Consider the following 144,179-nt stretch of genomic DNA (forward strand, 5'->3'; position numbering starts at 1 on the left):
ATTCAACCCCATAATACATTCTGTTTTATTTGTCGCTCGTCCATTTCATATCCCATAGCTTAACCATTCATATATTTGGATTTCTCTCGACGAGGCGAGCAGTACGAGTACCACCTTGATGGGTCTGCGACGTTTCCTTCCAGAGTTATTAAACCAAAAAACCACAAAAATCCCAGAATCCTCTCGGTTTAGGGTCAAAATGTTGTCGCTCATTAAATCCCATAAGAAACGTCGCATCGAATGAATGTGATTGAATTCTCCCCGTCTGGACGAGCGGAATTGAATGGTGCAACTGATATTGCTGTCCTGTGAAAATTCAGATATTTGCATGACTGCTTTTGTTTTATTTTGTGAATAGCAAAAAGCATTCAACCCCATAATACATGTTGTTTTATTGGTCGCTCGTCCATTTCATATTCCATAGCTTAAGCATTCATATATTTGGATTCCTCTCGACGAGGCGAGCAGTACGAGTACCACCTTGATGGGTCTGCGACGTTTCCTTCCAGAGTTATTACCAAAAATACACAAACATCCCAGAATCCTCTCGGTTTGGGGTCAAAATGTTGTCGCTCATTAAATCCAATAAGAAACGTCGCATCGAATGAATGTGATTGAATTCTCCCCGTCTGGACGAGCGGAATTGAATGGTGCAACTGATTTTGCTGTGCTGTGAAAATTCAGATATTTGCATGACTGCTTTTGTTTTATTTTGTGAATAGCCAAAAGCATTCAACCCCATAATACATGTTGTTTTATTGGTCGCTCGTCCATTTCATATTCCATAGCTTAAGCATTCATATATTTGGATTCCTCTCGACGAGGCGAGCAGTACGAGTACCACCTTGATGGGTCTGCGACGTTTCCTTCCAGAGTTATTACCAAAAATACACAAACATCCCAGAATCCTCTCGGTTTGGGGTCAAAATGTTGTCGCTCATTAAATCCAATAAGAAACGTCGCATCGAATGAATGTGATTGAATTCTCCCCGTCTGGACGAGCGGAATTGAATGGTGCAACTGATTTTGCTGTGCTGTGAAAATTCAGATATTTGCATGACTGCTTTTGTTTTATTTTGTGAATAGCCAAAAGCATTCAACCCATAATACATGTTGTTTTATTGGTCGCTCGTCCATTTCATATCCGATAGCTTAACCATTCATATATTTGGATTCCTCTCGACGAGGCGAGCAGTTCGAGTACCACCTTGATGGGTCTGCGACGTTTCCTTCCAGAGTTATTACCAAAAATACACAAACATCCCAGAATCCTCTCGGTTTGGGGTCAAAATGTTGTCGCTTATTAAATCCCATAAGAAACGTCGCATCGAATGAATGTGATTGAATTCTCCCCGTCTGGACGAGCGGAATTGAATGGTGCAACTGATTTTGCTGTGCTGTGAAAATTCAGATATTTGCATGACTGCTTTTGTTTTATTTTGTGAATAGCATAAAGCATTCAACCCCATAATACATTCTGTTTTATTTGTCGCTCGTCCATTTCATATCCCATAGCTTAACCATTCATATATTTGGATTTCTCTCGACGAGGCGAGCAGTACGAGTACCACCTTGATGGGTCTGCGACGTTTCCTTCCAGAGTTATTAAACCAAAAAACCACAAAAATCCCAGAATCCTCTCGGTTTAGGGTCAAAATGTTGTCGCTCATTAAATCCCATAAGAAACGTCGCATCGAATGAATGTGATTGAATTCTCCCCGTCTGGACGAGCGGAATTGAATGGTGCAACTGATATTGCTGTCCTGTGAAAATTCAGATATTTGCATGACTGCTTTTGTTTTATTTTGTGAATAGCAAAAAGCATTCAACCCCATAATACATGTTGTTTTATTGGTCGCTCGTCCATTTCATATTCCATAGCTTAAGCATTCATATATTTGGATTCCTCTCGACGAGGCGAGCAGTACGAGTACCACCTTGATGGGTCTGCGACGTTTCCTTCCAGAGTTATTACCAAAAATACACAAACATCCCAGAATCCTCTCGGTTTGGGGTCAAAATGTTGTCGCTCATTAAATCCAATAAAAACGTCGCATCGAATGAATGTGATTGAATTCTCCCCGTCTGGACGAGCGGAATTGAATGGTGCAACTGATTTTGCTGTGCTGTGAAAATTCAGATATTTGCATGACTGCTTTTGTTTTATTTTGTGAATAGCCAAAAGCATTCAACCCCATAATACATGTTGTTTTATTGGTCGCTCGTCCATTTCATATTCCATAGCTTAAGCATTCATATATTTGGATTCCTCTCGACGAGGCGAGCAGTACGAGTACCACCTTGATGGGTCTGCGACGTTTCCTTCCAGAGTTATTACCAAAAATACACAAACATCCCAGAATCCTCTCGGTTTGGGGTCAAAATGTTGTCGCTCATTAAATCCAATAAGAAACGTCGCATCGAATGAATGTGATTGAATTCTCCCCGTCTGGACGAGCGGAATTGAATGGTGCAACTGATTTTGCTGTGCTGTGAAAATTCAGATATTTGCATGACTGCTTTTGTTTTATTTTGTGAATAGCCAAAAGCATTCAACCCATAATACATGTTGTTTTATTGGTCGCTCGTCCATTTCATATCCGATAGCTTAACCATTCATATATTTGGATTCCTCTCGACGAGGCGAGCAGTTCGAGTACCACCTTGATGGGTCTGCGACGTTTCCTTCCAGAGTTATTACCAAAAAACCACAAACATCCCAGAATCCTCTCGATTTGGGGTCAAAATGTTGTCGCTCATTAAATTCCATAAGAAACGTCGCATCGAATGAATGTGATTGAATTCACCCCGTCTGGACGAGCGGAATTGAATGGTGCAACTGATTTTGCTGTGCTGTGAAAATTCAGATATTTGCATGACTGCTTTTGTTTTATTTTGTGAATAGCAAAAAGCATTCAACCCCATAATACATGTTGTTTTATTGGTCGCTCGTTCATTTCATATCACATAGCTTAACCATTCATATATTTCGATTCCGCTCGACGAGACGGGCAGTACGAGTACCACCATGATGGTTCTGCGACGTTTCCTTCCAGAGTTATTAAACCAAAAAACCACAAACATCCCAGAATCCTCTCGGTTTGGGGTCAAAATGTTGTCGCTTATTAAATCCCATAAGAAACGTCGCATCGAATGAATGTGATTGAATTCTCCCCGTCTGGACGAGCGGAATTGAATGGTGCAACTGATTTTGCTGTGCTGTGAAAATTCAGATATTTGCATGACTGCTTTTGTTTTATTTTGTGAATAGCATAAAGCATTCAACCCCATAATACATGCTGTTTTATTTGTCGCTCGTCCATTTCATATCCCATAGCTTAACCATTCATATATTTGGATTTCTCTCGACGAGGCGAGCAGTACGAGTACCACCTTGATGGGTCTGCGACGTTTCCTTCCAGAGTTATTAAACCAAAAAACCACAAAAATCCCAGAATCCTCTCGGTTTAGGGTCAAAATGTTGTCGCTCATTAAATCCCATAAGAAACGTCGCATCGAATGAATGTGATTGAATTCTCCCCGTCTGGACGAGCGGAATTGAATGGTGCAACTGATATTGCTGTCCTGTGAAAATTCAGATATTTGCATGACTGCTTTTGTTTTATTTTGTGAATAGCAAAAAGCATTCAACCCCATAATACATGTTGTTTTATTGGTCGCTCGTCCATTTCATATTCCATAGCTTAAGCATTCATATATTTGGATTCCTCTCGACGAGGCGAGCAGTACGAGTACCACCTTGATGGGTCTGCGACGTTTCCTTCCAGAGTTATTACCAAAAAACCACAAAAATCCCAGAATCCTCTCGGTTTAGGGTCAAAATGTTGTCGCTCATTAAATCCCATAAGAAACGTCGCATCGAATGAATGTGATTGAATTCTCCCCGTCTGGACGAGCGGAATTGAATGGTGCAACTGATTTTGCTGTGCTGTGAAAATTCAGATATTTGCATGACTGCTTTTGTTTTATTTTGTGAATAGCCAAAAGCATTCAACCCCATAATACATGTTGTTTTATTGGTCGCTCGTCCATTTCATATCCCATAGCTTAAGCATTCATATATTTGGATTCCTCTCGACGAGGCGAGCAGTACGAGTACCACCTTGATGGGTCTGCGACGTTTCCTTCCAGAGTTATTACCAAAAAACCACAAAAATCCCAGAATCCTCTCGGTTTAGGGTCAAAATGTTGTCGCTCATTAAATCCCATAAGAAACGTCGCATCGAATGAATGTGATTGAATTCTCCCCGTCTGGACGAGCGGAATTGAATGGTGCAACTGATATTGCTGTCCTGTGAAAATTCAGATATTTGCATGACTGCTTTTGTTTTATTTTGTGAATAGCAAAAAGCATTCAACCCCATAATACATGTTGTTTTATTGGTCGCTCGTCCATTTCATATTCCATAGCTTAAGCATTCATATATTTGGATTCCTCTCGACGAGGCGAGCAGTACGAGTACCACCTTGATGGGTCTGCGACGTTTCCTTCCAGAGTTATTACCAAAAAACCACAAAAATCCCAGAATCCTCTCGGTTTAGGGTCAAAATGTTGTCGCTCATTAAATCCCATAAGAAACGTCGCATCGAATGAATGTGATTGAATTCTCCCCGTCTGGACCAGCGGAATTGAATGGTGCAACTGATATTGCTGTCCTGTGAAAATTCAGATATTTGCATGACTGCTTTTGTTTTATTTTGTGAATAGCCAAAAGCATTCAACCCCATAATACATGTTGTTTTATTGGTCGCTCGTCCATTTCATATCCCATAGCTTAAGCATTCATATATTTGGATTCCTCTCGACGAGGCGAGCAGTACGAGTACCACCTTGATGGGTCTGCGACGTTTCCTTCCAGAGTTATTACCAAAAAAACACAAACATCCCAGAATCCTCTCGGTTTTGGGGTCAAAATGTTGTCGCTCATTAAATCCCATAAGAAACGTCGCATCGAATGAATGTGATTGAATTCTCCCCGTCTGCACGAGCGGAATTGAATGGTGCAACTGATATTGCTGTCCTGTGAAAATTCAGATATTTGCATGACTGCTTTTGTTTTATTTTGTGAATAGCAAAAAGCATTCAACCCCATAATACATGTTGTTTTATTGGTCGCTCGTCCATTTCATATTCCATAGCTTAAGCATTCATATATTTGGATTCCTCTCGACGAGGCGAGCAGTACGAGTACCACCTTGATGGGTCTGCGACGTTTCCTTCCAGAGTTATTACCAAAAATACACAAACATCCCAGAATCCTCTCGGTTTGGGGTCAAAATGTTGTCGCTCATTAAATCCAATAAGAAACGTCGCATCGAATGAATGTGATTGAATTCTCCCCGTCTGGACGAGCGGAATTGAATGGTGCAACTGATTTTGCTGTGCTGTGAAAATTCAGATATTTGCATGACTGCTTTTGTTTTATTTTGTGAATAGCCAAAAGCATTCAACCCCATAATACATGTTGTTTTATTGGTCGCTCGTCCATTTCATATCCGATAGCTTAACCATTCATATATTTGGATTCCTCTCGACGAGGCGAGCAGTTCGAGTACCACCTTGATGGGTCTGCGACGTTTCCTTCCAGAGTTATTACCAAAAAACCACACACATCCCAGAATCCTCTCGATTTGGGGTCAAAATGTTGTCGCTCATTAAATTCCATAAGAAACGTCGCATCGAATGAATGTGATTGAATTCTCCCCGTCTGGACGAGCGGAATTGAATGGTGCAACTGATTTTGCTGTGCTGTGAAAATTCAGATATTTGCATGACTGCTTTTGTTTTATTTTGTGAATAGCAAAAAGCATTCAACCCCATAATACATGTTGTTTTATTGGTCGCTCGTTCATTTCATATCACATAGCTTAACCATTCATATATTTCGATTCCGCTCGACGAGACGGGCAGTACGAGTACCACCATGATGGTTCTGCGACGTTTCCTTCCAGAGTTATTAAACCAAAAAACCACAAACATCCCAGAATCCTCTCGGTTTGGGGTCAAAATGTTGTCGCTTATTAAATCCCATAAGAAACGTCGCATCGAATGAATGTGATTGAATTCTCCCCGTCTGGACGAGCGGAATTGAATGGTGCAACTGATTTTGCTGTGCTGTGAAAATTCAGATATTTGCATGACTGCTTTTGTTTTATTTTGTGAATAGCATAAAGCATTCAACCCCATAATACATGCTGTTTTATTTGTCGCTCGTCCATTTCATATCCCATAGCTTAACCATTCATATATTTGGATTTCTCTCGACGAGGCGAGCAGTACGAGTACCACCTTAATGGGTCTGCGACGTTTCCTTCCAGAGTTATTACCAAAAAACCACAAAAATCCCAGAATCCTCTCGGTTTAGGGTCAAAATGTTGTCGCTCATTAAATCCCATAAGAAACGTCGCATCGAATGAATGTGATTGAATTCTCCCCGTCTGGACGAGCGGAATTGAATGGTGCAACTGATATTGCTGTCCTGTGAAAATTCAGATATTTGCATGACTGCTTTTGTTTTATTTTGTGAATAGCAAAAAGCATTCAACCCCATAATACATGTTGTTTTATTGGTCGCTCGTCCATTTCATATTCCATAGCTTAAGCATTCATATATTTGGATTCCTCTCGACGAGGCGAGCAGTACGAGTACCACCTTGATGGGTCTGCGACGTTTCCTTCCAGAGTTATTACCAAAAATACACAAACATCCCAGAATCCTCTCGGTTTGGGGTCAAAATGTTGTCGCTCATTAAATCCAATAAGAAACGTCGCATCGAATGAATGTGATTGAATTCTCCCCGTCTGGACGAGCGGAATTGAATGGTGCAACTGATTTTGCTGTGCTGTGAAAATTCAGATATTTGCATGACTGCTTTTGTTTTATTTTGTGAATAGCCAAAAGCATTCAACCCATAATACATGTTGTTTTATTGGTCGCTCGTCCATTTCATATCCGATAGCTTAACCATTCATATATTTGGATTCCTCTCGACGAGGCGAGCAGTTCGAGTACCACCTTGATGGGTCTGCGACGTTTCCTTCCAGAGTTATTACCAAAAAACCACAAACATCCCAGAATCCTCTCGATTTGGGGTCAAAATGTTGTCGCTCATTAAATTCCATAAGAAACGTCGCATCGAATGAATGTGATTGAATTCTCCCCGTCTGGACGAGCGGAATTGAATGGTGCAACTGATTTTGCTGTGCTGTGAAAATTCAGATATTTGCATGACTGCTTTTGTTTTATTTTGTGAATAGCAAAAAGCATTCAACCCCATAATACATGTTGTTTTATTGGTCGCTCGTTCATTTCATATCACATAGCTTAACCATTCATATATTTCGATTCCGCTCGACGAGACGGGCAGTACGAGTACCACCATGATGGTTCTGCGACGTTTCCTTCCAGAGTTATTAAACCAAAAAACCACAAACATCCCAGAATCCTCTCGGTTTGGGGTCAAAATGTTGTCGCTCATTAAATCCCATGAGAAACGTCGCATCGAATGAATGTGATTGAATTCTCCCCGTCTGGACGAGCGGAATTGAATGGTGCAACTGATTTTGCTGTGCTGTGAAAATTCAGATATTTGCATGACTGCTTTTGTTTTATTTTGTGAATAGCAAAAAGCATTCAACCCCATAATACATGCTGTTTTATTGGTCGATCGTCCATTTCATATCCCATAGCTTAACCATTCATATATTTGGATTCCTTTCGACGTGGCGAGCAGTACGAGTACCACCTTGATGGGTCTACGACGTTTCCTTCCAGAGTTATTACCAAAAAACCACAAACATCCCAGAATCCTCTCGGTTTGGGGTCAAAATGTTGTCGCTCATTAAATCCCATGAGAAACGTCGCATCGAATGAATGTGATTGAATTCTCCCCGTCTGGACGAGCGGAATTGAATGGTGCAACTGATTTTGCTGTGCTGTGAAAATTCAGATATTTGCATGACTGCTTTTGTTTTATTTTGTGAATAGCAAAAAGCATTCAACCCCATAATACATGCTGTTTTATTGGTCGCTCGTCCATTTCATATCCCATAGCTTAACCATTCATATATTTGGATTCCTTTCGACGAGGCGAGCAGTACGAGTACCACCTTGGTGGGTATGCGACGTTTCCTTCCAGAGTTATTACCAAAAAAACACAAACATCCCAGAATCCTCTCGGTTTGGGCTCAAAATGTTGTCGCTCATTAAATCCCATAAGAAACGTCGCATCGAATGAATGTGATTGAATTCTCCCCGTCTGGACGAGCGGAATTGAATGGTGCAACTGATTTTGCTGTGCTGTGAAAATTCAGATATTTGCATGACTGCTTTTGTTTTATTTTGTGAATAGCAAAAAGCATTCAACCCCATAATACATGCGGTTTTATTGGTCGCTCGTCCATTTCATATCACATAGCTTAACCATTCATATATTTGGATTCCTCTCGACGAGGCGAGCAGTACGAGTACCACCTTGATGGGTCTACGACGTTTCCTTCCAGAGTTATTACCAAAAAAACACAAACATCCCAGAATCCTCTCGGTTTGGGGTCAAAATGTTGTCGCTCATTAAATCCCATAAGAAACGTCGCATCGAATGAATGTGATTGAATTCTCCCCGTCTGGAAGAGCGGAATTGAATGGTGCAACTGATTTTGCTGTGCTGTGAAAATTCAGATATTTGCATGACTGCTTTTGTTTTATTTTGTGAATAGCAAAAATCATTCAACCCCATAATACATGTTGTTTTATTGGTCGCTCGTCCATTTCATATCCCATAGCTTAACCATTCATATATTTGGATTCCTCTCGACGAGGCGAGCAGTACGAGTACCACCTTGACGGGTCTGCGCCGTTTCCTTCCAGAGTTATTATCAAAAAACCACAAACATCCCAGAATCCTCTCGGTTTGGGGTCAAAATGTTGTCGCTCATTAAATCCCATATGAAACGTCGCATCGAATGAATGTGATTGAATTCTCCCCGTCTGGACGAGCGGAATTGAATGGTGCAACTGATTTTGCTGTGCTGTGAAAATTCAGATATTTGCATGACTGCTTTTGTTTTATTTTGTGAATAGCAAAAGCATTCAACCCCATAATACATGTTGTTTTATTGGTCGCTCGTCCATTTCATATCCCATAGCTTAAAAGCTCATATATTTGGATTCCTCTCGATAAGGCGAGCAGTAAGAGTACCACCTTGATGGGTCTGCGACGTTTTCTTCCAAAGTTATTACCAAAAAACCACAAACATCCCAGAATCCTTTCGGTTTGGGGTCAAAATGTTGTCGCTCATTAAATCCCATGAGAAACGTCGCATCGAATGAATGTGATTGAATTCTCCCCGTCTGGACGAGCAGAATTGAATGGTGCAACTGATTTTGCTGTGCTGTGAAAATTCAGATATTTGCATGACTGCTTTTGTTTTATTTTGTGAATAGCAAAAAGCATTCAACCCCATAATACATGCTGTTTTATTGGTCGATCGTCCATTTCATATCCCATAGCTTAACCATTCATATATTTGGATTCCTTTCGACGAGGCGAGCAGTACGAGTACCACCTTGATGGGTATGCGACGTTTCCTTCCAGAGTTATTACCAAAAAAACACAAACATCCCAGAATCCTCTCGGTTTGGGCTCAAAATGTTGTCGCTCATTAAATCCCATAAGAAACATCGCATCGAATGAATGTGATTGAATTCTCCCCGTCTGGACGAGCGGAATTGAATGGTGCAACTGATTTTGCTGTGCTGTGAAAATTCAGATATTTGCATGACTGCTTTTGTTTTATTTTGTGAATAGCAAAAATCATTCAACCCCATAATACATGCTGTTTTATTGGTCGCTCGTCCATTTCATATCACATAGCTTAACCATTCATATATGTGGATTCCTCTCGACGAGGCGAGCAGTACGAGTACCACCTTCATGGGTCTGCGACGTTTCCTTCCAGAGTTATTACCAAAAAACCACAAACATCCCAGAATCCTCTCGGTTTGGGGTCAAAATGTTGTCGCTCATTAAATCCCATGAGAAACGTCGCATCGAATGAATGTGATTGAATTCTCCCCGTCTGGACGAGCGGAATTGAATGGTGCAACTGATTTTGCTGTGCTGTGAAAATTCAGATATTTGCATGACTGCTTTTGTTTTATTTTGTGAATAGCAAAAAGCATTCAACCCCATAATACATGCTGTTTATTGGTCGCTCGTCCATTTCATATCCCATAGCTTAACCATTCATATATTTGGATTCCTTTCGACGAGGCGAGCAGTACGAGTACCACCTTGGTGGGTATGCGACGTTTCCTTCCAGAGTTATTACCAAAAAAACACAAACATCCCAGAATCCTCTCGGTTTGGGCTCAAAATTTTGTCGCTCATTAAATCCCATAAGAAACGTCGCATCGAATGAATGTGATTGAATTCTCCCCGTCTAGAAGAGCGGAATTGAATGGTGCAACTGATTTTGCTGTGCTGTGAAAATTCAGATATTTGCATGACTGCTTTTGTTTTATTTTGTGAATAGCAAAAAGCATTCAACCCCATAATACATGCGGTTTTATTGGTCGCTCGTCCATTTCATATCACATAGCTTAACCATTCATAGATTTGGATTCCTCTCGACGAGGCGAGCAGTACGAGTACCACCGTGATGGGTCTGCGACGTTTCCTTCCAGAGTTATTACCAAAAAAACACAAACATCCCAGAATCCTCTCGGTTTGGGGTCAAAATGTTGTCGCTCATTAAATCCCATAAGAAACGTCGCATCGAATGAATGTGATTGAATTCTCCCCGTCTGGAAGAGCGGAATTGAATGGTGCAACTGATTTTGCTGTGCTGTGAAAATTCAGATATTTGCATGATTGCTTTTGTTTTATTTTGTGAATAGCAAAAAGCATTCAACCCCATAATACATGTTGTTTTATTGGTCGCTCGTCCATTTCATATCCCATAGCTTAAGCATTCATATCTTTGGATTCCTCTCGACGAGGCGAGCAGTACGAGTACCACCTTGATGGGTCTGCGACGTTTCCTTCCAGAGTTATTACCAAAAAACCACAAACATCCCAGAATCCTCTCGGTTTGGGGTCAAAATGTTGTCGCTCATTAAATCCCATAAGAAACGTCGCATCGAATGAATGTGATTGAATTCTCCCCGTCTGGACGAGCGGAATTGAATGGTGCAACTTATTTTGCTGTGCTGTGAAAATTCAGATATTTGCATGACTGCTTTTGTTTTATTTTGTGAATAGCAAAAAGCATTCAACCCCATAATACATGTTGTTTTATTGGTCGCTCGTCCCTTTCATATCCCATAGCTTAAGCATTCATATATTTGGATTCCTCTCGACGAGGCGAGCAGTACGAGTACCACCTTGATGGGTCTGCGACGTTTCCTTCCAGAGTTATTACCAAAAAACCACAAACATCCCAGAATCCTCTCGGTTTGGGGTCAAAATGTTGTCGCTCATTAAATCCCATAAGAAACGTCGCATCGAATGAATGTGATTGAATGCTCCCCGTCTGGACGAGCAGAATTGAATGGTGCAACTGATTTTGCTGTGCTGTGAAAATTCAGATATTTGCATGACTGCTTTTGTTTTATTTTGTGAATAGCAAAAGCATTCAACCCCATAATGCATGTTGTTTTATTGGTCGCTCGTCCATTTCATATCCCATAGCTTAACAACTCATATATTTGGATTCCTCTCGATAAGGCGAGCAGTACGAGTACCACCTTGATGGGTCTGCGACGTTTTCTTCCAGAGTTATTACCAAAAAACCACAAACATCCCAGAATCGTCTCGGTTTGGGGTCAAAATGTTGTCGCTCATTAAATCCCATGAGAAACGTCGCATCGAATGAATGTGATTGAATTCTCCACGTCTGGACGAGCGGAATTGAATGGTGCAACTGATTTTGCTGTGCTGTGAAAATTCAGATATTTGCATGACTGCTTTTGTTTTATTTTGTGAATAGCAAAAAGCATTCAACCCCATAATACATGCTGTTTTATTTTTCGCTCGTCCATTTCATATCCCATAGCTTAACCATTCATATATTTGGATTCCTTTCGACGAGGCAAGCAGTACGAGTACCACCTTGGTGGGTATGCGACGTTTCCTTCCAGAGTTATTACCAAAAAAACACAAACATCCCAGAATCCTCTCGGTTTGGGCTCAAAATGTTGTCGCTCATTAAATCCCATAAGAAACGTCGCATCGAATGAATGTGATTGAATTCTCCCCGTCTGGACGAGCGGAATTGAATGGTGCAACTGATTTTGCTGTGCTGTGAAAATTCAGATATTTGCATGACTGCTTTTGTTTTATTTTGTGAATAGCAAAAAGCATTCAACCCCATAATACATGCGGTTTTATTGGTCGCTCGTCCATTTCATATCACATAGCTTAACCATTCATATATTTGGATTCCTCTCGACGAGGCGAGCAGTACGAGTACCACCTTGATGGGTCTGCGACGTTTCCTTCCAGAGTTATTACCAAAAAAACACAAACATCCCAGAATCCTCTCGGTTTGGGGTCAAAATGTTGTCGCTCATTAAATCCCATGAGAAACGTCGCATCGAATGAATGTGATTGAATTCTCCCCGTCTGGACGAGCGGAATTGAATGGTGCAACTGATTTTGCTGTGCTGTGAAAATTCAGATATTTGCATGACTGCTTTTGTTTTATTTTGTGAATAGCAAAAAGCATTCAACCCCATAATACATGCTGTTTTATTGGTCGCTCGTCCATTTCATATCCCATAGCTTAACCATTCATATATTTGGATTCCTTTCGACGAGGCGAGCAGTACGAGTACCACCTTGGTGGGTATGCGACCTTTCCTTCCAGAGTTATTACCAAAAAAACACAAACATCCCAGAATCCTCTCGGTTTGGGCTCAAAATTTTGTCGCTCATTAAATCCCATAAGAAACGTCGCATCGAATGAATGTGATTGAATTCTCCCCGTCTAGACGAGCGGAATTGAATGGTGCAACTGATTTTGCTGTGCTGTGAAAATTCAGATATTTGCATGACTGCTTTTGTTTTATTTTGTGAATAGCAAAAAGCATTCAACCCCATAATACATGCGGTTTTATTGGTCGCTCGTCCATTTCATATCACATAGCTTAACCATTCATATATTTGGATTCCTCTCGACGAGGCGAGCAGTACGAGTACCACCTTGATGGGTCTGCGACGTTTCCTTCCAGAGTTATTACCAAAAAAACACAAACATCCCAGAATCCTCTCGGTTTGGGGTCAAAATGTTGTCGCTCATTAAATCCCATAAGAAACGTCGCATCGAATGAATGTGATTGAATTCTCCCCGTCTGGAAGAGCGGAATTGAATGGTGCAACTGATTTTGCTGTGCTGTGAAAATTCAGATATTTGCATGATTGCTTTTGTTTTATTTTGTGAATAGCAAAAAGCATTCAACCCCATAATACATGTTGTTTTATTGGTCGCTCGTCCATTTCATATCCCATAGCTTAAGCATTCATATATTTGGATTCCTCTCGACGAGGTGAGCAGTACGAGTACCACCTTGATGGGTCTGCGACGTTTCCTTCCAGAGTTATTACCAAAAAAACACAAACATCCCAGAATCCTCTCGGTTTGGGGTCAAAATGTTGTCGCTCATTAAATCCCATAAGAAACGTCGCATCGAATGAATGTGATTGAATTCTCCCCGTCTGGACGAGCGGAATTGAATGGTGCAACTGATTTTGCTGTGCTGTGAAAATTCAGATATTTGCATGACTGCTTTTGTTTTATTTTGTGAATAGCAAAAAGCATTCAACCTCTTAATACATGTTGTTTTATTGGTCGCTCGTCCATTTCATATCCCATAGCTTAACAACTCATATATTTGGATTCCTCTCGATAAGGCGAGCAGTACGAGTACCACCTTGATGGGTCTGCGACGTTTTCTTCCAGAGTTATTACCAAAAAAACACAAACATCCCAGAATCCTCTCGGTTTGGGGTCAAAATGTTGTCGCTCATTAAATCCCATAAGAAACGTCGCATCGAATGAATGTGATTGAATTCTCCCCGTCTGGACGAGCGGAATTGAATGGTGCAACTGATTTTGCTGTGCTGTGAAAATTCAGATATTTGCATGACTGCTTTTGTTTTATTTTGTGAATAGCAAAAAGCATTCAACCCCATAATACATGCTGTTTTATTGGTCGCTCGTCCATTTCATATCACATAGCTTAACCATTCATATATTTGGATTCCGCTCGACGAGGCGAGCAGTACGAGTACCACCTTGATGGGACTGCGACGTTTCCTTCCAGAGTTATTACCAAAAAAAACACAAAAATCCCAGAATCCTGTCGGTTTGGGGTCAAAATGTTGTCGCTCATTAAATCCCATAAGAAACGTCGCATCGAATGAATGTGATTGAATTATCCCCGTCTGGACGAGCGGAATTGAATGGTGCAACTGATTTTGCTGTGCTGTGAAAATTCAGATATTTGCATGACTGCTTTTGTTTTATTTTGTGAATAGCAAAAAGCATTCATCCCCATAATACATGTTGTTTTATTGGTCGCTCGTCCATTTCATATCCCATAGCTTAACAACTCATATATTTGGATTCCTCTCGATAAGGCGAGCAGTACGAGTACCACTTTGATGGGTCTTCGACGTTTTCTTCCAGAGTTATTACCAAAAAACCACAAACATCCCAGAATCCTCTCGGTTTGGGGTCAAAATGTTGTCGCTCATTAAATCCCATAAGAAACGTCGCATCGAATGAATGTGATTGAATTCTCCCCGTCTGGACGAGCGGAATTGAATGGTGCAACTGATTTTGCTGTGCTGTGAAAATTCAGATATTTGCATGACTGCTTTTGTTTTATTTTGTGAATAGCAAAAAGCATTCAACCCCATAATACATGCTGTTTTATTGGTCGCTCGTCCATTTCATATCCATAGCTTAACCATTCATATATTTGGATTCCTTTCGACGAGGCGAGCAGTACGAGTACCACCTTGATGGGTATGCGACGTTTCCTTCCAGAGTTATTACCAAAAAAACACAAAAATCCCAGAATCCTCTCGGTTTGGGGTCAAAATGTTGTCGCTCATTAAATCCCATAAGAAACGTCGCATCGAATTAATGTGATTGAATTCTCCCCGTCTGGAAGAGCGGAATTGAATGGTGCAACTGATTTTGCTGTGCTGTGAAAATTCAGATATTTGCATGACTGCTTTTGTTTTATTTTGTGAATAGCAAAAAGCATTCAACCCCATAATACATGTTGTTTTATTGGTCGCTCGTCCATTTCATATCCCATAGCTTAAGCATTCATATATGTGGATTCCTCTCGACGCGGCGAGCAGTACGAGTACCACCTTGATGGGTCTGCGACGTTTCCTTCCAGAGTTATTACCAACAAACCACAAACATCCCAGAATCCTCTCGGTTTGGGGTCAAAATGTTGTCGCTCATTAAATCCCATAAGAAACGTCGCATCGAATGAATGTGATTGAATTCTCCCCGTCTGGACGAGCGGAATTGAATGGTGCAACTGATTTTGCTGTGCTGTGAAAATTCAGATATTTGCATGACTGCTTTTGTTTTATTTTGTGAATAGCAAAAAGCATTCAACCCCATAATACATGTTGTTTTATTGGTCGCTCGTCCATTTCATATCCCATAGCTTAACAACTCATATATTTGGATTCCTCTCGATAAGGCGAGCAGTACGAGTACCACCTTGATGGGTCTGCGACGTTTTCTTCCAGAGTTATTACCAAAAAACCACAAACATCCCAGAATCCTCTCGGTTTGGGGTCAAAATGTTGTCGCTCATTAAATCCCATAAGAAACGTCGCATCGAATGAATGTGATTGAATTCTCCCCGTCTGGACGAGCGGAATTGAATGGTGTAACTGATTTTGCTGTGCTGTGAAAATTCAGATATTTGCATGACTGCTTTTGTTTTATTTTGTGAATAGCAAAAAGCATTCAACCCCATAATACATGCTGTTTTATTGGTCGCTCGTCCATTTCATATCCCATAGCTTAACCATTCATATATTTGGATTCCTTTCGACGAGGCGAGCAGTACGAGTACCACCTTGATGGGTATGCGACGTTTCCTTCCAGAGTTATTACCAAAAAAACACAAACATCCCAGAATCCTCTCGGTTTGGGCTCAAAATGTTGTCGCTCATTAAATCCCATAAGAAACGTCGCATCGAATTAATGTGATTGAATTCTCCCCGTCTGGACGAGCGGAATTGAATGGTGCAACTGATTTTGCTGTGCTGTGAAAATTCAGATATTTGCATGACTGCTTTTGTTTTATTTTGTGAATAGCAAAAAGCATTCAACCCCATAATACATGTTGTTTTATTGGTCGCTCGTCCATTTCATATCCCATAGCTTAACAACTCATATATTTGGATTCCTCTCGATAAGGCGAGCAGTACGAGTACCACCTTGATGGGTCTGCGACGTTTTCTTCCAGAGTTATTACCAAAAAACCACAAACATCCCAGAATCCTCTCGGTTTGGGGTCAAAATGTTGTCGCTCATTAAATCCCATAAGAAACGTCGCATCGAATGAATGTGATTGAATTCTCCCCGTGTGGACGAGCGGAATTGAATGGTGTAACTGATTTTGCTGTGCTGTGAAAATTCAGATATTTGCATGACTGCTTTTGTTTTATTTTGTGAATAGCAAAAAGCATTCAACCCCATAATACATGCTGTTTTATTGGTCGCTCGTCCATTTCATATCCCATAGCTTAACCATTCATATATTTGGATTCCTTTCGACGAGGCGAGCAGTACGAGTACCACCTTGATGGGTATGCGACGTTTCCTTCCAGAGTTATTACCAAAAAAACACAAACATCCCAGAATCCTCTCGGTTTGGGCTCAAAATGTTGTCGCTCATTAAATCCCATAAGAAACGTCGCATCGAATGAATGTGATTGAATTCTCCCCGTCTGGAAGAGCGGAATTGAATGGTGCAACTGATTTTGCTGTGCTGTGAAAATTCAAATATTTGCATGACTGCTTTTGTTTTATTTTGTGAATAGCAAAAAGCATTCAACCCGATAATACATGTTGTTTTATTGGTCGCTCGTCCATTTCATATCCCATAGCTTAAGCATTCATATATTTGGATTCCTCTCGACGAGGCGAGCAGTACGAGTACCACCTTGATGGGTCTGCGACGTTTCCTTCCAGAGTTATTACCAAAAAACCACAAACATCCCAGAATCCTCTCGGTTTGGGGTCAAAATGTTGTCGCTCATTAAATCCCATAAGAAACGTCGCATCGAATGAATGTGATTGAATTCTCCCCGTCTGGACGAGCGGAATTGAATGGTGCAACTGATTTTGCTGTGCTGTGAAAATTCAGATATTTGCATGACTGCTTTTGTTTTATTTTGTGAATAGCAAAAAGCATTCAACCCCATAATACATGCTGTTTTATTGGTCGCTCGTCCATTTCATATCCCATAGCTTAACCATTCATATATTTGGATTCCTTTCGACGAGGCGAGCAGTACGAGTACCACCTTGATGGGTATGCGACGTTTCCTTCCAGAGTTATTACCAAAAAAACACAAACATCCCAGAATCCTCTCGGTTTGGGCTCAAAATGTTGTCGCTCATTAAATCCCATAAGAAACGTCGCATCGAATGAATGTGATTGAATTCTCCCCGTCTGGACGAGCGGAATTGAATGGTGCAACTGATTTTGCTGTGCTGTGAAAATTCAGATATTTGCATGACTGCTTTTGTTTTATTTTGTGAATAGCAAAAAGCATTCAACCCCATAATACATGCTGTTTTATTGGTCGCTCGTCCATTTCATATCCCATAGCTTAACCATTCATATATTTGGATTCCTTTCGACGAGGCGAGCAGTACGAGTACCACCTTGATGGGTATGCGACGTTTCCTTCCAGAGTTATTACCAAAAAAACACAAACATCCCAGAATCCTCTCGGTTTGGGCTCAAAATGTTGTCGCTCATTAAATCCCATAAGAAACGTCGCATCGAATAAATGTGATTGAATTCTCCCCGTCTGGACGAGCGGAAATGAATGGTGCAACTGATTTTGCTGTGCTGTGAAAATTCAGATATTTGCATGACTGCTTTTGTTTTATTTTGTGAATAGCAAAAAGCATTCAACCCCATAATACATGCTGTTTTATTGGTCGCTCGTCCATTTCATATCACATAGCTTAACCATTCATATATTTGGATTCCACTCGACGAGGCGAGCAGTACGAGTACCACCTTGATTGGTCTGCGACGTTTCCTTCCAGAGTTATTACCAAAAAACCACAAAAATCCCAGAATCCTCTCGGTTTGGGGTCAAAATGTTGTCGCTCATTAAATCCCATAAGAAACGTCGCATCGAATGAATGTGATTGAATTCTCCCCGTCTGGAAGAGCGGAATTGAATGGTGCAACTGATTTTGCTGTGCTGTGAAAATTCAGATATTTGCATGACTGCTTTTGTTTTATTTTGTGAATAGCAAAAAGCATTCAACCCCATAATACATGTTGTTTTATTAGTCGCTCGTCCATTTCATATCCCATAGCTGAACCACTCATATATTTGGATTCCGCTCGACGAGCCGAGCAGTACGAGTACCATCTTGATGGGTCTGCGACGTTTCCTTTCAGAGTTATTACCAAAAAAACACAAACATCCCAGAATCCTCTCGGTTTGGGGTCAAAATGTTGTCGCTCATTAAATCCCATAAGTAACGTCGCATCGAATGAATGTGATTGAATTCTCCCCGTCTGGACGAGCGGATAGGGGGGTTCACGAGGGGGGCATAGGTGGGGGTTGCCAGGGGGGGCAAGGGGGGTGGTCGTGGAGGGGTCGTGTGGGGGGAATGGGGGGTTGTGAAGGGGGAGGGGCAGGAGGGGAAAGGGGGAGCATGGGGGAGGAGCTTAGGTGAGGGGGAGGAGCTAATGGCTATTACACCACGCCGCGTCTCGCGCCACGTGCTTCCCCTGGCAGTTTGGCCGTTAGGCGTGGAACCGAGCTGTGGGTGAGTGGTGGCGGTGGTGGTATGAGTCTTTCTATGTGAGTCTGTGTGTGAGTCTCTCTAAGTGAGTCTGTGTGTGAGTCTCTCTGTGTGAGTCTGTGTACGTGTGTCTGGGTCAGTGTGAGTCTGTGTGTAGCAGTGACCCGGTCTCAAATGAGTACCTGGTGCGATGCGTAAACATCGCCACTGGGGAGACAAAGGCGGTCGGGCATGGTGCTAACCACCCACCCCTTCGTGTACCGTGCCGGCCTTCATACGTACTGCTGGCTAACAGCACTTGCCCCTACAGCCTGTTAAGGCTCTATGAGGATCGTTGTCTTTGGTGTCCTGTATTAGCAGGAGGAGTGGTGGTGTTAATGTTGGTGGTATTAGTGGTGGTGGTGGTGTTAGTGATGGTGGTGTTAGTGGTTGTGTTTGTGGTGTTAATAATGGTGGTGTTGGTGTTAGTGATGGTGGTGTTAGTGGTGGTGGTGGTTGTTCGAGGTATTGTTGCTGGTGTTAGTGATGGTGGTGTTGTTGGTACTAGTGGTGGTCGTGTTAGTGATGGTGGTATTATTGGTGGTATTATTGGTGGTAGTGTTAGTGGTGGTGGTGTTTTTGGTGGTGGTGTTGGTGGTGGTGGAGTTGATGTTGGTGGTGGTGTTTTTAGGGTTCGTAGTGTTAGTGGTGGTGTTAGGAGTGGTGTTAGTGCTGGTGTTAGTTGTGGTGTTAGTTGAGTGGAGCGGTAGTGTAGCGGTTAACGTGCTGCACTACAAACCTGGCGATACGGGTTCGATTTCCGCTCACGGCCAACACCAGTAACGATTATCTGAACCGGTCCTGGGCCTCCCGTAGGTAGACTCAGCCTCAAATGAATACCTGGTACGATGTGTAAACATCGCTGCTAGGGAGACAAAGGTGGCCAGGCGTGGTGTTAGCCACCCACCCCCTCGTGTGCCATGCCGACCTTTATAGGTGCTCGCTAGCAGAAATTGCCCCTACAGTATATTCAGGCTATACGGGGGATCTGTCTTTGTTAGTGGTGGTGGTGTTAGCAGTGGTGTTAGTGGTGGTGCTAGTGGTGGTGTTTGTCGCGGTGTTGCTGGTGTCCGAACAAAGGAGCGATGGTCACAACAACGACCTTTGACCTGGGCGGCTGAAATGTAGCACGTTGGCACAGTCATCTCAGTCAGTCAACTCTTGGCACCTGGGTCTGACCTGTGACCTGTCAGTGAGCCTTCAGCATTTCACGTGGTCTCAAAGTGCACCTGGCCTGGCATTTGCTGCTGCTTAGTGGCAAATGGCGGTCTTTGTTGTTTTTGTTGTGTTTCGTGTTGTGGGTGAGTGGTGAGGTTGTGAGTCTGTGATGATGATGTGAGTCCGTGTTGATGATGAGAGTCCGCATTGTGACATGACGCGTGTTTAGACATGAGTATTGTCGCACACCATCGGTTTTGTGTGACCCTCGCCTGCGTCTCCCGCTCTCCACGCAGAGACCCGGACCGTGCGAGAAACGCAGTGAGCTCTGAGCACCCTACTCTGCAAGTTGCTGCCATGGAGGTACGTGTGGCTCTTCAACTCGTGTGGTAAAATATGGGTGGACGTGTGTTTTCCCCTCGACTTGTGCCTACCTGTCACCTACTTGTATACCTGGATGTGCTTCTCCTTGTCCGCCTGAGTATGTGTATGTCTATCAGAGCGTGTCTCCGAGATCCTGTTGGTGTGCCTGCCTGTCTACGCGTGAGCATTTACAGCACTATTATCTATCCACTGATGAATGAGAATGCCTTCCTCCCTGAGACCTTGCTACCCCTCAAATGCTGTGATGGAATAATCCGCCAAGCGCCGATTTTGTCGCACCATCTCTCTGGTGGCTCTCCTCTCCGATGTGTTTCCTTCCTTGGCTGCTGCTCCGTTATTATTCTTCACTATCAGCCATTGTTGTCCCTCCTTGCCATGGCTCGTCATGCCCGATCCCCAATCACTCTTTAACAATTTGAACAATCCCTGCGTGTGACCTCAAAATCCACGCATCTTTCATTGTGAATCCAAGCATGGCATCTGATATTGGCCAAATATCCCAATGCTGAGAAACGACAACATCTCGGCAGGACCCTCCTGAATGTGGAGCCCAGGATCTCAGAGATGCTGGCTCAGTGCTCGCCTTCTGCACTTGCTCCAACATCTTAATCAAGCCTATGTGGTGGACCTTTGTCTTTGTGTGTGTGTAGATGAGCCGAGCTGGAGAGGCTCGGAGTAACGACACGTCTTGCACCACGTGGAGTGCGCTGTCCTCAGAGGGCACCGGCTCCATCTGTAGCAAATCGCCGAAAGGTAAGAACAGTAATGAGGGACGTCACAGTGGCCACGGTAAATAGTGGGACATCACGATGGCCATGTTGCATGGGGGACGTCACAGTGCCTTTGGTGTATGAGAGATTTTCTGGTGATTGTATGGGTGATGTCAAGATAGCAATGCTACATGGGGGACTTAATGGTAATCATGTTTTGATTTAAAGCTTTCGTGGCTGCAGGGATTCATATTCTTGGTTCTTTCGGTAAACTCACGTAGAAGGGCAACAATAAAATTATAAAAATATAAAACAATAAAATTCTCACGACGTTTCGACTGCAACACAAGTAATCATCATCAGGTGTGAAAACCACAGCAAGAACCACAGCAAGAAAAATTGAAATTTTATTGCTGTGGTTTTCACACCTGATGATGATTGCTTGTGTTGCAGTCGAAACGTCGTGAGAATTGTATTATTGTTTCCCTTCTACGTGACTTTACCGAAAGAACCAAGAATATGGTAATCATGTTGCATTAGAGACTGCATCATGGTTGCCATGTTACATGGGGGACTTCATGGTGGCCATGTTGCATGGGGATAATTATCTGTGCTCTGGCCTCAGTACTGAAACAACATCAAACGCTTTCAGAATTGCTTCTGCGGCCATCTTGAATGCTCTTCCAATATTAGGAAACCACTGAAGCTATGCGCGTTTAAATCATCAAGTTTGACAACTAATATCTATACTCATTCGCTCTTTCGGTAATGTCACGTAGGTAGAAATAAAATAAAACAAATCACGACGTTTCTATCGCAACACAATCAATCTTCATCAGGTGGAACAACCACAGCAATAATAAAATGCTGAAGTAGGTGAGAGAGCTGCTGTGGCAAGAGGTTATCGGTAAGAAAGGGGGGAGGAGCAAGGGGGGGAGAGAGAGGGGAGCTGCGTGAGCGCTAGGGGGAGAAGAAGTGAGGCTGGGGGGGACGTAGGCGGAGGTAGAAGTGGTAAGCTGAGTATGGGACATGGTGGGAAAGTAAATCTGAAAAATCTACCAGTACCTGGCGCGTGTGATGGAAACAACCACAACCAGTTAAGGCTTTACCTAGTTAATAACATCCATCGAATGATTGCTCAATTTGTATCCATCTTCTCGGTTGAAGTTATGTCTATGTTTGTATATCTGTATGGCTTCATGAAAAAACCTTTGATAGTTACCTGAAGGTTTGCAGAGTACCTTGGTCTCGGAAAAAAACAATATCACGCGAGCCCACAGCGTTATAACAATGGTCAGACACGGCAGAGGTATTGGTTCTGCGATGTTTCAGATCTGCCTTGTGTTCACTAACACGGTCCGCGACATGTCAATTCGTGGATCTTGTGTTTGTTTAAGATTTTGGAAATATTTTTGGTAACACCTGCTATGTATGGTAAAGTGATGGTTTTGATAGGCGTCTCAGTGGATTGTTTCTACATGGTTGGAGAAACAGCTTTGCGAATAATGCTGTCCCAGTACCCATTCATCTTAAGAGTCTGGTGTACGTGTTCCAGTTCACTGGCTTGGTGGTGTTGGTTGCAAATGCAGTGGCCCTATGGTGTAGTGGTTTGATGAGGGAATTCTTCTGCGCCGGATGGTGGTGGGAATTAGGTTTTAGATAGGTCTCTTCTCAAACGAAACATCCAGGAATTAGTAGCTTACCATCCTTCTCCACTTCCATGGTGAATTTGATGGATGGGTGTATGGAATTTATGTTGTTGAGAAATTGATTCAATGTTGGCAGGCCATGTGGCCAAATGACGAAAGTGTGATCTATGTATCTCTTCCACAAGGAAGGACGTTGGGTGCATGTCTGGATGACATCAGTTTCAAATTTCTCCATGAAAACATTCGCTATCACTGGTGATAAGGGGGGACCCATGTGGGTACCTTGATTTTGTTTGTAGAAAGTACCATTCCTGGTGAAGTAAGTGCCGGTTCAGCGTTTCTACTGCTGCATGATTTTTTTTCCGCCTGAGGACGACCGCTTGTGTTGCGATCGAAACGTCGTCATTTATTTTATTTTATCCATATGTGACTTTACCGAAAAAAACAAAGAGTAAATGTTAGTAAGGCAGTTCCTGACCAAAGTTGGTCCATGTTGGACCAAGTCTTCAATTATTGCTAAGGTGTCAGGTACAGGAACCTTGGTGAACAGAGAGACTACATCAAAGCTGACGAACAAATCATCTGGGGACAGTGAAATGCCTTTGATTAGAGAGATAAAGTGAGCTGAGTTTCATACTGCTGAGGTAGTCTTGCCCGTGAATGGAAGCAAGGTCTCAGACAGAAATTGGGCCAGTTTGTAGGGAGGTGAGTTGATAGTGGAAACGATGGGTCGAAGTGGAGTATCTTCTTTATGGATTTTTGGAAGACCATATAATCTGGGTGGTTTATTAGCAGAAGGTTTTAGGGAGAACTGCTTGAATGGTTCGATTAGAGAAGTCGAATTGGTAATGATATTGTTTGTTTTTATAGCCAGGCAGTTGGTCGGATCTTTGTTGATTTTGGTGTAATTGCTATCATTAAGAAGGTCCTGGATTATGTTGCTGAATGTGGTTTTATCCATGATGACAGTAGCATTGCCCTTGTCGGCTGAGAGGATGACTTTGTCCTCTCTATTTTTTAATTTGGTGAATTCAGAGCGCTCGTCCTTGCTGATGTTATTAATAGGATTCTTAGCATTTTTAAAGATGGTGGCAATTTTAAATCTTGCCACGTCTGTCGGGATGTGTCCCAAGCCTTTGAGGGCTACATCTACCTGGGTTTTTATATCATCCACTGGGATGTGTTTGAGGGTGACAGCAAAATTCAGCCCTCTAGCTAGTACCGATTTTAGGCTATCAGAGATTGTGCTGTTACTCTGATTAATAGCAGTCTTTTTTATGTGTGGATCTGGTTTCTTTTTTGACAAGTTATTGAATTTAGCAATAAGGTTAACCTTGCATTTGGAAGACATTGTTGTGGCAGAAGAAGCAGTCATGTTATCTACAAGGTTCCAATCAGATGCAGACATTTTATCTTTTGATTTAAAGCTTTCGTGACTGCAGTAATTCATATTCTTAGTTTTTTCGGTAAAGTCACGTTGAAGGGAAACAACAAAATAATAAAATATATATAAACCAATAAAAATTTCTCACGACGTTTCGACCATAACTCAAACGGTCGTCTTCAGGTGTGTTGGACCAACACCTCGGCCGTGACAGATCATTGTTATAATTCAGTAGGCTCACATGACATTGACTTTTCCAAGACAGAGGTTCTTTGTAAGCCATCTGGCTTCCATGAGAGATTCGTTCATGAGGCTATCCACATATACAAGCACAGAGACAATTTCAACCGAGAAGATGGATTCTATCTTAGCAATCATTGGAAAGATTTGATAAACCATTTCAGGTCTTAATTGATTGTTCACGCTTACAGTGGCTTTCAGACAGCATACATTATAAAAAATAAAAAAATAAAAAAAATTCGTCTCCCCCCTCCTCTTTTCAGAATATAGATGGACTAGTCCTAAATAAACTGCCAAATCGTTGCGCATGGCGCTAACGTTTTTTATAAATAAATAAATGCGCCGTTTAAAAATAAATTTATGCAAACCAACACACCTGAAGACGACCGTTTGAGTTATGGTCGAAACGTCGTGAGAATTTTTTATTGTTTTATATATTTTATTATTTTGTTGTTTCCCTTCAACGTGACTTTACCGAAAAAACTAAGATTATGACTTTTTATCTGTTAATGTTAAGTGTGATTGTAGGAGACATTTGTCTAAATTATCAAGTTCAAGCCGGAGTATTCTTATCCTCTCTGAGATTAGAGAAAGGCTAGCTCTGAATAAGATCCGTTTAGAGTTGGGTTAAGTGACAGAAGCAGATGTGAGTTTAAATGTGGTCGGTATTATCTTGTTGTCGCGGCATCTCTTCAGAAAGGTGAGTGACTCGATCATGTGAGCCTTCTTGTCTCGGAGTCTGTTAAAGGTTCTAACAGATGTGTGGAACCTATTTGCGTGGTTAGTTTATTAACCTTCCCCCACACTGTTGATTAGCACCATTGGCTACATGCGGTGCAAAAGAATTTCAACATACATAGCTGGGATTGGCAAAAACATCCCAATCCTGAAATATTTACCCTATAAATTGCTCAAAAATTTGGTCACACACCTGTTGTTGTTATTCTCCTCGTGCCTACAGAAATGCTGGCTCACTTTGGCCCTCACTTGACCGACCGCGAAAAGCTGGAGCTCGCAGCCATGCAAGAAGTGTGGTACTTTGCGCTCGACAACAAACCCAAGGGATGCAACAGGCATGGATATGATGACGACGAACGTAATTACATTCTGGTGAGGCTCACCACAAAACTACAGCCTTGGGGGCGGTCACAGGGCCCAGAGGTAGCGGGGTTTGTGGCTTCTTATTATTGCACCTGAATTACCAACCAGGGCACACACCAACGCGCTTCAAAATCAGAATGTTTAATCCCGAGTAAAGCCCTTTTAGATAAGAAGCAATTTTTCAAGGGAATCTTCGCCAGCAGACAGTATCAAAGCATTCGACAATTACACCCACTCACACACTTACTCACCCACCCCCAGACGCACTCACTTGCTGACTCACTCACTCATTCACCCACTCAATCACTCACCGACCCACTCGCCCACTCACCAATGCACTCACCCGCACACATCTGAATCAGAAGTTTATTTCCCGAGTAAAGCCCATTGAGCTCAGAAGCTATTTTTAAGGGTGACTCAGCCAGCAGACATCTGAGCATTCCAAATTATGGTTAAAAATAACTTCATAATTCCAAGCAATTTTTTTTGTTAAAATAACATTCGCACTTCTTAAACGTTGTGATTTTAACAATAGTCAGTTTAAATGATTGTACCTTTTGTTCAGTTCCGACATGATCACCTCCACTACCGCTATGAGGTGCTCAAGATGATTGGGGAAGGAGGTCAAGGCCAGGTGGTCCAGTGCCTTGACCACAAGAGGAACACCCTGGTAGCTGTAAAGATCCTGGTGTCACCGTCGAGGTAAGACTTCAGAGACGTGCCATCACGAGGCCGACGTTGTTAAGTCCATTGCCGTGCAATGCGGTGGTGACACTCATGCTTCACAGCGAGAAGGGGGGCCTTGGTTCGGCTCCTGACTCGGGCACCATCGTGTGTGGAGTGTGTACCTTCTAGCCCTGTTCTGCATCGGTTCCTTCTAGGTACTCTGGTTTTTCGTCTCTAAAGCTTAAAATACATACACACACAGTGTGAACTGGTATCGGCCAAAACATCCCATTGCTACAAGATTACCTCCACATTACAGTAAGTCATCATTTAATGCTGTAGATACATTCATGAAAAGTTCCGCGTTAAGCGAAAAAGCATTGAGCGAAAAGAATCTCTCCATAAATAATGTAACAATAAAGTTTGGCGAGATGCAATGTATGCATACACTGTGAGATGATGAGACCAATAACTGAGGCTATGCTATAGTAATAGGTTTTACCCTTTTAACTGGCACAAAAACTGACACCTTCTTTGGTTCTTTCGGTAATGTCACGTAGAATGAGAATAAAATAATAAAATAATACACTAAAATTCTCATGACGTTTCGGCCACAATGCAAGCGGCCGTCTTCAGGTGAAAGTTACAGACCTGTCGGGACGACAGAGCTCAACACACCCGAGACGGCTTTTCTTAGAGCTTAGTCTCCACTGGTGTTGGACCAGAAGAGTGGAGACTAGGCTCTAAGAAAAGCCGTCTCGGGTGTGGACCAATCAAATTCAAGGACAGTGCATATTATTATCAGAGTTGTCTCTTTTGTTTGCATTTTGACTGCTTGTGTTGTGGTTATTGCAAACATGATGCCTTGAATAAAGGTGTCAGTTTTTGTGCCAGTTAAAAGGGTAAAACCTATTACTATATCTTGTTACTGGCAAAGGAGGTCTCATAATGAGGCTATGCTGTCACGTTACTTTTATCATTCCGAGTACTGTATCATACCGCTCAACAGTGCAGCTCAAAAAAGTATTTTGTTGTCGACTACTAACAAACCACGTTATGATGGGCGTATTCCGTGTTATAATGGGTGCGTATCTTGTTAGAATGTGCGTGTTCCATGTTGTAATGGTCGCGTTTCTTGTTACAACGGACACATTCTGCATTGTGTAAAAAGTGTTGAAGAACCACGTTATAACGAAAACGCGTTGTTTTAACGGGCGTTTGCATTTAGTTTTCCCGAATGACCAATCCGATTTGAATGGCTCTTCACCTTCAAATCCTATTGGGTACCCTACGCCAGCTCCTGCGCCCCGTATGGTACCAATGAGAGTCGAGAACGCTACTCTAGCTCACAATGCCGTTAGACCTGGTGAAAGTATATTTAATTATTAATTCTGAATAGCATTTGCCTCTGGGTGACCCTTAAGCAAGTGTAAGTTATTAATTTGTGGACTTCCTCTGCGCAGCTCCAAGGAAGAAACATTGCAGAGGATGGAGCTCCAGATAGCTCTGGAACTTCAGAGTGAGGACAGCAATGAAGATTACAACGTCATCAAAGTCCTAAACAGCTTTGATTTCAGGGGACACCACTGCCTTGTCCTGGAGCTGTTGAAGTATGTACCGCGTGTTCCATCTCCCCCTCCCTCCGCTAATAGCGTGGTTAACTGATTAACAAAACAAACTTTTTTGTTTTCGTGGGAAAGTCCACTGACCTATTAGTTATTTTTTTGTAAGCGACCTGCCCACAAATGATAGCTTAACAAAGTAACTTATCACGTGGAAATGTACGGCAGCCAAATACTATGAATGCATGTCGATTCGAAATGTGGAGGGGAAAACCAGAGGACCTACAGAATAATCCACATGATCACAGGGAGAACATGCAAACTCCAAATGTACATGCGTCAGGTTCGGGATCAAACCCCACGACCTTACCAGGCGGAGTTGTTATCTTCTCCCCATGGATAACCCTCTACCACCTGCCAAAAATGCCAATGAAATCAAGTTGTCAAGTGGGCAAATGAGCCAACTAATTTGGTTCATCGACAAACCAACGACCTGAACCTACACTGAACTATGACTCTGAATATTGGTCGTGAACATGCACGAACAATATTAAGATTGTTGTTAGCAGAATCAGCACAGCATTTAAGGAGATGACACTGACACTGTGTTGGTGTTGTTTCTGCTTTTGTCTCTCTCACAGGGAGAGCCTTTATGATGTGATGAGAGAATCGGGGTTCCGGTTGGACATGGAAATGGTGAAAAGTTATACCAGGGGAATCCTCATGTTCCTGTCCCACATCTCTTCCAGGAACATAGTTCACGCGGACATCAAGCCAGTGAGTGGACACAGCATTCAGTATGATTTTGTTGCAGAGGCGTATTGTTAGTAGGGAATCGTTCCACGGAGAAAACCGGCCACATTAGTCACAAGGTCTATGCGTTCGCTGTTTCCATCTAACTGGAAGGAGGCAGGGTCATTGTACCCCTGGTGAAGATAATGCGGTATGAATTAAACTGTAGTGTAGAGTCGTGTCGGTATTGGGGACTCACCATAGACAAAACCGGCAACGTTGATCACAGCGTTGCCCCAGTCCTTCGGAGACAGAAACTGGAGCAAATAAAGACTATTTCCTAAGTGTGCCAAACGTGTATTTTGACCTGACAGCTGCCCGCTGTCGGCTTCCACACTGCGAATGGAAAACTTCCGAAGACAAACGCGCGGTGGATAGCGTCATGGAATACGCGAGCTCTCATGTGTAGCTTTTGGTCCGTAACCCGTTAAAGGGCACTATTGCAGCTGTGAGCTCAATGCACTCTCCTGTCAGAGGAACCATGATCAGTTGTCAATAGAGCTGCCCTCCTCTACTTCGATGGTCCCTTAGAGTGCTTTGAACATGAGCCTCAAATCAAATCTCTTTTCTAGATGCAATTGAAAGGGGCAACCCCCAGTAATAGCTGTCAACAAACATCAAATGTTGCACTTGACTGACGCTCGTTGACGGCACTACGCCTCGTCTAGTTCCCCTGTTTAGCGTAGGTGGTGGTACGTGATCGTTCCACTGCTGGCTGAATGTTATCGGCATAACCTCTGCATTTGAATTCATTCTGCCCCTTCTCCTGCAGGAAAATGTTCTCATCAAGGACACCGTGACCGGCACTGTGAGGGTCACGGACTTTGGCACGAGCTTTTTTGTGGAAAGTCAACGTGAGTGACCTCTCCTGGGTGTGTGAGCGTCTGCGTGTGGGTGTTTGTCTGATTGTGTATATGTGTGAGTATCTGCGTGTCTGTACATGTGACTGTTCATGTGTGTGATGAGGATGCTGTTTAAGAAACAGTGAGTACACAAACACATATATGTGTTGTTCTTGTGATTGGTGTGCAGCTATGAATGTTGGTGGGACTCTGGAATACTCGGCTCCGGAGCTGCACTTGGGCTACAGCTTGACCTGTGGCGTAGACATGTGGGCGCTGGGTTGCACGGTGGCGGAGTTGGCGACGGGCAGGCAATTATTTCAGTCCGACAGTGACAAAGATTACCTCCCGCGCTGCATTGAGGTATTTCCCACTGGGCGTCCATCCGCTCGTGATGCCCCTCTCTTTCCTTGGAGTCGTGGGTTTTGGGGGTGGCAGGAGAGGAGGTGGCCACTTAGTGATCTGGCGAATAGCGGCCGTCGTATGTTGTGTATGAGTGTACACGTGTCCATCTTGTACGTGTGAGGGGAGCAGTAGTGTAGCGGTTAGCATGCGGCGCTCATGGCCCACACTAGTGATGATTATCTGAACCGGTCCTGGGCCTCCCTTAGTTAGACTCAGCCTTAAATGAGTACCTAGTGCAGTGTGTAAAATACCTGGGTCAATGTGGCCCACCACCCCCTGTCTCTGTGTGCCATAATGCTTGCCCTCAACAAGCGCTGGTGCTGTTGTTACGCTATACTAACATCACTTGCCCCTACAGTCAGCCGAGGATACATGGGTGACCTTTGTCTTTGTCTCAACCATGTGCAGATTCTGGGAATGCCTCCACGATACATGGTGAATTCAGCTCCCGACAGAAGGCAGTTTTTTGGTGAGTTAAAGGGTGGTGCGAGTGACGGACCGGATTCAGTTTTAAGAAGAGGCCTGCAGCTGTTGTTATTTTTTTGGTGGGAGGGGGGGGGGGGAATGGCCTCTTTTTATTTTAAATTCCTTTGGTGAGTGGGTGGGTAAGTCGGTGTGTGGGCAAGTAGGTTGTAGGGTAAGTGGGCGAATTGGTCAGTGGGTAAGCGGGTGGGCGGGTGAGTGGGGGGGGTGGTTCGGTGATTGGGTAGGTGGGTAGGTGAGTGAGTGATTGTGTAGGTGGAAGAGTGGGTGGGTGGGTGAGTAGGTTGATGGATGGGTCGGTAAGTGGGTAAGTAGGTGACGTGGTGGTTGGTGACTGCATCTGTCCCGCTGTGCATGGCTCCCGCAGACCGTCAAGGGAAGATGTTGTGCCCAGGCAAGAAAAGGGTACCGGGGAGCTTCCCACTTGAAAGTGTGCTCAAAAGCCACGACCCGGCGTTTGTGGAATTCGTCAGCTTCTGTCTGCGGTAAGACACACCCACCACCCCCTCCCAATGAGGATCCCCCCCCCCTCCAATTGATCGGCGATCACTCTCCACCGATCGCCAGGAAAATGTGGAGCTGAGTGGGACTGCCGATGTGCAGTACCACCGGTGTCAAGATCGCCCTCTGTGGAGGATGGGGAGGTCCGTGCAAGATGCTGCTGGCCAATGCGATGCTCGGGGCATTTTTAGTCTACTGGGCATCAGAGGATTGCCACTGTTCCTGCTGCTTCCGCTGCTGCCGTGCATTCCTGACCTTGTAGGAGAAGGGAAGCAACTTCAATGCTCTCACCACGCTTCTCTCACTACGTGTGGCGCGTGTGTCTCCCACGCGTCTCTCAACAGATGGGTTCCGGATTCTCGTATGACGCCAGCGCAGGCGCTGGATCACAGCTGGCTCCGGACCGCGGCCACCAGCACCACCAGCAATGCCACCACCACTGCTACTCCTGGCCGTGTCCAGTGCTTTGGAGCTGCTGAACGACGGTAACCCACATTCTGCTGACCAATTTTCAAGGCAGTCCATAGAGAGGTGTGGGGCCCAGGGCAAGTCACAACTCCCACATGGAGAAAGTGGCCCAAGTATGGGCATCAAACCCAGGTCCCTCTTTGGCTGTGAGTTCCAGCCCTGCCGCCCACAAACTAACACACGGAGAGTTCAAATCTCACCTGTATATTCGGTTATATACGGATGTATTTTTATAATTGCTTTCTGGGTGAGGACAAATAATGAAGTGGCCATATCTTTGCCATGTAGGTAACCCTTCATCCACTGTGACATCGCCAGCTCCCCCCCTCCCCCCCGATGGTGGGGGAGGGGATGGCTGCGATCTCTGCTGTAGCAGTAAGTTGGAACAATGTCGTGCGCATATCTTCACAGAGCGGAGCCGGCGCTGCCCCCATTCTCTTTGCTCGCCTGGGCCTCTGATTGGAGGCTGAAGGTTGTGGAGGAAGAGGAAACCCAGGTGGAGGAGCTGGTGTTGCAGGAGGAAGAGACCCTGGTGGAGGAGCTGGTGGTGCAAGAGGAGGAGACTCTGGTGGAAGAGCTGGTGGTGCAGGAGGAGGAGACCTTGGTTGAGGAGCTGGTTTTGCAGGAGGAGGAGGCCTTGGTGGAGGAGCTGGTGGTGCAGGAGGAGGAGACTCTGGTGGAGGAGCTGGTGGTGCAGGAGGAGGAGACCTTGGTGGAGGAGCTGGTTTTGCAGGAGGAGGAGACCTTGGTGGAGGAGCTGGTTTTGCAGGAGGAGGGGACCTTAGTGGAGGAGCTGGTTTTGCCAGAGGAGGAGACTCTGGTGGAGGAGCTGGTGGTGCAGGAGGAGGACACCCTGGTGGAGGAGATCGTTGTGGAAGAGATGGTGGTGGAGGAGAAGGAGAAAACAAGGAAAGAGGATCAAGTGATGGTGATGCAGGAGAAGAGGAAGCCAGGGGGCCTGGCCCGCATGGGGAGAGTCATCCGCTCACTCCTCCGACGCGTGCTGCTGTGTGGTGGCCGGTCCACCGCACAGTAGAGATGGTGGTGGTCGTTGATCGGTCTGATCCATGACCACTATCACCACACCTACCACACACACCCTGTACCCACCCACCCCGTGACACCCACCACACTCCACACACACCCTGCACCCACCCACCCCGTGACACCCACCATCCACCACACTCCACACACACACCCTGCACCCACCCACCCCATGACACCCGCCACACTCCACACACACCCTGCACCTACCCACACTGTGACACCCACCACCCACCGCACTCCACACACACCCTGCACCCACCCACCCCGTGACACCCACCATCCACCACACTCCACACACACACCCTGCACCCACCCACCCCGTGACACCCGCCACCCACCACACTCCACACACACACCCTGCACCCACCCACCCCGTGGCACCAACCACCCATCACACACCACACACACCCTGCACCCATCCACCCCGTGACACCCACCATCCACCACATTCCACACACACCCTGCACCCACCCACCCCGTGACACCCATCACCCACCACACACCCTGCACCCACCCACCCCGTGACACCCACCACACTCCACACACCCTGCACCCACCCACGCCGTGACACCCACCACACACCACACTCCACACACCCTGCACCCACCCACCCCGTGACACCCACCACACTCCACACACCACACACCCTGCACCCACCCACCCGGTGACACCCGCCACCCACCACACTCCACACACACACCCTGCACCCACCCACCCCGTGGCACCAACCACCCATCACACACCACTCACACCCTGCACCCATCCACCCCGTGACACCCACCATCCACCACATTCCACACACACCCTGCACCCACCCACCCCGTGACACCCATCACCCACCACACACCCTGCACCCACCCACCCCGTGACACCCACCACACTCCACACACCCTGTACCCACCCACGCCGTGACACCCACCACACACCACACTCCAAACACCCTGCACCCACCCACCCCGTGACACCCACCACACTCCACACACCACACACCCTGCAACCACCCACCCCGTGACACCCACCACACACCACACACCCTGCACCCACCCACCCCCTTGACACCCACCACCCACCACAATCCACTCACACCCTGCACCCACCCACCCTGTGACACCCAACACACTCCACACACCCTGCACTCACCCACCCCATGACACCCACCACTCACCACACACCCTGCAACCACCCACCCCGTGGCACCCATCACCCACCACACACCCTGTACCCACCCACCCCATGACACCCACCACCCACCACACTCCACACACACCCTGCACCCACCCACCCCGTGACACCCATCACCCACCACATACCCTGCACCCACCCACCCCGTGACACGCACCACCCACCACACTCCACACACCCTGCACCCACTCACCCTGTGACACCAACCACACTCCACACACACCCTGCACCCACCCCGTGACACCCACCAGCCACCACACTCCACACACCCCCTGCACCCACCCACTCCGTGACACCCACCACCCACCACACTCCACACACACCCTGCACCCACCCACCCGGTGACACCCGCCACCCACCACACTCCACACACACACCCTGCACCCACCCACCCCGTGGCACCAACCACCCATCACACACCACTCACACCCTGCACCCATCCACCCCGTGACACCCACCATCCACCACATTCCACACACACCCTGCACCCACCCACCCCGTGACACCCATCACCCACCACACACCCTGCACCCACCCACCCCGTGACACCCACCACACTCCACACACCCTGTACCCACCCACGCCGTGACACCCACCACACACCACACTCCAAACACCCTGCACCCACCCACCCCGTGACACCCACCACACTCCACACACCACACACCCTGCAACCACCCACCCCGTGACACCCACCACACACCACACACCACACACCCTGCACCCACCCACCCCCTTGACACCCACCACCCACCACAATCCACTCACACCCTGCACCCACCCACCCTGTGACACCCAACACACTCCACACACCCTGCACTCACCCACCCCATGAGACCCACCACTCACCACACACCCTGCAACCACCCACCCCGTGGCACCCATCACCCACCACACACCCTGTACCCACCCACCCCATGACACCCACCACCCACCACACTCCACACACACCCTGCACCCACCCACCCCGTGACACCCATCACCCACCACATACCCTGCACCCACCCACCCCGTGACACGCACCACCCACCACACTCCACACACCCTGCACCCACTCACCCTGTGACACCAACCACACTCCACACACACCCTGCACCCACCCCGTGACACCCACCAGCCACCACACTCCACACACCCCCTGCACCCACCCACTCCGTGACACCCACCACCCACCACACTCCACACACACCCTGCACCCACCTACCCCGTGACAACCACCACACACCACACTCCACACAAAGGGTTAAGGGTTTTGAGGGTTACGTGTTTAAAGGATTAGGGGTGGAGAGATCTAGGGGTTTATAGAATTATGGTTTTAACAGTAAAGGGGTATAGAGTGTTAGGGGGTTTGGGATTTTTTGTTGTATTTGGGTTATGGTTTCAAAAGGTGAGGAGTTTAGATGGATAGGGTTTTATGGGTAAATCGGTTTAAAGGGTTAGGGATTTAGAGGATTATAAGTTAAGGGTTTAGAGGTTTACAGGGTGATGGGTTTAGGGGTTTAGAGGGTTAGGTATTTAGAGGGTGTGTGGTTTAGAGGTTTAGGGATTTAGAGGCTGAGGGTTTTAAGGGTAAAATGTTTTAGAGGTTTAGCGGTTTAGAAGGTGATTAGCTTAGAGGGTTAGGGTTTTAGAGGGGTACAGTTTGGAAGGTTATGGGTTTATAGGGTTATAATTGTAAGGAGTTTGGTGTCCTGAGGTTTAGACGGTTTATGGGTTTCGATTGTTAAAGGGTTAGTGGTTTAGAGGGCTTGGAGTTTATAAGGTTACGTGTTAAGGGTTTAGAGGTTTTGGGGTTTTTAGGGGATAAGCGTCTTCGATGTTTTGGGGGTTTCTAGGGTTATGGTGTTTAGGGGTTGAGCGTTTTAGGGGTTGAGGATTTTAAGGGTTAGGGGTTTAGAGGGTTGGTGTTTAGAGGGTTAGGGGTGCAGAGATCTAGGGCTTTTGAGAATTCGGATTTTAACGGTAAAGGGGTTTAGAGTGTTAGGGGGTTTGGGGTTTCAGGGTATTTGGGTTCTGGTTTCAAAGGGTGAGGAGTTTAGAAAGGATTTGATTTAATGGGTAAAGGCGTTTAGAGGGTTTGGGATTTAGAGGATTATAAGTTGAGCCGTTTAGAGGTTTACAGGGTTATGGGTTTAGGGGTTTAGAAGTTTAGGGGGTTAGAGGGTGAAGGTTTTAAAGATAAAGGGGTTTAGAGTGTTATGGGTTTCGAGAAGTAGCTGTTTAATGGGTTTATGGGTTTCGATTGTTATAGGTTAAGTGGTTTAGAGGGTTAGGAGCTTAGAAGTTTCGGGGTGTTTCGGGGATAAGGGGTTTCGTGGTTTATAGACTTCGAGGGTTTAGGGGTTGAGAGTGTTAGCGCTTGAGGGGATTCAAGGGTTAGGGGTTTAGAGGGTCAGGGTTTTAAGGTTAAAGGGCTTTATAGTGTTAGGTGTTTAGAGGATTGGGCTATTAGTGGTGTAGGAGTTTAGAGGGTGAGGGGTTTAGCAGGTTAGGTGCCGAGAGGGTTACGGTTTTAGGGGTTGTGGAGTTTAGAGGGTTTGGTGTTTAGACAGTTAGAGTTTTGGGGGTTTATGGGTGGGGTTTTCGAGGGAGAGGTTTTTAGACAGTTAGGGTTTTAAGGGTAAGGTCGTTTAGAGGATTAGGTGTTTAGAATGTTAGAGTTTAGAAGATTTTGGGGTAAAGAGGGTTGGGGGTTTAGAGAGTTAGGTGTTTAGAGATGTATGGGTTTCGATTGTTAGAGGTTGAATGGTTTAGATGGTTAGGAGTTTAGGAGGTTATAATTGTATGTGTTTAGGGGTTTAGAGGTATGGGGGTTTCGAGGGTTAGGGGTTTATGGGGTAATGGGGTTTAGCGGTTTAGAGGGTTATGGGTTTTGGGATTTGGGAGTTTAGAGGGTTTAACACCAAGACTTTGACAACTAATATTATCCATACTAAAGGTGTTTTGGATTTCTCTCCGACACTTAATGGCACTTTTTTATTGTCATGACAAACTTTACTAATTGGCTGTGTCGGGTGGTGTCTGGTTTAACGACACATTTATATTTACACGATCTAACCCGAAAATATATTTATTATGGGTTTAGAGGGTTAGGGGCTTAGAGTGTTATGTGTTTAGAGGGTTAGCGTTTTAGGGGTATAGGTGTTTTAAGGGTTAGGTGTCTTGAGGGTTAGTTCTTTAGAGGGTATGGGTGTTAAATGTAGATTTGAAGTTTTCGTGACTGCAGGGATCCATACTCTTTGGTTCTTTCGGTAAAGTCACATAGGTAGAAATAAAATAAAACAAATCACGACGTTTTGATCGCAACACAAGCGATCTTCATCAGGTGGGACAAAACACAAGCGATCTTCATCAGGTGGGACAACCACAGCAAGAAATGCTGAAGTCGGCGGGAGAGCTGCCATGGCAAGAGGTTATATAGTTTAGAGAGGGGGGAAGAGGCAAGGGGACAGAGAGAAAAGGGGGGGGTGTGGGGTAGGAAGAGGGGGGGGCACGTAAGCGCTAGGGGAAGAGGACGTTAGGCTGGTGGGGGGACATGGGCGGGGCAGCAGTAAAACCGGCAGGTAATGATGGAAACAACAACACAAGTTAAGGCATTACCTGGTTGATAACATCCTTCCAGTGATTGTTTAATTTGTATCCATCTTCTCGGTTGAAGTTTTGTCTATACCCTGGAGTCTACAAACTGAGTTGTAACTTCGGCCGCAGTTACGTTGGAGAAATAAAACGACACGTCTCGGACCGTGTTCGCGAACACAAGGCTGATCTGAAACATGGCACAACCAATACCTCTGCCGTAGTGGCCATTGTTATAACGCTGTAGGCTCGCATGATATTGTTATTTTCGGAGGCCAAGGACAAAACTTCAATCGAGAAGATGGATACAAATTAAACAATCACTGGAAGGATGTTATCAACCAGGTAATGCCTTAACTTGTGTTGTTGTTTCCATCATTACCTGCCGATTACTGCTAGCCCCGCCCACGTCCCCCCACCCCAGCCTCACGTCATCTTCTCCTAGCGCTCACGCGGGCCCCCTTCCTCTCCCTACCCCACACCCTCCCCTCTCTCTCTCCCCCCTTGCCTCCGCCCCCATCTCATACCTGTATAACCTCTTGCCACGGCAGCTCTCCCGCCGACTTCAGCATTTTCTTGCTGTGGTTGTCCCACCTGAAAATATCACTTATGTTGCGATCGAAACGTCGTGATTTGTTTAATTTTATTTAATTTATACCTACGTGACTTTACCGAAAGAACCAAAGAGTATGGATTCCTGCAGTCACGAAAGCTTCAAATAAAGATTAAAATAGTTTAGTTTAATTTGTTTATTTTTGAACAGTTTGTCTTTCCTGTGATTTTTTGTATTTTTTTTGGTTATGTTCTGACCTGCCCGATTGGACAGCTGTGAAAACAGATCTTTGTAGCTCATCGATTTCATCCAGTGTAAATAAATATTCAGATTTAAATTCTATTGACCTCTGTGCGAGTCTATGGATTTCTGAGTTTGTGGGCCTCTGTGAGTGTATGGGTTTATGTCTGAGTCTATGGATCCCTGTGTCAGTATATAGGGTCGCCGTATGAGTCTGAGTGTCTGAAGGAATGTATGGGTCCCTGTTGGAGTCTATGGGTTTCTGGTTCTGGGTCTGAGTGGGAATCTATGGTTCTCTGAGTATGGTTGTTTGTGCGAGTCTTAAGTGCACAAACTGAACTTAAAAAGGGCATTGAGGGGTGCGGAATCCAAGTTGACTATTAAGCTCCCCGCAGTGCAAGCCAGCTCTCTAGTCGTGTCATCATACAGCCCCTGTAATTCTTTATAATAATAATTAGACTTACTCCAGGAAAGCCACGCTGAGTCATAGTAAGGTCCTGAATTTGGTTTTTATTGTAAGATCTTTTCAATCAATGAATAACGAATGCTTACACAAGTGGGGGGAAACCGGAGCACCCGGAGAAAACAAGCGTATGTGAAGGGGCAGCAGGCAGCATTTTAAACCGTACAGGTGACGATGGCGATGATCCCACTTGCTATAATGCCTTCTCCTGGCCAGTCAGATGCTTTCTCCTGGCCAGCCAGGAGAAGGCACCTCAATGTCCACGGGAAGGGGGTTTCACAATATTTACTGTGTGATCCACCAACCCTTGCTGCCTTCTACAGTGCTGGATCGCAGGCTTGCGTCACCACCTTCTGGCGAGTATTTGTAGTTATTATTTAAAGCTATATAGCACTCACAAGAACGACTCAAGAGGCGCGAGGAGCCACAGACATGCAGGAAGGAAGCCACGTGGTGAGCCAGCACCAACGATTGTCCAGGCTCTACGGTACTCTATGTATGGAGGCATTATTGGCTAATTAATAACGAGTGTTTGTACAAGTGGGGGAAATCGGAGCACCCAGAGAAAAGCCACGTGTGTGAAGGGGCAGCATTTTAAACCGTACAGGTGACGATGGCGATGAGTCCACTTGCTGTACTGCCTTCTCCTGGCGAGGCAGGTTATGCACCTCGACGCCCACGGGAAGAGGATTTCACAACATCATTGTGCGGTGATTTACGAACCCTCGCTGCCTTCCCCAGTGCTGGATTTGAGACGTGCACCACTAACATCAGGCGAATGATAACAACAACAATAACTATACTTATTACTTGGTAGCAACAGGCGAAAGAAAACAACAGGCAAATTATAACAGGCCAATTAAAACAGGCGAATGATAACAGGCAAATGAAAACAGGCGAATGATAACAGGCGAATGATAACAACAGGCGTATGTTTAGAACAGGCGAGTAATAACAACAATTATTATTTACACTTAGAACTTGATAACAACAATATTTATACTTATAACGTGATCAAGCAGGCCTCAGAGGTGCGAGGAACCACAGACAATCAGGAAGGAAGCCACTTGGTAAGCTGGCACCAACGATTGCCCAAGCTCTGTGACCCTATTGATACGTTTTTATCGACCAGATAGGGAGCGTTACGTGTGGGGGGGAAACCGCCCCCTTCGGTGCCTCCATGGTCCAATAGCTGGTCTTCTTGGCGCCACGGTCCCGAGCCCCCTAAAAGTTCCTCATGGAGCAAATCAACGGGTGGGCCATTGCCTTGTCAGGGCTCATTCATTGCTCCGGATCCCACCTGAAAATGCCAGGCGCAGATCCCCACATCATTAAAGCCACGGGTGCATTTATCCCAGATATAAACAATTGCAAACTATTTGACTATTTTTTTTTACTTTAACCAGGCAAGGCCCACTGAGCTATACAGCTCTCTTTCAGAAGCGGCCACACAATTACAGCTCAACAAATTGGCTTATTACGTGGACATTAGTAGCCAAATACTCTAAACATGTGCTAATAAATGTGGAGGGAAAACCCGGAGGATCCGGAGAAAAATACACGCGACCACGGGGAGATAGCATACAAACTCCAAATACAAAGGTGTCAGGGTAAGGATTTAATACACGACCTCCTGTATACCCTACAAAATAGTTAACATCTCGCCACCGTGGCGCCCAATTCTGATCACATGACATAGCAAAACGAACGTCGCGTTGCATAACAATAATTCAATTGGGCAATTACTGAGCGTTCATAAACGTGAGGGGATACAGGAGTACCCAGAGAAAACCCACTCGTGCAAGGGGGCAACCCTCTATCCCATGCAGACAGAGATGGTGCTTATCCCACTTGCTGTACTGCCTTCTCCTGGCCAGCCAGGATATGCCACCTCAACACCCACTACACCATGAACTTTGTGAACCGAGTTTAAATTTCTGGCCACGGCGAACATCAGTGGCTATCTCCCTCTTCCTCTCTCGTCCCTGCTATTATCTCCCTCTTCTTCCCGCGTCCCTCCCACTATCTACCTCTCCAATCCGTCCCACCATCTCCCTCTTCCTCCCTCGTCCCTCCCACCATCTCCCACTTCCTCCCCAGTACCTTCCACTATCTCCCTCTTCCTCCCACTTGGCTCTACTAGTAATCTCCCTCTTCTCCCGTCCCTCGCACTATCTCCCTTTTCTTCCCCCATCCTTCCCACTATCTCCCTCTGCATCTCCAATCCCTCGCACTCTCTCCCTCTTCCTTCCTCTTCCTTCCCACTATCACCTTCTTACTCTAACCGATCTGCCTAATCCTCCCAAATAACTCCCACTATCTCCCTCTACTTCCCCAGTCGCTCCAACTATCTCCCTCTTCATTCCCCTTTCCTGCCACTATCTCCCTCTTCCGCCCCCTTCCCTCCCACCATCTCCCTCTTCCTCTCCCGTCCCCCCTGCTATCTCCTTCTTTCTCTCACATCCCTCCCACCTCCTTCCTCCCCCGTCCCTCCCACTATCTTCTCATCCTCCCCCATCCATCCCACGATCTTCCTCATCCTCTCCCGTACCTTCCGCACCTTCCTTATTTAACACCATCAGGTTCACAGACTCGCCCTCGCTTCTCCCAGTCAAATAGCCTAGCTTAGACACAACCCCCACCATGTTACACTGACGGCATCGACCGAGACAGCCAACAACTATCCGGCCGCCCAATTATCTAGTGAAGACGGCAGCGACCAAGTCGGCAAAGACGACAGTGCCGACGAGACGACTCCACTTCCCAGAACGTGCAACCACGAGCTCTCGCTCTCCGCTGCTTTTATCCGACTCGGCCGCGCCTCCCTTCTCCAACCCACGAGCGGGTTCCAGTGTCTTCCAGGGAGGGTCTCTGTGATCCTTGCCCCAGTGCCTCCGCCCTGCTGACAAACCCGCATGAGGCTCACTGGCGTGTGTACTCCCCGTCCACCGCAGTTGCCGCTGCTGGACAACAACTATTACTCTACAGTTGTACTGCCCCTCTGTACCGTGCCCCCGAGCCATCAACACGGACTCACAGCATCAACACAGACTCACATGATCAACACAGACTCACAGCATCAATACGGACTCACACCATCAACACGGAAACAGGGTCAGTGAGCAAGATGGCGGATGAGTGCATACATGATGTGAGTGGTGGTGAGTTCAAGTTAAGCACCCAGTTTTAAATCTCATTTACTCCCACCACCACCACCCTACATACAACAGTCGGAAGTAAATGCCTACACACCCTACATACAATCGTCAGTAGTAGTGGGGAGAAGAGGGCATCAGTGGGGGCGAGTCATGAAGCGTTGAGAAGCCCTCAGATACTCCATAAAACCCCGAGTTTCATGGAGTATAATTTTCAGCATTACAGTTCCATTTTTTTTACGTTAACAAATGTCTCGCCATATATTACACCGTATAGGTAACTAGATTGGGCGAGGGATGGTCTTTTTTGTTGAACAATCAATAAAGCTACGGTGTCGTACTGTGCCCGTATCCGTGTACGGTACTGTGCACTAAAGGAAGAAAAATGGAGCGGCTGAACCTCACTGCCTCCTTACCGGAGGCTGTAAACATCAAGTGACCTGAAAACTGCGATGGGACGTGAAAGACAACATGGAGAGACAAGAGGGCGCCACGTGTGTTCTTCCATGGCAGCAGCAGCATCATCGCAGGCAATGAGGTTCAAATGGGCACAGGAACTTTGAGGTGGACCCACGAGTGTTTGAGCCACAGCGGCGTGCAATCGGCGACCTCTATACGCTTGGCGCAATCCGCACCGTCATTTCACGGAGCCCTTGTCCACTCGACGAGTGCGACGACGCCGTCCCACCGTCATTCGGCGCCTCGTGGTGACATCACAACAGCAAAGCGACAGGTGTTGTTTATTCATTTCTTGAGGCAATTCGAGGGCCCGGTTACATCGCGTTGTGATACACGCACACACCGTCAACATATACTACACCGGTTATAAAAAAAAGCAGGGGATAGAAAGGTGGGGGAGCGGACCCGACCACAGGTATTGTTTAAAAGACGTCAAGCGGACCAGGGGTTTTAAATGCAAGTCCATGCGGACACCAACATCCGAACGATTGTACCAATAAATCCTGAACCTTCTGGAAGATTTCAGCTCCCGCTGGTTTGGATCAGGGTGATGTTGGGGCAAATTCCATTAATTGGGAAAGGTGGCAATCTTGTGGGAATGTCCTCGCCAGAGAAGAAACTTGTCGCTTCCATGTTTTATTTTCATCCGACGTCCCATTAGTGAGATCCAGAGCGTGACGGACTCATATGGGGTCGGCCTCCTGTAATTTTTCTGGTCTCATTCTCACCACAGGTGAAGGCAGAGCCACACATCAACGTGCCAATGGGGCCACGGTTGAAGTGGTGGGGCCACGGTTGAAGTGGCGGTGGCCACGGGTCATGTGGCCTCTATGTATTTTCCATGTTGAAGGCCGATTGCCCCAAACATTGCCCGTCATATGCAGTGTCACTGAATAACGTGTGAAACATACTGTAGCATATACAAAATTGTATTTTCTTCATACATTAAATACAATAAACACAATAAACATGAAATGCGTATAGGACATTTATAACTCTCTCAATGACCAAACTTGTATTTTATGAACACACTTATACGAGCAAAATATGACAAAAGTGTTCCAGATTTCAGTTTCAATTGAGACCGAAATCCGGAATCATTACCCCCTACTGACAGACTAATAATACCCGCTCGCAGGCCAAGTGCTGATTCACCTTGGGGCCTCGCCTGGTATAGAGGTCGTGAGTTAAATCCCGACGCCTGTATATCTGGAGTTTGCATGTTCTCCCCGTGACCGCGTGGATTTTTCTCTGGGTCCTTCGGTTTTTCCCTCCACATTTAGAAACATGCGTTTAAAAGTATTTGGCTGCTATATATTTCTGCGTGACAAGCCACTTTATAGCGCTTTCATTTGTGGCCCGGTCGTTCCTGAAAGAGAGCTATACAGCTGAGTGGGCCTTACCTGGTAAAATAAAAAGAGATTAGTTTTGTTAGTTTATTTTGTGGCACAGGGGGACAGCTACAGGGGGGGGGGGGTGCCCATTAAAATGGTCGAGATGAGATGCAACTTAAGGCGCTTGTGACTTCCCAAAAATATTATTTATGGCAGGTTTTCACATCTAAACATCCCGGGTGGCATTGAAGCCAAGAGCTCCCACCCTAGGTGAGTAGCTACGAGAGCGGTGCTGTGCACGGCGACACGCCACTTTCTCCATCTGCCTGACTTGGTATTTTCTTTTTTGTTACTTAAATAAATGTTAATGTTTCGTTTTGTGTACGCGTGTATGTACACCGTTTGGGGAGCGGTGGTGCAGCAGTTAGCGCACTACGAACTCAGCCATCTGAGTACGTGGTGTGGGGTGTGTATAACATCGCAAAACTGGGGAGGACAAAGGCAGCCAGACGTGGGGCTGGCCACAAAACCACTTCTGTGCCATGCCGGCCATCATAGGTGCTACCCGTTAACAGCACTTGCCCCAGCAATCTGTTAACGGCGATACGGAGTACCTTTGTCTTTTTGTGCAATTGTGTGCTTCTGTGTGCGACGCATGCGACGATGTGCATGTTTGTGTTTGATAAATGTACATCCGCAATGTGTGTGTGACGCGTATGATGCACGTGTGTGACGACGGTTGGAACAGCGATTCACGCACTGCCCTATCCACGCGGCGACCTCTCCTCAACGTCTCGAGCCTCGGCGGAGAGCGCCGCGAGGTTCGACTCCAACTCCGGCTTTCCAGAGACAAACCCCCCCCCCCAATGCCCCTCCCCCCAGGCCCATGGGGGGGGGGGGGAAGTCGCTCCCCTCCCTCACTCCACGCTCAGGAACTTCCTCTTCTTCGCCGTGTTCATGTACGGTCGCCAAGGCCACTCCACCTCGGCGGTGGCCGCGTTGTCCAGCGTGCCCAGTTTAATCTCATAGACTGCGCGACACACAAAAGCAAAGATCCCCCCCATGCAGCCTTTAACAGATGGCGTGGGAAAAGCGCTGTTCGTGTGTTAGCATGTAGGAAAGCCAGCACGGCACACCAAGGGGTGGGTGTGGGTGGCCAGCATTACGTCCGATCATCTTTGAATTTACACATTGCATCCGGGGTGGGGGAATGCGAGTCGGGTCACGGTACAGCGAATGCGACCAGAGCAGCGACCCCACCGACTCAAGTTCCGATCCGCTCTACAAGTCACCCGCGGGCCACCTAGCCCGAGGCTAGACTCTTACATTCAGCCCATCATCCTCTCAGGGGTCGATAAAATTTACAACCACTTCGTAGGGAAGTCCACAAGGAATGTGGAATTTCCACCGCCTCTGCAGGGGTGTAAAGTGGAGACGAGTAACAATGTGTCAGGCAGACTTACGCTCCATCTCGAATCACGGTCCCACCTCCTTCAACTCGATGTCCTTGCCGTCGCGCTTGTAGACGTTGTGCCTGTTGGGAGGGGGGAAGGGGGGCACAGAAGTCACGGGAGGGGTCGTGGCAAGTCACACGGATGGCGCTGGACTCTCATTACGTGTCCTCGCAGACGTTTGCCAGTTAGAGGCCAGCGGCCACCCTGTTTAAAACTGCGGATGCATTAGCAAATGAACAACATTACGCGCCTTCAGCTTCAGAGATGGCGTTAAATAAAAACTCTGTGCTGTTGCTCGAAAACTAAAGTAAAACGAAACTATTTTTATTTTACCACTGAGCTATGTAGCTCTTTTTCACATAAAAATGTATAGCAGCAAAATACTCGAAATTCAAGTTTCTAAATGTGTAGGGAAAAACCCGGAGGACCCGGAGAAAAATCAAAGTGACCAGGAGGAGAACATGCAAACTCCGAATATACAGGCGGACACACAGCACCTGGCCCAAAAGTCTGCTCACTCTTTCCCATTCCGAGACATCTGCAAGTTGCCGGGTGGTAGGTGTCACGTTCACCGCTGAATCTCGGTACGCGCGAGCGGCTCGGCGTTAATTTTATTTATAGAGGCGTAGCGCTGCTGTTTTTAAAAGGCGTTGCCCTCACCGCAGAGAACCGTAGTGACACGACCGGCACTCTATGGAACAAAACTGTGCCACACGCCCTCCCGCATAGTCTTATGGGAGCAAAAGGTATGTCTTCAGGTCAGAAGACGTACTTGAGTTTTTCTTACGGTTCCGTTTCGACGACGTATATGTACATCATGGAAATGAGAAAGGGTTATAGCCTATACGAGGGATCTTTGTGCTTTGGGGATGGGGGAGGAAGATGTGGGTGAGACTGGCACGGTGCCCGCACGCACCCTCTTTCCGAGTCGCGACGTGAAGTTGTGCATCACGAGGTGTTGGAATGCCTCGGACATCATGTCCACGTCCGGATGTCGTGCCGCATCACCACGCTCGAGAGTGTCAAGTACACCGTGGTATCGTACCACGTGTCACATGAACAGCATGCCGGAAAGTTAGACACACCAGAGGTGTCACACAGACTGTACTGGAGAGTTAAACAGACTGCCCTTCCATCTGCGGCATCATACCACATCACACCACATACACAGTTAAAACACCACAATTCCATGTCTGCAGCGTCATACTACACACCGCACATCGTACGCACAGCTAAATACACCTCCATCCCCGTCTGTTGCACCGCATCACACACGTCACACCATGCATCACACCGGGGAGCGGGAGCGGAGTGGCTATCTCATTACACTACAAATCCGGTGACCTGACTTCGATTTCCGGTGTGTCCAAGCATCGACAGTGGGGAGACAAAAGGGGCCAGATGCGGTAATGACCACACCACCCACCCCGCCGTGTGCCCTGCCGGCCTTCGTAGGTCGCTCGACAAACAGCACTTGCCCTGACAGCCTGTTAAAGGCTACACGGGGGAGCTTTGTCGACTGCGGTGCGTGCGCGTGCCTGGCATACCGCGGTGCTCATGCAGGACGATGAAGTCGTTGACGGCGTTGGCGCAGCACGCCCACACCAGCGCCTGCAGCTTGTGGCCTCCGTGGTTCATCGGCTGAGCGTTCGGCAGGATCAGCTTCATCTCCTGCGGTGGTGGTGGGAGGGTGGTGGTGGTGTGGTAACATGACAGCAAGTGGTCACACGCCGAGTCCGCTCTTCCCACCGGCGTCCGTCCCGGCCACGCTGCTTTCGCCCCCCCCACTACCCCGCCCCCCCACTGTATCCGACTCGGGTTGTGTTGTTTGTTTTTTCCATTGCGGAAGCCGAGCCGAGCCGTGCCGGTATACGGGGTCGCCAAACCCCGTGTTGGCACAACTGGGATGCACCATTGGAAAAACTTTACTATTTTTATTTTACCAGGTAAGACCCACTGAGCTATGCAGGCTCTTTTCCAGAAGCGACCTGGCCACAAATCATAGCTCAACTAAGTGGCTTATCGCCATGTGGAAATTTATAGCAGCCAAATACTCTTAAACGGACGTTGATTCTAAATGCGGAGGGAAAAACCGGAGGACCTGGAGAGAAATCCACGCGACTCCTCGGAAAGAGGCACGCAACTCCAAATATACAGCAGGCATCAGGGTCAGGATTGAACCTGCGACCTCCTGTATACCAGGTGAGGGAGTTAACATCTCGCCACAGTGGCGCCCCCAATGGTACATCTTTCCGTGACCACCGACCGTGCGTAGTGCTACAGTAGATACATTTTCGATGAATGGAAGGGATCGGTCATCGCGAAAAGGCGGACTGAATCGCGAGGAATGAAGTTGACAAAAGCTGCATGCACCAAACCAAAGTGTCCAACGCTCCACCACTTACGACCCCCCCCCCCCACACAGCCTCCACCTTTCATCAACAACCAGATTTCTTCTGGTTAACTCAACGGATGCGAGTTGTCTCACACTGCACAAGCCCGATGATTGGTCGACACGACTCGTGTGAGGTGCAAGGAACTGATTCTAAAGCCGATAGAGAACACGTGTGTGTGTGCGGTAATTTAGCAGTTAGCATGCTGCCCCACAAACCTAGTGACCCGAGGTTTATTTCCGTTCATGGCCAACACCAGTGGCGATTATCTGAACTGGTCCTGGGCCTCCCCTAGATCAACTCAGCCTCAAACGAGTACCTAGTGCGGTGTTTAAACATCATTACCAGAGAGATAAAGGTGGCCAGTTGTGGTGCTAGCCACCTACACCCTCGCAAACAGCACCTGTCCCAAAAACCTGTTAAGGCTATATGGGGGACCTCTGTCTTTGCGCGCTTGTACACATGCAATACACGAGGACCCACATTCCTCGTGTGACCCCAAACCCTGTAGCCCCTGTGACCCCGTGCCCGCACCTTGATGAACTGCTTGAGGAGGGAGCTGGGGTCGCGTGAGGTCGTCGCCATGATGTGTGGGTCCTTCACGCCGGCTCAGCGGTACTCGTCATCCATGTGGCTGCTCACTCCTACTGACACGGGGGGGGGGGGGGGGTGGATAGAAAGAGGTGGTAGATGGGGCAGGGGGGACGGAGAGGGTAGGTTATCATTTGCCATACTTCACCGTGCAGGTGAGTGAAGGTGTGTGTGTGGGTGGATGGATGGAAGGAGCGACCAGGAATGGTTGAGAATATCACTCTGCAGTGATCGCGTTGATTTTGTGTAGCGAGCTGAGCAATAATGAGACCTGGATGAGTCCCAATTGCAAGAGTGGGTGGGTGATATGGCAGGTGAGTGGGTAAATTGAGTAAAATGATGAGTGAGTGAATGAGTGCGTCAGTGCATGTTAAACCTCTTTGTTACAGCACGTAGCCAACCGTGGTAATCGGAAGTGTGACAAACTAACCACAATAGTTCTCAAGAAATGAGTTTGTCAATCTAGACGATGATTTAAAAGTGCAAAGCTCCAGTGGCTTCCTAATATTGTAAGGAAGACCGCTCCAGAAGGAAGACTGCTCCAGAAGCACACGTTATGTGGTGACCACGGCCTTCATTTGACATTCCACAAAAATTTACGCCAGCCATCACACACACACGGCCGACTCTTTTTCCACGTTCACGCCACGGGATTTTTCAAAGTCCACTTGGGAAGCAATCGCCGTGCAGTATTTACGGTCAACGCAACTGCGGCATTAAACCCATTAAACCGGTGGGGGGGGGGGGGGGGGGTTGAGGGCCCGCCGTTCTCGAACCGCGAACCTCCGCGGCAAAACACGGTGCCACCGCTTGGCAGGAAGGACCGACGGCGAGCCGGGGATGCGCGCCGACTCGGCGTGTCTAGCGGGCGGAGACGCGCGACGCTTATCCCTCTGCCTCGGGAGTCTCGCGGGAAGGAAGAGAGAGAGAGAGATGCGAGGAGACGTGATGGTGAGGGATGTGAGATCACCCTCCCCTCCCTGGTCGAACTCCACGGCCTTCTGGAGTTCAAGCGCCTCCCACCGCAGGTCCGTAGGCAGCACCAGGTTTTCTTCGGTGACGACGTCAGGGGGACAGGGGGCAGTGGGTGGGGGGCGGGCAGGGGAGAATTAACAAGGAAGAAAAATCATGCGCACGCATGGATTCATTCGGAAACGCTTTCCAACGCGCGGTTGTCTTCTCGCCTGTATTGTCAGACCGTCTTGTCCCATCTTAGTCCGTCTTGCGTGTCTCATTGTCTCTAGATCCGTCTCTAGTCTGTCTTGCGTGTCTCAACGTCTCTAGTCTGTCTCGCTGTCTCTCGTCTGTCTTGTCGTCGCGAGCCCATCTCTAGATCCGTCTCGCCGCCCGTTACCATCGAGCGCCCTCTTGAGCTGCGCCTTCTCCTCTACGAGGACCTTCTTGGCCTCCTGCGCCTTGCGGTAGAGGTACTCGCCGTGCAGTTGCGCCTCCTCAGCTGCACCACCAAACAAAGACAAAGATCCCCCATGTAGCCTTCGACAGGACTGTCGGGTGCAAGTGCTGTTAACGAGCAGCACCTTTGATACACGAAGGGGGGTAGGTGGCCAGCACCACATCCGGCCGCCTTAATTTCCCCAGTGGCGATGTTTACACAACGCACCAGGTACTCATTTGAGGCTGAGTTGACCAAGGGGAGGCCCAGGAACGGAATCGTCACCAGTGTTGGCCGTGAGCGGGAATTGAACTCGGGTCGCTGGGTTAGTAGTGCAGCGTAGTGCTAATCGCGAGACGACCATAAACAACAACCGCCATTCGCCACGAAGTGGTGGAGATGTCACCACGGCGCTCGTGCCAGGCTACGTGCAGGTTAAGGCCACATGAAGCGTCGAACGCCCGCTGGCAGCAGGAGGTCACAGACAGACAGACCCAGGTTGCCATTGGTTGCTTGACTGAGATGACTGGCCGATGCACCACCTGTGCCCCCTACTGTGCTACACTACCGCTCCAACCTACACAAACTCTCTTGGGCTATACTCTTTGGTTCTTTCGGTAAAGTCACATAGGCATAAAATATAAAATAAATTAAATCACGACGTTTCGGGCACAACACAAGCGTCCATCATCAGGTGGGACAAACCACAGCAAGAAACAATTGCCGACGTGGGCAAAAGAGCTGCTGTAAACAAGAGACTATATAGGTAAGAGAAGGGGGGAGGATCAGGGAGGAGAGATAGAGAGGGGAGGTATGAGGGGAGTGCTGAAGAGAGCGGGGCTGGGAGTGGGAAGCTTAAGAAATTAGAGATGCGGAAAGTTAAGGCAACACCATAAAGCAGTTAAGGTTTTACCTGGTTAATAACATTCTTCCAATGATTACTCAATTTGTATCCATCTTCTCGGTTGAAGTTATGTCTGTGTTTATATATCTGGATGGCTTGATGAACAAACCTTTGATAGTAGCCCGAAGGTTTGCAGAGCGGCACCACGATACTCCTAGCGACGTCGTTGATTAATGTCTGTAATTAATATCGATGGTGAATCTCTGTAATTAATATCGATGATTCGATTCCACTAGAACAGATTCCACAAAAATCGATTCCACAACTATTTTAGTAAAGCGAAGTACGCGATTCGATTCAAACGTGTTCGTTCCGGTCTCATCAGAATCGGTATTGATTCTGTGCTGGAGGAATCCAATGAGCTATAAAGCTCTTTGATCAAAGATGTGCCAGTAGGGGGCACGGGGTCATAACGTCACAACAAACAATACAAAAACGATAGGAGTGCAAAGGGAATGGTAGCAAACCACTAAAAATAGATGAAATAAACCATATAAGTTCATACTCTTTGGTTCTTTCGGTAAGAAGTCTCGCTCTCCGTTCCACCCACTACAACTGGCGTCAGAAGTAGCCAAATAGTAAGATGAATCGCTATAATGGAGACGCGAAGAAAAACTCGTACCAGGGCTCCAGTGGAAGAGGAGGACGACTCAACACCACTGGGGTTGGCAGCCCCGGAAGGGGGAGGAGAAGCGACGACGGCCGAGCTGCTCACTGCCCGGCCGCCCGGCGGCTCACCACCGTCGGAGAGGGCGCTTCAGGTGGCTCACTCCCGCCTCGCCCAACTCCTGCACGCGGCGGCATCCATCCTCGACGAAATACATCGCGGGTTATAACCACAACAAATATAATCACAATCACTGTGACCATAATCGCCGTAACCACAAATATAATCATAACCACCAGCTACATATCCACAAGTATAAACACTACTGCCACAAATATAACCATAACCACCACAACCATAACAACCAACATAACCACCACAACAACCACAATGATGCTGATACACTCTCACACCATGTGGGTCCCCTTGTCTCCTTGTGTCTCCCTGTGGGTGAGTGGATGGGTTGGCGAGAGAGTCGGTGGGTTGGCAAGAGAGTCGGTGGGTTGGTGAGAGAGTGGGTGGGTGGCAGAGTGAGTGACCGGTGGCAGTGGGTGACCGGTGACTAAGTGGGTGGGTGGCAGTGGGTGACCGGTGACCAAGTGGGTGGGTGGCAGTGGGTGACCGGTGACGAAGTGGGTGAGAGAGTGGGTGGCTGAGTGGGTGGCCGAGTGGGTGGCTGAGTGAATTGGTGAGTGGATGAGTGCCAGAGTGGGTGGGTGAATGGCTGAGTGGGTGGGTGAGAATCAGTATGTTTTTGCTGGAGGAATCCGATGAGCTATGAAGCTCTTTTTCATAGATGCCCAGAGAGTGGCTGAGTGGGTGGCTGAGTGAGTGTCGGTGGGTGTGAGTGGGAATGAAATCTAACCTGCACCTCTGCATTGCAAATCCAGCGAGCTAACGCCCTGCGTGTGGTGGGGTAAAGTGTGGGCATGGCCACTTTGCTCCAACACGTCCGGACCAGCGTGGAAGAGTAGACCAAATACCTCTATATAGCGGCCTCTAGTGGATGCCTTTTCCAGCAGCAGGCGATTCGCATCCACAACAAACCCGTCCCTCCAGGGATAAAAACACACGGCAGTCTGGGAGTGCCTCTCATCAGCTATGGCTCAACACGAGGGCCACTCTGGGGCCGGTTTCCACCGTCAGCGCCTCATCATCAGCAGCAGCAGGGCCGGGCTCTGCTTGAAGCAGCGCCGTGAACTCAGCAGGCGTCTAGGACGTGACGGCTGTGGGCCAGGCGCCTCCTCCTCTGTCTCCCCCCACCACCGCCGCCACTGCTGATGTGTGCACACCGCGCGAGGTTCTCACCTTCAGGCTGAGTCGACGTAGAGGAGGCCCAGCGAGCCGCCGCTTCAGAAGCTTTCGCGAGCCACTGACGGTGGCCGTGAGCGGGAAACCAAATCAGCCGCTCGCCACCCACAATCCACAGCGCGCGCCGCCTCCACTCGCCCCCTGCCTGACTGTAAGTAGCAGCGGGGGGAGGGGGGTGGGCAATGGGGGCGTGAGGGGGGGGGGTTTGAGGGGGAGCATGGGCGGGGGTTGCCAGGGGGGGCAAGGGGGGTCGCGAGGGGGGGGATGCTTGGGGGGGGGGTTGTGAAGGGGGAGGGGCAGGGGGGGAAAGGAGGAGCATGGGGGAGGAGCTTAGGTGAGGGGGAGGAGCTAATGGCTATTACACCACGCCGCGTCTCGCGCCACGTGCTTCCCCTGGCAGTTTGGCCGTTAGGCGTGGAACCGAGCTGTGGGTGAGTGGTGGCGGTGGTGGTGTGAGTCTTTCTATGTGAGTCTGTGTGTGAGTCTCTCTAAGTGAGTCTCTGTGTGAGTCTCTCTGTGTGAGTCTGTGTACGTGTGTGTGGGTCTGTGTGAGTCTGTGTGTAGCAGTGACCCGGTCTCAAATGAGTACCTGGTGCGATGCGTAAACATCGCCACTGGGGAGACAAAGGCGGTCGGGCGTGGTGCTAACCATCCACCCCTTCGTTTACCGTGCCGGCCTTCATACGTACTGCTTGCTAACAGCACTTGCCCCTACAGCCTGTTAAGGCTCTATGAGGATCGTTGTCTTTGGTGTCCTGTATTAGCAGGAGGAGGAGTGGTGGTGTTAATGTTGGTGGTATTAGTGGTGGTGGTGTTAGTGATGGTGGTGTTAGTGGTGGTGTTTGTGGTCTTAATAATGGTGGTGTTGGTGTTAGTGATGGTGGTGTTAGTGGTGGTGGTTGTTCGAGGTATTGTTGCTGGTGTTAGTGATGGTGGTGTTGGTGGTATTAGTGGTGGTCGTGTTAGTGATGGTGGTATTATTGGTGGTATTATTGGTGGTAGTGTTAGTGGTGGTGGTGTTAGTGGTAGTGGTGTTGGTGGTGGTGGAGTTGATGTTGGTGGTGGTGTTTGTAGGGTTCGTAGTGTTAGTGGTGGTGTTAGGAGTGGTGTTAGTGCTGGTGTTAGTTGTGGTGTTAGTTGAGGGGAGCGGTAGTGTAGCGGTTAACGTGCTGCGCTACAAACCTGGCGACCCGGGTTCGATTTCCGCTCACGGCCAACACCAGCAACGATTATCTGAACCGGTCCTGGGCCTCCCCTAGGTAGACTCAGCCTCAAATGAATACCTGGTACGATGTGTAAACATCGCCGCTAGGGAGACAAAGGCGGCCAGGCATGGTGTTAGCCACCCACCCCCTCGTGTGCCATGCCGACCTTTATAGGTGCTCGCTAGCAGAAATTGCCCCTACAGTATATTCAGGCTATACGGGGGATCTGTCTTTGTTAGTGGTGGTGGTGTTAGTAGTGGTGTTAGTGGTGGTGCTAGTGGTGGTGTTTGTCGCGGTGTTGCTGGTGTCCGAACAAAGGAGCGACGCTCACAACAACGACCTTTGACCTGGGCGGCTGAAATGTAGCACGTTGGCACAGTCATCTCAGTCAGTCAACTCTTGGCACCTGGGTCTGACCTGTGACCTGTCAGTGAGCCTTCAGCATTTCACGTGGTCTCAAAGTGCACCTGGCCTGGCATTTGCTGCTGCTTAGTGGCAAATGGCGGTCTTTGTTGTTTTTGTTGTGTTTCGTGTTGTGGGTGAGTGGTGAGGTTGTGAGTCTGTGATGATGATGTGAGTCCGTGTTGATGATGAGAGTCCGCATTGTGACATGACGCGTGTTTAGACATGAGTATTGTCGCACACCATCGGTTTTGTGTGACCCTCACCTGCGTCTCCCGCTCTCCACGCAGAGACCCGGACCGTGCGAGAAACGCAGTGAGCTCTGAGCACCCTACTCTGCAAGTTGCTGCCATGGAGGTACGTGTGGCTCTTCAACTCGTGTGGTAAAATATGGGTGGACGTGTGTTTTCCCCTCGACTTGTGCCTACCTGTCACCTACCTGTATACCTGGATGTGCTTCTCCTTGTCCGCCTGAGTATGTGTATGTCTATCAGAGTGTGTCTCTGAGATCCTGTTGGTGTGCCTGCCTGTCTACGCGTGAGCATTTACAGCACTATTATCTATCCACTGATGAATGAGAATGCCTTCCTCCCTGAGACCTTGCTACCCCTCAAATGCTGTGATGGAATAATCCGCCAAGCGCCGATTTTGTCGCACCATCTCTCTGGTGGCTCTCCTCTCCGATGTGTTTCCTTCCTTGGCTGCCGCTCCGTTATTATTCTTCACTATCAGCCATTGTTGTCCCTCCTTGCCATGGCTCGTCATGCCCGATCCCCAATCACTCTTTAACAATTTGAACAATCCCTGCGTGTGACCTCAAAATCCACACATCTTTCATTGTTAATCCAAGCATGGCATCTGATATTGGCCAAATATTCCAATGCTGAGAAACGACAACATCTCGGCAGGACCCTCTTGATTGTGGAGCCCAGGATCTCAGAGATGCTGGCTCAGTGCTCGCCTTCTGCACTTGCTCCAACATCTTAATCAAGCCTATGTGGTGGACCTTTGTCTTTGTGTGTGTGTAGATGAGCCGAGCTGGAGAGGCTCGGAGTAACGACACGTCTTGCACCACGTGGAGTGCGCTGTCCTCAGACGGCACCGGCTCCATCTGTAGCAAATCGCCGAAAGGTAAGAACAGTAATGAGGGACGTCACAGTGGCCACGGTAAATAGTGGGACATCATGATGGCCATGTTGCATGGGGGACGTCACAGTGCCTTTGGTGTATGAGAGATTTTATGGTGATTGTATGGGTGATATCAAGATAGCAATGCTACATGGGGGACTTAATGGTCATCATGTTTTGATTTAAAGCTTTCGTGGCTGCAGGGATTCATATTCTTGGTTCTTTCGGTAAAATCACGTAGAAGGGCAACAATAAAATTATAAAAATATAAAACAATAAAAATCTCACGACGTTTCGACTGCAACACAAGTAATCATCATCAGGTGTGAAAACCACAGCAAGAACCACAGCAAGAAAAATTGAAATTTTCTTGCTGTGGTTTTCACACCTGATGATGATTGCTTGTGTTGCAGTCGAAACGTCGTGAGAATTGTATTATTTTATTATTTTATTGTTTCCCTTCTACGTGACTTTACCGAAAGAACCAAGAATATGGTAATCATGTTGCATTAGAGACTGCATCATGGTTGCCATGTTACATGGGGGACTTCATGGTGGCCATGTTGCACGGGGATAATTATCTGTGCTCTGGCCTCAGTACTGAAACAACATCAAACGCTTTCAGAATTGCTTCTGCGGCCATCTTGAATGCTCTTCCAATATTAGGAAACCACTGAAGCTATCCGCGTTTAAATCATCAAGTTTGACAACTAATATCTATACTCATTCGCTCTTTCGGTAATGTCACCTAGGTAGAAATAAAATAAAACAAATCACGACGTTTCTATCGCAACACAATCAATCTTCATCAGGTGGAACAACCACAGCAATAATAAAATGCTGAAGTAGGTGAGAGAGCTGCTGTGGCAAGAGGTTATCGGTAAGAAAGGGGGGAGGAGCAAGCGGGGGAGAGAGAGGGGAGCTGCGTGAGCGCTAGGGGGAGAAGAAGTGAGGCTGGGGGGGGACGTAGGCGGAGGTAGAAGTGGTAAGCTGAGTATGGGACATGGTGGGAAAGTAAATCTGAAAAATCTACTAGTACCTGGCGCGTGTGATGGAAACAACCACAACCAGTTAAGGCTTTACCTAGTTAATAACATCCATCGAATGATTGCTCAATTTGTATCCATCTTCTCGGTTGAAGTTATGTCTATGTTTGTATATCTGGATGGCTTCATGAAAAAACCTTTGATAGTTACCTGAAGGTTTGCAGAGTACCTTGGTCTCGGAAAAAAACAATATCACGCGAGCCCACAGCGTTATAACAATGGTCAGACACGGCAGAGGTATTGGTTCTGCGATGTTTCAGATCTGCCTTGTGTTCGCTAACACGGTCCGCGACATGTCAATTCGTTTTCCCAATGTAACTGCTACCGCAGGTACAACTCAGTTTGTCGACTCCAGGATATTGCATGTCAGGATGGGATTAGATCACGGATTTTGTGTACTGTATTGAATCGGACTTGGATCTTGTGTTTGTTTAAGATTTTGGAAATATTTTTGGTAACACCTGCTATGTATGGTAAAGTGATGGTCTTGATAGGCGTCTCAGTGGATTGTTTCTACATGGTTGGAGAAACAGCTTTGCGAATAATGCTGTCCCAGTACCCATTCATCTTAAGAGTCTGGTGTACGTGTTTCAGTTCACTGGCTTGGTGGTGTTGGTTGCAAATGCAGTGGCCCTATGGTGTAGTGGTTTGATGAGGGAATTCTTCTGCGCCGGATGGTGGTGGGAATTAGGTTTTAGATAGGTCTCTTCTCAAACAAAACATCCAGGAATTAGTAGCTTACCATCATTCTCCACTTCCATGGTGAATTTGATGGATGGGTGTATGGAATTTATGTTGTTGAGAAATTGATTCAATGTTGGCAGGCCATGTGGCCAAATGACGAAAGTGTGATCTACGTATCTCTTCCACAAGGAAGGACGTTGGGTGCATGTCTGGATGACATCAGTTTCAAATTTCTCCATGAAAACATTCGCTATCACTGGTGATAAGGGGGGACCCATGTGGGTACCTTCATTTTGTTTGTAGAAAGTACCATTCCTGGTGAAGTAAGTGCTGGTTCAGCGTTTCTACTGCTGCATGCATTTTTTTTCCGCCTGAGGACGACCGCTTGTGTTGCGATCGAAACGTCGTCATTTATTTTATTTTATCCATATGTGACTTTACCGAAAAAAACAAAGAGGAAGTGTTAGTAAGGCAGTTCCTAACCAAAGTTGGTACATCAGCATTCAGTCCATGTTGGACCAAGTCTTCAATTATTGCTAAGGTGTCAGGTACAGGAACCTTGGTGAACAGAAAGACTACATCAAAGCTGACGAGCAAATCATCTGGGGACAGTGAAATGCCTTTGAATAGAGAGATAAAGTGAGCTGAGTTTCATACTGCTGAGGTAGTCTTGCCCGTGAATGGAAGCAAGGTCTCAGACAGAAATTGGGCCAGTTTGTAGGGAGGTGAGTTGATAGTGGAAACGATGGGTCGAAGTGGAGTATCTTCTTTATGGATTTTTGGAAGACCATATAATCTGGGTGGTCTATTAGCAGAAGGTTTTAGGGAGAACTGCTTGAATGGTTCGATTAGAGAAGTCGAATTGGTAATGATATTGTTTGTTTTTAAAGCCAGGCAGTTGGTCGGATCTTTGTTGATTTTGGTGTAATTGCTATCATTAAGAAGGTCCTGGATTATGTTGCTGAATGTGGTTTTATCCATGACGACAGTAGCATTGCCCTTGTTGGCTGAGAGGATGACTTTGTCCTCTCTATTTTTTAATTTGGTGAGTTCAGAGCGCTCGTCCTTGCTGATGTTATTAATAGGATTCTTAGCATTTTTAAAGATGGTGGCAATTTTAAATCTTGCCACGTCTGTCGGGATGTGTCCCAAGCCTTTGAGGGCTACATCTACCTGGGTTTTTATATCATCCACTGGGATGTGTTTGAGGGTGACAGCAAAATTCAGCCCTCTAGCTAGTACCGATTTTAGGCTATCGGAGATTGTGCTGTTACTCTGATTAATAGCAGTCTTTTTTATGTGTGGATCTGGTTTCTTTTTTGACAAGTTATTGAATTTAGCAATAAGGTTAACCTTGCATTTGGAAGACATTGTTGTGGCAGAAGAAGCAGTCATGTTATCTACAAGGTTCCAATCAGATGCGGACATTTTATCTGTTAATGTTAAGTGTGATTGTAGGAGACATTTGTCTAAATTATCAAGTTCAAGCCGGAGTAGTCTTATCCTCTCTGAGATTAGAGAAAGGCTAGCTCTGAATAAGATCCGTTTAGAGTTGGGTTAAGTGACAGAAGCAGATGTGAGTTTAAATGTGGTCGGTATTATCTTGTTGTCGCGGCATCTCTTCAGAAAGGTGAGTGACTCGATCATGTGAGCCTTCTTGTCTCGCAGTCTGTTAATGGTTCTAACAGATGTGTGGAACCTATTTGCGTGGTTAGTTTATTAACCTTCCCCCACACTGTTGATTAGCACCATTGGCTACATGCGGTGCAAAAGAATTTCAACATACATAGCTGGGATTGGCAAAAACATCCCAATCCTGAAATATTTACTCTATAAATTGCTCAAAAGTTTGGTTCACACACCTGTTGTTGTTATTCTCCTCGTGCCTACAGAAATCCTGGCTCACTTTGGCCCTCACTTGACCGACCGCGAAAAGCTGGAGCTCGCAGCCATGCAAGAAGTGTGGTACTTTGCGCTCGACAACAAACGCAAGGGATGCAACAGGCATGGATATGATGACGACGAACGTAATTACATTCTGGTGAGGCTCACCACAAAACTACAGCCTTGGGGGCGGTCACAGGGCCCAGAGATAGCGGGGTTTGTGGCTTCTTATTATTGCACCTGAATTACCAACCAGGGCACACACCAACGCGCTTCAAAATCAGAATGTTTAATCCCGAGTAAAGCCCTTTTAGATAAGAAGCAATTTTTCAAGGGAATCTTCGCCAGCAGACAGTATCAAAGCATTCGATAATTACACCCACTCACACACTTACTCACCCACTCCCAGACGCACTCACTTGCTGACTCACTCACTCATTCACCCACTCAATCACTCACCGACCCACTCGCCCACTCACCAATGCACTCACCCGCACACATCTGAATCAGAAGTTTATTTCCCGAGTAAAGCCCATTGAGCTCAGAAGCTCTTTTTAAGGGTGACTCAGCCAGCAGACATCTGAGCATTCCAAATTATGGTTAAAATAACTTCATAATTCCAAGCAAATGTTTTTGTTAAAATTACATTCTCACTTCTTAAACGTTCTGATTTTAACAATAGTCAGTTTAAATGATTGTACCTTTTGTTCAGTTCCGACATGATCACCTCCACTACCGCTATGAGGTGCTCAAGATGATTGGGGAAGGAGGTCAAGGCCAGGTGATCCAGTGCCTTGACCACAAGAGGAACACCCTGGTAGCTGTAAAGATCCTGGTGTCACCGTCGAGGTAAGACTTCAGAGACGTGCCATCACGAGGCCGACGTTGTTAAGTCCATTGCCGTGCAATGCGGTGGTGACACTCATGCTTCACAGCGAGAAGGGGGGCCTTGGTTCGGCTCCTGACTCGGGCGCCATCGTGTGTGGAGTGTGTACCTTCTACCCCTGTTCTGCATCGATTCCTTCTAGGTACTCTGGTTTTTCGTCTCTAAAGCTTAAAATACATACACACACAGTGTGAACTGGTATCGGCCAAAACATCCCATTGCTACAAGATTACCTCCACATTACAGTAAGTCATCATTTAATGCTGTAGATACATTCATGAAAAGTTCCGCGTTAAGTGAAAAAGCATTGAGCGAAAAGAATCTCTCCATAAATAATGTAACAATAAAGTTTGGCGAGATGCAATGTATGCATACACTGTGAGATGATGAGACCAATAACTGAGGCTATGCTATAGTAATAGGTTTTACCCTTTTAACTGGCACAAAAACTGACACCTTCTTTGGTTCTTTCGGTAATGTCACGTAGATAGAGAATAAAATAATAAAATAATACAATAAAATTCTCACGACGTTTCGGCCACAATGCAAGCGGCCGTCTTCAGGTGAAAGTTACAGACCTGTCGGGACGACAGAGCTCAACACACCCGAGACGGCTTTTCTTAGAGCTTAGTCTCCACTGGTGTTGGACCAGAAGAGTGGAGACTAGGCTCTAAGAAAAGCCGTCTCGGGTGTGGACCAATCAAATTCAAGGACAGTGCATATTATTATCAGAGTTGTCTCTTTTGTTTGCATTTTGACTGCTTGTGTTGTGGTTATTGCAAACATGATGCCTTGAATAAAGGTGTCAGTTTTTGTGCCAGTTAAAAGGGTAAAACCTATTACTATATCTTGTTACTGGCAAAGGAGGTCTCATAATGAGGCTATGCTGTCACGTTACTTTTATCATTCCGAGTACTGTATCATACCGCTCAACAGTGCAGCTCAAAAAAGTATTTTGTTGTCGACTACTCACAAACCACGTCATGATGGGCTTATTCCGTGTTATAATGGGTGCGTATCTTGTTAGAATGTGCGTGTTCCATGTTGTAATGGTCGCGTTTCTTGTTACAATGGACACATTCTGCATTGTGTAAAAAGTGTTGAAGAACCACGTTATAACGAAAACGCGTTGTTTTAACGGGCGTTTGCATTTAGTTTTCCCGAATGACCAATCCAATTTGAATGGCTCTTCACCTTCAAATCCTATTGGGTACCCTACGCCAGCTCCTGCGCCCCGTATGGTACCAATGAGAGTCGAGAACGCTACTCTAGCTCACAATGCCGTTAGACCTGGTGAAAGTATATTTAATTATTAATTCTGAATAGCATTTGCCTCTGGGTGTCCCTTAAGCAAGTGTAAGTTATTAATTTGTGGACTTCCTCTGCGCAGCTCCAAGGAAGAAACATTGCAGAGGATGGAGCTCCAGATAGCTCTGGAACTTCAGAGTGAGGACAGCAATGAAGATTACAACGTCATCAAAGTCCTAAACAGCTTTGATTTCAGGGGACACCACTGCCTTGTCCTGGAGCTGTTGAAGTATGTACCGCGTGTTCCATCTCCCCCTCCCTCCGCTAATAGCGTGGTTAACTGATTAACTAAACAAACTTTTTTTGTTTTCGTGGGAAAGTCCACTGACCTATTAGTTATTTTTTTGTTTAAGCGACCTGCCCACAAATGATAGCTTAACAAAGTAACTTATCACGTGGAAATGTATAGCAGCCAAATACTACGAATGCATGTCGATTCGAAATGTGGAGGGGAAAACCAGAGGACCTACAGAATAATCCACATGATCACAGGGAGAACATGCAAACTCCAAATGTACATGCGTCAGGTTCGGGATCAAACCCCACGACCTTACCAGGCGGAGTTGTTATCTTCTCCCCATGGATAACCCTCTACCACCTGGCAAAAATTCCAATGAAATCAAGTTGTCAAGTGGGCAAATGAGCCAACTAATTTGGTTTATCGACAAACCAACGACCTGAACCTACACTGAACTATGACTCTGAATATTGGTCGTGAACATGCACGAACAATATTAAGATTGTTGTTAGCAGAATCAGCACAGCATTTAAGGAGATGACACTGACACTGTGTTGGTGTTGTTTCTGCTTTTGTCTCTCTCACAGGGAGAGCCTTTATGATGTGATGAGAGAATCGGGGTTCCGGTTGGACATGGAAATGGTGAAAAGTTATACCAGGGGAATCCTCATGTTCCTGTCCCACATCTCTTCCAGGAACATAGTTCACGCGGACATCAAGCCAGTGAGTGGACACAGCATTCAGTATGATTTTGTTGCAGAGGCGTATTGTTAGTAGGGAATCGTTCCACGGAGAAAACCGGCCACATTAGTCACAAGGTCTATGCGTTCGCTGTTTCCATCTAACTGGAAGGAGGCAGGGTCATTGTACCCCTGGTGAAGATAATGCGGTATGAATTAAACTGTAGTGTAGAGTCGTGTCGGTATTGGGGACTCACCATAGACAAAACCGGCAACGTTGATCACAGCGTTGCCCCAGTCCTTCGGAGACAGAAGCTGGAGCAAATAAAGACTATTTCCTAAGTGTGCCAAACGTGTATTTTGACCTGACAGCTGCCCGTTGTCGGCTTCCACACTGCGAATGGAAAACTTCCGAAGACAAACGCGCGGTGGATAGCGTCATGGAATATGCGAGCTCTCATGTGTAGCTTTTGGTCCGTAACCCGTTAAAGGGCACTCTTGCAGCTGTGAGCTAAATGCACTCTCCTGTCAGAGAAACCATGATCAGTTGTCAATAGAGCTGCCCTCCTTTACTTCGATGGTCCCTTAGAGTGCTTTGAACATGAGCCTCAAATCAAATCTCTTTTCTAGATGCAATTGAAAGGGGCAACCCCCAGTAATAGCTGTCAACAAACATCAAATGTTGCACTTGACTGACGCTCGTTGACGGCACTACGCCTCGTCTAGTTCCCCTGTTTAGCGTAGGTGGTGGTACGTGATCGTTCCACTGCTGGCTGAATGTTATCGGCATAACCTCTGCATTTGAATTCATTCTGCCCCTTCTCCTGCAGGAAAATGTTCTCATCAAGGACACCGTGACCGGCACTGTGAGGGTCACGGACTTTGGCACGAGCTTTTTTGTGGAAAGTCAACGTGAGTGACCTCTCCTGGGTGTGAGCGTCTGCGTGTGGGTGTTTGTCTGATTGTGTATATGTGTGAGTATCTGCGTGTCTGTACATGTGACTGTTCATGTGTGTGATGAAGATGCTGTTTAAGAAACAGTGAGTACACAAACACATATATGTGTTGTTCTTGTGATTGGTGTGCAGCTATGAATGTTGGTGGGACTCTGGAATACTCGGCTCCGGAGCTGCACTTGGGCTACAGCTTGACCTGTGGCGTAGACATGTGGGCGCTGGGTTGCACGGTGGCGGAGTTGGCGACGGGCAGGCAATTATTTCAGTCCGACAGTGACAAAGATTATCTCCCGCGCTGCATTGAGGTATTTCCCACTGGGCGTCCATCCACTCGTGATGCCCCTCTCTTTCCTTGGAGTCGTGGGTTTTGGGGGTGGCAGGAGGGGAGGTGGCCACTTAGTGATCTGGCGAATAGCGGCCGTCGTATGTTGTGTATGAGTGTACACGTGTCCATCTTGTACGTGTGAGGGGAGCAGTAGTGTAGCGGTTAGCATGCTGCGCTCATGGCCCACACTAGTGATGATTATCTGAACCGGTCCTGGGCCTCCCTTAGTTAGACTCAGCCTTAAATGAGTACTTAGTGCAGTGTGTAAAATACCTGGGTCAATGTGGCCCACCATCCCCTGTCTCTGTGTGCCATAATGCTTGCCCTCAACAAGTGCTGCTGCTGTTGTTACGCTATACTAACAGCACTTGCCCCTACAGTCAGCCGAGGATACACGGGTGACCTTTGTCTTTGTCTCAACCATGTGCAGATTCTGGGAATGCCTCCACGATACATGGTGAATTCAGCTCCCGACAGAAGGCAGTTTTTTGGTGAGTTAAAGGGTGGTGCGAGTGACGGACCGGATTCAGTTTTAAGAAGAGGCATGCGGCTGTTGTTATTTTTTTGGTGGGAGGGGGGGGGATGGCCTCTTTTTATTTTAAATTCCTTGGGTGAGTGGGTGGGTAAGTCGGTGTGTGGGCAAGTAGGTTGTAGGGTAAGTGGGCGAATTGGTCAGTGGGTAAGCGGGTGGGCGGGTGAGTGGGGGGTGGTTCGGTGATTGGGTAGGTGGGTAGGTGAGTGAGTGATTGTGTAGGTGGAAGAGTGGGTGGGTGGGTGAGTAGGTTGATGGATGGGTCGGTAAGTGGGTAAGTAGGTGACGTGGTGGTTGGTGACTGCATCTGTCCCGCTGTGCATGGCTCCCGCAGACCGTCAAGGGAAGATGTTGTGCCCAGGCAAGAAAAGGGTACCGGGGAGCTTCCCACTTGAAAGCGTGCTCAAAAGCCACGACCCGGCGTTTGTGGAATTCGTCAGCTTCTGTCTGCGGTAAGACACACCCACCACCCCCTCCCAATGAGGATCCCCCCCCCCCCTCCAATTGATCGGCGATCACTCTCCACCGATCGCCAGGAAAATGTGGAGCTGAGTGGGACTGCCGATGTGCAGTACCAACCGGTGTCAAGATCGCCCTCTGTGGAGGATGGGGAGGTCCGTGCAAGATGCTGCTGGCCAATGCGATGCTCGGGGCATTTTTAGTCTACTGGGCATCAGAGGATTGCCACTGTTCCTGCTGCTTCCGCTGCTGCCGTGCATTCCTGACCTTGTAGGAGAAGGGAAGCAACTTCAATGCTCTCACCACGCTTCTCTCACTACGTGTGGCGCGTGTGTCTCCCACGCGTCTCTCAACAGATGGGTTCCGGATTCTCGTATGACGCCAGCGCAGGCGCTGGATCACAGCTGGCTCCGGACCGCGGCCACCAGCACCACCAGCAATGCCACCACCACTGCTACTCCTGGCCGTGTCCAGTGCTTTGGAGCTGCTGAACGACGGTAACCCACATTCTGCTGACCAATTTTCAAAGCAGTCCATAGAGAGGTGTGGGGCCCAGGGCAAGTCACAACTCCCACATGGAGAAAGTGGCCCAAGTATGGGCATCAAACCCAGGTCCCTCTTTGGCTGTGAGTTCCAGCCCTGCCGCCCACAAACTAACACACGGAGAGTTCAAATCTCACCTGTGCATTCGGTTATATACGGATGTATTTTTATAATTGCTTTCTGGGTGAGGACAAATAATGAAGTGGCCATATCTTTGCCATGTAGGTAACCCTTCATCCACTGTGACATCGCCAGCTCCCCCCCTCCCCCCCCGATGGTGGGGGAGGGGATGGCTGCGATCTCTGCTGTAGCAGTAAGTTGGAACAATGTCGTGCGCATCTCTTCACAGAGCGGAGCCGGCGCTGCCCCCATTTTCTTCGCTCGCCTGGGCCTCTGAATGGATGCTGAAGGTTGTGGAGGAAGAGGAAACCCTGGTGGAAGAGCTGGTGTTGCAGGAGGAAGAGACCCTGGTGGAGGAGCTGGTGGTGCAAGAGGCTGAGCCTCTGGTGGAAGAGCTGGTGGTGCAGGAGGAGGAGACCTTGGTTGAGGAGCTGGTTTTGCAGGAGGAGGAGGCCTTGGTGGAGGAGCTGGTGGTGCAGGAGGAGGAGACTCTGGTGGAGGAGCTGGTGGTGCAGGAGGAGGAGACCTTGGTGGAGGAGCTGGTTTTGCAGGAGGAGGAGACCTTGGTGGAGGAGCTGGTTTTGCAGGAGGAGGAGACCTTAGTGGAGGAGCTGGTTTTGCCAGAGGAGGAGACTCTGGTGGAGGAGCTGGTGGTGCAGGAGGAGGACACCCTGGTGGAGGAGATCGTTGTGGAAGAGATGGTGGTGGAGGAGAAGGAGAAAACAAGGAAAGAGGATCAAGTGATGGTGATGCAGGAGAAGAGGAAGCCAGGGGGCCTGGCCCGCATGGGGAGAGTCATCCGCTCACTCCTCCGACGCGTGCTGCTGTGTGGTGGCCGGTCCACCGCACAGTAGAGATGGTGGTGGTCGTTGATCGGTCTGATCCATGACCACTATCACCACACCTACCACACACACCCTGTACCCACCCACCCCGTGACACCCACCACACTCCAAACACACCCTGCACCCACCCACCCCGTGACACCCACCATCCACCACACTCCACACACACACCCTGCACCCACCCACCCCATGACACCCGCCACACTCCACACACACCCTGCACCTACTCACACTGGTGACACCCACCACCCACCCCACTCCACACACACCCTGCACCCACCCACCCCGTGACACCCACCATCCACCACACTCCACACACACACCCTGCACCCACCCACCCCGTGACACCCGCCACCCACCACACTCCACACACACACCCTGCACCCACCCACCCCTTGGCACCAACCACCCATCACACACCACACACACCCTGCACCCATCCACCCCGTGACACCCACCATCCACCACATTCCACACACACCCTGCACCCACCCACCCCGTGACACCAATCACCCACCACACACCCTGCACCCACCCACCCCGTGACACCCACCACACTCCACACACCCTGCACCCACCCACGCCGTGACACCCACCACACACCACACTCCACATACCCTGCACCCACCCACCCCGTGACACCCACCACACTCCACACACCACACACCCTGCACCCACCCACCCCGTGACACCCACCACACACCACACACCCTGCAACCACCCACCCCGTGACACCCACCACACACCACACACCCTGCACCCACCCACCCCCTTGACACCCACCACCCACCACAATCCACTCACACCCTGCACCCACCCACCCTGTGACACCCACCACACTCCACACACCCCATGACACCCACCACTCACCACACACCCTGCACCCACCCACCCCGTGGCACCCATCACCCACCACACACCCTGTACCCACCCACCCCATGACACCCACCATCCACCACACTCCACACACACCCTGCAACCACCCACCCCGTGACACCCATCACCCACCACATACCCTGCACCCACCCACCCCGTGACACGCACCACCCACCACACTCCACACACCCTGCACCCACTCACCCTGTGACACCAACCACACTCCACACACACCCTGCACCCACCCCGTGACACCCACCAGCCACCACACTCCACACACCCCCTGCACCCACCCACTCCGTGACACCCACCACACTCCACACACACCCTGCACCCACCTACCCCGTGACAACCACCACACACCACACTCCACACAAAGGGTTAAGGGTGTTGAGGGTTACGTGTTTAAAGGATTAGGGGTGGAGAGATCTAGGGGTTTATAGAATTATGGTTTTAACAGTAAAGGGGTATAGAGTGTTAGGGGGTTTGGGATTTTGTGTTGTATTTGGGTTATGGTTTCAAAAGGTGAGGAGTTTAGATGGATAGGGTTTTATAGGTAAATCGGTTTAAAGGGTTAGGGATTTAGATGATTATAAGTTAAGGGTTTAGAGGTTTACAGGGTGATGGGTTTAGGGGTTTAGAGGGTTAGGTATTTAGAGGGTGTGTGGTTTAGGGGTTTAGAGGCTGAGGGTTTTAAGGGTAAAATGTTTTAGAGGTTTAGCGTTTTAGAGGGTGATTAGCTTAGAGGGTTAGGGTTTTAGAGGGGTACAGTTTAGAAGGTTATGGGTTTATAGGGTTATAATTGTAAGGAGTTTGGTGTCCTGAGGTTTAGACGGTTTATGGGTTTCGATTGTTAAAGGGTTAGTGGTTTAGAGGGCTTGGAGTTTATAAGGTTACGTGTTAAGGGTTTAGAGGTTTTGGGGGTTTTTAGGGGATAAGCGTCTTCGATGTTTTGGGGGTTTCTAGGGTTATGGTGTTTAGGGGTTGAGCGTTTTAGGGGTTGAGGATTTTAAGGGTTAGGGGTTTAGAGGGTTGGTGTTTAGAGGGTTAGGGGTGCAGAGATCTAGGGCTTTTGAGAATTCGGATTTTAACGGTAAAGGGGTTTAGAGTGTTAGGGGGTTTGGGGTTTCAGGGTATTTGGGTTCTGGTTTCAAAGGGTGAGGAGTTTAGAAAGGATTTGATTTAATGGGTAAAGGCGTTTAGAGGGTTTGGGATTTAGAGGATTATAAGTTGAGCCGTTTAGAGGTTTACAGGGTTATGGGTTTAGGGGTTTAGAGGTTTAGGGGGTTAGAGGGTGAAGGTTTTAAGGATAAAGGGGTTTAGAGTGTTATGGGTTTCGAGAAGTAGCTGTTTAATGGGTTTATGGGTTTCGATTGTTATAGGTTAAGTGGTTTAGAGGGTTAGGAGCTTAGAAGTTTCGGGGTGTTTCGGGGATAAGGGGTTTCGTGGTTTATAGACTTCGAGGGTTTAGGGGTTGAGAGTGTTAGCGCTTGAGGGGATTCAAGGGTTAGGGGTTTAGAGGGTTAGGGTTTTAAGGTTAAAGGGCTTTATAGTGTTAGGTGTTTAGAGGATTGGGCTATTAGTGGTGTAGGAGTTTAGAGGGTGAGGGGTTTAGCAGGTTAGGTGCCGAGAGGGTTACGGTTTTAGGGGTTGCGGAGTTTAGAGGGTTTGGGGTTTAGACAGTTAGAGTTTTGGGGGTTTATGGGTGGGGTTTTCGAGGGAGAGGTTTTTAGACAGTTAGGGTTTTAAGGGTAAGGTCGTTTAGAGGATTAGGTGTTTAGAATGTTAGAGTTTAGAAGATTTTGGGGTAAAGAGGGTTGGGGGTTTAGGGAGTTAGGTGTTTAGAGATGTATGGGCTTCGATTGTTAGAGGTTGAATGGTTTAGATGGTTAGGAGTTTAGGAGGTTATAATTGTATGTGTTTAGGGGTTTAGAGGTATGGGGGTTTTGAGGGTTAGGGGTTTATAGGGTAATGGGGTTTAGCGGTTTAGAGGGTTATGGGTTTTGGGATTTGGGAGTTTAGAGGGTTTAACACCAAGACTTTGACAACTAATATTATCCATACTAAAGGTGTTTTGGATTTCTCTCCAACACTTAATGGCGCTTTTTTTATTGTCATGACAAACTTTACTAATTGGCTGTGTCGGGTGGTGTCTGGTTTAACGACACATTTATATTTACACGATCTAACCCGAAAATATATTTATTATGGGTTTAGAGGGTTAGGGGCTTAGAGTGTTATGTGTTTAGAAGGTTAGCGTTTTAGGGGTATAGGTGTTTTAAGGGTTAGGTGTCTTGAGGGTTAGTTCTTTAGAGGGTATGGGTGTTAAATGTAGATTTGAAGTTTTCGTGACTGCAGGGATCCATACTCTTTGGTTCTTTCGGTAAAGTCACATAGGTAGAAATAAAATAAAACAAATCGCGACGTTTTGATCGCAACACAAGCGATCTTCATCAGGTGGGACAACCACAGCAAGAAATGCTGAAGTCGGCGGGAGAGCTGCCATGGCAAGAGGTTATATAGTTAAGAGAGGGGGGAAGAGGCAAGGGGACAGAGAGAAAAGGGGAGGGGTGTGGGGTAGGAAGAGGGGGGGGGCACGTAAGCGCTAGGGGAAGAGGACGTTAGGCTGGTGGGGGGACATGGGCGGGGCAGCAGTAAAACCGGCAGGTAATGATGTAAACAACAACACAAGTTAAGGCATTACCTGGTTGATAACATCCTTCCAGTGATTGTTTAATTTGTATCCATCTTCTCGGTTGAAGTTTTGTCTATACCCTGGAGTCTACAAACTGAGTTGTAACTTCGGCCGCAGTTACGTTGGAGAAATAAAACGACACGTCTCGGACCGTGTTCGCGAACACAAGGCGGATCTGAAACATGGCAGAACCAATACCTCTGCTGTAGTGGCCATTGTTATAACGCTGTGGGCTCGCATGATATTGTTATTTTCCGAGGCCAAGGACAAAACTGCAATCGAGAAGATGGATACAAATTAAACAATCACTGGAAGGATGTTATCAACCAGGTAATGCCTTAACTTGTGTTGTTGTTTCCATCATTACCTGCCGATTACTGCTAGCCCCGCCCACGTCCCCCCACCCCAGCCTCACGTCCTCTTCTCCTAGCGCTCACGCGGCCCCCCTTCCTATCCCTACCCCACACCCTCCCCTCTCTCTCTCCCCCCTTGCCTCCTCCCCCATCTCATACCTGTATAACCTCTTGCCACGGCAGCTCTCCCGCCGACTTCAGCATTTTCTTGCTGTGGTTGTCCCACCTGAAAATATCACTTATGTTGCGATCGAAACGTCGTGATTTGTTTAATTTTATTTAATTTATACCTACGTGACTTTACTGAAAGAACCAAAGAGTATGGATTCCTGCAGTCACGAAAGCTTCAAATAAAGATTAAAATAGTTTAGTTTAATTTGTTTATTTTTGAACAGTTTGTCTTTCCTGTCATTTTTTGTATTTTTTTAGTTATGTTCTGACCTGCCCGATTGGACAGCTGTGAAAACAGATCTTTGTAGCTCATCGGATTCATCCAGTGTAAATAAATATTCAGATTTAAATTCTATTGACCTTTGTGCGAGTCTATGGATTTCTGAGTTTGTGGGTCTCTGTGAGTGTATGGATCTCTGTCTGAGTCTATGGATCCCTGTGTCAGTATATAGGGTCGCCGTATGAGTCTGAGTGTCTGAAGGAATGTATGGGTCTCTGTTGGAGTCTATGGGTTTCTGGTTCTGGGTCTGAGTGGGAATCTATGGTTCTCTGAGTATGGTTGTTTGTGCGAGTCTTAAGTGCACAAACTGAACTTAAAAAGGACATTGAGGGGTGCGGAATCCAAGTTGACTATTAAGCTCCCCGCAGTGCAAGCCAGCTTTCTAGTCGTGTCATCATACAGCCCCTGTAATTCTTTATAATAATAATTAGACTTACTCCAGGAAAGCCACGCTGAGTCATAGTAAGGTCCTGAATTTGTTTTTTATTGTAAGATGTTTTCAATCAATGAATAAAGAATGCTTACACAAGTGGGGGGAAACCGGAGCACCCGGAGAAAACAAACGTATGTGAAGGGGCAGCATTTTAAACCGTACAGGTGACGATGGCGATGATCCCACTTGCTATAATGCCTTCTCCTGGCCAGTCAGATGCTTTCTCCTGGCCAGCCAGAAGGCACCTCAATGTCCACGGGAAGGGGGTTTCACAATATTTACTGTGTGATCCACCAACCCTTGCTGCCTTCTACAGTGCTGGATCGCAGGCTTGCGTCACCACCTTCTGGCGAGTATTTGTAGTTATTATTTAAAGCTATATAGCGCTCACAAGAACGACTCAAGAGGCGCGAGGAGCCACAGACATGCAGGAAGGAAGCCACGTGGTGAGCCAGCACCAACGATTGTCCAGGCTCTACGGTACTCTATGTATGGAGGCATTATTGGCTAATTAATAACGAGTGTTTGTACAAGTGGGGGAAATCGGAGCACCCAGAGAAAAGCCACGTGTGAAGGGGCAGCATTTTAAACCGTACAGGTGACGATGGCGATGAGTCCACTTGCTGTACTGCCTTCTCCTGGCGAGGCAGGTTATGCACCTCGACGCCCACGGGAAGAGGATTTCACAACATCATTGTGCGGTGATTTACGAACCCTCGCTGCCTTCCCCAGTGCTGGATTTGAGACGTGCACCACTAACACCAGGCGAATGATAACAACAACAATAACTATACTTATTACTTGGTAGCAACAGGCGAAAGAAAACAACAGGCAAATTATAACAGGCCAATTAAAACAGGCGAATGATAACAGGCAAATGAAAACAGGCGAATGATAACAGGCGAATGATAACAACAGGCGTATGTTTAGAACAGGCGAGTAATAACAACAATTATTATTTACACTTAGAACTTGATAACAATATTTATACGTATAACGTGATCAAGCAGGCCTCAGAGGTGCGAGGAACCACAGACAATCAGGAAGGAAGCCACTTGGTAAGCTGGCACCAACGATTGCCCAAGCTCTGTGACCCTATTGATACGTTTTTATCGACCAGATAGCGAGCGTTACGTGTGGGGGGGAAACCGCCCCCTTCGGTGCCTCCATGGTCCAATAGCTGGTCTTCTTGGCGCCACGGTCCTGAGCCCCCTAAAAGTTCCTCATGGAGCAAATCAACGGGTGGGCCATTGCCTTGTCAGGGCTCATTCATTGCTCCGGATCCCACCTGAAAATGCCAGGCGCAGATCCCCACATCATTAAAGCCACGGGTGAATTTATCCCAGATATAAACAATTGCAAACTATTTGACTATTTTTTTTTACTTTAACCAGGCAAGGCCCACTGAGCTATACAGCTCTCTTTCAGAAGCGGCCACACAATTACAGCTCAACAAATTGGCTTATTACGTGGACATTAGTAGACAAATACTCTAAACATGTGTAAAAAATGTGGAGGGAAAACCCGGAGGATCCGGAGAAAAATACACGCGACCACGGGGAGATAACATACAAACTCCAAATACAAAGGTGTCAGGGTAAGGATTTAATACACGACCTCCTGTATACCCTACAAAATAGTTAACATCTCGGCACCGTGGCGCCCAATTCTGATCACATGACATAGCAAAACGAACGTCACGGTGCATAGCAATAATTCAATTGGGCAATTACTGAGCGTTCATAAACATGAGGGGATACAGGAGTACCCAGAGAAAACCCACTCGTGCAAAAGGGCAACCCTCTATCCCATGCAGACAGAGATGTTGCTTATCCCACTTGCTGTACTGCCTTCTCCTGGCCAGCCAGAATATGCCACCTCAACACCCACTACACCATGAACTTTGTGAACCGAGTTTAAATTTCTGGCCACGGCGAACATCAGTGGCTATCTCCCTCTTCCTCTCTCGTCCCTGCTATTATCTCCCTCTTCTTCCCGCGTCCCTCCCACTATCTACCTCTCCAATCCGTCCCACCATCTCCCTCTTCCTCCCTCGTCCCTCCCACCATCTCCCACTTCCTCCCCAGTACCTTCCACTATCTCCCTCTTCCTCCCACTTGGCTCTACTATCTCCCTCTTCTGCCGTCCCTCGCACTATCTCCCTTTTCTTCCCCCATCCTTCCCACTATCTCCCTCTGCATCTCCAATCCCTCGCACTCTCTCTCTCTCTTCCTTCCCCTTCCTTCCCACTATCACCTTCTTACTCTAACCGATCTGCCTAATCCTCCCAAATCACCCCCACTATCTCCCTCTACTTCCCCAGTCGCTCCAACTATCTCCCTCTTCATTCCCCTTTCCTGCCACTATCTCCCTCTTCCGCCCCCTTCCCTCCCACTATCTCCCTCTTCCTCTCCCGTCCTCCCCCCCCCCGCTATCTCCTTCTTTCTCTCCTATCCCTCCCACTTTCTTCCTCCCCCGTCCCTCCCACTATCTTCTCATCTTCCCCCATCCATCCCACGATCTTCCTCATCCTCTCCCGTACCTTCCGCACCTTCCTTATTTAACACCATCAGGTTCACAGACTCGCCCTCGCTTCTCCCAAGTCAAATAGCCTAGCTTAGACACAACCCTCACCATGTTACACTGACGGCATCGACCGAGACAGCCAACAACTATCCGGCCGCCCAATTATCTAGTGAAGACGGCAGCGACCAAGTCGGCAAAGACAGTGCCAACGAGACGACTCCACTTCCCAGAACCTGCAACCACGAGCTCTCGCTCTCCGCTGCTTTTATCCGACTCGGCGCGGCCTGGCTCCGCCCTGGCCGCGCCTCCCTTCTCCAACCCACGAGCGGGTTCCAGGGTCTTCCAGACAGGGTCTCTGTGATCCTTGTCCCAGTGCCTCCGCCCTGCTGACAAACCCGCATGAGGCTCACTGGCGTGTGTACTCCCCGTCCACCGCAGTTGCCGCTGCTGGACAACTATTACTCTACAGCTGTACTGCCCTTCTGTACCGTGCCCCCAAGCCATCAACACGGACTCACAGCATCAACACAGACTCACATGATCAACACAGACTCCCACGATCAACACAGACTCACAGCATCAACAGACTCACACGATCAACAGACTCACAGCATCAATACGGACTCACACCATCAACACGGAAACAGGGTCAGTGAGCAAGATGGCGGATGAGTGCATACATGATGTGAGTGGTGGTGAGTTCAAGTTGAGCACCCAGTTTTAAATCTCATTTACTCCCACCACCACCACCCCACCACCCTACATACAACAGTCGGAAGTAAATGCCTACACACCCTACATACAATCGTCAGTAGTAGGAGTGGGGAGAAGAGGGCATCAGTGGGGGCGAGGCATGAAGCATTGAGAAGCCCTCAGATACTCCATAAAACCCCGAGTTTCATGGAGTATAATTTTCAGCATTACAGTTCCATTTTTTTTACGTTAACAAATGTCTCGCCATATATTACACCGTATAGGTAACTAGATTGGGCGAGGGATGGTCTTTTTTGTTGAACAATCAATAAAGCTACGGTGTCGTACTGTGCCCGTATCCGTGTACGGTACTGTGCACTAAAGGAAGAAAAATCGAGCGGCTGAACCTCACTGCCTCCTTACCGGAGGCTGTAAACATCAAGTGACCTGAAAACTGTGATGGGACGTGAAAGACAACATGGAGAGACAAGAGGGCGCCACGTGTGTTCTTCCACGGCAGCAGCAGCATCATCGCAGGCAATGAGGTTCAAATGGGCACAGGAACTTTGAGGTGGACCCACGAGTGGTCGAGCCACAGGGGCGCGCAATCAGCGACCTCTATACGCTTGGCGCAATCCGCACCGTCATTTCACGGAGCCCTTGTCCACTCGACGAGTGCGACGACGCCGTCCCACCGTCATTCGGCGCCTCGTGGTGACATCACAACAGCAAAGCGACAGGTGTTGTTTATTCATTTCTTGAGGCAATTCGAGGGCCCGGTTACATCACGTTGTGATACACGCACACACCGTCAACATATACTACACCGGTTATAAAAAAAAGCAGGGGATAGAAAGGTGGGGGAGCGGACCCGACCACAGGTATTGTTTAAAAGACGTCAAGCGGACCGGGGGTTTTAAATGCAAGTCCATGCGGACACCAACATCCGAACGATTGCACCAATAAATCCTGAACCTTCTGGAAGATTTCAGCTCCCGCTGGTTTGGATCAGGGTGATGTTGGGGCAAATTCCATTAATTGGGAAAGGCGGCAATCTTGTGGGAATGTCCTCGCCAGAGAAGAAACTTGTCGCTTCCATGTTTTATTTTCATCCGACGTCCCATTAGCGAGATCCAGAGCGTGACGGACTCATATGGAGTCGGCCTCCTGTCATTTTTCTGGTCTCATTCTCACCATAGGTGAAGGCAGAGCCACACATCAACGTGCCAATGGGGCCACGGTTGAAGTGGTGGGGCCACGGTTGAAGTGGCGGTGGCCACGGGTCATGTGGCCTCGATGTATTTTCCATGTTGAAGGCCGATTGCCCCAAACATTGCCCGTCATATGCAGTGTCACTGAATAACGTGTGAAACATACTGTAGCATATACAAAATTGTATTTTCTTCATACATTAAATACAATAAACACAATAAACATGAAATGCGTATAGGACATTTATAACTCTCTCAATGACCAAACTTGTATTTTATGAACACACTTATACGAGCAAAATATGACAAAAGTGTTCCAGATTTCAGTTTCAATTGAGACTGAAATCCGGAATCATTACCCCATACTGACAGACTAATAATACCCACTCGCAGGCCAAGTGCTGATTCACCTTGGGGCCTCGCCTGGTATAGAGGTCGTGGGTTAAATCCCAACGCCTGTATATCTGGAGTTTGCATGTTCTCCCCGTGACCACGTGGATTTTTCTCTGGGTCCTTCGGTTTTTCCCTCCACATTTAGAAACATGCGTTTAAAAGTATTTGGCTGCTATATATTTCTGCGTGACAAGCCACTTTATAGCGCTTTCATTTGTGGCCCGGTCGTTCCTGAAACAGAGCTATACAGCCCATTAAAATGGTCGAGATGAGATGCAACTTAAGGCGCTTGTGACTTCCCAAAAATATTATTTATGGCAGGTTTTCACATCTAAACATCCCGGGTGGCATTGAAGCCAAGAGCTCCCACCCTAGGCGAGTAGCTACGAGAGCGTTGCTGTGCACGGCGACACGCCACTTTCTCCATCTGCCTGACTTGGTATTTTCTTTTTTGTTACTTAAATAAATGTTAATGTTTCGTTTTGTGTACACGTGTATGTACACTGTTTGGGGAGCGGTGGTGCAGCAGTTAGTGCACTACGAACTCAGCCATCTGAGTACGTAGTGTGGTGTGTATAACATCGCAAAACTGGGGAGGACAAAGGCAGCCAGACGTGGGGCTGGCCACACAACCACTTCTGTGCCATGCCGGCCATCATAGGTGCTACCCGTTAACAGCACTTGCCCCAGCAATCTGTTAACGGCGATACGGAGTACCTTTGTCTTTTTGTGCAATTGTGTGCTTCTGTGTGCGACGCATGCGACGATGTGCATGTTTGTGTTTGATAAATGTACATCCGCAATGTGAGTGTGACGCGTATGATGCGCGTGTGTGACGAGGGTTGGAACAGCGATTCACGCACTGCCCTATCCACGCGGCGACCTCTCCTCAACGTCTCGAGCCTCGGCGGAGAGCGCCGCGAGGTTCGACTCCAACTCCGGCTTTCCAGGGACAACCCCCCCCCCATGCCCCTCCCCCCAGGCCCGTGGGGGGGGGGGAAGTCGCCCCCCTCACTCCACGCTCAGGAACTTCTTCGCCGTGTTCATGTACGGTCACCAAGGCCACTCCACCTCGGTGGTGGCCGCGTTGTCCAGCGTGCCCAGTTTAATCTCATAGACTGCGCGACACACAAAAGCAAAGATCCCCCCCATGCAGCCTTTAAAAGACGGTGTGGGAAAAGCGCTGTTCGTGTGTTAGCATGTAGGAAAGCCAGCACGGCACACCAAGGGGTGGGTGTGGGTGGCCAGCATTACGTCCGATCATATTTGAATTTACACATCGCATCCGGGGTGGGGGAATGCGAGTCGGGTCACGGTACAGCGAATGTGACCAGAGCAGCGACCCCACCGACTCAAGTTCCGATCCGCTCTACAAGTCACCCGCGGGCCACCTAGCCCGAGGCTAGACTCTTACATTCAGCCCATCATCCTCTCAGGGGTCGATAAAATTTACAACCACTTCCTAGGGAAGTCCACAAGGAATGTGGAATTTCCACCGCCTCTGCTGGGGTGTAAAGTGGAGACGAGTAACAATGTGTCAGGCAGACTTACGCTCCATCTCGAATCACGGTCCCACCTCCTTCAACTCGATGTCCTTGCCGTCGCGCTTGTAGACGTTGTGCCTGTTGGGAGGGGGGGGGGCACAGAAGTCACGGGAGGGGTCGCGGCAAGTCACACGGACGGCGCTGGACTCTCATTACGTGTCCTCGCAGACGTTTGCCAGTTAGAGGCCAGCGGCCACCCTGTTTAAAACTGCGGATGCATTAACAAATGAACAACATTACGCGCCTTCAGCTTCAGAGATGGCGTTAAATAAAAACTCTGTGCTGTTGCTCGAAAACTAAAGTAAAACGAAACTATTTTTATTTTACCACTGAGCTATGTAGCTCTTTTTCACAAAAAAATGTATAGCAGCAAAATACTCGAAATTCAAGTTTCTAAATATGTAGGAAAAACCCGGAGGACCCGGAGAAAAATCAAAGTGACCAGGAGGAGAACATGCAAACTCCGAATATACAGGCGGACACACAGCACCTGGCCCAAAAGTCTGCTCACTCTTTCCCATTCCGAGACATCTGCAAGTTGCCGGGTGGTAGGTGTCACGTCCACCGCTGAAGCTCGGTACACGCGAGCGGCTCGGCGTTAATTTTATTTATAGAGGCGTAGCGCTGCTGTTTTTAAAAGGCGTTGCCCTCACCGCAGAGAACCGTAGTGACACGACCGGCACTCTATGGAACAAAACTGTGCCACACGCCCTCCCGCATGGTCTTATGGGAGCCTCGGTATGTCTTCAGGTCAGAAGACGTACTTGAGTTTTTCTTACGGTTCCGTTTCGACGACGTATATGTACATCATGGAAATGAGAAAGGGTTATAGCCTATACGAGGGACCTTTGTGCTTTGGGGATGGGGGAGGAAGATGTGAGTGAGACTGGCACGGTGCCCGCATGCACCCTCTTTCCGAGTCGCGACGTGAAGTTGTGCATCACGAGGTGTGGGAATGCCTCGGACATCATGTCCACGTCCGGATGTCGTGCCGCATCACCACGCTCGAGAGTGTCAAGTACACCGTGGCATCGTACCACGTGTCACATGAACAGCACGCCGGAAAGTTAGACACACCACAGGTGTCACACAGACTGTACTGGAGAGTTAAACACACTGCCCTTCCATCAGCGGCATCATACCACATCACACCACATACACAGTTAAGACACCACAATTCCCCGTCTGCAGCGTCATACTACACACCGCACATCGTACGCACAGCTAAATACACCTCCATCCCCCGTCTGTTGCACCGCATCACACACGTCACACCATGCATCACACCGGGGAGCGGGAGCGGAGTGGCTATCTCATCACACTACAAATCCGGTGACCTGACTTCGACTTCCGGTGTGTCCAAGCATCGACAGTGGGGAGACAAAAGGGGCCAGATGCGGTAATGACCACACCACCCACCCCGCCGTGTGCCCTGCCGGCCTTCGTAGGTCGCTCGGCAAACAGCACTTGCCCTGACAGCCTGTTAAAGGCTACACGGGGGAGCTTTGTCGACTGCGGTGCGTGCGCGTGCCTGGCATACCGCGGTGCTCATGCAGGACGATGAAGTCGTTGACGGCGTTAGCGCAGCACGCCCACACCAGCGCCTGCAGCTTGTGGCCTCCGTGGTTCATCGGCTGAGCGTTCGGCAGGATCAGCTTCTTCTCCTGCGGTGGTGGTGGTGGTGGTGTGCTAACAAGACAGCAACCGGTCACACACCGAGTCCGCTCTGCCCACTGGCGTCCGTCCCGGCCACGCTGCTTTCGCCCCCCCCACTTCCCCGCCCCCCCACTGTATCCGACTCGGGTTGTGTTGTTTGTTTTTTCCATTGCGGAAGCCGAGCCGAGCCGTGCCAGTATACGGGGTCGCCAAACCCCGTGTTGGCACAACTGGGATGCACCATTGGAAAAACTTTACTATTTATATTTTACCAGGTAAGGCCCACTGAGCTATGCAGCTCTTTTCCAGAAGCGACCTGGCCACAAATCATAGCTCAACTAAGTGGCTTATCGTCATGTGGAAATTTATAGCAGCCAAATACTCTTAAACGGACGTCGATTCTAAATGCGGAGGGAAAAACCGGAGGACCTGGAGAGAAATCCACGCGACTCCTCGGAAAGAGGCACGCAACTCCAAATATACAGCAGGCATCAGGGTCAGGATTGAACCTGCGACCTCATGGATACCAGGTGAGGGAGTTAACATCTCGCCACAGTGGCGCCCCCAATGGTACATCTTTCCGTGACCACCGACCGTGCGTAGTGCTACAGTAGATACATTTTCGATGAATGGAAGGGATCGGTCATCGCGAAAAGGCGGACTGAATCGCGAGGAATGAAGTTGACAAAAGCTGCATGCACCAAACCAAAGTGTCCAACGCTCCACCACTTACGACCCCCCCCCACACAGCCTCCACCTTTCATCAACAACCAGATTTCTTCTGGTTAACTCAACGGATGCGAGTTGTCTCACACTGCACAAGCCCGATGATTGGTCGACACGACTTGTGTGAGGTGCAAGGAACTGATTCTAAAGCCGATAGAGAACACGTGTGTGTGTGTGCGGTAATTTAGCAGTTAGCATGCTGCCCCACAAACCTAGTGACCCGAGGTTGATTTCCGTTCATGGCCAACACCAGTGGCGATTATCTCAACTGGTCCTGGGCCTCCCCTAGATCAACTCAGCCTCAAATGAGAACCTAGTGCGGTGTTTAAACATCATTACCAGAGAGATAAAGGTGGCCAGTTGTGGTGCTAGCCACCTACACCCTCGCAAACAGCACCTGTCCCAAAAGCCTGTTAAGGCTATATGGGGGACCTCTGTCTTTGCGCGCTTGTACACATGCAATACACGAGGACCCACATTCCTCGTGTGACCCCAAACCCTGTAGCCCCTGTGACCCCGTGCCCGCACCTTAATGAACTGCTTGAGGAGGGAGCTGGGGTCGCGTGAGGTCGTCGCCATGATGTGTGGGTCCTTCACGCCGGCTCAGCGGTACTCGTCATCCATGTGGCTGCTCACTCCTACTGACACGGGGGGGGGGGGGGGGGTGGATAGAAAGAGGTGGTAGATGGGGCAGGGGGGACGGAGAGGGTAGGTTATCATTTGCCATACTTCCCCGTGCAGGTGAGTGAAGGTGTGTGTGTGGGTGGATGGAAGGAGCGACCAGGAATAATTTAGAATATCACTCTGCAGTGATCGCGTTGATTTTGTGTAGCGAGCTGAGCAATAATGAGACCTGGATGAGTCCCAATTGGAAGAGTGGGTGGGTGATATGGCAGGTGAGTGGGTAAATTGAGTAAAATGATGAGTGAGTGAATGAGTGGGTCAGTGCCTGTTAAACCTCTTTGTTACAGCACGTAGCCAACCGTGGTAATCGGAAGTGACAAACTAACCACAAAAAGTAGTTCTCAAGAAATGAGTTTGTCAATCTAGACGATGATTTAAAAGTGCAAAGCTCCAGTGGCTTCCTAATATTGTAAGGAAGACCGCTCCAGAAGGAAGACTGCTCCAGAAGCACACGTTATGTGGTGACCACGGCCTTCATTTGACATTCCACCAAAATTTACGCCAGCCACCACACACACACACGGCCGACTCTTTTCCGCGTTCACGCCATGGGATTTTTCAAAGTCCACTTGGGAAGCAATCGCCGTGCAGTATTTACGGTCAACGCAACTGCGGCATTAAACCCATTAAACCGGTTGGGGGGGGGGGGGGTTGAGGGCCCGCCGTTCTCGAACCGCGAACCTCCGCGGCAAAACACGGTGCCACCGCTTGGCAGGAAGGACCGACGGCGAGCCGGGGATGCGCGCCGACTCGGCGTGTCTAGCGGGCGGAGACGCGCGACGCTTATCCCTCTGCCTCGGGAGTCTCGCGGGAAGGAAGAGAGAGAGAGATGCGAGGAGACGTGATGGTGAGGGATGTGAGATCACCCTCCCCTCCCTGGTCGAACTCCACGGCCTTCTGGAGTTCAAGCGCCTCCCACCGCAGGTCCGTAGGCAGCACCAGGTTTTCTTCGGTGACGACGTCAGGGGGACAGGGGGCAGTGGGTGGGGGGCGGGCAGGGGAGAATTAACAAGGAAGAAAAATCATGCGCACGCATGGATTCATTCGGAAACGCTTTCCACGCGCGGTTGTCTTCTCGCCTGTATTGTCAGACCGTTTTGTCCCATCTTAGTCCGTCTTGCGTGTCTCATTTTCTCTAGATCCGTCTCTAGTCTGTCTTGCGTGTCTCAACGTCTCTAGTCTGTCTCGCTGTCTCTCGTCCGTCTTGTCGTCGCGAGCCCATCTCTAGATCCGTCTCGCCGCCCGTTACCATCGAGCGCCCTCTTGAGCCGCGCCTTCTCCTCTACGAGGATCTTCTTGGCTTCCTGCGCCTTACGGTAAAGGTACTCGCCGTGCAGTTGCACCTCCTCAGCTGCACCACCAAACAAAGACAAAGATCCCCATGTAGCCGTCGACAGGACTGTCGGGTGCAAGTGCTGTTAACGAGCAGCACCTTTGATACACGAAAGGGGGGTAGGTGGCCAACACCACATCCGGCCGCCTTAATCTCTCCAGTGGCGATGTTTACACAACGCACCAGGTACTCATTTGAGGCTGAGTTGACCAAGGGGAGGCCCAGGAACGGAATCGTCACCAGTGTTGGCCGTGAGCGGGAATTGAACTCGGGTCGCTGGGTTCGTAGTGCAGCGTAGTGCTAATCGCAAGACGACCATAAACAACAACCGCCATTCGCCACAAAGTGGTGGAGATGTCACCACGGCGCTCGTGCCAGGCTACGTGCAGGTTAAGGCCACATGAAGCGTCGAACGCCCGCTGGCAGCAGGAGGTCACAGACAGACAGACCCAGGTTGCCATTGGTTGCTTGACTGAGATGACTGGCCGATGCACCACCTGTGCCCCCTACTGTGCTACACCACCGCTCCCACCTACACAAACTCTCTTGGGCTATACTCTTTGGTTCTTTCGGTAAAGTCACGTAGGCATAAAATATACAATAAATTAAATCACGACGTTTCGGGCGCAACACAAGCGTCCATCATCAGGTGGGACAAACCACAGCAAGAAACAATTGCCGACGTGGGCAAAAGAGCTGCTGTAAACAAGAGACTATATAGGTAAGAGAAGGGGGGAGGATCAGGGAGGAGAGATAGAGAGGGGGGGGGGGTATGAGGAGGGGAGTGCTGAAGAGAGCGGGGCTGGGAGTGGGAAGCTTAAGAAATTAGAGATGCGGAAAGTTAAGGCAACACCATAAAGCAGTTAAGGTTTTACCTGGTTAATAACATTCTTCCAATGATTACTCAATTTGTATCCATCTTCTCGGTTGAAGTTATGTCTGTGTTTATATATCTGGATGGCTTGATGAACAAACCTTTGATAGTAGCCCGAAGGTTTGCAGAGCGGCACCACAATACTCCTAGCGACGTCGTTGATTAATGTCTGTAATTAATATCGATGGTGAATCTCTGTAATTAATATCGATGATTCGATTCCACGAGAACAGATTCCACAATAATCGATTCCACAACTATTTTAGTAAAGCGAAGTACGCGATTCGATTCAAACGTGTTCGTTCCGGTCTCATCAGAATCGGTATTGATTCTGTGCTGGAGGTATCCAATGAGCTACAAAGCTCTTTGATCACAGATGTGCCAGTAGGGGGCACGGGGTCATAACGTCACAACAACAAACAATACAAAAACGATAGGAGTGCAAAGGGAATGGTAGCAAACCACTAAAAATAGGTTAAATAAACCATATAAGTTCATACTCTTTGGTTCTTTCGGTAAGAAGTCTCGCTCTCCGTTCCACCCACTACAACTGGCGTCAGAAGTAGCCAAATAGTAAGATGAATCGCTATAATGGAGACGCGAAGAAAAACTCGTACCAGGGCTCCAATGGAAGAGGAGGACGACTCAACACCACCGGGGTTGGCAGCCCCGGAAGGGGAAGGAGAAGCGACGCCGGCCGAGCTGCTCACTGCCCGGCCGCCCGGCGGCTCACCACCGTCGGAGAGGGCGCTTCAGGTGGCTCACTCGCGCCTCGCCCAACTCCTGCACGCGGCGGCATCCATCCTCGACGAAATACATCGCGGGTTATAACCACAACAAATATAACCACAATCACTGCGACCATAATCGCCATAACCACAAATATAACCATAACCACCAGCTACATAACCACAAGTATAAACACTACTGCCACAAATATAACCATAACCACCACAACCATAACAACCAACATAACCACCACAACAACCACAATGATGCTGATACACTCTCACACCATGTGGGTCCCCTTGTCTCCTTGTGTCTCCCTGTGGGTGAGTGGATGGGTTGGCGAGAGAGTCGGTGGGTTGGCAAGAGAGTCGGTGGGTTGGTGAGAGGGTGGGTGGGTGGCAGAGTGAGTGACCGGTGGCAGAGTGAGTGACCGGTGGCAGTGGGTGACCGGTGAGGAAGTGGGTGCGAGAGTGGGTGGCTGAGTGGGTGGCCGAGTGGGTGGCTGAGTGAATTGGTGAGTGGATGAGTGCCAGAGTGGGTGGGTGAATGGCTGAGTGGGTGGGTGAGAATCAGTATGTTTTTGCTGGAGGAATCCGATGAGCTATGAAGCTCTTATTCATAGATGCCCAGAGAGTGGCTGAGTGGGAGGCTGAGTGAGTGTCGGTGGGTGTGTGAGTGGGAATGAAATCTAACCTGCACCTCTGCATTGCAAGTCCAGCGAGCTAACGCCCTGCGTGTGGTGGGGTAAAGTGTGGGCATGGCCACTTTGCTCCAACACGTCCGGACCAGCGTGGAAGAGTAGACCAAATACCACTATATAGCGGCCTCTAGTGGATGCCTTTTCCAGCAGCAGGCGATTCGCATCCACAACAAACCCGTCCCTCCAGGGATAAAAACACACGGCAGTCTGGGAGTGCCTCTCATCAGCTATGGCTCAACACGAGGGCCACTCTGGGGCCGGTTTCCACCGTCAGCGCCTCATCATCAGCAGCAGCAGGGCCGGGCTCTGCTTGAAGCAGCGCCGTGAACTCAGCAGGCGTCTAGGACGTGACGGCTGTGGGCCAGGCGCCTCCTCCTCTGTCTCCCCCCACCACCGCCGCCACTGCTGATGTGTGCACACCGCGCGAGGTTCTCACCTTCAGGCTGAGTCGACGTAGAGGAGGCCCAGCGAGCCGCCGCTTCAGAAGCTTTCGCGAGCCACTGACGGTGGCCGTGAGCGGGAAACCAAATCAGCCGCTCGCCACCCACAATCCACAGCGCGCGCCGCCTCCACTCGCCCCCTGCCTGACTGTAAGTAGCAGCGGGGGGAGGGGGGTGGGCAATGGGGGCGTGAGGGGGGGGGGTTTGAGGGGGAGCATGGGCGGGGGTTGCCAGGGGGGGCAAGGGGGGTCGCGAGGGGGGGGATGCTTGGGGGGGGGGGTTGTGAAGGGGGAGGGGCAGGGGGGGAAAGAGGGAGCATGGGGGAGGAGCTTAGGTGAGGGGGAGGAGCTAATGGCTATTACACCACGCCGCGTCTCGCGCCACGTGCTTCCCCTGGCAGTTTGGCCGTTAGGCGTGGAACCGAGCTGTGGGTGAGTGGTGGCGGTGGTGGTGTGAGTCTTTCTATGTGAGTCTGTGTGTGAGTTCTCTAAGTGAATCTCTGTGTGAGTCTCTCTGTGTGAGTCTGTGTACGTGTGTGTGGGTCTGTGTGAGTCTGTGTGTAGCAGTGACCCGGTCTCAAATGAGTACCTGGTGCGATGCGTAAACATCGCCACTGGGGAGACAAAGGCGGTCGGGCGTGGTGCTAACCACCCACCCCTTCGTTTACCGTGCCGGCCTTCATACGTACTGCTTGCTAACAGCACTTGCCCCTACAGCCTGTTAAGGCTCTATGAGGATCGTTGTCTTTGGTGTCCTGTATTAGCAGGAGGAGGAGTGGTGGTGTTAATGTTGGTGGTATTAGTGGTGGTGGTGTTAGTGATGGTGGTGTTAGTGGTGGTGTTTGTGGTCTTAATAATGGTGGTGTTGGTGTTAGTGATGGTGGTGTTAGTGGTGGTGGTTGTTCGAGGTATTGTTGCTGGTGTTAGTGATGGTGGTGTTGGTGGTATTAGTGGTGGTCGTGTTAGTGATGGTGGTATTATTGGTGGTAGTGTTAGTGGTGGTGGTGTTAGTGGTAGTGGTGTTGGTGGTGGTGGAGTTGATGTTGGTGGTGGTGTTTTTAGGGTTCGTAGTGTTAGTGGTGGTGTTAGGAGTGGTGTTAGTGCTGGTGTTAGTTGTGGTGTTAGTTGAGGGGAGCGGTAGTGTAGCGGTTAACGTGCTGCGCTACAAACCTGGCGACCCGGGTTCGATTTCCGCTCACGGCCAACACCAGCAACGATTATCTGAACCGGTCCTGGGCCTCCCCTAGGTAGACTCAGCCTCAAATGAATACCTGGTACGATGTGTAAACATCGCCGCTAGGGAGACAAAGGCGGCCAGGCGTGGTGTTAGCCACCCACCCCCTCGTGTGCCATGCCGACCTTTATAGGTGCTCGCTAGCAGAAATTGCCCCTACAGTATATTCAGGCTATACGGGGGATCTGTCTTTGTTAGTGGTGGTGGTGTTAGTAGTGGTGTTAGTGGTGGTGCTAGTGGTGGTGTTTGTCGCGGTGTTGCTGGTGTCCGAACAAAGGAGCGACGCTCACAACAACGACCTTTGACCTGGGCGGCTGAAATGTAGCACGTTGGCACAGTCATCTCAGTCAGTCAACTCTTGGCACCTGGGTCTGACCTGTGACCTGTCAGTGAGCCTTCAGCATTTCACGTGGTCTCAAAGTGCACCTGGCCTGGCATTTGCTGCTGCTTAGTGGCAAATGGCGGTCTTTGTTGTTTTTGTTGTGTTTCGTGTTGTGGGTGAGTGGTGAGGTTGTGAGTCTGTGATGATGATGTGAGTCCGTGTTGATGATGAGAGTCCGCATTGTGACATGACGCGTGTTTAGACATGAGTATTGTCGCACACCATCGGTTTTGTGTGACCCTCGCCTGCGTCTCCCGCTCTCCACGCAGAGACCCGGACCGTGCGAGAAACGCAGTGAGCTCTGAGCACCCTACTCTGCAAGTTGCTGCCATGGAGGTGCGTGTGGCTTTTCAACTCGTGTGGTAAAATATGGGTGGACGTGTGTTTTCCCCTCGACTTGTGCCTTCCTGTCACCTACCTGTATACCTGGATGTGCTTCTCCTTGTCCGCCTGAGTATGTGTATGTCTATCAGAGTGTGTCTCCGAGATCCTGTTGGTGTGCCTGCCTGTCTACGCGTGAGCATTTACAGCACTATTATCTATCCACTGATGAATGAGAATGCCTTCCTCCCTGAGACCTTGCTACCCCTCAAATGCTGTGATGGAATAATCCGCCAAGCGCCGATTTTGTCGCACCATCTCTCTGGTGGCACTCCTCTCTGATGTGTTTCCTTCCTTGGCTGCCGCTCCGTTATTATTCTTCACTATCAGCCATTGTTGTCCCTCCTTGCCATGGCTCGTCATGCCCGATCCCCAATCACTCTTTAACAATTTGAACAATCCCTGCGTGTGACCTCAAAATCCACGCATCTTTCATTGTGAATCCAAGCATGGCATCTGATATTGGCCAAATATCCCAATGCTGAGAAACGACAACATCTCGGCAGGACCCTCCTGAATGTGGAGCCCAGGATCTCAGAGATGCTGGCTCAGTGCTCGCCTTCTGCACTTGCTCCAACATCTTAATCAAGCCTATGTGGTGGACCTTTGTCTTTGTGTGTGTGTAGATGAGCCGAGCTGGAGAGGCTCGGAGTAACGACACGTCTTGCACCACGTGGAGTGCGCTGTCCTCAGAGGGCACCGGCTCCATCTGTAGCAAATCGCCGAAAGGTAAGAACAGTAATGAGGGACGTCACAGTGGCCACGGTAAATAGTGGGACATCACGATGGCCATGTTGCATGGGGGACGTCACAGTGCCTTTGGTGTATGAGAGATTTTATGGTGATTGTATGGGTGATGTCAAGATAGCAATGCTACATGGGGGACTTAATGGTAATCATGTTTTGATTTAAAGCTTTCGTGGCTGCAGGGATTCATATTCTTGGTTCTTTCGGTAAACTCACGTAGAAGGGCAACAATAAAATTATAAAAATATAAAACAATAAAATTCTCACGACGTTTCGACTGCAACACAAGTAATCATCATCAGGTGTGAAAACCACGGCAAGAACCACAGCAAGAAAAATTGAAATTTTCTTGCTGTGGTTTTCACACCTGATGATGATTGCTTGTGTTGCAGTCGAAACGTCGTGAGAATTGTATTATTTTATTATTTTATTGTTTCCCTTCTACGTGACTTTACCGAAAGAACCAAGAATATGGTAATCATGTTGCATTAGAGACTGCATCATGGTTGCCATGTTACATGGGGGACTTCATGGTGGCCATGTTGCATGGGGATAATTATCTCTGCTCTGGCCTCAGTACTGAAACAACAGCAAACGCTTTCAGAATTGATTCTGCGGCCATCTTGAATGCTCTTCCAATATTAGGAAACCACTGAAGCTATGCGCGTTTAAATCATCAAGTTTGACAACTAATATCTCTACTCATTCGCTCTTTCGGTAATGTCACGTAGGTAGAAATAAAATTAAACAAATCACGACGTTTCTATCGCAACACAATCAATCTTCATCAGGTGGAACAACCACAGCAATAATAAAATGCTGAAGTAGGTGAGAGAGCTGCTGTGGCAAGAGGTTATCGGTAAGAAAGGGGGGAGGAGCAAGGGGGGGGAGAGAGAGGGGAGCTGCGTGAGCGCTAGGGGGAGAAGAAGTGAGGCTGGGGGGGGGACGTAGGCGGAGGTAGAAGTGGTAAGCTGAGTATGGGACATGGTGGGAAAGTAAATCTGAAAAATCTACCAGTACCTGGCGCGTGTGATGGAAACAACCACAACCAGTTACGGCTTTACCTAGTTAATAACATCCATCGAATGATTGCTCAATTTGTATCCATCTTCTCGGTTGAAGTTATGTCTATGTTTGTATATCTGGATGGCTTCATGAAAAAACCTTTGATAGTTACCTGAAGGTTTGCAGAGTACCTTGGTCTCGGAAAAAAACAATATCACGCGAGCCCACAGCGTTATAACAATGGTCAGACATGGCAGAGGTATTGGTTCTGCGATGTTTCAGATCTGCCTTGTGTTCGCTAACACGGTCCGCGACATGTCAATTCGTTTTCCCAATGTAACTGCTACTGCAGGTACAACTCAGTTTGTCGACTCCAGGATATTGCATGTCAAGATGGGATTAGATCACGGATTTTGTGTACTGTATTGAATCGGACTTGGATCTTGTGTTTGTTTAAGATTTTGGAAATATTTTTGGTAACACCTGCTATGTATGGTAAAGTGATGGTTTTGATAGGCGTCTCAGTGGATTGTTTCTACATGGTTGGAGAAACAGCTTTGCGAATAATGCTGTCCCAGTACCCATTCATCTTAAGAGTCTGGTGTACGTGTTCCAGTTCACTGGCTTGGTGGTGTTGGTTGCAAATGCAGTGGCCCTATGGTGTAGTGGTTTGATGAGGGAATTCTTCTGCGCCGGATGGTGGTGGGAATTAGGTTTTAGATAGGTCTCTTCTCAAACAAAACATCCAGGAATTAGTAGCTTACCATCATTCTCCACTTCCATGGTGAATTTGATGGATGGGTGTATGGAATTTATGTTGTTGAGAAATTGATTCAATGTTGGCAGGCCATGTGGCCAAATGACGAAAGTGTGATCTACGTATCTCTTCCACAAGGAAGGACGTTGGGTGCATGTCTGGATGACATCAGTTTCAAATTTCTCCATGAAAACATTCGCTATCACTGGTGATAAGGGGGGACCCATGTGGGTACCTTGATTTTGTTTGTAGAAAGTACCATTCCTGGTGAAGTAAGTGCTGGTTCAGCGTTTCTACCGCTGCATTATTTTTTTTCCGCCTGAGGACGACCGCTTGTGTTGCGATCGAAACGTCGTCATTTATTTTATTTTATCCATATGTGACTTTACCGAAAAAAACAAAGAGTAAATGTTAGTAAGGCAGTTCCTAACCAAAGTTGGTCCATGTTGGACCAAGTCTTCAATTATTGCTAAGGTGTCAGGTACAGGAACCTTGGTGAACAGAGAGACTACATCAAAGCTGACGAGCAAATCATCTGGGGACAGTGAAATGCCTTTGATCAGAGAGATAAAGTGAGCTGAGTTTCATACTGCTGAGGTAGTCTTGCCCGTGAATGGAAGCAAGGTCTCAGACAGAAACTGGGCCAGTTTGTAGGGAGGTGAGTTGATAGTGGAAACGATGGGTCGAAGTGGAGTATCTTCTTTATGGATTTTTGGAAGACCATATAATCTGGGTGGTCTATTAGCAGAAGGTTTTAGGGAGAACTGCTTGAATGGTTCAATTAGAGAAGTCGAATTGGTAATGATATTGTTTGTTTTTATAGCCAGGCAGTTGGTCGGATCTTTGTTGATTTTGGTGTAATTGCTATCATTAAGAAGGTCCTGGATTATGTTGCTGAATGTGGTTTTATCCATGATGACAGTAGCATTGCCCTTGTCGGCTGAGAGGATGACTTTGTCCTCTCTATTTTTTAATTTGGTGAGTTCAGAGCGCTCGTCCTTGCTGATGTTATTAATAGGATTCTTAGCATTTTTAAAGATGGTGGCAATTTTAAATCTTGCCACGTCTGTCGGTGTGTGTCCCAAGCCTTTGAGGGCTACATCTACCTGGGTTTTTATATCATCCACTGGGATGTGTTTGAGGGTGACAGCAAAATTCAGCCCTCTAGCTAGTACCGATTTTAGGCTATCGGAGATTGTGCTGTTACTCTGATTAATAGCAGTCTTTTTTATGTGTGGATCTGGTTTCTTTTTTGACAAGTTATTGAATTTAGCAATAAGGTTAACCTTGCATTTGGAAGACATTGTTGTGGCAGAAGAAGCAGTCATGTTATCTACAAGGTTCCAATCAGATGCAGACATTTTATCTTTTGATTTAAAGCTTTCGTGACTGCAGTAATTCATATTCTTAGTTTTTTCGGTAAAGTCACGTTGAAGGGAAACAACAAAATAATAAAATATATAAATCAATGAAAAATTCTCACGACGTTTCGACCATAACTCAAACGGTCGTCTTCAGGTGTGTTGGACCAACACCTCGGCCGTGGCAGATCATTGTTATAATTCAGTAGGCTCACATGACATTGACTTTTCCAAAACAGAGGTTCTTTGTAAGCCATCTGGCTTCCATGAGAGATTCGTTCATGAGGCTATCCACATATACAAGCACAGAGACAATTTCAACCGAGAAGATGGATTCTATCTTAGCAATCATTGGAAAGATTTGATAAACCATTTCAGGTCTTAATTGATTGTTCACGATTACAGTGGCTTTCAGACAGCATACATTATAAAAAATAAAAAAAAATTCGTCTCCCCCATCCTCTTTTCAGAATATAGATGGACTAGTCCTAAATAAACTGCCAAATCGTTGCGCATGGCGCTAACGTTTTTTTATAAATAAATAAATGCGCCGTTTAAAAATACATTTATGCAAACCAACACACCTGAAGACGACCGTTTGAGTTATGGTCGAAACGTCGTGAGAATTTTTTATTGTTTTATATATATTTTATTATTTTGTTGTTTCCCTTCAACGTTACTTTACCGAAAAAACTAAGATTATGACATTTTATCTGTTAATGTTAAGTGTGATTGTAGGAGACATTTGTCTAAATTATCAAGTTCAAGCCGGAGTATTCTTATCCTCTCTGAGATTAGAGAAAGGCTAGCTCTGAATAAGATCCGTTTAGAGTTGGGTTAAGTGACAGAAGCAGATGTGAGTTTAAATGTGGTCGGTATTATCTTGTTGTCGCGGCACCTCTTCAGAAAGGTGAGTGACTCGATCATGTGAGCCTTCTTGTCTCGCAGTCTGTTAAAGGTTCTAACAGATGTGTGGAACCTATTTGCGTGGTTAGTTTATTAACCTTCCCCCACACTGTTGATTAGCACCATTGGCTACATGCGGTGCAAAAGAATTTCAACATACATAGCTGGGATTGGCAAAAACATCCCAATCCTGAAATATTTACCCTATAAATTGCTCAAAAATTTGGTCACACACCTGTTGTTGTTATTCTCCTCGTGCCTACAGAAATACTGGCTCACTTTGGCCCTCACTTGACCGACCGTGACAAGCTGGAGCTCACAGCCATGCAAGAAGTGTGGTACTTTGCGCTCGACAACAAACCCAAGGGATGCAACAGGCATGGATATGATGACGACGAACGTAATTACATTCTGGTGAGGCTCACCACAAAACTACAGCCTTGGGGGCGGTCACAGGGCCCAGAGGTAGCGGGGTTTGTGGCTTCTTATTATTGCACCTGAATTACCAACCAGGGCACACACCAACGCGCTTCAAAATCAGAATGTTTAATCCCGAGTAAAGCCCTTTTAGATAAGAAGCAATTTTTCAAGGGAATCTTTGCCAGCAGACAGTATCAAAGCATTCGACAATTACACCCACTCACACACTTACTCACCCACCCCCAGACGCACTCACTTGCTGACTCACTCACTCATTCACCCACTCAATCACTCACCGACCCACTCGCCCACTCACCAATGCACTCACCCGCACACATCTGAATCAGAAGTTTATTTCCCGAGTAAAGCCCATTGAGCTCAGAAGCTCTTTTTTAAGGGTGACTCAGCCAGCAGACATCTGAGCATTCCAAATTATGATTAAAAATAACTTCAGAATTCCAAGCAAATTTTTTGTTAAAATTACATTCGCACTTCTTAAACGTTGTGATTTTAACAATAGTCAGTTTAAATGATTGTACCTTTTGTTCAGTTCCGACATGATCACCTCCACTACCGCTATGAGGTGCTCAAGATGATTGGGGAAGGAGGTCAAGGCCAGGTGATCCAGTGCCTTGACCACAAGAGGAACACCCTGGTAGCTGTAAAGATCCTGGTGTCACCGTCGAGGTAAGACTTCAGAGACGTGCCATCACGAGGCCGACGTTGTTAAGTCCATTGCCGTGCAATGCGGTGGTGACACTCATGCTTCACAGCGAGAAGGGGGGCCTTGGTTCGGCTCCTGACTCGGGCACCATCGTGTGTGGAGTGTGTACCTTCTACCCCTGTTCTGCATCGGTTCCTTCTAGGTACTCTGGTTTTTCGTCTCTAAAGCTTAAAATACATACACACAGTGTGAACTGGTATCGGCCAAAACATCCCATTGCTACAAGATTACCTCCACATTACAGTAAGTCATCATTTAATGCTGTAGATACATTCATGAAAAGTTCCACGTTAAGCGAAAAAGCATTGAGCGAAAAGAATATCTCCATAAATAATGTAACAATAAAGTTTGGCGAGATGCAATGTATGCATACACTGTGAGATGATGAGACCAATAACTGAGGCTATGCTATAGTAATAGGTTTTACCCTTTTAACTGGCACAAAAACTGACACCTTCTTTGGTTCTTTCGGTAATGTCACGTAGAATGAGAATAAAATAATAAAATAATACAATAAAATTCTCACGACGTTTCGGCCACAACGCAAGCGGCCATCTTCAGGTGAAAGTTACAGACCTGTCGGGACGACAGAGCTCAACACACCCGAGACGGCTTTTCTTAGAGCTTAGTCTCCACTGGTGTTGGACCAGAAGAGTGGAGACTAGGCTCTAAGAAAAGCCGTCTCGGGTGTGGACCAATCAAATTCAAGGACAGTGCATATTATTATCAGAGTTGTCTCTTTTGTTTGCATTTTGACTGCTTGTGTTGTGGTTATTGCAAACATGATGCCTTGAATAAAGGTGTCAGTTTTTGTGCCAGTTAAAAGGGTAAAACCTATTGCTATATCTTGTTACTGGCAAAGGAGGTCTCATAATGAGGCTATGCTGTCACGTTACTTTTATCATTCCGAGTGCTGTATCATACCGCTCAACAGTGCAGCTCAAAAAAATATTTTGTAGTCGACTACTCACAAACCACGTTATGATGGGCTTATTCCGTGTTATAATGGGTGCCTATCTTGTTAGAATGTGCGTGTTCCATGTTGTAATGGTCGCGTTTCTTGTTACAACGGACACATTCTGCATTGTGTAAAAAGTGTTGAAGAACCACGTTATAACGAAAACGCGTTGTTTTAACGGGCGTTTGCATTTAGTTTTCCCGAATGACCAATCCGATTTGAATGGCTCTTCACCTTCAAATCCTATTGGGTACCCTACGCCAGCTCCTGCGCCCCGTATGGTACCAATGAGAGTCGAGAACGCTACTCTAGCTCACAATGCCGTTAGACCTGGTGAAAGTATATTTAATTATTAATTCTGAATAGCATTTGCCTCTGGGTGTCCCTTAAGCAAGTGTAAGTTATTAATTTGTGGACTTCCTCTGTGCAGCTCCAAGGAAGAAACATTGCAGAGGATGGAGCTCCAGATAGCTCTGGAACTTCAGAGTGAGGACAGCAATGAAGATTACAACGTCATCAAAGTCCTAAACAGCTTTGATTTCAGGGGACACCACTGCCTTGTCCTGGAGCTGTTGAAGTATGTACCGCGTGTTCCATCTCCCCCTCCCTCCGCTAATAGCGTGGTTAACTGATTAACTAAACAAACTTTTTTGTTTTCGTGGGAAAGTCCACTGACCTATTAGTTATTTTTTTGTAAGCGACCTGCCCACAAATGATAGCTTAACAAAGTAACTTATCACGTGGAAATGTATAGCAGCCAAATACTATGAATGCATGTCGATTCGAAATGTGGAGGGGAAAACCAGAGGACCTACAGAATAATCCACATGAATCACAGGGAGAACATGCAAACTCCAAATGTACATGCGTCAGGTTCGGGATCAAACCCCATGACCTTACCAGGCGGAGTTGTTATCTTCTCCCCATGGATAACCCTCTACCACCTGGCAAAAATGCCAATGAAATCAAGTTGTCAAGTGGGCAAATGAGCCAACTAATTTGGTTTATCGACAAACCAACGACCTGAACCTACACTGAACTATGACTCTGAATATTGGTCGTGAACATGCACGAACAATATTAAGATTGTTGTTAGCAGAATCAGCACAGCATTTAAGGAGATGACACTGACACTGTGTTGGTGTTGTTTCTGCTTTTGTCTCTCTCACAGGGAGAGCCTTTATGATGTGATGAGAGAATCGGGGTTCCGGTTGGACATGGAAATGGTGAAAAGTTATACCAGGGGAATCCTCATGTTCCTGTCCCACATCTCTTCCAGGAACATAGTTCACGCGGACATCAAGCCAGTGAGTGGACACAGCATTCAGTATGATTTTGTTGCAGAGGCGTATTGTTAGTAGGGAATCGTTCCACAGAGAAAAACGGCCACATTAGTCACAAGGTCTATGCGTTCGCTGTTTCCATCTAACTGGAAGGAGGCAGGGTCATTGTACCCCTGGTGAAGATAATGCGGTATGAATTAAACTGTAGTGTAGAGTCGTGTCGGTATTGGGGACTCACCATAGACAAAACCGGCAACGTTGATCACAGCGTTGCCCCAGTCCTTCGGAGACAGAAGCTGGAGCAAATAAAGACTATTTCCTAAGTGTGCGAAACGTGTATTTTGACCTGACAGCTGCCCGTTGTCGGCTTCCACACTGCGAAGGGAAAACTTCCGAAGACAAACGCGCGGTGGATAGCGTCATGGAATACGCGAGCTCTCATGTGTAGCTTTTGGTCCGTAACCCGTTAAAGGGCACTCTTGCAGCTGTGAGCTCAATGCGACTCTCCTGTCAGAGGAACCACGATCAGTTGTCAATAGAGCTGCCCTCCTTTACTTCGATGGTCCCTTAGAGTGCTTTGAACATGAGCCTCAAATCAAATCTCTTTTCTAGATGCAATTGAAAGGGGCAACCCCCAGTAATAGCTGTCAACAAACATCAAATGTTGCACTTGACTGACGCTCGTTGACGGCACTACGCCTCGTCTAGTTCCCCTGTTTAGCGTAGGTGGTGGTACTTGATCGTTCCACTGCTGGCTGAATGTTATCGGCATAACCTCTGCATTTGAATTCATTCTGCCCCTTCTCCTGCAGGAAAATGTTCTCATCAAGGACACCGTGACCGGCACTGTGAGGGTCACGGACTTTGGCACGAGCTTTTTTGTGGAAAGTCAACGTGAGTGACCTCTCCTGGGTGTGTGAGCGTCTGCGTGTGGGTGTTTGTCTGATTGTGTATATGTGTGAGTATCTGCGTGTCTGTACATGTGACTGTTCATGTGTGTGATGAAGATGCTGTTTAAGAAACAGTGAGTACACAAACACATATATGTGTTGTTCTTGTGATTGGTGTGCAGCTATGAATGTTGGTGGGACTCTGGAATACTCGGCTCCGGAGCTGCACTTGGGCTACAGCTTGACCTGTGGCGTAGACATGTGGGCGCTGGGTTGCACGGTGGCGGAGTTGGCGACGGGCAGGCAATTATTTCAGTCCGACAGTGACAAAGATTACCTCCCGCGCTGCATTGAGGTATTTCCCACTGGGCGTCCATCCGCTCGTGATGCCCCTCTCTTTCCTTGGAGTCGTGGGTTTTGGGGGTGGCAGGAGGGGAGGTGGCCACTTAGTGATCTGGCAAATAGCGGCCGTCGTATGTTGTGACACGTGTCCATCTTGTACGTGTGAGGGGAGCAGTAGTGTAGCGGTTAGCATGCTGCGCTCATGGCCCACACTAGTGATGATTATCTGAACCGGTCCTGGGCCTCCCTTAGTTAGACTCAGCCTTAAATGAGTACCTAGTGCAGTGTGTAAAATACCTGGGTCAATGTGGCCCACTACCCCCTGTCTCTGTGTGCCATAATGATTGCCCTCAACAAGCGCTGCTGCTGTTGTTACGCTATACTAACAGCACTTGCCCCTACAGTCAGCCAAGGATACACGGGTGACCTTTGTCTTTGTCTCAACCATGTGCAGATTCTGGGAATGCCTCCACGATACATGGTGAATTCAGCTCCCGACAGAAGGCAGTTTTTTGGTGAGTTAAAGGGTGGTGCGAGTGACGGACCGGATTCAGTTTTAAGAAGAGGCCTGCGGCTGTTGTTATTTTTTTGGTGGGAGGGGGGGGGAATGGCCTCTTTTTATTTTAAATTCCTTGGGTGAGTGGGTGGGTAAGTCGGTGTGTGGGCAAGTAGGTTGTAGGGTAAGTGGGCGAATTGGTCAGTGGGTAAGCGGGTGGGCGGGTGAGTGGGGGGGTGGTTCAGTGATTGGGTAGGTGGGTAGGTGAGTGAGTGATTGTGTAGGTGGAAGAGTGGGTGGGTGGGTGAGTAGGTTGATGGATGGGTCGGTAAGTGGGTAAGTAGGTGACGTGGTGGTTGGTGACTGCATCTGTCCCGCTGTGCATGGCTCCCGCAGACCGTCAAGGGAAGATGTTGTGCCCAGGCAAGAAAAGGGTACCGGGGAGCTTCCCACTTGAAAGGGTGCTCAAAAGCCACGACCCGGCGTTTGTGGAATTCGTCAGCTTCTGTCTGCGGTAAGACACACCCACCACCCCCTCCCAATGAGGATCCCCCCCCCCTCCAATTTATCGGCGATCACTCTCCACCGATCGCCAGGAAAATGTGGAGCTGAGTGGGACTGCCGATGTGCAGTACCACCGGTGTCAAGATCGCCCTCTGTGGAGGATGGGGAGGTCCGTGCAAGATGCTGCTGGCCAATGCGATGCTCGGGGCATTTTTAGTCTACTGGGCATCAGAGGATTGCCACTGTGCCTGCTGCTTCCGCTGCTGCCGTGCATTCCTCACCTTGTAGGAGAAGGGAAGCAACTTCAATGCTCTCACCACGCTTCTCTCACTACGTGTGGCGCGTGTGTCTCCCACGCGTCTCTCAACAGATGGGTTCCGGATTCTCGTATGACGCCAGCGCAGGCGCTGGATCACAGCTGGCTCCGGACCGTGGCCACTAGCACCACCAGCAATGCCACCACCACTGCTACTCCTGGCCGTGTCCAGTGCTTTGGAGCTGCTGAACGACGGTAACCCACATTCTGCTGACCAATTTTCAAGGCAGTCCATAGAGAGGTGTGGGGCCCAGGGCAAGTCACAACTCCCACATGGAGAAAATGGCCCAAGTATGGGCATCAAACCCAGGTCCCTCTTTGGCTGTGAGTTCCAGCCCTGCCGCCCACAAACTAACACACGGAGAGTTCAAATCTCACCTGTACATTCGGTTATATACGGATGTATTTTTATAATTGCTTTCTGGGTGAGGACAAATAATGAAGTGGCCATATCTTTGCCATGTAGGTAACCCTTCATCCACTGTGACATCGCCAGCTCCCCCCCTCCCCCCCGATGGTGGGGGAGGGGATGGCTGCGATCTCTGCTGTAGCAGTAAGTTGGAACAATGTCGTGCGCATCTCTTCACAGAGCGGAGCCGGCGCTGCCCCCATTCTCTTTGCTCGCCTGGGCCTCTGAATGGAGGCTGAAGGTTGTGGAGGAAGAGGAAACCCTGGTGGAGGAGCTGGTGTTGCAGGAGGAAGAGACCCTGGTGGAGGAGCTGGTGGTGCAAGAGGAGGAGACTTTGGTGGAAGAGCTGGTGGTGCCGGAGGAGGAGACCTTGGTTGAGGATCTGGTTTTGCAGGAGGAGGAGACTTTGGTGGAGGAGCTGGTTTTGCAGGAGGAGGAGACCTTAGTGGAGGAGCTGGTTTTGCCAGAGGAGGAGACTCTGGTGGAGGAGCTGGTGGTGCAGGAGGAGGAGACACTGGTGGAGGAGCTGGTGGTGCAGGAGAAGGACACCCTGGTGGAGGAGATCGTTGTGGAAGAGATGGTGGTGGAGGAGAAGGAGAAAACAAGGAAAGAGGATCAAGTGATGGTGATGCAGGAGAAGAGGAAGCCAGGGGGCCTGGCCCGCATGGGGAGAGTCATCCGCTCACTCCTCCGACGCGTGCTGCTGTGTGGTGGCCGGTCCACCGCACAGTAGAGATGGTGGTGGTCGTTGATCGGTCTGATCCATGACCACTATCACCACACCTACCACACACACCCTGTACCCACCCACCCCGTGACACCCACCACACTCCACACACACCCTGCACCCACCCACCCCGTGACACCCACCATCCACCACACTCCACACACACACCCTGCACCCACCCACCCCATGACACCCGCCACACTCCACACACACCCTGCACCTACCCACACTGTGACATCCACCACCCACCACACTCCACACACACACCCTGCACCCACCCACCCCGTGACACCCGCCACCCACAACACTCCACACACACACCCTGCACCCACCCACCCCGTGGCACCAACCACCCATCACACACCACACACACCCTGCACCCATCCACCCCGTGACACCCACCATCCACCACATTCCACACACACCCTGCACCCACCCACCCCGTGACACCCATCACCCACCACACACCCTGCACCCACCCACCCCGTGACACCCACCACACTCCACACACCCTGCACCCCCCCACCCCGTGACACCCACCACACACCACACTCCACACACCCTGCACCTACCCACCCCGTGACACCCACCACACTCCACACACCCTGCACCCCCCCACCCCGTGACACCCACCACACTCCACACACCCTGCACCCACCCACCCCGTGACACCCACCACACTCCACACACCCTGCACCCACCCACCCCCTTGACACCCACCACTCACCACAATCCACTCACACCCTGCACCCACCCACCCTGTGACACCCACCACACTCCACACACCCTGCACTCACCCACCCCATGACACCCACCACTCACCAGACACCCTGCACCCACCCACCCCGTGGCACCCATCACCCACCACACACCCTGTACCCACCCACCCCGTGACACCCACCACCCACCACACTCCACACACACCCTGCACCCACCCACCCCGTGACACCCATTACCCACCACATACCCTGCACCCACCCACCCCGTGACACGTACCACCCACCACACTCCACACACCCTGCACCCACTCACCCTGTGACACCAACCACACTCCACACACACCCTGCACCCACCCCGTGACACCCACCAGCCACCACACTCCACACACCCCCTGCACCCACCCACTCCGTGACACCCACCACCCACCACACTCCACACACACCCTGCACCCACCTACCCCGTGACAACCACCACACACCACACTCCACACAAAGGGTTAAGGGTTTTGAGGGTTAGGTGTTTAAAGGATTAGGGGTGGAGAGATCTAGGGGTTTATAGAATTATGGTTTTAACAGTAAAGGGGTATAGAGTCTTAGGGGGTTTGGGATTTTTTGTTGTATTTGGGTTATGGTTTCAAAAGGTGAGGAGTTTAGATGGATAGGGTTTTATGGGTAAATCGGTTTAAAGGGTTGGGGATTTAGAGGATTATAAGTTAAGGGTTTAGAGGTTTACAGGGTGATGGGTTTAGGGGTTTAGAGGGTTAGGTATTTAGAGGGTGTGTGGTTTAGGGGTTTAGAGGCTGAGGGTTTTAAGGGTAAAATGTTTTAGAGGTTTAGCGGTTTAGAGGGTGATTAGCTTAGAGGGTTAGGGTTTTAGAGGGGTACAGTTTAGAAGGTTATGGGTTTATAGGGTTATAATTGTAAGGAGTTTGGTGTCCTGAGGTTTAGAAGGTTTATGGGTTTCGATTGTTAAAGGGTTAGTGGTTTAGAGGGCTAGGAGTTTATAAGGTTACGTGTTAAGGGTTTAGAGGTTTTTGGGTTTTTTAGGGGATAAGCGTCTTCGATGTTTTGGGGGTTTCTAGGGTTATGGTGTTTAGGGGTTGAGCGTTTTAGGGGTTGAGGATTTTAAGGGTTAGGGGTTTAGAGGGTTGGTGTTTAGAGGGTTAGGGGTGCAGAGATCTAGGGCTTTTGAGAATTCGGATTTTAACTGTGAAGGGGTTTAGAGTGTTAGGGGGTTTGGGATTTTTTGTTGTATTTGGGTTATGGTTTCAAAAGGTGAGGAGTTTAGATGGATAGGGTTTTATGGGTAAATCGGTTTAAAGGGTTGGGGATTTAGAGGATTATAAGTTAAGGGTTTAGAGGTTTACAGGGTGATGGGTTTAGGGGTTTAGAGGGTTAGGTATTTAGAGGGTGTGTGGTTTAGGGGTTTAGAGGCTGAGGGTTTTAAGGGTAAAATGTTTTAGAGGTTTAGCGGTTTAGAGGGTGATTAGCTTAGAGGGTTAGGGTTTTAGAGGGGTACAGTTTAGAAGGTTATGGGTTTATAGGGTTATAATTGTAAGGAGTTTGGTGTCCTGAGGTTTAGAAGGTTTATGGGTTTCGATTGTTAAAGGGTTAGTGGTTTAGAGGGCTAGGAGTTTATAAGGTTACGTGTTAAGGGTTTAGAGGTTTTTGGGTTTTTTAGGGGATAAGCGTCTTCGATGTTTTGGGGGTTTCTAGGGTTATGGTGTTTAGGGGTTGAGCGTTTTAGGGGTTGAGGATTTTAAGGGTTAGGGGTTTAGAGGGTTGGTGTTTAGAGGGTTAGGGGTGCAGAGATCTAGGGCTTTTGAGAATTCGGATTTTAACTGTAAAGGGGTTTAGAGTGTTAGGGGGTTTGGGGTTTCAGGGTATTTGGGTTCTGGTTTCAAAGGGTGAGGAGTTTAGAAAGGATTTGATTTAATGGGTAAAGGCGTTTAGAGGGTTAGGGATTTAGAGGATTATAAGTTGAGCCGTTTAGAGGTTTACAGGATTATGGGTTTAGGGGTTTAGAGGTTTAGGGGGTTAGAGGGTGAGGGTTTTAAGGATAAAGGGGTTTAGAGTGTTATGGGTTTAGAGAAGTAGCTGTTTAATGGGTTTATGGGTTTCGATTGTTATAGGTTAAGTGGTTTAGAGGGTTAGGAGCTTAGAAGTTTCGGGGTGTTTCGGGGATAAGGGGTTTCGTGGTTTATAGACTTCGAGGGTTTAGGGGTTGAGAGTGTTAGCGCTTGAGGGGATTCAAGGGTTAGGGGTTTAGAGGGTTAGGGTTTTAAGGTTAAAGGGCTTTATAGTGTTAGGTGTTTAGAGGATTGGGCTATTAGTGGTGTAGGAGTTTAGAGGGTGAGGGGTTTAGAAGGTTAGGTGCCGAGAGGGTTACGGTTTTAGGGGTTGTGGAGTTTAGAGGGTTTGGGGTTTAGACAGTTAGAGTTTTGGGGGTTTATGGGTGGGGTTTTCGAGGGAGAGGTTTTTAGACAGTTAGGGTTTTAAGGGTAAGGTCGTTTAGAGGATTGGGTGTTTAGAATGTTAGAGTTTAGAAGATTTTGGGGTTAGAGGGTTGGGGGTTTAGAGAGTTAGGTGTTTAGAGATGTATGGGTTTCGATTGTTAGAGGTTGAATGGTTTAGATGGTTAGGAGTTGAGGAGGTTATAATTGTATGTGTTTAGGGGTTTAGAGGTATGGGGGTTTTGAGGGTTAGGGGTTTATAGGGTAATGGGGTTTAGCGGTTTAGAGGGTTAGGGGTTTTGGGATTTGGGAGTTTAGAGGGTTTAACACCAAGACTTTGACAACTAATATTATCCATACTAAAGGTGTTTTGGATTTCTCTCCAACACTTAATGGCACTTTTTATTGTCATGACAAACTTTACTAATTGGCTGTGTCGGGTGGTGTCTGGTTTAACGTCACATTTATATTTACACGATCTAACCCGAAAATATATTTATTATGGGTTTAGAGGGTTAGGGGCTTAGAGTGTTATGTGTTTAGAAGGTTAGCGTTTTAGGGGTATAGGTGTTTTAAGGGTTAGGTGTCTTGAGGGTTAGTTCTTTAGAGGGTATGGGTGTTAAATGTAGATTTGAAGTTTTCGTGACTGCAGGGATCCATACTCTTTGGTTCTTTCGGTAAAGTCACGTAGGTAGAAATAAAATAAAACAAATCGCGACGTTTTGATCGCAACACAAGCGATCTTCATCAGGTGGGACAACCACAGCAAGAAATGCTGAAGTCGGCGGGAGAGCTGCCATGGCAAGAGGTTATATAGTTAAGAGAGGGGGGAAGAGGCAAGGGGACAGAGAGAAAAGGGGGGGGGGGTGTGGGGTAGGAAGAGGGGGGGGGGCACGTAAGCGCTAGAGGAAGAGGACGTTAGGCTGGTGGGGGGACATGGGCGGGGCAGCAGTAAAACCGGCAGGTAATGATGGAAACAACAACACAAGTTAAGGCATTACCTGGTTGATAACATCCTTCCAGTGATTGTTTAATTTGTATCCATCTTCTCGGTTGAAGTTTTGTCTATACCCTGGAGTCTACAAACTGAGTTGTAACTTCGGCCGCAGTTACGTTGGAGAAATAAAACGACACGTCTCGGACCGTGTTCGCGAACACAAGGCGGATCTGAAACATGGCAGAACCAATACCTCTGCCGTAGTGGCCATTGTTATAACGCTGTGGGCTCGCATGATATTGTTATTTTCGGAGGCCAAGGACAAAACTTCAATCGAGAAGATGGATACAAATTAAACAATCACTGGAAGGATGTTATCAACCAGGTAATGCCTTAACTTGTGTTGTTGTTTCCATCGTTACCTGCCGATTACTGCTAGCCCCGCCCACGTCCCCCACCCCAGCCTCACGTCCTCTTCTCCTAGCGCTCACGCGGCTCCCCTTCCTCTCCCTACCCCACACCCTCCCCTCTCTCTCTCCCCCCTTGCCTCCGCCCCCATCTCATACCTGTATAACCTCTTGCCATGGCAGCTCTCCCGCCGACTTCAGCATTTTCTTGCTGTGGTTGTCCCACCTGAAAATATCGCTTATGTTGCGATCGAAACGTCGTGATTTGTTTAATTTTATTTAATTTATACCTACGTGACTTTACCGAAAGAACCAAAGAGTATGGATTCCTGCAGTCACGAAAGCTTCAAATAAAGATTAAAATAGTTTAGTTTAATTTGTTTATTTTTGAACAGTTTGTGTTTCCTGTCATTTTTTGTATTTTTTTAGTTATGTTCTGACCTGCCCGATTGGACAGCTGTGAAAACAGATCTTTGTAGCTCATCGGATTCATCCAGTGTAAATAAATATTCAGATTTAAATTCTATTGACCTCTGTGCGAGTCTATGGATTTCTGAGTTTGTGGGCCTCTGTGAGTGTATGGGTCTCTGTCTGAGTCTATGGATCCCTGTGTCAGTATATAGGGTCGCCGTATGAGTCTGAGTGTCTGAAGGAATGTATGGGTCTCTGTTGGAGTCTATGGGTTTCTGGTTCTGGGTCTGAGTGGGAATCTATGGTTCTCTGAGTATGGTTGTTTGTGCGAGTCTTAAGTGCACAAACTAAACTTAAAAAGGGCATTGAGGGGTGCGGAATCCAAGTTGACTATTAAGCTCCCCGCAGTGCAAGCCAGCTCTCTAGTCGTGTCATCATACAGCCCCTGTAATTCTTTATAATAATAATTAGACTTACTCCAGGAAAGCCACGCTGAGTCATAGTAAGGTCCTGAATTTGTTTTTTTATTGTAAGATGTTTTCAATCAATGAATAACGAATGCTTACACAAGTGGGGGGAAACCGGAGCACCCGGAGAAAACAAACGTATGTGAAGGGGCAGCATTTTAAACCGTACAGGTGACGATGGCGATGATCCCACTTGCTATAATGCCTTCTCCTGGCCAGTCAGATGCTTTCTCCTGGCCAGCCAGGAGAAGGCACCTCAATGTCCACGGGAAGAGGGTTTCACAATATTTACTGTGATCCACCAACCCTTGCTGCCTTCTACAGTGCTGGATCGCAGGCTTGCGTCACCACCTTCTGGCGAGTATTTGTAGTTATTATTTAAAGCTATATAGCGCTCACAAGAACGACTCAAGAAGCGCGAGGAGCCACAGACATGCAGGAAGGAAGCCACGTGGTGAGCCAGCACCAACGATTGTCAAGGCTCTACGGTACTCTATGTATGGAGGCATTATTGGCTAATTAATAACGAGTGTTTGTACATTGGGGGAAATCGGAGCACCCAGAGAAAAGCCACGTGTGTGAAGGGGCAGCATTTTAAACCGTACAGGTGACGATGGCGATGAGTCCACTTGCTGTACTGCCTTCTCCTGGCGAGGCAGGTTATGCACCTCGACGCCCACGGGAAGAGGATTTCACAACATCATTGTGCGGTGATTTACGAACCCTCGCTGCCTTCCCCAGTGCTGGATTTGAGACGTGCACCACTAACACCAGGCGAATGATAACAACAATAACTATACTTATTACTTGGTAGCAACAGGCGAAAGAAAACAGGCAAATTATAACAGGCCAATTAAAACAGGCGAATGATAACAGGCAAAATGAAAACAGGCGAATGATAACAGGCGAATGATAACAACAGGCGTATGTTTAGAACAGGCGAGTAATAACAATTATTATTTACACTTAGAACTTGATAACAATATTTATACTTATAACGTGATCAAGCAGGCCTCAGAGGTGCGAGGAACCACAGACAATCAGGAAGGAAGCCACTTGGTAAGCTGGCACCAACGATTTCCCAAGCTCTGTGACCCTATTGATACGTTTTTATCGACCAGATAGCGAGCGTTACGTTTGGGGGGGAAACCGCCCCCTTCGGTGCCTCCATGGTCCAATAGCTGGTCTTCTTGGCGCCACGGTCCCGAGCCCCCTAAAAGTTCCTCATGGAGCAAATCAACGAGTGGGCCATTGCCTTGTCAGGGCTCATTCATTGCTCCGGATCCCACCTGAAAATGCCAGGCGCAGATCCCCACATCATTAAAGCTACGGGTGCATTTATCCCAGATATAAACAATTGCAAACTATTTGACTATTTTTTTTTACTTTAACCAGGCAAGGCGCACTGAGCTATACAGCTCTCTTTCAGAAGCAGCCACACAATTACAGCTCAACAAATTGGCTTATTACGTGGACATTAGTAGCCAAATACTCTAAACATGTGTTAATAAATGTGGAGGGAAAACGCGGAGGATCCGGAGAAAAATACACGCGACCAAGGGGAGATAACATACAAACTCCAAATACAAAGGTGTCAGGGTAAGGATTTAATACACGACCTCCTGTATACCCTACAAAATAGTTAACATCTCGCCACCGTGGCGCCCAATTCTGATCACATGACATAGCAAAACGAACGTCGCGGTGCATAGCAATAATTCAATTGGGCAATTACTGAGCGTTCATAAACGTGAGGGGATACAGGAGTACCCAGAGAAAACCCACTCGTGCAAGGGGGCAACCCTCTATCCCATGCAGACAGAGATGGTGCTTATCCCACTTGCTGTACTGCCTTCTCCTGGCCAGCCAGGATATGCCACCTCAACACCCACTACACCATGACCTTTGTGAACCGAGTTTAAATTTCTGGCCACGGCGAACATCAGTGGCTATCTCACTCTTCCTCTCTCGTCCCTGCTATTATCTCCCTCTTCTTCCCGCGTCCCTCCCACTATCTACCTCTCCAATCCGTCCCACTATCTCCCTCTTCCTCCCTCGTCCCTCCCACCATCTCCCACTTCCTCCCCAGTACTTTCCACTATCTTCCTCCCACTTGGCTCTACTATCTCCCTCTTCTCCCGTCCCTCGCACTATCTCCCTTTTCTTCCCCCATCCTTCCCACTATCTCCCTCTGCATCTCCAATCCCTCGCACTCTCTCCCTCTTCCTTCCCCTTCCTTCCCACTATCACCTTCTTACTCTAACCGATCTGCCTAATCCTCCCAAATAACTCCCACTATCTCCCTCTACTTCCCCAGTCGCTCCAACTATCTCCCTCTTCATTCCCCTTTCCTGCCACTATCTCCCTCTTCCGCCCCCTTCCCTCCCACTATCTCCCTCTTCCTCTCCCGTCCCCCCCGCTATCTCCTTCTTTCTCTCCCATCCCTCCCACTTTCTTCCTCCCCCGTCCCTCCCACTATCTTCTCATCCTCCCCCATCCATCCCACGATCTTCCTCATCCTCTCCCGTACCTTCCGCACCTTCCTTATTTAACACCATCAGGTTCACAGACTCGCCCTCGCTTCTCCCAAGTCAAATAGCATAGCTTAGACACAACCCTCACCATGTTACACTGACGGCATCGACCGAGACAGCCAACAACTATCCGGCCGCCCAATTATCTAGTGAAGACGGCAGCGACCAAGTCGGCAAAGACGACAGTGCCGACGAGACGACTCCACTTCCCAGAACCTGCAACCACGAGCTCTCGCTCTCTGCTGCTTTTATCCGACTCGGCGCGGCCTGGCTCCGCCCTGGCCGCGCCTCCCTTCTCCAACCCACGAGCGGGTTCCAGGGTCTTCCAGACAGGGTCTCTGTGATCCTTGCCCCAGTGCCTCCGCCCTGCTGACAAACCCGCGTGAGGCTCACTGGCATGTGTACTCCCCGTCCACCGCAGTTGCCGCTGCTGGACAACAACCATTACTCTACAGTTGTACTGCCCTTCTGTACCGTGCCACCGAGCCATCAACACGGACTCACAGCATCAACACAGACTCACATGATCAACACAGACTCCCACGATCAACACAGACTCACAGCATCAACAGACTCACACGATAAACAGACTCACAGCATCAATACAGACTCACACCATCAACACGGAAACAGGGTCAGTGAGCAAGATGGCGGATGAGTGCATACATGATGTGAGTGGTGGTGAGTTCAAGTTGAGCACCCAGTTTTAAATCTCATTTACTCCCACCACCACCAGCAACCCACCACCCTACATACAACAGTCGGAAGTAAATGCCTACACACCCTACATACAATCGTCAGTAGTAGGAGTGGGGAGAAGAGGGCATCAGTGGGGGCGAGGCATGAAGCGTTGAGAAGCCCTCAGATACTCCATAAAACCCCGAGTTTCATGGAGTATAATTTTCAGCATTACAGTTCCATTTTTTTTTACGTTAACAAATGTCTCGCGATATATTACACCGTATAGGTAACTAGATTGGGCGAGGGATGGTCTTTTTCGTTGAACAATCAATAAAGCTACGGTGTCGTACTGTGCCCGTATCCGTGTACGGTACTGTGCACTAAAGGAAGAAAAATCGAGCGGCTGAACCTCACTGCCTCCTTACCGGAGGCTGTAAACATCAAGTGACCTGAAAACTGCGATGGGACATGAAAGACAACATGGAGAGACAAGAGGGCGCCACGTGTGTTCTTCCATGGCAGCAGCAGCATCATCGCAGGCAATGAGGTTCAAATGGGCACAGGAACTTTGAGGTGGACCCACGAGTGGTCGAGCCACAGGGGCGCGCAATCGGCGACCTCTATACGCTTGGCGCAATCCGCACCGTCATTTCACGGAGCCCTTGTCCGCTCGACGAGTGCGACGACGCCGTCCCACCGTCATTCGGCGCCTCGTGGTGACATCACAACAGCAAAACGACAGGTGTTTATTTATTCATTTCTTGAGGCAATTCGAGGGCCCGGTTACATCGCGTTGTGATACACGCACACACCGTCAACATATACTACACCGGTTATAAAAAAAAGCAGGGGATAGAAAGGTGGGGGAGCGGACCCGACCACAGGTATTGTTTAAAAGACGTCAAGCGGACCGGGGGTTTTAAATGCAAGTCCATGCGGACACCAACATCCGAACGATTGTACCAATAAATCCTGAACCTTCTGGAAGATTTCAGCTCCCGCTGGTTTGGATCAGGGTGATGTTGGGGCATTAAATTCCATTAATTGGGAAAGGCGCCAATCTTGTGGGAATGTCCTCGCCAGAGAAGAAACTTGTCGCTTCCATGTTTTATTTTCATCCGACGTCCCATTAGCGAGATCCAGAGCGTGACGGACTCATATGGAGTCGGCCTCCTGTAAATTTTCTGGTCTCATTCTCACCACAGGTGAAGGCAGAGCCACACATCAACGTGCCAATGGGGCCACGGTTGAAGTGGCGGTGGCCACGGGTCATGTGGCCTCGATGTATTTTCCATGTTGAAGGCCGATTGCCCCAAACATTGCCCGTCATATGCAGTGTCACTGAATAACGTGTGAAACATACTGTAGCATATACAAACTTGTATTTTCTTCATACATTAAATACAATAAACACAATAAACATGAAATGCGTATAGGACATTTATAACTCTCTCAATGACCAAACTTGTATTTTATGAACACACTTATACGAGCAAAATATGACAAAAGTGTTCCAGATTTCAGTTTCAATTGAGACTGAAATCCGGAATCATTACCCCGTACTGACAGACTAATAATACCCGCTAGCAGGCCAAGTGCTGATTCGCCTTGGGGCCTCGCCTGGTATAGAGGTCGTGGGTTAAATCCCGACGCCTGTATATCTGGAGTTTGCATGTTCTCCCCGTGACCGCGTGGATTTTTCTCTGGGTTCTTCGGTTTTTCCCTCCACATTTAGAAACATGCGTTTAAAAGTATTTGGCTGCTATATATTTCTGCGTGACAAGCCACTTTATAGCGCTTTCATTTGTGGCCCGGTCGTTCCTGAAAGAGAGCTATACAGCTGAGTGGGCCTTACCTGGTAAAATAAAATAGGTTAGTTTATTTTGTGCCACAGGGGGACAGCTACGGGGGGGGGGGGGGGGGGTGCCCATTAAAATGGTCGAGATGAGATGCAACTTAAGGCGCTTGTGACTTCCCAAAATATTATTTATGGCAGGTTTTCACATCTAAACATCCCAGGTGGCATTGAAGCCAAGAGCTCCCACCCTAGGTGAGTAGCTACGAGAGCGGTGCTGTGCATGGCGACACGCCACTTTCTCCATCTGCCTGACTTGGTATTTTCTTTTTTGTTACTTAAATAAATGTTAATGTTTCGTTTTGTGTACGCGTGTATGTACACCGTTTGGGGAGCGGTGGTGCAGCAGTTAGCGCACTACGAACTCAGCCATCTGAGTACGTGGTGTGGTGTGTATAACATCGCAAAACTGGGGAGGACAAAGGCAGCCAGACGTGGGGCTGGCCACACAACCACTTCTGTGCCATGCCGGCCATCATAGGTGCTACCCGTTAACAGCACTTGCTCCAGCAATCTGTTAACGGCAATACGGAGTACCTTTGTCTTTTTGTGCAATTGTGTGCTTCTGTGTGCGACGCATGCGACGATGTGCATGTTTGTGTTTGATAAATGTACATCCGCAATGTGTGTGTGACGCGTATAATGCGCGTGTGTGACGAGGGTTGGAACAGCGATTCACGCACTGCCCTATCCACGCGGCGACCTCTCCTCAACGTCTCGAGCCTCGGCGGAGAGCGCCGCGAGGTTCGACTCCAACTCCGGCTTTCCAGGGACAAACCCTCCCCCCAATGCCCCTCCCCCCAGGCCCATGGGGGGGGGGGAAGTCGCCCCCCTCCCTCACTCCACGCTCAGGAACTTCCTCTTCTTCGCCGTGTTCATGTACGGTCGCCAAGGCCACTCCACCTCGGCGGTGGCCGCGTTGTCCAGCGTGCCCAGTTTAATCTCGTAGACTGCGCGACACACAAAAGCAAAGATCCCCCCATGCAGCCTTTAACAGACGGCGTGGGAAAAGCGCTGTTCGTGTGTTAGCATGTAGGAAAGCCAGCACGGCACACCAAGGGGTGGGTGTGGGTGGCCAGCATTACGTCCGATCATCTTTGAATTTACACATCGCATCCGGGGTGGGGGAATGCGAGTCGGGTCACGGTACAGCGAATGCGACCAGAGCAGCGACCCCACCGACTCAAGTTCCGATCCGCTCTACAAGTCACCCGCGGGCCACCTAGCCCGAGGCTAGACTCTTACATTCAGCCCATCATCCTCTCAGGGGTCGATAAAATTTACAACCACTTCGTAGGGAAGTCCACAAGGAATGTGGAATTTCCACCGCCTCTGCAGGGGTGTAAAGTGGAGACGAGTAACAATGTGTCAGGCAGACTTACGCTCCATCTCGAATCACGGTCCCACCTCCTTCAACTCGATGTCCTTGCCGTCGCGCTTGTAGACGTTGTGCCTGTTAGGAGGGGGGGGGGGGCAGAGACGTCACGGGAGGGGTCGCGGCAAGTTACACGGACGGCGCTGGACTCTCATTACGCGTCCTCGCAGACGTTTGCCAGTTAGAGGCCAGCGGCCACCCTTTTTAAAACTGCGGATGCATTAACAAATGAACAACATTACGCGCCTTCAGCTTCAGAGATGGCGTTAAATAAAAACTCTGTGCTGTTGCTCGAAAACTAAAGTAAAACGAAACTATTTTTATTTTACCACTGAGCTATGTAGCTCTTTTTCACATAAAAATGTATAGCAGCAAAATACTCGAAATTCAAGTTTCTAAATGTGTAGGGAAAAACCCGGAGGACCCGGAGAAAAATCAAAGTGACCAGGAGGAGAACATGCAAACTCCGAATATACAGGCGGACACACAGCACCTGGCCCAAAAGTCTGCTCACTCTTTCCCATTCCGAGACATCTGCAAGTTGCCGGGTGGTAGGTGTCACGTCCACCGCTGAATCTCGGTACGCGCGAGCGGCTCGGTGTTAATTTTATTTATAGAGGCGTAGCGCTGCTGTTTTTAAAAGGCGTTGCCCTCACCGCAGAAAACCGTAGTGACACGACCGGCACTCTATGGAACAAAACTGTGCCGCACGCCCTCCCGCATGGTCTTATGGGAGCCTCGGTATGTCTTCAGGTCAGAAGACATACTTGAGTTTTTCTTACGGTTCCGTTTCGACGACGTATATGTACATCATGGAAATGAGAAAGGGTTATAGCCTATACGAGGGATCTTTGTGCTTTGGGGATGGGGGAGGAAGATGTGGGTGAGACTGGCACGGTGCCCGCACGCACCCTCTTTCCGAGTCGCGACGTGAAGTTGTGCATCACGAGGTGTTGGAATGCCTCGGACATCATGTCCACGTCCGGATGTCGTGCCGCATCACCACGCTCGAGAGTGTCAAGTACACCGTGGCATCGTACCACGTGTCACATGAACAGCACGCCGGAAAGTTAGACACACCACAGGTGTCACACAGACTGTACTGGAGAGTTAAACACACTGACCTTCCATCAGCGGCATCATACCACATCACACCACATACACAGTTAAGACACCACAATTCCCCGTCTGCAGCATCATACTACACACCGCACATCGTACGCACAGCTAAATACACCTCCATCCCCCGTCTGTTGCACCGCATCACACACGTCACACCATGCATCACACCGGGGAGCGGGAGCGGAGTGGCTATCTCATTACACTACAAATCCGGTGACCTGACTTCGACTTCCGGTGTGTCCAAGCATCGACAGTGGGGAGACAAAAGGGGAAGATGCGGTAATGACCACACCACCCACCCCGCCGTGTGCCCTGCCGGCCTTCGTAGGTCGCTCGACAAACAGCACTTGCCCTGACAGCCTGTTAAAGGCTACACGGGGGAGCTTTGTCAACTGTGGTGCGTGCGCGTGCCTGGCATACCGCGGTGCTCATGCAGGACGATGAAGTCGTTGACGGCATTGGCGCAGCACGCCCACACCAGCGCCTGCAGCTTGTGGCCTCCGTGGTTCATCGGCTGAGCGTTCGGCAGGATCAGCTTCTTCTCCTGCGGTGGTGGTGGGATGGTGGTGGTGGTGTGGTAACATGACAGCAAGCGGTCACACGCCGAGTCCGCTCTTCCCACCGGCGTCCGTCCCGGCCACGCTGCGTTCGCCCCCCCACCTCCCCGCCCTCCCACTGTATCCGACTCGGGTTGTGTTGTTTGTTTTTTCCATTGCGGAAGCTGAGCCGAGCCGTACCGGTATACGGGGTCGCCAAACCCCGTGTTGGCACAACTGGGATGCACCATTGGAAAAACTTTACTATTTATATTTTACCAGGTAAGGCCCACTGAGCTATGCAACTCTTTTCCAGAAGCGACCTGGCCACAAATCATAGTTCAACTAAGTGGCTTATCGTCATGTGGAAATTTATAGCAGCCAAATACTCTTAAACGGACGTCGATTCTAAATGCGGAGGGAAAAACCGGAGGACCTGGAGAGAAATCCACGCGACTCCTCGGAAAGAGGCACGCAACTCCAAATATACAGCAGGCATCAGGGTCAGGATTGAACCTGTGACCTCCTGTATACCAGGTGTGGGAGTTAACATCTCGCCACAGTGGCGCCCCCAATGGTACATCTTTCCGTGACCACCGACCGTGCGTAGTGCTACAGTAGATACATTTTCGATGAATGGAAGGGATCGGTCATCGGGAAAAGGTGGACTGAATCGCGAGGAATGAAGTTGACAAAAGCTGCATGCACCAAACCAAAGTGTCCAACGCTCCACCACTTACGACCACCCCCCCCCCCACACAGCCTCCACCTTTCATCAACAACCAGATTTCTTCTGGTTAACTCAACGGATGCGAGTTATCTCACACTGCACAAGCCCGATGATTGGTCGACACGGCTCGTGTGAGGTGCAAGGAACTGATTCTAAAGCCGATAGAGAACATGTGTGTGTGTGCGATAATTTAGCAGTTAGCATGCTGCTCCACAAACCTAGTGACCCGAGGTTGATTTCCGTTCATGGCCAACACCAGTGGCGATTATCTGAACTGGTCCTGGGCCTCCCCTAGATCAATTCAGCCTCAAATGAGTACCTAGTGCGGTGTGTAAACATTACCAGAGAGATAAAGGTGGCCAGTTGTGGTGCTAGCCACCAACACCCTCGCAAACAGCACCTGTCCCAAAAGCCTGTTAAGGCTATATGGGGGACCTCTGTCTTTGCGCGCTTGTACACATGCAATACACGAGGACCCACATTCCTCGTGTGACCCCAAACCCTGTAGCCCCTGTGACCCCGTGCCCGCACCTTGATGAACTGCTTGAGGAGGGAGCTGGGGTCGCGTGAGGTCGTCGCCATGATGTGTGGGTCCTTCACGCCGGCTCAGCGGTACTCGTCATCCATGTGGCTGCTCACTCCTACTGACACGGGGGGGGGGGGTGGATAGAAAGAGGTGGTAGATGGGGCAGGGGGGACGGAGAGGGTAGGTTATCATTTGCCATACTTCCCCGTGCAGGTGAGTGAAGGTGTGTGTGTGGGTGGATGGAAGGAGCGACCAGGAATGGTTTAGAATATCACTCTGCAGTGATCGCGTTGATTTTGTGTAGCGAGCTGAGCACTAATGAGACCTGGATGAGTCCCAATTGCAAGAGTGGGTGGGTGATATGGCAGGTGAGTGGGTAAATTGAGTAAAATGATGAGTGAGTGAATGAGTGGGTCAGTGCATGTTAAACCTCTTTGTTACAGCACGTAACCAACCGTGGTAATCGGAAGTGTGACAAACTAACCACAAAAAGAAGTTCTCAAGAAATGAGTTTGTCAATCTAGACGATGATTTAAAAGTGCAAAGCTCCAGTGGCTTCCTAATATTGTAAGGAAGACCGCTCCAGAAGGAAGACTGCTCCAGAAGCACACGTTATGTGGTGACCACGGCCTTCATTTGACATTCCACAAAAATTTACGCCAGCCATCACACACACACACGGCCGACTCTTTTTCCACGTTCACGCCACGGGATTTTTCAAAGTCCACTTGGGAAGCAATCGCCGTGCAGTATTTACGGTCAACGCAACTGCTGCATTAAACCCATTAAACCGGTGGGGGGGGGGGGTTGAGGGCCCGCCGTTCTCGAACCGCGAACCTCCGCGGCAAAACACGGTGCCACCGCTTGGCAGGAAGGACCGACGGCGAGCCGGGGATGCGCGCCGACTCGGCGTGTCTAGCGGGCGGAGACGCGCGACGCTTATCCCCCTGCCTCAAGAGTCTCGCGGGAAGGAAGAGAGAGAGAGATGCGAGGAGACGTGATGGTGAGGGATGTGAGATCACCCTCCCCTCCCTGGTCGAATTCCACGGCCTTCTGGAGTTCAAGCGCCTCCCACCGCAGGTCCGTAGGCAGCACCAGGTTTTCTTCGGTGATGACGTCAGGGGGACAGGGGGCAGTGGGTAGGGGGCGGGCAGGGGAGAATTAACAAGGAAGAAAAATCATGCGCACGCATGGATTCATTTGGAAACGCTTTCCACGCGCGGTTGTCTTCTCGCCTGTATTGTCAGACCGTTTTGTCCCATCTTAGTCCGTCTTGCGTGTCTCATTGTCTCTAGATCCGTCTCTAGTCTGTCTTGCGTGTCTCAATGTCTCTAGTCTGTCTCGCTGTCTCTCGTTCGTCTTGTCGTCGCGAGCCCATCTCTAGATCCGTCTCGCCGCCCGTTACCATCGAGCGCCCTCTTGAGCCGCGCCTTCTCCTCTACGAGGATCTTCTTGGCCTCCTGCGCCTTGCGGTAGAGGTACTCGCCGTGCAGTTGCGCCTCCTCAGCTGCACCACCAAACAAAGATCCCCCATGTAGCCTTCAACAGGACTGTCGGGTACAAGTGCTGTTAACGAGCAGCACCTTTGATACACGAAGGGGGGTAGGTGGCCAGCACCACATCCGGCCGCCTTAATCTCCCCAGTGGCGATGTTTACACAACGCACCAGGTACTCATTTGAGGCTGAGTTGACCAAGGGGAGGCCCAGGAACGGAATCGTCACCAGTGTTGGCCATGAGCGGGAATTGAACTCGGGTCGCTGGGTTCGTAGTGCAGCGTAGTGCTAATCGCGAGACGACCATAAACAACAACCGCCATTCGCCACGAAGTGGTGGAGATGTCACCACGGCGCTCGTGCCAGGCTATGTGCAGGTTAAGGCCACATGAAGCGTCGAACGCCCGCTGGCAGCAGGAGGTCACAGACAGACAGACCCAGGTTGCCATTGGTTGCTTGACTGAGATGACTGGCCGATGCACCACCTGTGCCCCCGACTGTGCTACACCACCGCTCCCACCTACACAAACTCTCTTGGGCTATACTCTTTGGTTCTTTCGGTAAAGTCATATAGGCATAAAATATACAATAAATTAAATCACGACGTTTCGGGCGCAACACAAGCGTCCATCATCAGGTGGGACAAACCACAGCAAGAAACAATTGCCGACGTGGGCAAAAGAGCTGCTGTAAACAAGAGACTATATAGGTAAGAGAAGGGGGGAGGATCAGGGAGGAGAGATAGAGAGGGGGGGGGGTATGAGGAGGGGAGTGCTGAAGAGAGCGGGGCTGGGAGTGGGAAGCTTAAGAAATTAGAGATGCAGAAAGTTAAGGCAACACCATAAAGCAGTTAAGGTTTTACCTGGTTAATAACATTCTTCCAATGATTACTCAATTTGTATCCATCTTCTCGGTTGAAGTTATGTCTGTGTTTATATATCTGGATGGCTTCATGAACAAACCTTTGATAGTAGCCCGAAGGTTTGCAGAGCGGCACCACGATACTCCTAGCGACGTCGTTGATTAATGTCTGTAATTAATATCGATGGTGAATCTCTGTAATTAATATCGATGATTCGATTCCACGAGAACAGATTCCACAAGAATCGATTCCACAACTATTTTAGTAAAGCGAAGTACGCGATTCGATTCAAACGTGTTCGTTCCGGTCTCATCAGAATCGGTATTGATTCTGTGCTGGAGGAATCCAATGAGCTATAAAGCTCTTTGATCACAGATGTGCCAGTAGGGGGCACGGGGTCATAACGTCACAACAAACAATACAAAAACGATAGGAGTGCAAAGGGAATGGTAGCAAACCACTAAAAATAGGTTAAATAAACCATATAAGTTCATACTCTTTGGTTCTTTCGGTATGAAGTCTCGCTCTCTGTTCCACCCACTACAACTGGCGTCAGAAGTAGCCAAATAGTAAGATGAATCGCTATAATGGAGACGCGAAGAAAAACTCGTACCAGGGCTCCAGTGGAAGAGGAGGACGACTCAACACCACCGGGGTTGGCAGCCCCGGAAGGGGGAGGAGAAGCGACGACGGCCGAGCTGCTCATTGCCCGGCCGCCCGCGCGGCTCACCACCGTCGGAGAGGGCGCTTCAGGTGGCTCACTCCCGCCTCGCCCAACTCCTGCACGCGGCGGCATCCATCCTCGACGAAATACATCGCGGGTTATAACCACAACAAATATAATCACAATCACTGCGACCATAATCGCCATAACCACAAATATAACCATAACCACGAGCTACATAACCACAAGTATAAACACTACTGCCACAAATATAACCATAACCACCACAACCATAACAACCAACATAACCACCACAACAACCACAATGATGCTGATACACTCTCACACCATGTGGGTCCCCTTGTCTCCTTGTGTCTCCCTGTGGGTGAGTGGATGGGTTGGCGAGAGAGTCGATGGGTTGGCAAGAGAGTCGGTGGGTTGGTGAGAGAGTGGGTGGGTGGCAGAGTGAGTGACCGGTGGCAGAGTGAGTGACCGGTGGCAGTGGGCGACCGGTGACGAAGTGGGTGCGAGAGTGGGTTGCTGAGTGGGTGGCCGAGTGGGTGGCTGAGTGAATTGGTGAGTGGATGAGTGCCAGAGTGGGTGGGTGAATGGCTGAGTGGGTGGGTGAGAATCAGTATGTTTTTGCTGGAGGAATCCGATGAGCTATGAAGCTCTTTTTCATAGATGCCCAGAGAGTGGCTGAGTAGGTGGCTGAGTGAGTGTCGGTGGGTGTGTGAGTGGGAATGAAATCTAACCTGCACCTCTGCATTGCAAGTCCAGCGAGCTAACGCCCTGCGTGTGGTGGGGTAAAGTGTGGGCATGGCCACTTTGCTCCAACACGTCCGGACCAGCGTGGAAGAGTAGACCAAATACCTCTATATAGCGGCCTCTAGTGGATGCCTTTTCCAACAGCAGGCGATTCGCCTCCACAACAAACCCGTCCCTCCAGGGATAAAAACACACGGCAGTCTGGGAGTGCCTCTCATCAGCTATGGCTCAACACGAGGGCCACTCTGGGGCCGGTTTCCACCGTCAGCGCCTCATCAGCAGCAGCAGCAGGGCCGGGCTCTGCTTGAAGCAGCGCCGTGAACTCAGCAGGCGTCTAGGACGTGACGACTGTGGGCCAGGCGCCTCCTCCTCTGTCTCCCCCCACCACCGCCGCCACTGCTGATGTGTGCACACCGCGCGAGGTTCTCACCTTCAGGCTGAGTCGACGTAGAGGAGGCCCAGCGAGCCGCCGCTTCAGAAGATTTCGCGACCCACTGACGGTGGCCGTGAGCGGGAAACCAAATCAGCCGCTCGCCACCCACAATTCACAACGCGCGCCGCCTCCAATCGCCCCCTGCCTGACCGGAAGTAGCAGCGGGGGAGGGGGGTGGGCAATGGGGGCGTGAGGGGGGGGTTGAGGGGGAGCATGGGCGGGGGTTGCCAGGGGGGGGCAAGGGGGGTCGCGAGAGGGGGGGGATGCTTGGGGGGGGGTTTGCCAGGGGGGAGGGGCAGGGGGGGAAAGGGGGAGCATGGGGGAGGAGCTTAGGTGAGGGGGAGGAGCTAATGGCTTTTACACCACGCCGCGTCTCGCGCCACGTGCTTCCCCTGGCAGTTTGGCCGTTAGGCGTGGAACCGAGCTGTGGGTGAGTGGTGGCGGTGGTGGTGTGAGTCTTTCTATGTGAGTCTGTGTGTGAGTCTCTCTAAGTGAGTCTGTGTGTGAGTCTCTCTGTGTGAGTCTGTGTACGTGTGTGTGGGTCTGTGTGAGTCTGTGTGTAGCAGTGACCCGGTCTCAAATGAGTAGCTGGTGCGATGCATAAACATCGCCATTGGGGAGACAAAGGCGGTCGGGCGTGGTGCTAACCACCCACCCCTTCATGTACCGTGCCGGCCTTCATACGTACTGCTGGCTAACAGGAACTTACCCCTACTGCCTGTTAAGGCTCTATGAGGATCGTTGTCTTTGGTGTCCTGTATTAGCAGGAGGAGGAGTGGTGGTGTTAATGTTGGTGGTATTAGTGGTGGTGGTGTTAGTGATGGTGGTATTAGTGGTGGTGTTTGTGGTGTTAATAATGGTGGTGTTGGTGTTAGTGATGGTGGTGTTAGTGGTGGTGGTTGTTCGAGGTATTGTTGCTGGTGTTAGTGATGGTGGTGTTGGTGGTATTAGTGGTGGTCGTGTTAGTGATGGTGGTATTATTGGTGGTATTATTGGTGGTAGTGTTAGTGGTGGTGGTGTTACTGGTGGTGGTGTTGGTGGTGGTGGAGTTGATGTTGGTGGTGGTGTTTTTAGGGTTCGTAGTGTTAGTGGTGGTGTTAGGAGTGGTGTTAGTGCTGGTGTTAGTTGTGGTGTTAGTTGAGGGGAGTGGTAGTGTAGCGGTTAACGTGCTGCGCTACAAACCTGGCGACCCGGGTTCGATTTCTGCTCACGGCCAACACCAGTAACGATTATCTGAACCGGTCCTGGGCCTCCCCTAGGTAGACTCAGCCTCAAATGAATACCTGGTACGATGCATAAACATCGCCGCTAGGGAGACAAAGGCGGCCAGGCGTGGTGTTAGCCACCCACCCCCTCGTGTGCCATGCCGACCTTTATAGGTGCTCGCTAGCAGAAATTGCCCCTACAGTATATTCAGGCTATACGGGGGATCTGTCTTTGTTAGTGGTGGTGGTGTTAGTAGTGGTGTTAGTGGTGGTGCTAGTGGTGGTGTTTGTCGCGGTGTTGCTGGTGTCCGAACAAAGGAGCGATGCTCACAACAACGACCTTTGACCTGGGCGGCTGAAATGTAGCACGTTGGTACAGTCATCTCAGTCAGTCAACTCTTGGCACCTGGGTCTGACCTGTGACCTGTCAGTGAGCCTTCAGCATTTCACGTGGTCTCAAAGTGCACCTGGCCTGGCATTTGCCGCTACTTAGTGGCAAATGGCGGTCTTTGTTGTTTTTATTGTGTTTCGTGTTTTGGGTGAGTGGTGAGGTTGTGAGTCTGTGATGATGATGTGAGTCCGTGTTGATGATGAGAGTCCGCATTGTGACATGACGCGTGTTTAGACATGAGTATTGTCGCACACCATCGGTTTTGTGTGACCCTCACCTGCGTCTCCCGCTCTCCACGCAGAGACCCGGACCGTGCGAGAAACGCAGTGAGCTCTGAGCACCCTACTCTGCAAGTTGCTGCCATGGAGGTACGTGTGGCTCTTCAACTCGTGTGGTAAAATATGGGTGGACGTGTGTTTTCCCCTCGACTTGTGCCTACCTGTCACCTACCTGTATACCTGGATGTGCTTCTCCTTGTCCGCCTGAGTATGTGTATGTCTATCAGAGTGTGTCTCTGAGATCCTGTTGGTGTGCCTGCCTGTCTACGCGTGAGCATTTACAGCACTATTATCTATCCACTGATGAATGAGAATGCCTTCCTCCCTGAGACCTTGCTACCCCTCAAATGCTGTGATGGAATAATCCGCCAAGCGCCGATTTTGTCGCACCATCTCTCTGGTGGCTCTCCTCTCCGATGTGTTTCCTTCCTTGGCTGCCGCTCCGTTATTTTTCTTCACTATCAGCCATTGTTGTCCCTCCTTGCCATGGCTCGTCATGCCCGATCCCCAATCACTCTTTAACAATTTGAACAATCCCTGCGTGTGACCTCAAAATCCACGCGTCTTTCATTGTGAATCCAAGCATGGCATCTGATATTGGCCAAATATCCCAATGCTGAGAAACGACAACATCTCGGCAGGACCCTCCTGAATGTGGAGCCCAGGATCTCAGAGATGCTGGCTCAGTGCTCGCCTTCTGCACTTGCTCCAACATCTTAATCAAGCCTATGTGGTGGACCTTTGTCTTTGTGTGTGTGTAGATGAGCCGAGCTGGAAAGGCTCGGAGTAACGACACGTCTTGCACCACGTGGAGTGCGCTGTCCTCAGACGGCACCGGCTCCATCTGTAGCAAATCGCCGAAAGGTAAGAACAGTAATGAGGGACGTCACAGTGGCCACGGTAAATAGTGGGACATCACGATGGCCATGTTGCATGGGGGATGTCACAGTGCCTTTGGTGTATGAGAGATTTTATGGTGATTGTATGGGTGATGTCAAGATAGCAATGCTACATGGGGGACTTAATGGTAATCATGTTTTGATTTAAAGCTTTCGTGGCTGCAGGGATTCATATTCTTGGTTCTTTCGGTAAACTCACGTAGAAGGGCAACAATAAAATTATAAAAATATAAAACAATAAAATTCTCACGACGTTTCGACTGCAACACAAGTAATCATCATCAGGTGTGAAAACCACAGCAAGAACCACAGCAAGAAAAATTGAAATTTTCTTGCTGTGGTTTTCACACCTGATGATGATTGCTTGTGTTGCAGTCGAAACGTCGTGAGAATTGTATTATTTTATTGTTTCCCTTCTACGTGACTTTACCGAAAGAACCAAGAATATGGTAATCATGTTGCATTAGAGACTGCATCATGGTTGCCATGTTACATGGGGGACTTCATGGTGGCCATGTTGCATGGGGATAATTATCTGTGCTCTGGCCTCAGTACTGAAACAACATCAAACGCTTTCAGAATTGCTTCTGCGGCCATCTTGAATGCTCTTCCAATATTAGGAAACCACTGAAGCTATGCGCGTTTAAATCATCAAGTTTGACAACTAATATCTATACTCATTCGCTCTTTCGGTAATGTCACCTAGGTAGAAATAAAATAAAACAAATCACGACGTTTCTATCGCAACACAATCAATCTTCATCAGGTGGAACAACCACAGCAATAATAAAATGCTGAAGTAGGTGAGAGAGCTGCTGTGGCAAGAGGTTATCGGTAAGAAAGGGGGGAGGAGCAAGGGGGGGAGAGAGAGGGGAGCTGCGTGAGCGCTAGGGGGAGAAGAAGTGAGGCTGGGGGGGGACGTAGGCGGAGGTAGAAGTGGTAAGCTGAGTATGGGACATGGTGGGAAAGTAAATCTGAAAAATCTACTAGTACCTGGCGCGTGTGATGGAAACAACCACAACCAGTTAAGGCTTTACCTAGTTAATAACATCCATCGAATGATTGCTCAATTTGTATCCATCTTCTCGGTTGAAGTTATGTCTATGTTTGTATATCTGGATGGCTTCATGAAAAAACTTTTGATAGTTACCTGAAGGTTTGCAGAGTACCTTGGTCTCGGAAAAAAACAATATCACGCGAGCCCACAGCGTTATAACAATGGTCAGACACGGCAGAGGTATTGGTTCTGCAGTGTTTCAGATCTGCCTTGTGTTCGCTAACACGGTCCTCGACATGTCAATTCGTTTTCCCAATGTAACTGCTACCGCAGGTACAACTCAGTTTGTCGACTCCAGGATATTGCATGTCAGGATGGGATTAGATCACGGATTTTGTGTACTGTATTGAATCGGACTTGGATCTTGTGTTTGTTTAAGATTTTGGAAATATTTTTGGTAACACCTGCTATGTATGGTAAAGTGATGGTTTTCATAGGCGTCTCAGTGGATTGTTTCTACATGGTTGGAGAAACAGCTTTGCGAATAATGCTGTCCCAGTACCCATTCATCTTAAGAGTCTGGTGTACGTGTTCCAGTTCACTGGCTTGGTGGTGTTGGTTGCAAATGCAGTGGCCCTATGGTGTAGTGGTTTGATGAGGGAATTCTTCTGCACCGGATGGTGGTGGGAATTAGGTTTTAGATAGGTCTGTTCTCAAACAAAACATCCAGGAATTAGTAGCTTACCATCATTCTCCACTTCCATGGTGAATTTGATGGATGGGTGTATGGAATTTATGTTGTTGAGAAATTGATTCAATGTTGGCAGGCCATGTGGCCAAATGACGAAAGTGTGATCTACGTATCTCTTCCACAAGGAAGGACGTTGGGTGCATGTCTGGATGACATCAGTTTCAAATTTCTCCATGAAAACATTCGCTATCACTGGTGATAAGGGGGGACCCATGTGGGTACCTTCATTTTGTTTGTAGAAAGTACCATTCCTGGTGAAGTAAGTGCTGGTTCAGCGTTTCTACTGCTGCATGAATTTTTTTTCCGCCTGAGGACGACCGCTTGTGTTGCGATCGAAACGTCGTCATTTATTTTATTTTATCCATATGTGACTTTACCGAAAAAAACAAAGAGGAAGTGTTAGTAAGGCAGTTCCTAACCAAAGTTGGTACATCAGCATTCAGTCCATGTTGGACCAAGTCTTCAATTATTGCTAAGGTGTCAGGTACAGGAACCTTGGTGAACAGAGAGACTACATCAAAGCTGACGAGCAAATCATCTGGGGACAATGAAATGCCTTTGATTAGAGAGATAAAGTGAGCTGAGTTTCATACTGCTGAGGTAGTCTTGCCCGTGAATGGAAGCAAGGTCTCAGACAGAAATTGGGCCAGTTTGTAGGGAGGTGAGTTGATAGTGGAAACGATGGGTCGAAGTGGAGTATCTTCTTTATGGATTTTTGGAAGACCATATAATCTGGGTGGTCTATTAGCAGAAGGTTTTAGGGAGAACTGCTTGAATGGTTCGATTAGAGAAGTCGAATTGGTAATGATATTGTTTGTTTTTAAAGCCAGGCAGTTGGTCGGATCTTTGTTGATTTTGGTGTAATTGCTATCATTAAGAAGGTCCTGGATTATGTTGCTGAATGTGGTTTTATCCATGATGACAGTAGCATTGTCCTCTCTATTTTTTAATTTGGTGAGTTCAGAGCGCTCGTCCTTGCTGATGTTATTAATAGGATTCTTAGCATTTTTAAAGATGGTGGCAATTTTAAATCTTGCCACGTCTGTCGGGATGTGTCCCAAGCCTTTGAGGGCTACATCTACCTGGGTTTTTATATCATCCACTGGGATGTGTTTGAGGGTGACAGCAAAATTCAGCCCTCTAGCTAGTACCGATTTTAGACTATCGGAGATTGTGCTGTTACTCTGATTAATAGCAGTCTTTTTTATGTGTGGATCTGGTTTGTTTTTTGACAAGTTATTGAATTTAGCAATAAGGTTAACCTTGCATTTGGAAGACATTGTTGTGGCAGAAGAAGCAGTCATGTTATCTACAAGGTTCCAATCAGATGCGGACATTTTATCTGTTAATGTTAAGTGTGATTGTAGGAGACATTTGTCTAAATTATCAAGTTCAAGCCGGAGTAGTCTTATCCTCTCTGAGATTAGAGAAAGGCTAGCTCTGAATAAGATCCGTTTAGAGTTGGGTTAAGTGACAGAAGCAGATGTGAGTTTAAATGTGGTCGGTATTATCTTGTTGTCGCGGCATCTCTTCAGAAAGGTGAGTGACTCGATCATGTGAGCCTTCTTGTCTCGCAGTCTGTAAAAGGTTCTAACAGATGTGTGGAACCTATTTGCGTGGTTAGTTTATTAACCTTCCCCCACACTGTTGATTAGCACCATTGGCTACATGCGGTGCAAAAGAATTTCAACATACATAGCTGGGATTGGCAAAAACATCCCAATCCTGAAATATTTACCCTATAAATTGCTCAAAATTTTGGTTCACACACCTGTTGTTGTTATTCTCCTCGTGCCTACAGAAATCCTGGCTCACTTTGGCCCTCACTTGACCGACCGCGAAAAGCTGGAGCTTGCAGCCATGCAAGAAGTGTGGTACTTTGCCCTCGACAACAAACCCAAGGGATGCAACATGCATGGATATGATGACGACGAACGTAATTACATTCTGGTGAGGCTCACCACAAAACTACAGCCTTGGGGGCGGTCACAGGGCCCAGAGGTAGCGGGGTTTGTGGCTTCTTATTATTGCACCTGAATTACCAACCAGGGCACACACCAACGCGCTTCAAAATCAGAATGTTTAATCCCGAGTAAAGCCCTTTTAGATAAGAAGCAATTCTTCAAGGGAATCTTCGCCAGCAGACAGTATCAAAGCATTCGACAATTACACCCACTCACACAATTACTCACCCACCCCCAGACGCACTCATTTGCTGACTCACTCACTCATTCACCCACTCAATCACTCACCGACCCACTCGCCCACTCACCAATGCACTCACCCGCACACATCTGAATCAGAAGTTTATTTCCCGAGTAAAGCCCATTGAGCTCAGAAGCTCTTTTTAAGGGTGCCTCAGCCAGCAGACATCTGAGCATTCCAAATTATGGTTAAAAATAACTTCATAATTCCAAGCAAATGTTTTTGTTAAAATTACATTCGCACTTCTTAAACGTTGTGATTTTAACAATAGTCAGTTTAAATGATTGTACCTTTTGTTCAGTTCCGACATGATCACCTCCACTACCGCTATGAGGTGCTCAAAATGATTGGGGAAGGAGGTCAAGGCCAGGTGATCCAGTGCCTTGACCACAAGAGGAACACCCTGGTAGCTGTAAAGATCCTGGTGTCACCGTCGAGGTAAGACTTCAGAGACGTGCCATCACGAGGCCGACGTTGTTAAGTCCATTGCCGTGCAATGCGGTGGTGACACTCATGCTTCACAGCGAGAAGGGGGGCCTTGGTTCGGCTCCTGACTCGGGCACCATCGTGTGTGGAGTGTGTACCTTCTACCCCTGTTCTGCATCGGTTCCTTCTAGGTACTCTGGTTTTTCGTCTCTAAAGCTTAAAATACATACACACACAGTGTGAACTGGTATCGGCCAAAACATCCCATTGCTACAAGATTACCTCCACATTACAGTAAGTCATCATTTAATGCTGTAGATACATTCATGAAAAGTTCCGCGTTAAGCGAAAAAGCATTGAACGAAAAGAATCTCTCCATAAATAATGTAACAATAAAGTTTGGCGAGATGCAATGTATGCATACACTGTGAGATGATGAGACCAATAACTGAGGCTATGCTATAGTAATAGGTTTTACCCTTTTAACTGGCACAAAAACTGACACCTTCTTTGGTTCTTTCGGTAATGTCACGTAGAATGAGAATAAAATAATAAAATAATACAATAAAATTCTCACGACGTTTCGGCCACAACGCAAGCAGCCGTCTTCAGGTGAAAGTTACAGACCTGTCGGGACGACAGAGCTCAACACACCCGAGACGTCTTTTCTTAGAGCTTAGTCTCCACTGGTGTTGGACCAGAAGAGTGGAGACTAGGCTCTAAGAAAAGCCGTCTCGGGTGTGGACCAATCAAATTCAAGGACAGTGCATATTATTATCAGAGTTGTCTCTTTTGTTTGCATTTTGACTGCTTGTGTTGTGGTTATTGCAAACATGATGCCTTGAATAAAGGTGTCAGTTTTTGTGCCAGTTAAAAGGGTAAAACCTATTACTATATCTTGTTACTGGCAAAGGAGGTCTCATAATGAGGCTATGCTGTCACGTTACTTTTATCATTCCGAGTACTGTATCATACGCTCAACAGTGCAGCTCAAAAAAGTATTTTGTTGTCGACTACTCACAAACCACGTTATGATGGGCTTATTCCGTGTTATAATGGGTGCGTATCTTGTTAGAATGTGCGTGTTCCATGTTGTAATGGTCGCGTTTCTTGTTACAACGGACACATTCTGCATTGTGTAAAAAGTGTTGAAGAACCACGTTATAACGAAAACGCGTTGTTTTAACGGGCGTTTGCATTTAGTTTTCCCGAATGACCAATGCGATTTGAATGGCTCTTCACCTTCAAATCCTATTGGGTACCCCACGCCAGCTTCTGCGCCCCGTATGGTACCAATGAGAGTCGAGAACGCTACTCTAGCTCACAATGCCGTTAGACCTGGTGAAAGTATATTTAATTATTAATTCTGAATAGCATTTGCCTCTGGGTGTCCCTTAAGCAAGTGTAAGTTATTAATTTGTGGACTTCCTCTGCGCAGCTCCAAGGAAGAAACATTGCAGAGGATGGAGCTCCAGATAGCTCTGGAACTTCAGAGTGAGGACAGCAATGAAGATTACAACGTCATCAAAGTCCTAAACAGCTTTGATTTCAGGGGACACCACTGCCTTGTCCTGGAGCTGTTGAAGTATGTACCGCGTGTTCCATCTCCCCCTCCCTCCGCTAATAGCGTGGTTAACTGATTAACTAAACAAACTTTTTTGTTTTCGTGGAAAAGTCCACTGACCTATTAGTTATTTTTTTGTAAGCGACCTGCCCACAAATGATAGCTTAACAAAGTAACTTATCACGTGGAAATGTATAGCAGCCAAATACTATGAATGCATGTCGATTCAAAATGTGGAGGGGAAAACCAGAGGACCTACAGAATAATCCACATGATCACAGGGAGAACATGCAAACTCCAAATGTACATGCGTCAGGTTCGGGATCAAACCCCACGACCTTACCAGGCGGAGTTGTTATCTTCTCTCCATGGATAACCCTCTACCACCTGGCAAAAATGCCAATGAAATCAAGTTGTCAAGTGGGCAAATGAGCCAACTAATTTGGTTTATCGACAAACCAACGACCTGAACCTACACTGAACTATGACTCTGAATATTGGTCGTGAACATGCACGAACAATATTAAGATTGTTGTTAGCAGAATCAGCACAGCATTTAAGGAGATAACACTGACACTGTGTTGGTGTTGTTTCTGCTTTTGTCTCTCTCACAGGGAGAGCCTTTATGATGTGATGAGAGAATTCGGGTTCCGGTTGGACATGGAAATGGTGAAAAGTTATACCAGGGGAATCCTCATGTTCCTGTCCCACATCTCTTCCAGGAACATAGTTCACGCGGACATCAAGCCAGTGAGTGGACACAGCATTCAGTATGATTTTGTTGCAGAGGCGTATTGTTAGTAGGGAATCGTTCCACGGATAAAACCGGCCACATTAGTCACAAGGTCTATGCGTTCGCTGTTTCCATCTAACTGGAAGGAGGCAGGGTCATTGTACCCCTGGTGAAGATAATGCGGTATAAATTAAACTGTAGTGTAGAGTCGTGTCGGTATTGGGGACTCACCATAGACAAAACTGGCAACGTTGATCACAGCGTTGCCCCAGTCCTTCGGAGACAGAAGCTGGAGCAAATAAAGACTATTTCCTAAGTGTGCCAAACGTGTATTTTGACCTGACAGCTGCCCGTTGTCGGCTTCCACACTGCGAATGGAAAACTTCCGAAGACAAACGCGCGGTGGATAGCGTCATGGAATACGCGAGCTCTCATGTGTAGCTTTTGGTCCGTAACCCGTTAAAGGGCACTCTTGCAGCTGTGAGCTCAATGCGACTCTCCTGTCAGAGGAACCATGATCAGTTGTCAATAGAGCTGCCCTCCTTTACTTCGATGGTCCCTTAGAGTGCTTTGAACATGAGCCTCAAATCAAATCTCTTTTCTAGATGCAATTGAAAGGGGCAACCCCCAGTAATAGCTGTCAACAAACATCAAATGTTGCACTTGACTGACGCTCGTTGACGGCACTACGCCTCGTCTAGTTCCCCTGTTTAGCGTAGGTGGTGGTACGTGATCGTTCCACTGCTGGCTGAATGTTATCGGCATAACCTCTGCATTTGAATTCATTCTGCCCCTTCTCCTGCAGGAAAATGTTCTCATCAAGGACACCGTGACCGGCACTGTGAGGGTCACGGACTTTGGCACAAGCTTTTTTGTGGAAAGTCAACGTGAGTGACCTCTCCTGGGTGTGTGAGTGTCTGCGTGTGGGTGTTTGTCTGATTGTGTATATGTGTGAGTATCTGCGTGTCTGTACATGTGACTGTTCATGTGTGTGATGAAGATGCTGTTTAAGAAACAGTGAGTACACAGACACATATATGTGTTGTTCTTGTGATTGGTGTGCAGCTATGAATGTTGGTGGGACTCTGGAATACTCGGCTCCAGAGCTGCACTTGGGCTACAGCTTGACCTGTGGCGTAGACATGTGGGCGCTGGGTTGCACGGTGGCGGAGTTGGCGACGGGCAGGCAATTATTTCAGTCCGACAGTGACAAAGATTACCTCCCGCGCTGCATTGAGGTATTTCCCACTGGGCGTCCATCCGCTCGTGATGCCCCTCTCTTTCCTTGGAGTCGTGGGTTTTGGGGGTGGCAGGAGGGGAGGTGGCCACTTAGTGATCTTGCAAATAGCGGCCGTCGTATGTTGTGTATGAGTGTACACGTGTCCATCTTGTACGTGTGAGGGGAGCAGTAGTGTAGCGGTTAGCATGCTGCGCTCATGGCCCACACTAGTGATGATTATCTGAACCGGTCCTGGGCCTCCCTTAGTTAGACCCAGCCTTAAATGAGTACCTAGTGCAGTGTGTAAAATACCTGGGTCAATGTGGCCCACCACCCCCTGTCTCTGTGTGCCATAATGCTTGCCCTCAACAAGCGCTGCTGTTGTTGTTACGCTATACTAACAGCACTTGCCCCTACAGTCAGCCGAGGATACACGGGTGACCTTTGTCTTTGTCTCAACCATGTGCAGATTCTGGGAATGCCTCCACGATACATGGTGAATTCAGCTCCCGACAGAAGGCAGTTTTTTGGTGAGTTAAAGGGTGGTGCGAGTGACGGACCGGATTCAGTTTTAAGAAGAGGCCTGCGGCTGTTGTTATTTTTTTGGTGGGAGGGGGGGGGAATGGCCTCTTTTTATTTTAAATTCCTTCGGTGAGTGGGTGGGTAAGTCGGTGTGTGGGCAAGTAGGTTGTAGGGTAAGTGGGCGAATTGGTCAGTGGGTAAGTGGGTGGGCGGGTGAGTGGGGGGTGGTTCGGTGATTGGGTAGGTGGGTAGGTGAGTGAGTGATTGTGTAGGTGGAAGAGTGGGTGGGTGGGTGAGTAGGTTGATGGATGGGTCGGTAAGTGGGTAAGTAGGTGACGTGGTGGTTGGTGACTGCATCTGTCCCGCTGTGCATGGCTCCCGCAGACCGTCAAGGGAAGATGTTGTGCCCAGGCAAGAAAAGGGTACCGGGGAGCTTCCCACTTGAAAGGGTGCTCAAAAGCCACGACCCGGCGTTTGTGGAATTCGTCAGCTTCTGTCTGCGGTAAGACACACCCACCACCCCCTCCCAATGAGGATCCCCCCCCCCCCCCTCCAATTGATCGGCGATCACTCTCCACCGATCGCCAGGAAAATGTGGAGCTGAGTGGGACTGCCGATGTGCAGTACCACCGGTGTCAAGATCGCCCTCTGTGGAGGATGGGGAGGTCCGTGCAAGATGCTGCTGGCCAATGCGATGCTCGGGGCATTTTTAGTCTACTGGGCATCAGAGGATTGCCACTGTTCCTGCTGCTTCCGCTGCTGCCGTGCATTCCTGACCTTGTAGGAGAAGGGAAGCAACTTCAATGCTCTCACCACGCTTCTCTCACTACGTGTGGCACGTGTGTCTCCCACGCGTCTCTCAACAGATGGGTTCCGGATTCTCGTATGACGCCAGTGCAGGCACTGGATCACAGCTGGCTCCGGACCGCGGCCACCAGCACCACCAGCAATGCCACCACCACTGCTACTCCTGGCCGTGTCCAGTGCTTTGGAGCTGCTGAACGACGGTAACCCACATTCTGCTGACCAATTTTCTAGGCAGTCCATAGAGAGGTGTGGGGCCCAGGGCAAGTCACAACTCCCACATGGAGAAAGTGGCCCAAGTATGGGCATCAAACCCAGGTCCCTCTTTGGCTGTGAGTTCCAGCCCTGCCGCCCACAAACTAACACACGGAGAGTTCAAATCTCACCTGTACATTCGGTTATATACGGATGTATTTTTATAATTGCTTTCTGGGTGAGGACAAATAATGAAGTGGCCATATCTTTGCCATGTAGGTAACCCTTCATCCACTGTGACATCGCCAGCTCCCCCCCTCCCCCCCCCCCGATGGTGGGGGAGGGGATGGCTGCGATCTCTGCTGTAGCAGTAAGTTGGAACAATGTCGTGCGCATCTCTTCACAGAGCGGAGCCGGCGCTGCCCCCATTCTCTTCGCTCGCCTGGGCCTCTGAAGGGAGGCTGAAGGTTGTGGAGGAAGAGGAAACCCTGGTGGAGGAGCTGGTGTTGCAGGAGGAAGAGACCCTGGTGGAGGAGCTGGTGCTGCAAGAGGAGGAGACTCTGGTGGAAGAGCTGGTGGTGCAGGAGGAGCAGACCTTGGTTGAGGAGCTGGTTTTGCAGGAGGAGGAGGCCTTGGTGGAGGAGCTGGTGGTGCAGGAGGAGGAGACTCGGGTGGAGGAACTGGTGGTGCAGGAGGAGGAGACCTTGGTGGAGGAGCTGGTTTTGCAGGAGGAGGAGACCTTGGTGGAGGAGCTGGTTTTGCAGGAGGAGACCTTAGTGGAGGAGCTGGTTTTGCCAGAGGAGGAGACTCTGGTGGAGGAGCTGGTGGTGCAGGAGGAGGAGACACTGGTGGAGGAGCTGGTGGTGCAGGAGGAGGACACCCTGGTGGAGGAGATCGTTGTGGAAGAGATGGTGGTGGAGGAGAAGGAGAAAACAAGGAAAGAGGATCAAGTGATGGTGATGCAGGAGAAGAGGAAGCCAGGGGGCCTGGCCCGCATGGGGAGAGTCATCCGCTCACTCCTCCGACGCGTGCTGCTGTGTGGTGGCCGGTCCACCGCACAGTAGAGATGGTGGTGGTCGTTGATCGGTCTGATCCACGACCACTATCACCACACCTACCACACACACCCTGCACCCACCCACCCCGTGACACCCACCACACTCCACACACACCCTGCACCCACCCACCCCGTGACACCCACCTTCCACCACACTCCACACACACACCCTGCACCCACCCACCCCGTGACACCCGCCACCCACCACACTCCACACACACACCCTGCACCCACCCACCCCGTGGCACCAACCACCCATCACACACCACACACACCCTGCACCCATCCACCCCGTGACACCCACCATCCACCACATTCCACACACAACCTGCACCCACCCACCCCGTGACACCCATCACCCACCACACACCCTGCACCCACCCACCCCGTGGCACCCATCACCCACCACACACCCTGTACCCACCCACCCCATAACACCCACCACCCACCACACTCCACACACACCCTGCACCCACCCACCCCGTGACACCCATCACCCACCACACTCCACACACCCTGCACCCACTCACCCTGTGACACCAACCACCCTCCACACACACCCTGCACCCACCCACCCTGTGACACCAACCACACTCCACACACACCCTGCACCCACCCCGTGACACCCACCAGCCACCACACTCCACACACCCCCTGCACCCACCCACTCCGTGACACCCACCACCCACCACACTCCACACACACCCTGCACCCACCTACCCCGTGACAACCACCACACACCACACTCCACACAAAGGGTTAAGGGTTTTGAGGGTTAGGTGTTTAAAGGATTAGGGGTGGAGAGATCTAGGGGTTTATAGAATTATGGTTTTAACAGTAAAGGGGTATAGAGTGTTAGGGGGTTTGGGATTTTTTGTTGTATTTGGGTTATGGTTTCAAAAGGTGAGGAGTTTAGATGGATAGGGTTTTATGGGTAAATCGGTTTAAAGGGTTAGGGATTTAGAGGATTATAAGTTAAGGGTTTAGAGGTTTACAGGGTGATGGGTTTAGGGCTTTAGAGGGTTAGGTATTTAGAGGGTGTGTGGTTTAGAGGTTTAGGGGTTTAGAGGCTGAGGGTTTTAAGGGTAAAATGTTTTAGAGGTTTAGCGGTTTAGAGGGTGATTAGCTTAGAGGGTTAGGGTTTTAGAGGGGTACAGTTTAGAAGGTTATGGGTTTATAGGGTTATAATTGTAAGGAGTTTGGTGTCCTGAGGTTTAGAAGGTTTATGGGTTTCGATTGTTAAAGGGTTAGTGGTTTAGAGGGCTAGGAGTTTATAAGGTTACGTGTTAAGGGTTTAGAGGTTTTGGGGTTTTTTAGGGGATAAGCATCTTCGATGTTTTGGGGTTTTCTAGGGTTATGGTGTTTAGGGGTTGAGCGTTTTAGGGGTTGATGATTTTAAGGGTTAGGTGTTTAGAGGGTTGGTGTTTAGAGGGTTAGGGGTGCAGAGATCTAGGGCTTTTGAGAATTCTGATTTTAATGGTAAAGGGGTTTAGAGTGTTAGGGGGTTTGGGGTTTCAGGGTATTTGGGTTCTGGTTTCAAAGGGTGAGGAGTTTAGAAAGGATTTGATTTAATGGGTAAAGGCGTTTAGAGGGTTAGAGATTTAGAGGATTATAAGTTGAGCCGTTTAGAGGTTTACAGGGTTATGGGTTTAGGGGTTTAGAGGTTTAGGGGGTTAGAGGGTGAGGGTTTTAAGGATAAAGGGGTTTAGAGTGTTATGGGTTTAGAGAAGTAGCTGTTTAATGGGTTTATGGGTTTCAATTGTTATAGGTTAAGTGGTTTAGAGGGTTAGGAGCTTAGAAGTTTCGGGATGTTTCGGGGATAAGGGGTTTCGTGGTTTATAGACTTCGAGGGTTTAGGGGTTGAGAGTGTTAGCGCTTGAGGGGATTCAAGGGTTAGGGGTTTAGAGGGTTAGGGTTTTAAGGTTAAAGGGCTTTATAGTGTTCGGTGTTTAGAGGATTGGGCTATTAGTGGTGTAGGAGTTTAGAGGGTGAGGGGTTTAGCAGGTTAGGTGCCGAGAGGGTTACGGTTTTAGGGGTTGCGGAGTTTAGAGGGTTTGTGGTTTAGACAGTTAGAGTTTTGGGGGTTTATGGGTGGGGTTTTCGAGGGAGAGGTTTTTAGACAGTTAGGGTTTTAAGGGTAAGGTCGTTTAGAGGATTAGGTGTTTAGAATGTTAGAGTTTAGAAGATTTTGGGGTTAGAGGGTTGGGGGTTTAGAGAGTTAGGTGTTTAGAGATGTATGCGTTTCGATTGTTAGAGGTTGAATGGTTTAGATGGTTAGGAGTTGAGGAGGTTATAATTGTATGTGTTTAGGGGTTTAGAGATATGGGGGTTTTGAGGGTTAGGGGTTTATAGGGTAATGGGGTTTAGCGGTTTAGAGGGTTAGGGGTTTTGGGATTTGGGAGTTTAGAGGGTTTAACACCAAGACTTTGACAACTAATATTATTTATACTAAAGGTGTTTTGGATTGCTCTCCAACACTTAATGGCACTTTTTATTGTCATGACAAACTTTACTAATTGGCTGTGTCGGGTGGTGTCTGGTTTAACGACACATTTATATTTACACGATCTAACCCGAAAATATATTTATTATGGGTTTAGAGGGTTAGGGGCTTAGAGTGTTATGTGTTTAGAGGGTTAGCGTTTTAGGGATATAGGTGTTTTAAGGGTTAGGTGTCTTGAGGGTTAGTTCTTTAGAGGGTATGGGTGTTAAAAGTAGATTTGAAGTTTTCGTGACTGCAGGGATCCATACTCTTTGGTTCTTTCGGTAAAGTCACGTAGGTAGAAATAAAATAAAACAAATCGCGACGTTTTGATCGCAACACAAGCGATCTTCATCAGGTGGGACAACCACAGCAAGAAATGCTGAAGTCGGCGGGAGAGCTGCCATGGCAAGAGGTTATATAGTTAAGAGAGGGGGGAAGAGGCAAGGGGACAGAGAGAAAAGGGGAGGGGTGTGGGGTAGGAAGAGGGGGGGGGCACGTAAGCGCTAGGGGAAGAGGACGTTAGGCTGGTGGGGGGACATGGGCGGGGCAGCAGTAAAACCGGCAGGTAATGATGGAAACAACAACACAAGTTAAGGCATTACCTGGTTGATAGCATCCTTCCAGTGATTGTTTAATTTGTATCCATATTCTCGGTTGAAGTTTTGTCTATACCCTGGAGTCTACAAACTGAGTTGTAACTTCGGCCGCAGTTACGTTGGAGAAATAAAACGACACGTCTCGGACCGTGTTCGCGAACACAAGGCGGATCTGAAACATGGCAGAACCAATACCTCTGCTGTAGTGGCCATTGTTATAACGCTGTGGGCTCGCATGATATTGTTATTTTCCGAGGCCAAGGACAAAACTGCAATCGAGAAGATGGATACAAATTAAACAATCACTGGAAGGATGTTATCAACCAGGTAATGCCTTAACTTGTGTTGTTGTTTCCATCATTACCTGCCGATTACTGCTAGCCCCGCCCACGTCCCCCCCACCCCAGCCTCACGTCCTCTTCTCCTAGCGCTCACGCGGCCCCCCTTCCTCTCCCTACCCCACACCCTCCCCTCTCTCTCTCCCCCTTGCCTCCTTTCCCATCTCATACCTGTATAACCTCTTGCCAAGGCAGCTCTCCCGCCGACTTCAGCATTTTCTTGCTGTGGTTGTCCCACCTGAAAATATCGCTTGTGTTGCGATCGAAACGTCGTGATTTGTTTAATTTTATTTAATTTATACCTACGTGACTTTACCGAAAGAACCAAAGAGTATGGATTCCTGCATTCACGAAAGCTTCAAATAAGATTAAAATAGTTTAGTTTAATTTGTTTATTTTTGAACAGTTTGTCTTTCCTGTCATTTTTTGTATTTTTTTGTTATGTTCTGACCTGCCCGATTGGACGGCTGTGAAAACAGATCTTTGTAGCTCATCGGATTCATCCATTGTAAATAAATATTCAGATTTAAATTCTATTGACCTCTGTGCGAGTCTATGGATTTCTGAGTTTGTGGGCCTCTGTGAGTGTATGGGTCTCTGTCTGAGTCTATGGATCCCTGTGTCAGTATATAGGGTCGCCGTATGAGTCTGAGTGTCTGAAGGAATGTATGGGTCTCTGTTGGAGTCTATGGGTTTCTGGTTCTGGGTCTGAGTGGGAATCTATGGTTCTCTGAGTATGGTTGTTTGTGCGAGTCTTAAGTGCACAAACTGAACTTAAAAAGGGCATTGAGGGGTGCGGAATCCAAGTTGACTATTAAGCTCCCCGCAGTGCAAGCCAGCTCTCTAGTCGTGTCATCATACAGCCCCTGTAATTCTTTATAATAATAATTAGACTTACTCCAGGAAAGCCACGCTGAGTCATAGTAAGGTCCTGAATTTGTTTTTTATTGTAAGATGTTTTCAATCAATGAATAACGAATGCTTACACAAGTGGGGGGAAACCGGAGCACCCGGAGAAAACAAACGTATGTGAAGGGGCAGCATTTTAAACCGTACAGGTGACGATGGCGATGATCCCACTTGCTATAATGCCTTCTCCTGGCCAGTCAGATGCTTTCTCCTGGCCAGCCAGGAGAAGGCACCTCAATGTCCACGAGAAGGGGGTTTCACAATATTTACTGTGTGATCCACCAACCCTTGCTGCCTTCTACAGTGCTGGATCGCAGGCTTGCGTCACCACCTTCTGGCGAGTATTTGTAGTTATTATTTAAAGCTATATAGCGCTCACAAGAACGACTCAAGAGGCGTGAGGAGCCACAGACATGCAGGAAGGAAGCCACGTGGTGAGCCAGCACCAACGATTGTCCAGGCTCTACGGTACTCTGTATGGAGGCATTATTGGCTAATTAATAACGAGTGTTTGTACAAGTGGGGGAAATCGGAGCACCCAGAGAAAAGCCACGTGTGTGAAGGGGCAGCATTTTAAACCGTACAGGTGACGATGGCGATGAGTCCACTTGCTGTACTGCCTTCTCCTGGCGAGGCAGGTTATGCACCTCGACGCCCACGGGAAGAGGATTTCACAACATCATTGTGCGGTGATTTACGAACCCTCGCTGCCTTCCCCAGTGCTGGATTTGAGACGTGCACCACTAACACCAGGCGAATGATAACAACAACAATAACTATACTTATTACTTGGTAGAAAACAACAGGCAAATTATAACAGGCCAATTAAAACAGGCGAATGATAACAGGCAAATGAAAACAGGCGAATGATAACAGGCGAACGATAACAACAGGCGTATGTTTAGAACAGGCGAGTAATAACAACAACAATTATTATTTACACTTAGAACTTGATAACAACAATATTTATACGTATAACGTGATCAAGCAGGCCTTAGAGGTGCGAGGAACCACAGACAATCAGGAAGGAAGCCACTTGGTAAGCTGGCACCAACGATTGCCCAAGCTCTGTGACCCTATTGATACGTTTTTATCGACCAGATAGCGAGCGTTACGTGTGGGGGAGACACCGCCCCCTTCGGTGCCTCCATGGTCCAATAGCTGGTCTTCTTGGCGCCACGGTCCCGAGCCCCCTAAAAGTTCCTCATGGAGCAAATCAACAGGTGGGCCATTGCCTTGTCAATTACAGCTCAACAAATTGGCTTATTACGTGGACATTAGTAGCCAAATACTCTAAAAATGTGTTAATAAATGTGGAGGGAAAACGCGGAGGATCCGGAGAAAAATACACGCGACCACGGGGAGATAACATACAAACTCCAAATACAAAGGTGTCAGGGTAAGCATTTAATACACGACCTCCTGGATACCCTACAAAATAGTTAACATCTCGCCACCGTGGCGCCCAATTCTGATCACATGACATAGCAAAACGAACGTCGCGGTGCATAGCAATAATTCAATTGGGCAATTACTGAGCGTTCATAAACGTGAGGGGATACAGGAGTACTTAGAGAAAACCCACTCGTGCAAGGGGGCAACCCTCTATCCCATGCAGACAGAGATGGTGCTTATCCCACTTGCTGTACTGCCTTCTCCTGGCCAGCCAGGATATGCCACCTCAACACCCACTACACCATGAACTTTGTGAACCGAGTTTAAATTTCTGGCCACGGCGAACATCAGTGGCTATCTCCCTCTTCCTCTCTCGTCCCTGCTATTATCTCCCTCTTCTTCCCGCGTCCCTCCCACTATCTACCTCTCCAATCCGTCCCACCATCTCCCTCTTCCTCCCTCGTCCCTCCCACCATCTCCCACTTCCTCCCCAGTACCTTCCACTATCTCCCTCTTCCTCCCACTTGGCTCTACTATCTCCCTCTTCTCCCGTCCCTCGCACTATCTCCCTTTTCTTCCCCCATCCTTCCCACTATCTCCCTCTGCATCTCCAATCCCTCGCATTCTCTCCCTCTTCCTTCCCCTTCCTTCCCACTATCACCTTCTTACTCTAACCGATCTGCCTAATCCTCCCAAATAACTCCCACTATCTCCCTCTACTTCCTCAGTCGCTCCAACTATCTCCCTCTTCATTCCCCTTTCCTGCCACTATCTCCCTCTTCCGCCCCCTTCCCTCCCACTATCTCCCTCTTCCTCTCCCGTCCCCCCCCGCTATCTCCTTCTTTCTCTCCCATCCCTACCACTTCCTTCCTCCCCCGTCCCTCCCACTATCTTCTCATCCTCCCCCATCCATCCCACGATCTTCCTCATCCTCTCCCGTACCTTCCGCACCTTCCTTATTTAACACCATCAGGTTCACAGACTCGCCCTCGCTTCTCCCAAGTCAAATAGCCTAGCTTAGACACAACCCTCACCATGTTACACTGACGGCATCGACCGAGACAGCCAACAACTATCCGGCCGCCCAATTATCTAGTGAAGACGGCAGCGACCAAGTCGGCAAAGACAGTGCCAACGAGACGACTCCACTTCCCAGAACCTGCAACCACGAGCTCTCGCTCTCCGCTACTTTTATCCGACTCGGCGCGGCCTGGCTCCGCCCTGGCCGCGCCTCCCTTCTCCAACCCACGAGCGGGTTCCAGGGTCTTCCAGACAGGGTCTCTGTGATCCTTGCCCCAGTGCCTCCGCCCTGCTGACAAACCCGCGTGAGGCTCATTGGCGTGTGTACTCCCCGTCCACCGCAGTTGCCGCTGCTGGACAACAACTATTACTCTACAGTTGTACTGCCCTTCTGTACCGTGCCCCCGAGCCATCAACACGGACTCACAGCATCAACACAGACTCACATGATCAACACAGACTCCCACGATCAACACAGACTCACAGCATCAACAGACTCACACGATAAACAGACTCACAGCATCAATAGGGACTCACACCATCAACACGGAAACACAGGGTCAGTGAGCGAGATGGCGGATGAGTGCATACATGATGTGAGTGGTGGTGAGTTCAAGTTGAGCACCCAGTTTTAAATCTCATTTACTCCCACCACCACCCTACACACCCTACATACAACAGTCGGAAGTAAATGCCTACACACCCTACATACAATCGTCAGTAGTAGGAGTGGGGAGAAGAGGGCATCAGTGGGGGCGAGGCATGAAGCGTTGAGAAGCCCTCAGATACTCCATAATACCCCGAGTTTCATGGAGTATAATTTTCAGCATTACAGTTCCATTTTTTTTACGTTAACAAATGTCTCGCGATATATTACATCGTATAGGTAACTAGATTGGGCGAGGGATGGTCTTTTTCGTTGAACAATCAATAAAGCTACGGTGTCGTACTGTGCCCGTATCCGTGTACGGTACTGTGCACTAAAGGAAGAAAAATCGAGCGGCTGAACCTCACTGCCTCCTTACCGGAGGCTGTAAACATCAAGTGACCTGAAAACTGCGATGGGACGTGAAAGACAACATGTAGAGACAAGAGGGCGCCACGTGTGTTCTTCCATGGCAGCAGCAGCATCATCGCAGGCAATGAGGTTCAAATGGGCACAGGAACTTTGAGGTGGACCCACGAGTGGTCGAGCCACAGGGGCGCGCAATCGGCGACCTCTATACGCTTGGCGCAATCCGCACCGTCATTTCACGGAGCCCTTGTCCACTCGACGAGTGCGACGACGCCGTCCCACCGTCATTCGGCGCCTCGTGGTGACATCACAACAGCAAAGCGACAGGTGTTGTTTATTCATTTCTTGAGGCAATTCGAGGGCCCGGTAACATCACGATGTGATCACACACCGTCAACATATACTACACCGGTTATAAAAAAAACAGCAGGGGATAGAAAAGTGGGGGAGCAGACCCGACCACAGGTATTGTTTAAAAGACGTCAAGCGGACCGGGGGTTTAAAATGCAAGTCCATGCGGACACCAACATCCGAACGATTGTACCAATAAATCCTGAACCTTCTGGAAGATTTCAGCTCCCGCTGGTTTGGATCAGGGTGATGTTGGGGCATTAAATTCCATTAATTGGGAAAGGCGGCAATCTTGTGGGAATGTCCTCGCCAGAGAAGAAACTTGTCGCTTCCATGTTTTATTTTCATCCGACGTCCCATTAGCGAGATCCAGAGCGTGACAGACTCATATGGAGTCGGCCTCCTGTAATTTTTCTGGCCTCATTCTCACCACAGGTGAAGGCAGAGCCACACATCAACGTGCCAATGGGGCCACGGTTGAAGTGGTGGGGCCACGGTTGAAGTGGCGGTGGCCACGGGTCATTTGGCCTCGATCTATTTTCCATGTTGAAGGCCGATTGCCCCAAACATTGCCCGTCATATGCAGTGTCACTGAATAACGTGTGAAACATACTGTAGCATATACAAAATTTTATTTTCTTCATACATTAAATACAATAAACACAATAAACATGAAATGCGTATAGGACATTTATAACTCTCTCAATGACCAAACTTGTATTTTATGAACACACTTAGACGAGCAAAACATGACAAAAGTGTTCCAGATTTCAGTTTCAATTGAGACTGAAATCCGGAATCATTACCCCCTACTGACAGACTAATAATACCCGCTCGCAGGCCAAGTGCTGATTCACCTTGGGGCCTCGCCTGGTATAGAGGTCGTGGGTTAAATCCCGACGCCTGTACATCTGGAGTTTGCATGTTCTCCCCGTGACCGCGTGGATTTCTCTCTGGGTCCTTCGGTTTTTCCCTCCACATTTAGAAACATGCGTTTAAAAGTATTTGGCTGCTATATATTTCTGCGTGACAAGCCACTTTATAGCGCTTTCATTTGTGGCCCGGTCGTTCCTGAAAGAGAGCTATACAGCTGAGTGGGCCTTACCTGGTTAAATAAAAATAGATTAGTTTTGTTACTTTATTTTGTCCACAGGGGGACAGCTACGGGGGGGGGGGGGGGGTGCCCATTAAAATGGTCGAGATGAGATGCAACTTAAGGCGCTTGTGACTTCCCAAAAATATTATTTATGGCAGGTTTTCACATCTAAACATCCCGGGTGGCATTGAAGCCAAGAGCTCCCACCCTAGGTGAGTAGCTACGAGAGCGGTGCTGTGCACGGCGACACGCCACTTTCTCCATCTGCCTGACTTGGTATTTTCTTTTTTGTTACTTAAATAAATGTTAATGTTTCGTTTTGTGTACGTGTGTATGTACACCGTTTGGGGAGCGGTGGTGCAGCAGTTAGCGCACTACGAACTCAGCCATCTGAGTACATGGTGTGGTGTGTTTAACATCGCAAAACTGGGGAGGACAAAGGCAGCCAGACGTGGGGCTGGCCACACAACCACTTCTGTGCCATGCCGGCCATCATAGGTGCTACCCGTTAACAGCACTTGCCCCAGCAATCTGTTAACGGCGATACGGAGTACCTTTGTCTTTTTGTGCAATTGTGTGCTTCTGTGTGCGACGCATGCGACGATGTGCATGTTTGTGTTTGATAAATGTACATCCGCAATGTGTGTGTGACGCGTATGATGCGCGTGTGTGACGAGGGTTGGAACAGCGATTCACGCAGTGCCCTATCCACGCGGCGACCTCTCCTCAACGTCTCGAGCCTCGGCGGAGAGCGCCGCGAGGTTCGACTCCAACTCCGGCTTTGCAGGGACAAACCCCCCCCAATGCCCCTCCCCCCAGGCCCGTGGGGGGGGGGAAGTCGCCCCACTCCCTCACTCCACGCTCAGGAACTTCCTCTTCTTCGCCGTGTTCATGTACGGTCGCCAAGGCCACTCCACCTCGGCGGTGGCCGCGTTGTCCAGCGTGCCCAGTTTAATCTCGTAGACTGCGCGACACACAAAAGCAAAGATCCCCCCCATGCAGCCTTTAACAGACGGCGTGGGAAAAGCGCTGTTCGTGTGTTAGCATGTAGGAAAGCCAGCACGGCACACCAAGGGGTGGGTGTGGGTGGCCAGCATTACGTCCGATCATCTTTGAATTTACACATCGCATCCGGGGTGGGGGAATGCGAGTCGGGTCACGGTACAGCGAATGCGACCAGAGCAGCGACCCCACCGACTCAAGTTCCGATCCGCTCTACAAGTCACCCGCGGGCCACCTAGCCCGAGGCTAGACTCTTACATTCAGCCCATCATCCTCTCAGGGGTCGATAAAATTTACAACCACTTCGTAGGGAAGTCCACAAGGAATGTGGAATTTCCACCGCCTCTGCAGGGGTGTAAAGTGGAGACGAGTAACAATGTGTCAGGCAGACTTGCGCTCCATCTCGAATCACGGTCCCACCTCCTTCAACTCGATGTCCTTGCCGTCGCGCTTGTAGACGTTGTGCCTGTTGGGAGGGGGGGGGGGGGCACAGAAGTCACGGGAGGGGATGCGGCAAGTTACACGGACTGCGCTGGACTCTCATTAAGCGTCCTCGCAGACGTTTGCCAGTTAGAGGCCAGCGGCCGCCCTGTTTAATACAGCGTATGCATTAACAAATGAACAACATTACGCGCCTTCAGCTTCAGAGATGGCGTTAAATAAAAACTCTGTCCCGTTACTCAAAAACTAAAGTAAAACGAAATTATTTTTATTTTACCACTGAGCTATGTAGCTCTTTTTCACAAAAAAATGTTTAGCAGCCAAATACTCGAAATTCAAGTTTCTAAATGTGTAGGGAAAAACCCGGAGGACCCGGAGAAAAATCAAAGTGACCAGGAGGAGAACATGCAAACTCCGAATATACAGGCGGACACACAGTACCTGGCCCAAAAGTCTGCTCACTCTTTCCCATTCCGAGACATCTGCAAATTGCCGGGTGGTAGGTGTCACGTTCACCGCTGAATCTCGGTACGCGCGAGCGGCTCGGCGTTTATTTTATTTATAGAGGTGTAGCTCTGCTGTTTTAAAAATACATTGCCCTCACCGCAGAGAACCATAGTAACACGACCGGCACTGTATGGAACAAAACTATGTCACACGCCCTCCCGCATGGCCTTATGGGAGCCTCGGTATGTCTTCAGGGTTCAGAAGACATACTTGAGTTTTTCTTACGGTTCCGTTTCGATGACGTATATGTACATCATGGAAATGAGAAAGGGTTATAGGCTATACGAGGGATCTTGTGCTTGGGGGATTGGCGAGGAAGATGTGGGTGAGACTGGCACGGTACCCGCACGCACCCTCTTTCCGAGTCGTGACGTGAAGTTGTGCATCACGAGGTGTGGCAATGCCTTGGACATCGTGTCCACGTCCGGATGTCGTGCAGCATCACCACGCTAGACAGCGTCAAGTACGCCGTGGGGCCCAGCGGCAGGTGGCACATCACTATCCCGTCTGTGGCATCGTACCACGTGTCACATGGACAGCACGCCGGAGAGTTAGACACACCACAGGTGTCACACAGACAGTGTACTAGAGAGTTAGACACACTGCCATACCATCTGCGGCATCACACCACATAACACTGCACAGACAGTTAAGACACCGCAATCCCCCGTCTGCAGCATCATACTACACACCGCACATCGTACACACAGTTAAATACACCTCCATCCCCTGTCTGTTGCACCGCATCACACACGTCACACCATGCATCACACCGGGGAGCGGGAGCGGAGTGGCTATCTCATTACACTACAAATCCGGTGACCTGACTTCGATTTCCGGTGTGTCCAAGCATCGACAGTGGGGAGACAAAAGGGGCCAGATGCGGTAATGACCACACCACCCACCCCGCTGTGTGCTCTGCCGGCCTTCGTAGGTCACTCGACAAACAGCACTTGCCCTGACAGCCTGTTAAAGGCTACACGGGGGAGCTTTGTCGACTGCGGTGCGTGCGCGTGCCTGGCATACCGCGGTGCTCATGCAGGATGATGAAGTCGGTGACGGTGTTGGCGCAGCACGCCCGCACCAGCGCCTCCAGCTTGTGGCCTCCGCGGTTCATCGGCTGAGCGTTCGGCAGGATCAGCTTCATCTCCTGCGGTGGTGGTGGGAGGGTGGTGTGGTAACATGACAGCAAGTGGTCACACGCCGAGTCAGCTCTTCCCACCGGCGTCCGTCCCGGCCACGCTGCTTTCGCCCCCCCCACTGCATCCGACTCGGGTTGTGTTGTTTGTTTTTTCCATTGCGGAAGCCGAGCCGTACCGGTATACGCGGTCGCCAAACCCCGTGTTGGCACAACTGGGATGCGCCATTGGAAAAACTTTACTATTTTTATTTTACCAGGTAAGGCCCACTGAGCTATGCAGCTCTTTTCCAGAAGCGACCTGGCCACAAATCATAGCTCAACTAAGTGGCTTATCGTCATGTGGAAATTTATAGCAGCCAAATACTCTTAAACGGACGTTGATTCTAAATGCAGAGGGAAAAACAGGAAGACCTGGACAGAAATCCACGCGACTCGTCAAAAAGAGAGACACGCAGCTCCAAATATACAGCAGGCATCAGGGTCAGGATTGAACCTACGATCTCCTGTATACCACGTGAGGAAGTTAACATCTCGCCACAGTGGTGCCCCCAATGGTACATCTTTCCCGTGACCACCGACCGTGCGTACAGTGCTACAGTAGATACATTTTTCGATCAATGGAAAGGATCGATCATAGGATAAAGGCGGACTGAATCGCGAGGAATGAAGTTGACAAAAGCTGCATGCACCAAACCAAAGTGTCCAACGCTCCACCACTGACGACCCCCCACCTCCCCACACAGCCTCCACCTTTCACCAATAACTAGATTTCTTCAGGTTAACTCAACGGATGCGAGTTGTCTCACACTGCACAAGCCCGATGATTGGTCGACACGGCTCGTGTGAGGTGCAAGGAACTGATTCTAAAGCCGATAGAGAACATGTGTGTGTGTGCGATAATTTAGCAGTTAGCATGCTGCCCCACAAACCTGGTAATCCGAGGTTGATTTCTGTTTATAGCCAACACCAGTGGCGATTATCTGAACTGGTCCTGGGCCTCCCCTAGATCGACTCAGCCTCAAATGAGTACCTAGTGCTGTGTGTAAACATCATCACTAGAGAGATAAAGGCGGCCAGTCGTGATGCTGGCCACCCAAACCCTCGCAAACAGCACCTGCCCCAAGAGCCTGTTAAGGTTATATGGGGGACCTCTGTCTTTGCGCGTTTGTACACACGCAATACACGGGGACCCACATCCCTCATGTGACCCCAAACCCTGTAGCCCCTGTGACCCCGTGCCCGCATCTTGATGAACTGCTTGAGGAGGGAGCCGGGGTCGCGAGAGGTCGTCACCATGATGTGTGGGTCCTTCACGCCGGCTCAGCGGTACTCGTCATCCATGTGGCTGCTCACTCCTACTGACACGGGGGGGGGGGGGGTGTGGATAGAGAGAGGGGGTAGATGGGGCAGGGGGGACAGAGAGGGTAGGTGATCATTTGTCATACTTCCCCGTGCGGGTGAGTGAAGGTGTGTGTATGGGTGGATGGAAGGAGCGACCAGGAATGTTTTAGAATATCACTCTGCAGTGATCGCGTTGATTTTGTGTAGCCAGCTGAGCACTAATGAGACCTGGAAGAGTCCCAATTGCAAGAGTAGGTGATTGATATGGCGGTTGAGTGGGTAAATTGAGTAAGATGATGAGTGAGTGAATGAGTGGGTCAGTGTATGTTAAACCTCTTTGTTACAGCACATAGCCAACCGTGGTAATCGGAAGTGTGACAAACTAACCACAAAAAGCAGTTCTCAAGAAATGAGTTTGTCAATCTAGTCGATGATTTAAAAGTGCAAAGCTCCAATGGCTTCCTAATATTGTAAGGAAGGCTGCTCCAGAAGGAAGACCGCTCCAGAAGTACACGTGATGTGGTGACCACCGCCTTCATTCGACATTCGACCAAAATTTACGCCAGCCACCACACACACACGGCGGACTCTTTTCCGCGTTCACGCCACGGGATTTTTCAAAGTCCACTTGGGAAGCAATCGCCGTGCGGTATTTACGGTCAACGCAACTGCGGCATTAAACCCATTAAACCGGTGGGGGGGGGGGGGGGTTGAGGGCCCGCCGTTCTCGAACCGCGAACCTCTGCGGCAAAACACGGTGCCACCGCTTGGCAGGAAGGACCGACGACGAGCCGTGGATGCGCGCCGACTCGG

General features: G+C 48.6%; 2 protein-coding genes and 3 long non-coding RNA genes across 14 annotated transcripts in view; all 5 read right to left on the reverse strand.

Moving 5' to 3' along the window:
- Positions 1–42,386: 42,386 nt before the first annotated feature.
- On the reverse strand, positions 42,387–45,399 carry LOC142922518 (uncharacterized). The gene is made up of 2 exons (XR_012940116.1): positions 44,920–45,399; positions 42,387–44,486 (listed from the first exon to the last, which is right to left on the reverse strand). It is a non-coding gene; the product is annotated as an uncharacterized LOC142922518 (long non-coding RNA).
- Positions 45,400–45,805: 406 nt separating this feature from the next.
- On the reverse strand, positions 45,806–52,034 carry LOC142922541 (U3 small nucleolar ribonucleoprotein IMP4-like). 2 transcript variants are annotated; one of them, XM_076063332.1, is made up of 4 exons: positions 50,814–52,034; positions 48,865–49,350; positions 47,838–47,947; positions 45,806–46,581 (listed from the first exon to the last, which is right to left on the reverse strand). In XM_076063332.1, exons 3-4 carry the CDS (start codon positions 47,886–47,888, stop codon positions 46,408–46,410), a joined length of 225 nt encoding a protein of 74 aa, XP_075919447.1. In that variant the 5' UTR covers positions 47,889–47,947; positions 48,865–49,350; positions 50,814–52,034; the 3' UTR covers positions 45,806–46,407. The 2 variants fall into 2 exon arrangements, with proteins under 2 accessions (XP_075919447.1, XP_075919446.1); XM_076063331.1 differs by having other exon boundaries at positions 48,678–49,350.
- A 22,073-nt stretch (positions 52,035–74,107) lies between these two features.
- On the reverse strand, positions 74,108–83,895 carry LOC142922519 (uncharacterized). 4 transcript variants are annotated; one of them, XR_012940120.1, is made up of 8 exons: positions 83,664–83,895; positions 82,416–82,581; positions 80,841–80,942; positions 80,273–80,538; positions 79,436–79,545; positions 78,066–78,214; positions 76,533–76,603; positions 74,108–76,099 (listed from the first exon to the last, which is right to left on the reverse strand). It is a non-coding gene; the product is annotated as an uncharacterized LOC142922519 (long non-coding RNA). The 4 variants fall into 4 exon arrangements; XR_012940118.1 differs by having other exon boundaries at positions 80,458–80,538; positions 82,416–82,602; XR_012940117.1 differs by having other exon boundaries at positions 82,416–82,602.
- A 22,959-nt stretch (positions 83,896–106,854) lies between these two features.
- Positions 106,855–113,763, reverse strand: LOC142922520 (uncharacterized). Of its 2 annotated transcripts, none has more exons than XR_012940122.1 (6): positions 113,667–113,763; positions 113,284–113,364; positions 112,267–112,376; positions 110,890–111,013; positions 109,355–109,425; positions 106,855–108,922 (listed from the first exon to the last, which is right to left on the reverse strand). It is a non-coding gene; the product is annotated as an uncharacterized LOC142922520 (long non-coding RNA). The 2 variants fall into 2 exon arrangements; XR_012940121.1 differs by having other exon boundaries at positions 113,099–113,364.
- Positions 113,764–138,453: 24,690 nt separating this feature from the next.
- LOC142922521 (U3 small nucleolar ribonucleoprotein IMP4-like) overlaps positions 138,454–144,179 on the reverse strand; it is a 14,478-nt gene continuing 8,752 nt past the window's right edge. Inside the window, exons 4-8 of one of the 5 annotated variants that reach the window (XR_012940123.1) lie at positions 143,319–143,380; positions 141,911–142,034; positions 141,238–141,391; positions 140,357–140,402; positions 138,454–139,898 (exon numbers count right to left, since the gene is read on the reverse strand). Coding sequence is in view for 1 of the 5 variants with exons in the window: in XM_076063321.1 (XP_075919436.1) it covers positions 141,270–141,391; positions 141,911–142,034; positions 143,319–143,321 (249 nt within the window). In the remaining 4 variants the exon portion in view is untranslated. Of the gene's footprint in view, positions 139,899–140,217; positions 140,403–141,237; positions 141,392–141,910; positions 142,035–143,318; positions 143,381–144,106 lie in introns of those variants that run through there. The other 4 variants (XM_076063321.1, XR_012940124.1, XR_012940125.1 and 1 more) reach the window with 4 other exon arrangements.

Source organism: Petromyzon marinus, unplaced genomic scaffold (genome assembly GCF_048934315.1).
Source record: "Petromyzon marinus isolate PM22_M1 ecotype Great Lakes invasive population unplaced genomic scaffold, UKy_Petmar_22M1.pri1.0 PM_Scaffold_1, whole genome shotgun sequence".
Lineage (NCBI taxonomy): Eukaryota > Metazoa > Chordata > Hyperoartia > Petromyzontiformes > Petromyzontidae > Petromyzon > Petromyzon marinus.

Excerpts from the sequence above, each read along its gene's own strand:
- LOC142922541 (XM_076063332.1), bottom strand. The coding sequence starts at position 47,888 with ATGGCGACGACCTCACGCGACCCCAGCTCCCTCCTCAAGCAGTTCATC. Across the intron at positions 46,582-47,837 it reads TCCTCAAGCAGTTCATCAAG|GAGATGAAGCTGATCCTGCC; the intron begins GTGCGGGCACGG and ends CCACCACCGCAG.